General features: G+C 39.3%; 1 protein-coding gene across 2 annotated transcripts; it reads right to left on the bottom strand.

The window, feature by feature from the left end:
• Positions 1-10,966: 10,966 nt before the first annotated feature.
• LOC136877008 (uncharacterized) lies at positions 10,967-75,872 on the bottom strand. 2 transcript variants are annotated; one of them, XM_067150798.2, is made up of 7 exons: positions 75,768-75,832; positions 57,086-57,151; positions 42,242-42,398; positions 41,713-41,897; positions 36,766-36,901; positions 27,439-27,608; positions 10,967-13,539 (listed from the first exon to the last, which is right to left on the bottom strand). In XM_067150798.2, exons 3-7 carry the CDS (start codon positions 42,389-42,391, stop codon positions 13,461-13,463), a joined length of 720 nt encoding a protein of 239 aa, XP_067006899.2. In that variant the 5' UTR covers positions 42,392-42,398; positions 57,086-57,151; positions 75,768-75,832; the 3' UTR covers positions 10,967-13,460. The 2 variants fall into 2 exon arrangements, with proteins under 2 accessions (XP_067006899.2, XP_067006898.2); XM_067150797.2 differs by lacking the exon at positions 57,086-57,151 and having other exon boundaries at positions 75,768-75,872.
• Positions 75,873-144,179: the final 68,307 nt, after the last annotated feature.

A 144,179-nucleotide genomic window follows, 5' to 3' on the forward strand; every position in this document is an offset into this window, starting at 1 on the left:
GGTTCAGATTTTTGCTGTTTAATTAACACAGGATGTGAATGGGCGTACAAAGACTTTTATGCTTTGACTACATATCAAGGAACCTTCTTTTAATCTTGGAATAGAAAGAGGCTATGTACATACTTCAATGTGTCACTGCGCCAGCTTTATTATGCCGTTGCTCTTTTGTTTTGATGATTTATTTGACATATGGTGTGAATGGACGTATAAAGACTTTTAATGTACATATTTCAATGTGTAACTACACCAGTTTTAATTAATATGTCATTGCTCATTTGTCTGTGATTTGTTTTATGGCTGATGATGACATTCAAATGTCGAAACCGGTCCCATGTTAAACAAATGTTGTGAATAACATCTATACAACACATAATTAATATTGAATAGGTTGAACTCATCTCTGTGAAGTTGTTTCCAAGGTGTCCCTCGCCTGTCAATTGGGAGTGGGATTCCGTTACTCCCATAGGTCCGAGGCTTGCTTAAAATGTTCTGAGCTCGGTAAATTCTGTGAAGCAGGATGCTACTCTTACTTACACATAGTCCAAGTGAGGATCTCTCCTCTAACGGGTTAGGGACCACTGGTGGATTGTATAGTCTTAGCCACCTGAGCACATGGATGTAATAATAATAATGCTATTTGCTTTACGTCCCACTAACTACTTTTACGGTCTTCGGAGACGCCAAGGTGCCGGAATTTAGTCCCGCAGGAGTTCTTTTACGTGCCAGTAAATCTACCGACAGGAGGCTGTCGTATTTGAGCACCTTCAAATACCACCGGACTGAGCCAGATTGACAACACTGACAACAGACCTTGGCATGCATGGGTAACAACATTGAATGCAGTCGATCTTATGTTAATTTTAAGGACACTTCCTCTAAAGCATTACTTTGTCAATTTACTCGTATGTATTTTTCATCTAAACAGTGTTATGTGGCTGAAGATGTTGATAATATACAAAACATGTACCACTTTTAACAATTAAGTTGCCTTAAGCAATCATTGTATCGACTAGGTGGAAGATAAATAAATAAATAGTTGTGAATCTAGACCAAGTGCATCATTAAAATGTGCCTGTGACTTGCAACAAGTTCCTCTTAGTGGTAGGTCCTTTTCTACCTTGTGTACCAAAACTTTACGATTAATGAAAAACATGTTGGCTGTTGTATTTCAACTGACTCCCAATATCTGGATGTCGGTCCTTGGACGCCCAGATTTCTTGCAAATGCCTTGAGTTTGATCCCCATTTTGTGAAAGGCAATTGAATTTTTCGCATGAGGGATGCAAGCTCATAATACAGGGAGACAGCATCAGTCTCATTTTGAACACCTGCAGCACCTGCAGCGAAGTCATCCACGTAAGTGCTCTTGTTTAAAAGAGATGCAGCCTGGGGAAATATTTGCTCATGATGCGCAGCAAGCAAGAATGGACTGCAGGTTAAGCCAAAGGGAAGCCTTGTGAATCGTTATATTGTTACTTCACCGTCAACCACTCAATACCAGAAGAATCTGATTAAATCCCTGTCATGTTGGTCGAGAACAAGCTGTGAAAGGGCTTGGCTGACATCTCCAATGACTGCTACTGGGGACAGTCTACATCTTAATTAGAACTGACAGAGACCCTGGAAGAAGGTTCGGTCCCATCTCCAGAGTGTTGTTAAGTGAAGGTGAATTTCTTCTGTGTGAAGACCCATTGAAAACAATTCTACACTTAACATTCCCATGCCTTTCCTATTTTACCAGATGATACGGTAGATAGTAACATGCGTTTGGGTCTTTTGCTGGTCCAGCAACTTCTACATGGCCTTTCTGTACGTAGTCAAGCATCTGTGAAAGGTCGATGTTTCTCAGATCTTTATTTCTTTTGAGTTATTTCTACAGGGAAAGGAAGAATTTTCAGCATTCACACAATTAGTTGGCAGATTTACGTGCTCCTTTCTTGGAAGAGAAACTACTCTTCGACTGTCTTCAATATGGTGGGAGTTGTGAAATTGCTGGAGGATTTCAGTGTATTTCGTACTTGAAGATCAGTCTTAGCCTGGTGTAATCCCAATAGCATCCAAATCCCAGAGGCATCTGAACATGTCATCTGAATGCCTAACTTCATGGTCATCAATGTGATTAACTACCACTATTCACTGTAACCCCTGATCGATTTCCCCCAAGTATACAACCCAGTTTGGAAGAAATCAGCACTAATGAATGAGAAAGGCATATTGGAGCGGCATCCTTGATTATCCTCCAATAATGGTCACCATCTACGAGGATCGCAATAGGAAGGTTCTCGTGGTTGTCTCTTGGGGCAGCAAGATGTAATTTGCAGGTGCGTCTCAGTACAGTGACATCCTGCGGTAAAGTTGGGTGATGCATGAAAGAGTGAGTGGTTTCAAAGGCAGTAACAGATGTTGTGGAACTTGCCCAGATACCCTTAAGCTTCGAAACAAACAAGTCTACGAGGGACTGTGGAGGCTGATGGCATTTCAAAGGCACTGACAGACACCAACTCTCTATGGTTTCTAATTTCAGCTCATCTATTACTGACCTTGTGACAAACCTGGACTGACTACGACCATCTAATACACATCTTGTTAGTTTAGCTAGACCTGTTGGACATGTAACTCACACTTGGACAGTTTGAAGATGAGTAAAATTGGAAGGTGTGACACCTGTCTTGCAGACAGATGTGGTTAAATTCTGACTAGTGTCAGTTTTGGTGTTATCTATGTTACTGCATGTGGATACAGGATGACCCTTCTTGCAATTGGCTCACAATGACCTTCCTTTTTAACTACATTCAGCAGCATTGTGACCCTGATTAAGGCATAGGTAGCAACGATTTTTTGCCTTTAGTTTTCCCTTACGACTGCGAACATCGACAACGTTGCAGTCTTGAGTCTAGTCACTATTTTCCTCACAAAAAAAGCACATAAGTGATTCACCGATTTATTATTTCTTTCTATCCCCTTTACACTCGTAGCCTTGACGTGTAAAGTTGCCGAGGTGGGTGTCAGATTAGTTTAGTTTATTGCCTTTCTTATATGGCGGGGCTCAGGCTATGAAGCCTGCTATTATGCCAAACCATATTATACAACAGCTTTATAACATCATTTTTACATATATTTCTAAAAATCACTAAAAGTAATTTACTTAACCTCTAAAATTTCTATCCTTATTGATAATTAAGAGCTAATTATTAAATTTTACGTTGGTGAAATCTACTTTTTACATATTTGAATACCACATTAAACATTTCCTTTTAAATAGCCTTGGATTGCCTATGCCTCTAATTTCAGCTGGGATTGAGTTCCAGGAATGTATGGTAGCAGGTATGAATGAGTTGTTGTACGAGTTACTGTGGTGAATGGGAATGGACAAGAGGGAACGTGTGGATGACCTTGAGGGAGCTCTATCGGAAGGGGAGAGGTATTTAAAGTCTGTTCTAAGATAGTCTGGTTTGCTCGTTTGCAGAATACTGTGGAGAAGGGAAACAGCGTGGTATTTACGTCGTTCAGTCAATCTTAGCCACGACAGCTGAGAGAGGAAAGGGCTAATATGAGTTTGTATTGGGATATTTAATACGAATCGAGCACAAGCATTGTAGGCTCGCTGTAGTAGACATGAAAGCGTTTTGCTCATACTATTATAAACTACATCTCCGTAGTCAAATATTGGCAATATTAGACTCTGTACTAATAATTTTCTTGTGTTTCTTGGAAGGAAGTCCCTCATCCTTTTTGCAGAATGTAATGAGTAGAATATTCTTTGACAAATTTTTGTGACGTGTTCCGACCAACTTAAATATTTATCGAATACTACTCCAAGGTTCTTTACATGATCGCTAAATGTTACTGGTATTCCACTGAACATAACACTGGGTATATACATGTTTTGTATTTTAGCATGAGATTTATACGTGCCAATTATGATGGCCTGTGATTTTGATGGGTTCACTTTCAGGCCATGTCTGCTAGTCCAGTCATTAACATTTGCTAGGTCTTCGGTTAACTTAGTGATTGAATTGTTTAAGTCATTAGGCTTTGTGTGAATATATAACTGTATATCATCTGCATACAGGTGATATTTACAATTGGTCAGCGTCTCAGATAAGTCGTTCATGTACAATGAGAACAAAAGTGGTGACAATACTCCTCCCTGAGCCACGCCCATCTTAGTGGTTTGCCACGAAGATGTATCGTTTCCCACTGATACGCGCTGCTGACGATCACTAAGATAGGAGTGTACCCAGGTTAAAGCGCTGTAAGAAAATTTCAGCGCCTTAAGTTTAGCGAGTAATATGTCTCTATCTACACAATCAAAGGCTTTGCTTAAGTCCAAGAGAACAAGTATAGTCATTTGTCCTTTATCTATCGCTAGTTGCATGTCATTTGTCACTTTAACTAATGCAGTGGCAGTACTGTGGTTTTGTCTGAATCCCGATTGATATTTGTCAAGTAAGTTGTACTGTATAAGATATTCAGTCATTTGTTTATGTACTATTTTCTCCAACAATTTTCCTAATGTAGGAAGGATACTTACAGGACGATAATCTTCGGGACTGTTGGGGTTGTTGTTTTTAGGGAAAGGTCGGATGATTGCATGTTTCCAATTAGAAGGAAATACTCCAGTCATGATATGCGTGACCGCTGGAAGTATGATGTCTATGATTCTTTTTAAAAGAGACACGTTGATTCCATCATGGCCAGTGGACCCTGACTTTATTTCACTGAAGACTTCCCTAACGTCACTGGGGGTCACATGGGAAAAGTAGAACTGCTCGCCATTATGTCTTGTTTTTGATGATATTCTGTTAATTACTGCTGCTTTGGTCTGTTCGTCAATCTGAGAGGATCGTGAGCTAAAGTATGAGTTTAGGTCAGCTAGTGGTACATTACAGTTGTTGTCATTTGTCTTGTTTTTGCATAATCCCATTTTGCGAAGAGATTTCCAAATCTGAGTGGAATTTTGAGTGTTCAAAATATCATTAGAGTGACGTATTTTAGCATTTCTAATTAACTGTGTTGTTCTGTTTCGGAGTTTTTTATACTTTCCGAAACTGTCAGATGTAGGATATTTCACGTAATAATTATAGGCTGCGTCTCTTATTTTCATCTGGTCACGTATTTCTTGGGACAGCCATGGGTTTGAAGGTCTCTTTACCCTAACAGTGCGTAGTGGTGCATGTCTGTCATACAGTCAGAAGTAGTTCGTTAAAATGATTTACTTTTCTGTCAATGTCATTTATGAATTGAATGTTGTGCCATGGTGTGTTAAGAGCATCTTCAAAAAATGCGTCTTCATTAAAGTGTTTAAAATCTCTATATGTAATTAATTTCGGCTTGAATTTAGGGCACTTCAAGGAATATGCAGCGTAAACCATGTCATGTCGGGAGAGACCGGGAACGGGCATTTGTCCATGAGTTAGGATTCGGTTGGTATTATTAGTAATTATTAGATCGAGGAGCGTGCGTGAGTTAGCAACATGGTGTGTAGGGTTTAGGGGTAGTATTGTCAAATTAATGGATGAAAACATCTCAGTCAATCGTTTTGTTTCGGTAGATTTGTTTGTCAAATCTGTATTAAAATCTCCCATTAAAATCAAATGCTCATACCTGGGTGTTAGATCATGTAGGGCTTCCTCTAGATTTGTGATGTTACCAGTCTTCGGTGGACGATACACCACACCAAGCAAGCACTTCGTACCGCGAACTATGAGCTCAACGAACAAGAATTCGGGGCTACTAGAGAACTCACTGGGGGATTTTAATATCACCTTATACTTCACATCATCCCGTATGTACATACCGACTCCTCCACCGAGCTTACCGCTCCTGTCATTCCTAACCAATGAATAACCATTCATACTAACAAGAGATGAAGGGATAGACTGACGCAACCACGACTCTGAGAATAGTATGGCATGCAGGTTGCAGGTTGAGAATATTTCAGAGAATTCCGGGAAATGCGGGAGAATGCTCTGAGTGTTTACATGAGCTATTTGTAAGGAGGTAGGGTAAGGCGAAAGAATGTCTTGAAGGTGATTAGCGGTACTTAGGGTGGGGGCTGGGAGATACAGGTAGTGACCTGCTTGGGACTGTGGGTTGGAGAGGCTGAAACTAGAGGCATTTGTTTCCTGGTTACTTGTTGCTGCCAACTTAAAATTTAATTGTGGTTATAAAAAGAAAAACTACACTAGATAAAATTAAGAAACTAAAAACTGAAATTAATGATAAAAATGTAGGCTATAGCTAGAGTTGAAATTATGATTAAAATTCTATACAGCGGTATTTAGTTTACAGAATGTCGGCTCATGGTTAGCAAATACGATCGAGATCTTCGCGGTTTGACACAGGTATTTTACGAGTTCCCTGCTTAACATAGATTATGCCATCCTTCGACCATACGTTCCGCACACTGAACTTACTTATAGCGTCCTGTAGAAGCCGCAGTCTCTCTGGGGTTAGGTCCTCTCTAATTGTTTTATTTGTACCCTTGAGTTTCTTTTTGTTTATAAACATCGCATTTCTTTTCCGGTACGAAACAAACTCCACAATTATGGGTCTTGGACGGCCAGTTTGACTTTTCCCAACCCTGTGCGATCTGTCTATTTCGTCCACTGAGAGTTCCACCCCAATTTCACGAGCAATATCAATGACAATATTGTCGGTGTTTTCTCCTGCAGTTTCTTCCACACCAAACACATGCAAGCACTGTCTTCTTTGGTACTGCTCTAAACTGTCTGTTTTCATTTGCAGCTCCCTTTTTAATTCCCTTATGGTCGTGTCTCTTTCTTCCAGCGTACGCTTTAGTTCCTCGATCACGCTCGTATTGAAATTTATGGTTTCTTTCAGTTGCTCTACAACTGTCTTTGTCACCTGATCTTGGATGAGGCTGGCAAGCGTGTTGAGAGTCTCCTTACTGCACAGCCCTTCCTGCACTGCTTGCTTCACAATGGCTTCCATTGGCACCTCTTTAACTTTGGGTGGCATGGTTGTTTTTGTAGATATTTCGCTTCAGGTTTCACTGAACACTTCACGAACACTCTGACGTGAATAACTGTACAAGTTAGAGTAATGTATCACACTTGCGACTGTCAAACTGCTAAAATTCACCTCCTAATGCCACACAAACCACGAGCCTCGTATTTCGTGACTATACACTATCCGCCATTAAATTTTAGGAACATCAGACTCCTCACGAATCTTCTGTACAATTACGGCACCGTCTACTTCCGCACCTAGGAACTCCAATTTTGTAATACTGCTTTCGGGTAAATTTTCCCTTTTAAAGTGGATTATCCATCTCTGACGATGTCCTCGGGGAAGGTGCAGAGTACTTTTGGGGCTAGTATATGGCCATAGGCATTAATCTTCTCCTAAGTCCTGGAGGGCCTGTATACGTCTATTGCATTCAGTGAATGTCCTGTTGAGAGCTTCGGGAGAGGCAAACTTAATCGGCGTGATATCTTCCAAGTAATCTAGTTGGGCTTGTATTATACGGTTTCTGTCCCCATATCGTGCGCGTAAAATCCATTTGGTATCCTCGTAAGCAGATGCCATAACGGCAACTCCCCCTACCAATTACTTAGCTTCTCCCTCAAAATAGTCTCTAAGAAACACATGTGTATTAACCACAGAAAGGGATGGGTTCCAATCAACTGACGCTTCAAATTGCTCCCAAAAGCATTCCTAACTTTCAGCGTCTCCAGAAAATGGCTCCAACTTGATGGGAGGTAATTTAATTCTATGTATAAATGATAAGGCAGAAGGCACAGCACGAGTCTGATTCACTGTTAAATTTGCAGTTGCAATAGAAAGCTCGTTATTGATACCTCGTGTAACTCTTTGGATCACGCGTTTAGCAGTCTCGATATAGCATATTTACGCGAATAAACCCTGCATATTTGAAAAAAAAAAAATTGAGGCACGAAATTAGGGTGCAGATTTTATTTGTGTCACGGTTGCCAACACGCTCCTGGCTCACCTAGTTTTCGATGCTGAGTGTACAGTTATGCTTTGCGCAACCATAGATGGAAGAAAACTGTACCCATGTCATATTTAAACAGAAAACAATTCAGACTTTTAATTCTAAATTGACTTTACATTTTTTTAAATAGTACCATATTTTACAGAGTAATTTAAATTCAAAATTTCTCTGCGTCATGATAGAATGCGTCTTCCGGAACGTGCAGGGGTAGCTTTCCGCACTTTCACTCACTTCGGTGCGTTTATAGTGCATTTCATAGTTGAAAATAGAGTGAAATCGTAATTCTTTCATATTCAGTGTTTTAAGGAATGCCAGAATATCATGTAGCAAGCAGTACGTGGAAAAGCAAAATCCGCAAAAACTGGCGAGGGTTGGCATTTCTGAATTACAAGATGGCTGTTAATTCAAAATCATGTAATTGGAAGTCCGATTTCTGTATTACAAAGACTTCGAATTAACAAGGTTTTACTGTAATACCAATATAAATGTTCCTTTATTGTACATTATAAATTTTCCACCTAACTCATTCCTGGTTGCCAGCATTTCGCCCCCATGTGCTAGGCTGGGCTCATCAGTTCGTACCTAGCAGACCTACCAAGACGAATGGCTAGTGCATACCGTGGAGGCCACTGCATAGGCTAATTGTCCAATAACGGAGCATTTATACTGGTGTTATAAATTTACTCATTCGGAACAAATATTTCAGATTTCCTATGGGAATCAACATCTGTATCATCTGATGGCCAAGCAGGCATCAATTTTTGGTAATGAGACAAAGTCTCTCACAGTGCATTGGCACTGCCGGTGGCTACAATTAGCCTACGCAGTGGCCTCCACTGTATGCACTAGCCATGTGTCTTGGTAGGTGTGCTAGGTACCAACTGATGAGCCCAGCCTAGCACACGGGGGCGAAACGCTGGGAACCAGGAATGAGTCAGCTGGAAAATTTATAATGTCCAATAACGCACCATTTATATTGGTATTATAAATTTACTCATTCGGAACAAATATTTTAGATTCCCTATGGGAATCAACATCCGTATCACAAGGTTTTACTGTATCGCAAAACTAACATCAGATTTCGCCGGTGTGTCTATTTCAAGTGTTTACATTGCACAAAAAGAATTATCCACCACCGGCTGTGTTGCTGTCCAGTAAAAAGAGACCACATGTGAGAAGTGTTTTAGACGTGGAGTGTGACGAACTTGTAAGTAATTTAAGAGAGGATTCTAGTGATCCAAGGGGCAACTAATAATCCCACCTACAGGGAATCGAGCCTATTGCAAGTTCAGATTAATGAAATACCTGTCACGTAAGTTTACTTGCTCATTTTCATGGAAAATATATTTCATAGGAGTGATAATGTATTATCATCTCAGGCAAAGCAGCTATATCCGTAAATTTACATGTTCATATTTGCGTAAAAACCACGTGGACCTCACGGAGTGATACGAAATGTTTGTTTATGCCTACGTTACTCTTTCGATGGAAGGAATTTTAGTTCATTTCATTTTTTTTTTTCAAAATGAGCCTTCTTAAAATGAGGGTGCAGGTATTATTCGACGGCGGGGGTTATTCGGGTAAATACAGTATTTTTCACAGGTCAATATGTACATCTCGTATTCATGGTTCATGAAGTGATCATGAATTATGTCGTCTAACTTTGTTGATGTTGTTGCCATTTTGCTTTACGTCACACCGAGACAGATAGGTCTTATGGCGACGATGGGATAAGAAAGGGGTAGGACTGGGAAGGAAGCGGCCTTAATAAAGGTACAGTCCCAGCATTTACCTGGTGTGAAAATGGGAAACCACAGAAAACCATCGTCAGGGCTGCCGACAGTGGGGTTCGAACCCACTATCTCCCGGATGCAAGCTCACAACTGCGCGCCCCTAACCGCATGGCCAACTCACCCGGTCGCCTAACTTTAATATGCAGAATATAGCCTCTTCAATACAGCCCTTGTAGAATTGGTATTTGTCTATAGGGGTCACCTCCCTGAAAGAATTGATCATATTAGCAAAACGAGTAATATTGCCTCATTCTAAGGTGCATTTTCCTTCAAGTTATGCAACTTTTCTGTGTCAGCCATTGTGGAATTTATACAAGATAATTTGTATTTGTGAGAGAGAGGACAAGTGGCTCTATTAAGTAGTGCATGTGGCAGATTAGTACTACATCAAAGATGGCACAGAGTAACCATGATAAAAATGTCGATTTCCATAGGGAACCTGGAATATTTGTTCCGAATGAGTAAATATATAATACCAATATAGTCGGTCCGTTATTGGACATTACAAATTTTCAGGCTCATTCCTGGTTGTTAGTATTTTGTTCCAGTGTGCTAAGTTGGGTTCATCAGTTGGTTCATAGCACACTCACCAAGATGCATGGATAGTGCATACCGTGGAGGCCACTGATTAGAATACTTGGAGCTACCGGCAGTGCCAATGCACTATCAGAGACTTTGTCTCATTTTCAAAAATTAATGCCTGCCTGGCCATCAGAGGATACAGATGTTGATTCCCATACGGAACCTGAAATACAGAGTAACCAACTGGGCTTACAATCTGTGATCGTAAAACGTGATGTCACCGTGGTGTCAAGAACACCAGCATGTAATAACCAAAAAACGCATGCAACGATGGATATCTTGTGTTATTCAAACTAGTACATAATTCCCCTCTATGTGAATGTTGAGCATTAGCGGATGTGCAATTGTACAGGAAATATATTGATAGTCAAAATTATACTGTTTACAGTATCTGCTGTCTTCTGGTATGATTTGCTACAAGGTGAAGATGTTGTGATTCAAAACTCACGCGTCTTCTTACTGGAAAAATTAGTTAACCAGCAATGTTATCTTTATCAAGCAACACAGTTCATAATACAATATCAACACATGCTGTAACAACTACTTCTTTTCTTCCTGGGTTTCGGCACCAGATGTTGGGGAATTGCATATATGAACAGTTTAACACTCCATCTTGTTTAACAGGGTTTATTGCAGTCTACATCAAAGAAGCTATATTGTAATGTTTTAAATACAAGGAATATTTACAGAAACAAAGAACAAAGGAATAAATGTGGTGAGGCCCAATCGAATAACAAAGATATTAGTTAATCCTCTACACTACTATTTTGGACAACAATTGCATAACTTTATGTCATGTGGGCTATCCCTCAATGTTGCCAGATGTATAAGGCAAGAGGGAAGGCTTATTTCCACACGCAAAAATATGAACTTTACGTTTGAGACCTGCACTCCTAATTTTCAGTTACAATTCTTTTGAAAAAATATGCAGTATTTACATGGGTAAATACAGTACCGTATAATCCGAAATACCACCCGCACTTTTCCCCCCAAAATATTGGTTCTAAATCTTGGGTGCAGGCCATATTCAAGCCGCCCATTCTCGTAAATATTTACTACGTTTACATGGTGTATTGAAATAGATCTGAATACGGTTACTGTACTTATATACCTCATATAAATGGGCATTCAGGTCTTATTGTGTTTTAGGCAAGTTCTAGAAAACAAGATAGATTTTTTTCTCAATACGGTTACAGTGGCATGTAAACGCAAAATGTAAGGTAATGAAATACGGTAAATCAAAGAATATGCGGTAAATATGAAAGCCGCTGCTACGGACGCTCGATCGTCATTTATTTCACAAGTGTTGCTGGCATGTTGGGTGCGCAAATAGCTGATCTCGCAAGATATGGTACCTTGCGAGAGTTGAGACTGTTGGTTACAGAAGTCTACCTCGGTCATATTTGAGTTCTGTATCTGTCCCATGAAAGTGCTGTCTCAACAGTAAGCGATGGATTCAAAACGGCGTCTGCAGTCCTTTACTGTGCACGAGAAACTTAAAGTTGTAAGCGAAACTGAAATATATGGAAAGCGTGCCGTTGGCAGAAAGTACAATATTGATGAATCGTGTATTCATGATTGGCGGAAGAAGAAGGAAAAACTTCTAAAAAGTAACGGCGATCGCAGAGTACAGCGTTTCCGGAAATTGAAGAACGACTCCACAAATTTGTGATAGAGAAACGTACATTAGGATATGGTGTTTCTAGTAAAATGTGTCAACTGAAAGCACTAGAGATCTCAAAAGAACTCAAAACACAGGGTTTTACTGCAAGCTGCGGTTGGATCGAAAACTTTTATCGGAGAAAGGGATTGTGCATTTGGAGACGTACGTCTATTTTAGAACACATGAGTCTGGCTGGATAGACAGTGCGTTAGTCGAGGACTGGGTGAAGTGCGTTTGGCAACGTCGCCCGGGAGCTTTGTTACAAAAACGAAACATGCTTGTGTTGGACCGTTACCGAGGACATACAACTGATGCCGTAAACGATATGATGACGAAAGGAAAAACCAATCTTGCAATGCATCGCAGCAGGCAATAGATGCTTCCATGCACTTCACAAACTTCTGAAGTCCTCCAGTCTATCTAGAAGGCTTAAGCTCACTGTGTACCGCACCATAATACGGCCAGTAGTTCTTTATGGATGTGAAGCCTGGATGCTTACGGAAAGTGAGAACAGGCTCCGAGTGTAATTCCCAGAGGACTCACTTCTATTCTACAGTCGTTGGATGTGTGCGTGAACCGGTCTTTCAAAACTATAATGAAACAGTTGTACACCAAATGGATGTCTGATGGTGATCACGTGTTAACACCAACCGGACGAGTGAAGAGGCCTGAAGTGGGACTAATATGCAGCTGGATCAAGACCGCATGGGCGCGCATTCCTAATGATCTAGTGTCCAAAAGCTTTAAGAAATGTGGAATTTCAAATTCCGTGGACGGTAGTGAGGACGACTATTTGTGGAAAGATGCCAGTGACGAAAGTTCCTATGGTGAAACTTCAGATGACGACTGTGAATTGTGAATGATCCGAGTATTGGACCGATTTCATTTAGGATTTTTGTGATGATTTTGTTAACTGTATGCTGTTTGAATTTATATTTGCGGTATATTTTGAAGAAAATTAAATAGGTATGTAAGTTATTTGATTTCTTATTTTTTCCGTATTTTGCTGTCTCAAATTTAGGGTGCGGGTTTTATTCGGTGGCGGGTGGTATTCGGGATTATATGGTAAATCTATTTCCACAGATAAACCATTCACCTTTCATTTTTCTTACTGACAAAACTCTACATACTGTACCTCAGTTCCATAGGACACGAAAGGCAGAAAATAGAATGATTCTTAAAATACTGTAATAATTCCAAACTCAAATATTTTAATTTCTTTTGTACTTATATTCATGAATAAAAATTTCATGAATCGTGCAGACAAAATGGTAACAGGGGTTCATGCTTATTTAGAGACTAAAATCGGGCGTCTTCAACTCTACGTTTACATTTCCACCATTTGTCTATTGCAGCATCATGCAATAGATTCAACTATCACAATATCCCATGGATATGAAGTAAATTATCAGTTATTCCCAAAGTGAGCATTATCCAAAAAATCAATCTGGTATCATATCCAGGCAGTCTTCTCCCATGTTACTCGGTGAGGTTTCCAGTTCGAAGATCTCATTAGATTCACTGTGGAAAGAAAAGTATAAGTTAAAAACTATGCAAAATAATAACCATCAGGTATTTACAGTAAAATAACAAATGAACAGGATCCAGGAGCAAACATATTGCTTTATTCTCACAATTAAAGTGTGTTAGCCCATGGTACATGAAGTCAACCATGATGTTGAGACATTCTCATTCTGAACTGCTGCTGCAACTTCTAAAATGCTCTTTCAATGATGACTGAATTATGTAGCTTGTAACAAGAATGGAATTAATAGAAAACCTCACCCACACTAAGATTTCATTTTCTTTTACATAGTTTTAAGGAAAAAATATATCGCCATTTAATGGATGATTTTCATTTTCAACAAAAATAATCTTTGAAATAGTTTAATTCTTAAAACTGGACGAACTGTAATATGCAATACAACTAGTAAATGGAGATCAACAGCTACTGACAGTTGTGCTGACCAGATAATACTGAACACTTTCTGCAAAGGACAGCAATTAAACCGCCTGACAAAAAAATTTAAGCACCCAGAAGGAGTGCTTGAAAGTGAATGAAATGTACATATGCTGAAAGACCATGTGCCTTTATTGAACTGATTGTAATATGGGATGAAAGAGACAAGGCCGTTGGCTGTTACAGGTGGAATCCTGGCGCCAGGTCAGTAGGATGTCACAGACCCCAGCCTGGCCGCAATGCACGCCCTTATGCGTTTCAGAATTGTGTCAAAAAGCTTTTGGATCCTCTCCTGAGGCATGTTCGTCCACAGTTGATGCAGCTGTCCCTCCAGATCCCGCAGGTTGGTACTGGGACGGAGTCCCCTTCCAATGTCATAATACACGTGTCCAATGATGGAGAGGTCCAGGGATCTTGCCAGCCACAGGACCACAACATGCTCTAGGCAGTCCACAGACACACGTGCTGTGTGTGTGGACGTGCATTAACTTGCTGGAACACTGTCCCAGGGTGCTGTGCCATAAGGGGTAGGACATGCGGATGCAGAATGTCTGTGACGTATCGCTGTGCTGTTATAGTCTGCTGAAGCACTATTAGGTGATGAGAATGCATATCCTATGGCTCCCCACACCACGATGCCAGGGATTACGCCTGTGTGTCTTTCCACAATATGGGCAGGATCTGCCTTATGCCCTCAACGCCACCAAACCCGCACACAATGGTTATCGGAGGTTATGGAGAAGCAGGACTCATCACTGAACATGATGCAATGCCAGTCATCCTCTCTCCATGCCTCCCAGGCAAGGCACCACTCAAAACACAGGCGTTGGTGCTCTGGTGTGAATGGCAACTGTCGCATGGGGCAGTAGGATCCCAATTCGGCAGATGCAAGACGTCGAGACACTGTGTGGGAACTCGCAGGATGTTGTATGTTGTAGAGTCTCCAGTACATGTTCGCATAGAGCGGGTGCCAAAGCTATGGGATCCCGCAATGCTTGGTGCACCATACGATGGTCCTCCCTCGAGGTGGTGTTTTTTGGTCGACTCGAACCTGCACGACATTATTTGGTGCCCTCATGTACCCACTGAGTCCAACGTCAGGCCACTGTGACATCTGAATAGCCCACATGCCTGGCAATTGGACGATACAACCAACCAGCCTCATGCAGTCCCACAATGAAGCCTCTGTCAAATGCTATCAGTTGGTAGATAGGCTGTCTAACACATCTGCGAGGCATCGCGGGTGCTTCGTACTGTACACAATCCTCTGCATGTCTTGCTTAAATATCTGACTCGCAGCAGTTGACTGGTAAAAACTTATCAACAACAGGACGGTGCCATCACGAATACACTCTGGTTGGACGTTCTACATATTACAGATCCTTGTAAATTTAATCATTTACTTACACATCAATGGTATATGCATGTATACTAAAATGGAATAATATTGGACCACTCTTTCTGAGTGCTTAACTTTTTTTGTCAGGCAGTGTATTTCCACAGCATATGTGTCAAGAGAATGACAGTGAGCAGTATTTTAGTGAGAGAGTGTGTGTGTATATGGTATTATTGGTGGTGATAGGAATTGAAGGATGGAAAAGTCGAGCAAAAATTCAAGTTTTTAAACAACAATGCATTAAAAACTTCAATCACAACTGAGTTTTTATTACCTTTTTAGCTAACTCATATTTGCTTGTATACTCATATCTTCACATATCTCTACTATTAGTTGTACATACTGATAGACCCATTAACATACACAAAATACATTCAACTACTGATAACCCAGTATTGTTATAATGTCTGCAGTAGTTGGTTGTGTTAATGAACAATGTTTTTGCAAAGGATAGGAATAAAGCAAAATATTCAACTTACACAGTGAGTTAGGAATGTTTTATGTTCAAGTTTAAGAACTTCATATTAAAACTGTATTGAACCAAGAATATAATGGAAACAAAATAGTGGGGTCCACCTATTCAATACTACACAATGTTATAAGATGAATGATAACATTTTATTAATAATGAGACCAGTTTTGATGCGTGAATGCATCATCTTCAGCCATAAACTTGAAAAACAGACAATAACAACTTAAGGTTACAAAAACAATGCAGAATAAATATGTACACTAATCTTATAGGTAAAATGTATAAATTGACATGATTAAAAACATGAGTCGGGAACAATAACACTAGCTTAAAAGTTCTCTTTTTCTGAGAATATAGCACCATTTTCTTCTCTAACTCCCGACTACACACGTCACAGACGCTGCCAGAGGTCCCACCTTGAACTGAAAACACCTTCTAGCACTCTGGAGCAAATACGGTGTCAGCCTCATTTTCACATAAAATATAAAATTATAAATCCACAGTAGACCAACTCCAGCCATAGCTTTGTTAAGGGTTATTTTCAGTTAGCGAAGACCTGCATTTTTCCATGAAAAACAGAGCCTGAAGAATTTTCACATTCTTTCCACATTTAAAACTTATTGTGTCATTTTAAAATAAGTTATTTTAAGAAAGAACACTACATACAATTTTAATTACCAGTATTTCAATCTGTGCTTTGAAAATGTTTTCAGACTGATGCTCCAACATTTTTATCCTACATTTTAAGATTCTGTGAACTTTCATCAAGACCTTACTCATTCAAAAAGGAAATGGTGCTATATTCTCAGGGAAAAAAACTTTTAAGGTAGTATTATAAGTTATTGTTCCCGGCTCATGTTTTTAATCATGCCAATTTCTACCTTTTATCTATAAGATTAGTTTACATATTGATTATGTATGCATTGTTTTTGTAACCTTAAGTTGTTATTGTCTGTTTTTCAAGTTTATGGCTAAAGATGATGCATATACGCATCGAAACCGGTCTCATTATTAATAAAATGTTATAATTCATCTTATAACATTGTGTAGTATTGAATAGGTGGACCCCACTATTTTGTTCCCATTATGTTTTGCATTACCGTTAATTATGATGTTCTTTATTTCCAGTTTTAAGTCAATGTTTTGTGTTACTATTTATTGCCGAGACATAATCATCATAAAAAATAAAAGCCATTGAAAACAGTGCTGATGGACTGATACAATTACTAAAATTAAAAACAGTCTATATCAGCACACATTAAAATGATTTGATTCATAACCGGTTTTTGGAATCTTATCTTAGAGGTAAAGCTTCCAGGGTGTGTAGAATTATTTAGTTTATTTTCCGGGTTGAACTGTGCTGTTATTTTCTGTACATCATGTACAGTTTGCCGAAATTTTGAATACACTGCAGTATTCTTTGTCAAGGTGACTGAAATACCCCTACTCGGTCCGAGGTAATCAGTCTCCCAGGCAGCAATCACACTACAAGAGTGGTTCGTGGCCTTGGTCTTATACATCCTAGCCTTTCTGGCTGATGTAAGCCCCTGGCTGTCTCGGGAGAATCTGGAAAGTATGTGTCACAACCAGGTAGTGGGGCTTGTCCACGCATTATGTAAATGGAGGTTCGACCTGCGTGTTTATGTTGCGGTCTGTATGTCTTAATCTATGTGACAGGCATCTAAGAGTTGCTGATTTTATATCCTTCTAAATTCGTATTGTTTGGATGTTTCTTGATTTTGATAGCCTCACGGATTTTCCTTTCCAGATTCCAAAGGATAGCTGCTATAATCTTGGTCCTGTCAAATGATATTCCGTGTCTTGTTTAGTAGAAATGCTTGGCTACCGCTGAAATATCTGTGTTTAGGTTCTTGGTGTGAAGGATATGTTCTTTTAGGCGGGTGGAGATCAGACGTTTTGTTTCACCAACATAGAACATTCCGCAGCTACATTCAATGTGTTATACTCCAGGAGCCTGTAGTTCTATTGTGTCTTTTACTGGTGGTAGCTTTCGGTGTGATTTATACCTGGCTGTGACACATACTTTCCAGAATTCTCACGAGACAGCCAGGGGGCTTACGTCAGCCAGAAAGACTAGGATATATAAGACCAAGGTCAGGAACCACTCTTGTAGTGTGATTGCTGCCTGGAGATTACCTCGGATCGAGTAGGGGTATTTCAGTCGCCTTGACAAAGAATACTGCAATGTATTCAAAACATCGGCAAACTGTACATAATGTACAGAAAATAACAGCACGGTTCTATTAATTTTAAGGTAGGTGACCGGTCGTTTTAGTAAGCTTTAATCCTCCTTGTTTTTATTGGTATTCTTATCGAGGTCAGCATTTTATTTTCTTTCAACCAACTCTAATTTCAAGCTTGTCAGTTTAAATAACATTTTATTTTATTTTAACAAGGTTAATTGGTTTTCAACTTACTATTCTTTTAAAGCATTCCAAAACTAAAGGATGTTTTATAGTTCCCAAAATTTATCCAGAAGGTTTTAAAAGCTTTCAAGAATTTCATTTCCACCAGAATTTTAATTTTCTCTTTTAAGCTGTTGCAACATATTTTTTTAAATGAACGTGTATTACAAAACGTGGATTTTCATTTCACTAAATCAATGGAAGCACTGTCACTGTTTCTTTTTCAAATTTTTTGACTGCGGCCTTTTTTCTGCTTCCTCCCACCTTCTAAGGTAAGTGTGTATTTTCCTCCTGTTTTGTGGATTCTTGTGTTGTTTTGTTTTCCTGACAGTTTTTGGCCTCTCTATTGTGTCCGCTTTAACTCCCTTTTTGGGGCGGACACGCTACCAACCTTCACACCTGGGGCCCTTACTCCTAGGCGTGTAAGGTTATAAGCCCATTGTCTGAAGGGTTGTTCTGGTGGCCTTGAGGACGCCAGTTTGAGCTTGACCTTCAACAGCACATGCTATCTCTGCGTTCAGCTGCCATGGAGCTACCACTTCAAAGCGTGTCCACTTGTGAACTTCGCTCTGTTATTAACTTTTTCACGGTAAAAAATCCAACGGCTATCAATATTCATCACCATAGGTGAAGGATACATGAGCATGGTGGTTTGCCGCTGGCGTTCATGGTTCCTGGAAGGACGGCAAAATGTGCATGATGAAGAGCGCAGCAGCAGGCCCGTTACCGCTACAGGCAATGCAGCCACTGTTACACTTAGGAACGTAGTGGACGAATACCAACGCGTCAGCATTGATGAGATAATGAATCGTCTACCTCCTGGTATGGAAACTGAATGCACCTCTATTGCGACGATTCTGTCAGATGTCTTGCAGTATTTGAAAAGTCTATGCAAGATGGGTCCCACATTTCCTTACTGATGCTCACAGGCAACAAGGGATCGAGGCAGCCCGAGCTTTCCTGCAAATGCTTCTAAGAGAGGGAGATCAACTGTTTTCCCGCATTGTTACTCGAGATGAAAGCTGGGTGCATCATTCAACTCCAGAAACAAAACGACAAAGCATGATATGGAAGAAACCTGGAGAACGTGCAGCAACAAAGGCCAAAACCTCAGTCCCTGCGGGCATAGTTATAGCTACTGTCTTTTGGGACTGTAATGGTGTTCTACTGGTTGACTACCTGCCCCGACGCACTATGGTCACAGCTGACAGGTACTGCACACTCCAACGAAAACGTCCTGGCCTTCTGTCTCAGAAACTGTTGCTCTTTCATGACAATGTGCACTCCCACTCAGTTCAAAGGACCCAGGATTTGCTGCAGAACTTCAAATGGCACCTTTTTCCCCATCCACCTTATTCTCCAGATCTTGCTCCAAGTGATTTCCATCTCTTTTCACAACTCAAGTTGCACCTTAGAGGCAAGGGATTTGCAAATGACACCGAAGCGAATGAAAGTGTGGAAAGCTACCCGTGCACATTCCGGAAGACAAATTCTATCGCTGAGAAAATTCAAATTTAAATTACTCTGTAAAATACCGATTTTCAAAAGTGTGAGGACAGTTTTGAATTAAAAGTCTGAATTGTTTTCTGTTTAAATATGACATATGGGAGCAGTTTTCTTCCATCTGCAGTTACACAAAGCATACCTGTACACCTAACATCGATAACTACGTGAACCAGTAGCATGTAGCCAACCTTGATGCAAATAAAACCTGCACCCCAATTTTGTGACTCTTTTTTTTAATATGCGGGGATTATTCATGTAAATACGGTAGCTTCTGACATACATGTGACACCCACAATAATTTGCTATCGAAAAGGAGCCCATGAAATCAGTGTCAACTACAGGAAGAATGACACCCCCTAATTAAAGCTCAGGATGGGGGTGAAGAGTGCGCTTCTGGCACAAGTGAACAACAGAGGTCTTTGCAGCTGAAAACCAAAAGCCATGTTCTAAGGTTCACTGTTCCACTCTCCTAATAGGCTGCTGTAATTGTCGCTCTGCAGCTGCAATCTTTGTGAGCTATAATGCTGAGCAAAATCATCAACCTAGAGCAATGGTATTACTGCTGAACCATCCTTCAGCAGTAACAATACCATTTATGGCGATTGCGAACAGTGACACTGAGAACCGATCCCTGTGGGACTCCATTTTCCTGAACATGATATTGCGAATGTGCACTCGCTACTCAGACACGGAATAGACGGAGGGATAAAAAATTTGCAATAAAAACCGGCAAGTTACCTCGGAATCTCCATTGGTACAGTACTGAAAGCACTCTATATCGCCATGTGGTGTCATAGGCCTTTTCTAAATCAAAGAAAACAGCCACAAAATGTTGTTTTCGGAGAAATGCATCCTGGATAGAACTCAGTTAAAAATTTCATTTTGGTCCATGGTGGATATATACTATGTATAATCGCATCTAGTAAATAAAAAAATCCACCTTTCCAACACAATAATAATCTTTTGATTATTTATTCTACATTAAGTTAAACATTAATACAGGACATCTTTCGTCCTGTTTTAAGACATCCTCAGCCGTGTTCTCCTGTTATAGATTAAAACTACCTGATGAACCTGTGCTTCGCTACGGAATTCTCAGAAAGACTGTCTTTGTGGTATTCCCAACTGAAGTCAACATAGGTCATTACAATGACGTCAGTAGGAAGCAATTAAAAGCAATGTTATCGTATAAAATACTTGATCAAATGAAAAACTGCACATTTTCTCACTTTTAATGAACAGTACTACAGTATTGATATAGTTGGTCGGTTATTGGACATTAAAATTTTTCCAGCTAACTCATTCCCGGTTGCCAGCATTTCGCCCCAGTGTGCTAAGTTGGGCTCATCAGTTGGCAAATAGCACACCCAACAAGACGCATGGCTAGTGCATACCGTGAAGGCCACTGTGTAAGGTACTTGGAGCCACCGGCAGTGTCAATGTACTATGAGAGACTTTGTCTCATATTAAAAAATTGATGCCTGCCTGGCAATCACATGATAAAGATGTTGATTCCCATAGAGAACCTGAAATATTTGTTCCGAATAAGTAAATTTATAATACCAATATAGTTGGTCCGTTGTTGGACATTATACATTTTCCAGCTAACTCATTCTGGTTGCCAGCGTTTTGCCCCAGTGTGCTACGTTGGGCTCATCAGTTAGTAAATAGCACACCCATTAAGACGCATGGCTAGTGCATACCATACTACAACACCTGAACCAAGAGCTAGAGGTCATCCACAACATCAAAAAGAAGAAACTTGAATACTTAGGTCACATCATTCGAAATGATAAATAAAGACTCCTTCAGCTTATCTTACTCGGTGAAAAGCGAAAAAAAAAAGAAAAAAGAAAAGAAAAAGATGAAGAAGGAGGAGGAGGAGGAGGAGGAGGAGGAAGTGTTTAGTCCTATGCATATAATACATTGAAGTAATTTTCTCTCAAATGTGAGGTAATTTGTAATTTGTTTAGCACATACAACCTATAAATACAACAGAAGCTACGAGCTGCTAACACTTATAATGTAAGAATATTTTGTAAAACACCCTGATACAATTGTAAATAACACGACAGTGTGCTATGAATCATACAACTGACAATATGCTATCACAGAGTTCGCCACACTGTGCCCCGTAGGTAGGAGCATTATCAACTTTCTCACTTAAAACCGCAAGCTGTCTGGTACTGTCACAGTAAAATATTTGCTAACAGTAACCATCAGGAGTCAGTGTGATCAACGGCTCCCCTAGAGGTGCCATGACTAAGAGTAATCTTCGTCCACACTGCGTTCAGTGTACTATGCATCTGATATACAGGGAGAATAATTTAAGTGTTCAGACTTCTCCTCGCATGCCGTGGGAAGTCCCAAGCGAGCGCCATACGGCTTCTGTCAACACTGGCGAGATAACGCCAGCGCGCAGCTGTTTAGCAATCTGACCCTCAGTTCGCTAAAAACTATTGGATTTTTAAGGTGTGTTGTGAGGTTATTATCACGATGGTTAAATACACTATATAGCAAAGAATATTTTTGGTTGAGTGTTATTTGCACAAGAAGAAAAAACCAGTTAAAAGGTGCCTTCGAAAATTCCGCAATTTCCCGGTGCGACAGTACCATCACAACGTTACGTGCATCAGCTCGTTTACAAGTGGCGTATACTGGTTCCGTAAGCAATAAGAAAAAGAAGCGAAGGAGAACAGCTCTCACACGGGAGAGGTTAGAAGATACACAGGCAAGACTCCAGGTCAGTCCACATAAGTCGCTTCGGAGAGTATCTCAGGAAAGTGGTATTTCACCTTCTTCAGCATGTAACGCAACAAAATTGTTACATTTACGATCTTATCGGACTCATTCCGTCCATAACATACTGCCTACATATTTCAATGCAAGAATACGATTTTGCAATTGGCTAATGAGTAGTGTCCACGAGGGTATTGTGGATCCAAACTTTCTTTTTATGAGCGATGAAGCCTGGTTTCATTTGAGTGGATATGTCAAATCACAGAACAATAGAATCTGGGATACAGACAAACCACACATTTTACAGCCGAGACCTCTGCACGATGTGAAGGTGGGTGTGTGGTGCGCTATCAGTGCCCGACGAACTAGGTCCGATATATTTTCAGGACACGATTACTTCTGACCGTTATATTCACAACATTCTGGAACCACTTTTTGCTGAACTGACTGAAGAAGAGAAAAGGTATGGCTGTTTCCAGCAGGATAGTGCAACGGCCCTTACGGCATGTAGCTCTATGCAACGGTTTCGGGAAATGTTTGATGATGATCAGATCATCAGTAAAGGCTTACGGCCCCCTCATTCGCCTGATTTAAGCACATGCGATTTTTATCTATGGGGAAATCTTAAAGGAAACGTTTACAGGAGTAATTCCCGAACTGCAGAAGAATTAAAAACTGAAATTAGGAACATTGTGCGTTCTATCGGTGTCCATTAACTACAAAGTGTGTTTCGAAATCTCATTACAAGATAGCTTGCATTGCAGCTGAAGGAGATCACTTTCAGCATCATCTGTAAATACTGGTGAGTTCAGTTCAATTCCCTAGTTGATTTATTTATTTGTTTATACATTTATTTATTACTGGCGAGTTCAGTTTAATTTCCTAGTTGATTTAGTTGTTTATTAATTTACTTATGTAGGTGCTTTGAAAAGTTCTCGGAATGTACTAGAATTAAGTATCTTACCTCGGTGGAACTGCTTTTATTTTTCAACATAGTCTCCCTGTAGACTAATGCATTTGGTCCAGCGATGTTCCAATGCCTTGATCCCATCTCGAAAATGAGATTCCTCCAGGCCTGCAAAATACCTCTCCAATTCGGCTGTCAGTTCTTCTCTTGTAGAAAATCTCTGTCCACCGAGGAAAATTTTCAGCTTGGGGAATAGATGAATGTCTGATGGTGGCAATCAGGTGAATAGGGTGGATGTGGCAACAATTCGTACCCCAGTTCATGAAGTTTTGACATGGCAATAACACTTGTGTGCGGCAGAGTGTTGTCCTGATGATAGATGACCTTTTTCCTTGCCAAACCACGCCTTGTTTCGCGTATCTTTTCCTGTAGTTGGTCTAGGAGGTTTGCATAGTATTGCCTCCTAATTGTTTGGCCAGTAGGAAGATAATCTATCAGCAGAATGCCTTTTGCGTCCCAGAAAACTGAGGCCATGACCTTTCTGGCCAAACGCACTGCCTTTGCTTTTTTGGTGGTGGTGAATCAGCATGTTTCCAGTGCTATGACTGCTGTTTTGTCTCTGGGGTATAGTAGTGGATTGAAGTTTCATCTGTAGCCACAAACCGGCGCAAAAAATCTTGTTGGTGGCACTGAAAACGGGCCAGACTTTGTTCGGACATTTTATGCACTTTTGCGATAAATTCCGGGGTCGTAACACTTTTTGGCCGTCCACTACGCAGATCATCATCCAAGCTCTCCCGACCAAATTTAAACTAGCCGGTCCACTTGGCAACAGTTGAAAATGAAGGAGCAGAGTCCCCCCAGTGTGTTCTGAAAGTCGGCATGAATTTCCTTTGCTTTCATACCTTTCTTTACGATGTATTTAATCACTGCTCGAATCTCAATTTTTTCCATTGTCACAAATCATTACGTGGGAACAGCAACAAAGAGTCGTCACTACCACACTCCTGCAGCTAGAGCACTGACGCGCCACGTGTTCACTCACAAAGGATGAGTGATTATTGCGCGGGAACCTCGTTGCTCTAGCACTGACATCTAGCGGTGATTCCGAGAACTTTTCAAACCGTCCTCGTATTTGTCCATCTATGTAGCCGGCGAGTTCAGTTTAGTTTAGTTTCTATAGGCGTAATCACGCCGCTTCTTTGAGCCGACTATGCCTGCTTGTCATGCCGGGCAATGCGCTCAATGTCTCCGATTCCCAGCGTGCCAAATCCTCGGAACTCCGCTCTGAACTTTCCAATTAATCACCCTGTATTAACAGCTATGAAAATCCATCAGTGCACCACGTGGAGAATAGTGAAGTGAGGAGAGTGTGAGAGAGAAGATGCGTGATGTCAACAGTGTACCGTATAATCCCTAATACCACCCGCCACCGAATAAGACCCGCACCCTAAATTTGAGATGGCAAAATATGGGAGGGGTGAGGGGCAGGGGGAAATCAAATAACTTACATACCTATTTAATTTTCTTCAAATATACCACAAATATAAATTCAAACAGCTCACAATCAATAAAATAATCACAAAAATGGTAAATAAAATCGGTCCAATACTCAAATCATTCACAATTCACCGTCGTCATCTGAAGTTACACCATAGGAACTTTCGTCGCTAGCATCTTTCCACAAATAGTCGTCCTCACTACCGTCCATTGAATTTGAAATTCCACATTTCTTAAAGCTTTTGGACACTAGATCGTTCAGAATGCGCTCCCGTGCGGTCTTGATCCAGCTGCATATTAGTCCCACTACAGGCCTCTTCACTCGTCCAGTTAGTGTTAACGCATGATCACCATCAGACATCCATTCGGTGTACAACTGTTTCATTGCAGTTTTGAAAGGCCGGTTCACGCACACATCCAACGGCTGTAGAATAAAAGTGAGTACTCCGGGAATTATCGTAAGATCGGTTTTTCCTTTCCTTGTCATATCTTTTACGGCATCAGTTGTACGTCCTCGGTAACTGTCCACAACAAGCATGTTTCGTTTTTGTAACAAAGCTTCCGGGCGACGTTGCCAAACACATTTCACCCAGTCCTCAACTAACGCACTGTCCATCCAGCCAGACCCGTGTTCCAACAATAACACCGGATGGCAAGTTTCCTTTCGGAAGTGTTTTCCTTTTATGAACCACATATGGAGGGAGTTTAGTTCCATCCGCTAATACATACAACATTACCGTGCATCATTGCTTTTCGTTACCATCTGTTCTGATGGTTACACTTTTAGAACCCTTCGTATCCACTGTATTTTCCAACGACATTTCAAAACAGACAGGCGTCTGGTCAGCATTCCCAATTTGCTACAGCAAATAAGAATTTTGCTTCCTCAAATGAACAATGTGACGCTGAAAGGCCATTAATTTTTCTTCATACGGCGCAGGGAGACGTTGTGAAATAGACGTAATCTAAGAATGCACAATCCCTTTCTCCGATAGAAGTTTCAGATCCGTCCGCAGCTTGCAGTAAAACCCTGTGTTTTGAGTTCTTTTGAGATCTCTAGTTCTTTTAATTGACACATTTCACTAGAAACACCATATCCTAACTCATGTTTTTCTATCACAAATTTCTTCAAGTTCAGGAAACACTGCACTCTGCCTGCGGAACGCTCTGTGATCGCCGTTACCTACCTTTTAGAAGTTTTTCCTTCTTCTTCCGCCAATCACGAACACACAATTCATCAATATCGTACTTTCTGTCAACGGCACGATTTCCGTACATATCAGCTTCGCTTACAACTTAAAGTTTCTCACGCACAGTACATGACCGCAGACACTGTTTTAAATCCATTGCTTACTATCGAGACAGCACTTTCACAGGACAGATACGGAACTCGAATGTGAGCGAGGTAGACTTCCGTAACAAACAGTCTTGACTCTCGCAAAATACAATATCCCGCGAGATCAGCTATTCGCACAACCAGCATGCCAGCAACACTTGCGAAACAAGCAGCAGCGGCTTTCATACCCATATTCTTTGATTTACTGTATTTCATTACCTTACATTTCGCGTTTACATGCCACTGTAACCATATTGAGAAAAAATCTATCTTGTTTTCTAGAACGCAACTAAAACACAATAAGACCTGAATGCCTGTTTACATGCAGTATATTGAGTACGGTAACCGTATTCAAATCTATTTCAACACTCCATGTAAACGTTGTAAATATTTACGAGAATGAATGGCTAGAATACAACACACATCCAAGATATAGAACCAATCTTTTGGGGGAAAATGTGCGGGTGGTATAAGGGATTATACGGTAATAATGGCAACTACCAAAAGAACAAACAGAGCGAAATTGGTATCAACAACAGGATGTATCCATATTTGGTAATGTAGATAAAATACTTTTTATAAGAAAACATACAGATGTAGTTTAACACATTCACCGCTGGTGACCCTTCACAGCACGTTATGAGCTGATGCAGATGAACCTAAAGAGTTCTTGCATTTACAACCCTCTGGTTATAAGAAATTATTATAGCAAATTTATTGTCAGTTAAGAAATTATCAATATTTAATACAGAACTTCAACATCAAGATTTTACATAATTTGGAATTCAACAACAGTAGCAAGGTCAGCAGCGAATGTGTTAAGAATAAGGCTAGGTATTCCACAACCAACGGATGTCAGTAAGAACAAGAACATAAATTCCTTTAAATATTCAATGATATAGCAAGATCCCAGAACAAGTAAAGCTACTGAATACTTGGGTACCATGACCAACAAATGAACTTTAAAACCAAATACACAGTGCATAAAGCATATAAGCTTAAAAGCATCACCATAAACAGCACAACAGTGAGAGAATTCACATGGGAAGCAATGCTTGCAATTCGTATACAATATATGAGGCTAGGTTATTTAATAAAGATTATAAAAGAAATGTTTGTTTTGAATGATGAGTTAATGTATTTCAAAACTGACCCAACTCGGAGGTTGTTTGTTATACCTGTCAAGAGAAGGATCATTGCTGAACATCTCCGTGGGCACTGAAGGAAGTGCCTTTTCAGGCACGGGTTCCATGTATGATTGCCGTGACTCCAAGTGACGTTCCACTTCCTCGGGAGTCATGTGACCATCTGGTAGCATTGACACAGGAACATTTCCAAACACTTGCATCTGAAATGTAAATAATGATGATATATGTAGGTACTATAAATTGTCAAAAATATATAACACAATAACAGAACACTTAGGTTAAATGGGAGCAAATGAAAGGTGGGAAGGACAAACATGAAAGCACAAAAGGACCTGGACATATTCTATATTTTCACATGCAACTGCCATCACGACTGGGTTCTCTCCTCGCCAAACCAGTTCTTCCATATCTGTTTCTTCTCAGCTCCTGACAAGCTGTTTTTTGCTTCCCCAGTTTCATAAGAAGGGCAGACATTCACTCCCATCAAAGGATCATTATAGAGAATTATTTTACCTTGATGTAGGTCTGACTCATTGGCTGAATGGTCAGCTTTGAGGCCTTCAGTTCAGAGGGTCCCGGCCGGGTCGGGGATTTTAATCGCCTCTGATTAATTCTTCTGGCCCGAGGACTGGGTGTTTGTGTTTGTCCCAACACTTTCCTCTTCATATTCACACAACACACTACACTACCAACCACCACAGAAACACTCAAGGAGTTGGTGTCAGGAAGGGCCGGCCATAAAACAGGGTCAAATCCACATGTGCGACACAGTTCACACCAAGAAGTTAGTAAAATAACCACCTAATCAATACTTTATTTTTTCTTCTCAATTCTTTCTTTATACAGCTGAAGAGGACCACTAAGTGGTCGAAACATCTCCTGTAAGTGCTAATTTATATTCAATTTTGCTTGAGGCAATAATAAAGTATCGATTAGGTGGTTATTTTACCAAATTCTTGATTATATTCATCGATACGGTCATGAAATGGACAACTTGTAATACAGTTCACACCCGCGACCCCACAGGTGTGGGAAAAGCAGTAGAAAAAGAAGAAAATTTTACCTTGATGTAGAATGCTAACAAGGAAGATAGAAATACATACAAGGATAAGTACAATGTCAAGCTAGTGTGGGTGGAGGAAGCAACTGAAAGGAGAGGTAAGGATACACATGAAAACCAGAAAGGAAATGGACAAACTTTCAACGATCGTCACAGACGGGATAGCCATGTAGACAATAGTTTCTTTAAAGCATACAAATATCAATAACAACTGTCCATGCAAACGAAATTCCAATCCTGTGACCATCTTGTTCAAACCTTGGAAGTCATTTTGCAGTCCCTACACCAAACCCAAAGAATAAAATATTTCAATTTACAATTATTTTCAGTCAGCCATGAATACTAATCAACAGAGAATGTGTTTGTTTTTCTAAATTATCCAGAAAATTCTGAATTACCTTATACTGTATTCGTAACTTTTTTGAAATGTGTATCCATTTTCAGTAAAGCTGGGATGCTTGCAAGTTTGGTGTGGTAGTGTACAAGTAAGTGATATCTCTAATCAATCACTTAGAGAAGCATGGACTGACTGGCTAAAGACAACATTCAAACATATGTTGAATTCTTTCCTTTTCAATGAATATGAAGTTTCTAAATTTATCAATATGAATCCCAGCCTTCCCCCTGCTAAAGCCCTGCCAAAAATTCACAAAGATGGTATCTCTATCAGACCTATCATTAACTTCAGAAGAAGCCTAATATATAAAATCTCTAAATTCATTCAAGAGGTTTTAGTGAAACACTTCTCCTTTTCAGAAAGAGTGTCTATTAAGAACTCTGTTGATTTTTGCAAAATTACTAGTAAACTTAAAGTAATGCCATATCACTCTATGCATTCCTTTGATACTACCAACATGTATGCTAGTATTCCAAAAAAGGACACAATTAACCTTATCTATCTATTCTTCTATTCTATATATACATCATACAGCAAAATGTCTGTCCGTTTGTTCCTTATACATACAAATCCATACCGTCCCACCAATCTGAACCAAATGTTGTATATTTACCTTTAGGATGCTACGGGTAACCCTATCTGCAAGAAATTTTAACAGCGCTCTCCATACCCTAAATTTAGGCACTTTGGCACATTAACATAAGCTAATATAGGCAAAATATCAAATTTCTTGTACAAGTATGAGACAAAGCTTATTTTATGCCTAACGAGGCAAAGAACAAAACTCACCAAGTCCTTACAGGACCAAAAACCATGATTTAAGGCCCTAAAACCAACCATTATGGAGATATTAGCACCACACTACCCTGGCTCTAGGAATTGCATGAAGAAATGACAGGTCTTAACCATGGCAACATTAAGTCAAAGAATCTACACTAGAATACAGGCCTGGTGTTTGAAGTATGCACGTGCATGAATGTAGGCTAGGCCAAGGAGAGATTCTGCTACACATAACTTAGTCTGGAAAGAAGCACAATGGGGGTAAGTCAAACCTGGGGTGGAGGTGGGGAGGGGGTGGCATATAAACATTTTTTTTTTTTTTTGCTAGGGGCTTTACGTAGCACCGACACAGATAGGTCTTATGGCGACGATGGGATAGGAAAGGTCTAGGAGTTGGAAGGAAGCGGCCGTGGCCTTAATTAAGGTACAGCCCCAGCATTTGCCTGGTGTGAAAATGGGAAACCACGGAAAACCATCTTCAGGGCTGCCGATAGTGGGATTCGAACCTACTATCTCCCGGATGCAAGCTCACAGCCGCGCGCCTCTACGCTCACGGCCAACTCGCCCAGTACATATAAAAAAAATTTAAAAATAAAAAAAAAACCCAAGGTATCCCCTGAATGTCATAAGAGGCGACTAAATGTGGCCCCAGGGACTCAACTTGGGAGGGTGAGCGGGTGAGTGGGTGGGTGGTTGGTTTGGCAAACACAGGGCCCTTAACTGAGTCCTGGCATTGCTTCCACTTATTTGTGCCAGGCTCCTCACTTTTATCTATCCTATCCAACCTCCTTTGGTCAACTCTTGTCCTTTTCTGACCCCAATAGCATACCTGCCAACTTTTAGAAACCAGGAATTGGGAGTTTTTTTAAATTCTTGGATTTTATCACATATATTCCACCACGGTCTAGGTGATAAAAGGGTCAGGATAAAAGGCATACATATCCTACAGTTACAATGCGAATTGATCATTAAATTTAAAATCTTAAACTAAGAAAACATAAAAATGGTTACAAGAATATGTACCCAACAATTCTCATTTATGACACTTACATACGAATAATAAAATTTGTCACACCGACACAGGCAACAAAATGCATAATACCGTATTTTCTTGCGTAATTAACACATTTTTTCAATGAAAAATACAGGCCAAAACTTCGGATGCGTAAATTATTCAAGGAATTCAGATCTTTACAAATTAACAATTAATTTAATTTAAAATATATATCAAATAGAATATAAACAGAACTGGTTCAACTCATTTGCGGTTATCGTCATTTGGCATAAAATTCCGGCGTGAGATTTTTTCTGAAAAGTCAAATAGGGTACATCAGCTACGTTATACACGTGGGTTTTGAAGTACCGACACTAGAAAATATTCTTCTCCTTACGAGCTGACATTACGACCTGAAGTGAAATAAACATGAACTAATAAAAGTACAATGCTTGTAATGTCATAAGAATGACATACCGGCAAAAAAATAAAACTGTCCAACACAAGATGGGCCGGGCATCGAAGGAGGGGCCCTGCTACATTACCCCAAACTGTTCGTATCCAATCTTGTATGAGTAACGTGTCCACCCACCCTTTTTCTTGAATACGAACGTGGATCACTTGCGGAAATTTTGCTTTAGGCATTGTTTTTCGTTTTAGAACAATGTAAGGTGCAAGCTTTCTGCCATCAGCTGTTACAGCAAGCATTGCAGTACATCATTGTTTTTTGCTTCCGGTAGCGTGTACGATAACACTGTATGTTTCTTTCTTATCGATTGTTCGACTTTGTGGCATATGGAAAGTGAATGGATCTGACCTGCAGTTCCTATTTGGGAGATCAAATATTCCTTCACTTTATGCTTCTCAATCACAAAGCGATGAAAATGGTTGAAATCATTCGTCATTTCTTGGTATAATGTTGTTCTTTGTCAAAGAGAAAGTCCATTTCTCTTCATAAAATTAATCAAACCTCGCCTAACCATAAAATCAGAGACACTGATTCCATGTGCAGCGGCTATTTCTCATTCTTTAAAATACAGCATTTCGTGAGAAACGGCTTATCCAACGTTGCGTAACAAAATCATATATTTAAGTAGATCCTCCTCTACATGCGGAAACCTGCTGCTTTTTGGTGCACGAAATGCTCTGCGAGACTTGTCGGCCACTTGAAGTGCACTTCTGTTACCACGGTAACACACGCTTCATTTGAACATTGAATACTTGCTGCCCGCTACCATATTCCCATATGTTTCGGCGTAACTGATCACCGCAAGTTACGCCATAAGTGGGGTTGGATGCATTCTCCAATGTGTGAATGCAGTGAAAAGGAGCAGATCATGGACCATGTCATCCTGCGCTGCCCTCTTCATGCCTACTCCGGAAGCCCCAGCGACCTGTTTCACCTTTCAGAAAGTGCTGTAGAGTGTCTGAAACACTTGGACCTGGACTTATAAATTTGTAGTTATAATCACCATATGATTAAACAAAATAAATAACTCGAATACTGTGCACTGACAAACAATTTTGAGATCACAGAATGTCCCGTACCCGAAACACTCGTAAAACTAGTGCAGTGGGATTTCCTGCCGGCTAATAATAGCATGTTGCCCTGTATTTGGAATGCCCGCTTTTGCAATAGGAAGCCTGCTACTTGAGTAGTTGACACCTTTATTTCCAAAAGCATCCCGAGCTGCGGGATGGATGTCCGAAGTTGTGGGTGCGTCAAATACATGAACATTTCTTTTTTCTCCACTTTGGACCCAAAAATATTGGTGTACGTAAATTATGCAAGGGCGTTAAATTCACGAGAAAATACGGTAGTTTCCTTTATCAGACGGTAACGCGAACGGAAATTTATAGGCATCTCTGAACACTTGGAGATAACGTTTGTTATATTTTTTGGCCATAACGAGAAAAGAAAATACCAGAAACTGTCACCGACACAACCCCCTTAAAATCATTCAACTCATTAAAATTATGCACTTACATACACGAAACTACCACATACAAAACAATTCAATATCTCCCATACATTATTAACATATGACTTTGACAGGAGGCGAAAGCATAGAAATGCAAGAAAAAACACGTGGCCTACAACTCCGACGAAACTACGCACAGAAACTATGTAAACAGCGCATGAACAACGCAATAACAAACTCATTATTTCATCCCAATTAACTGAGGCAACAGCAAGAGAGTGACGAAGGCAGCCCATCATTCCTTTCCAGTTCCAATCAGAAGTTGAAGTTTGTGCTTGATGACCTGGAGGAATTTCTTGCCTCCGCGCATTCTTGATCATTTCAATGACAAACTAAGACGTGATGGAGAAAAACAGAATGATGGTGAACCAGATTTGTATGCTTATTGGAAAAGTGTTACAACTCGGTACAATGCAACATGTGAAACAATATCAACTAATCAGAATGAAACGATGACAGACAGTTCATCAGAAGATGATGGTGATCAGGGAAGAGATGATTTCACGTGGAATGATGAACGTTTAGAGGTGTATGTACCTTCTCCCAAGAAAGATCTTCCTGATGCCGTCATTTTGAAGAGTGGAGTAAAAGTTCACAAGCCGAAAATATTGAATGATCATGAAATTGCTTTGGAACTTGCTCGCTCACCCACCTCAAGTAGTAGCGAGGATTCTTTCAAAGATTTTCTCAGAATTCCTCAAGTACCAGAAAAACCTCATGAGTTTAGATTAAGGAAAACATACACGATATCTTCAAAGGACTACCAGAGAATTGAAGAGAAAGAAAAGAAACAAGGAAGACTAAAGACATGTTCTGCTCTCTGTGGAAAGGTAGAGATAAAAAAACTGTTTTTTATGTCTCTCAGGATATTTTAATGTGTATTAATATTGGTTCCTCTACCTTTGTGATTTATATTTAAGAATCATTCTATTTTGCTCATCTTATTACAATCAAATAATGTCCAAAGCAAGCCTTTCCAACTCAAGCACTTAGTGCTGGGGCGCACCAGCGCTGCACTCAGCAGCACCATTCCCCTCCTTCCCCACCTACCCCCCCAGAGTGGTCGGTGCATGTGTGCGTAAGAGACAGTACATTCATCCTCATTCTGTGTGTGTGTGTGTGTGTGTGTCATTCTCTGTGGAATCTATTCGAAAGAACATATAAGGGAGCAGTCGGTTTCACCTTTGTTAAAAATGTCGTTTAATCCTTCATGGGTGGATTCATATTTTGATCTCAATACCGAAGGGAAAGCTCAATGTTTAATTTGTCATGTCATTTTAAGCGTAAAGTCTTCAACCGTTCGACTACACTACCACAATAAACATGTTTCAACCTATGATGACGTTGGCTTAGCAAGAACCGAACAAAATGCTAAGTTAAAATCGGAATTGTCAGGTTCTTCAGAGATAAGTAATAACTTACTCATTAGGAATTGTTTTACATGCAATTTAGAGGATATGTTTCCGTTTTTGGGTTTGTATTATTAAGAAGAGTTTAGAATTAGACTTAGGCGTGCTGCTGAGAAAACACGAAGATAATTATCTTATCTTCCTGTCCCACAGATACTTGAACCCAACACATTAGAAGGCGCAGTTCGAACAAGTTATGGGCTATTGTTGCTCTGAAAATTGTAAAAAGTGGGCGACCCTTTACTGATGGTGAATTTGTAAAAGAATGTTTAATAGAATGCTCGGAATTATTGTGTCCACGTGCTGTGACCCGCTTTGAGGCGATAAGCTTGTCAAAGAATGATCTCTTGTCGTGTACAGGAACTTGGTGCCGACTAGAAAGAGCAATTGCAGACCAAATGCGGCACTTTCCAGAAGTACTTGATTACTCTCGATGAGACTAATGACAAAAATTACAGGGTACAGCTATCTTTTTTCGTCAGGACAGTCGAAAAAGATTTCGCTATAACTGAGGAACTACTGGACATCATTCCCCTCAAAGATACTACCACCGGCGCAGATATATTTGCAGCTGTTTAAGACGCAATGAACGATGTGGGCTTATCACTCAGAAATCTGTCTAGTGTCACTACTGAATGAGCACCAGCGACATCGTCGGGTGGGCAAGGTTTCACAGGCCGCATCAAAACGAAGGTGCGCGATACTGGGTTACTTCCAATATTATCGGTACTGTGTTTTACATCAAGAACAATTATGTCCAAAGAACTTTTGCAACTTTAAATCTGCTATGGATATTGTGTCAAAATGTGTAAATTTCTGCAGAAAGCGATGTTTGAACCATCGGCCGTTCAAAGAATTTTTAAAAGATCTCGAGGCAACCTTCTTTGCAATAAATGAAGAAATTGCTCTGTTCATTGAGACGAAAGGTTCTCCACTACCAACTTTGCGGGATAAACAATGGGTAGCTGACCTCGCTTTCATGGCAGACATAACGTCTTATTTGAATGATTTAAATATTTAACTGCAAGGGAGAAATAAATTGATAGCACCATGTGTGATAGAATTGAGGCTTTCAAAATGCAGAGTTTGTTATTGAAAAGTCAGCTTGAAGCCGGAAATTTTGACAATATCCCGTCATTAAAATTATTACATTTGTCTACTTATGAAAAGACGTTGTTACAGACTTTGCACTGTGAATTCATTGCCCGATTCAAAGAAATGAACGATATGGCACCTCAACTTGAAATATTTATGACCCCATTTTCAGCACATCTTGAAAATTCACCATCATATTTACAAACAGAGCTAATAAAACTACAGTGTGATGCAATTCTAAAGGACAGGTACTACCACTACAGCGGTGATTTAATTTCCTTTTGAAAAGGCGTTCATCCACAAAAATTTCCTAGACTTCAAACACTTTCCTTAAAATTTACGTCAATGTTTGGTACCACGTATGCATGCGAACAGATGTTTTCAATTCTGAATTTAAATAAATGGAGAACTAGGACTTCTCTGTCTAATGCTGACTTAGAATTAGAATTTCTACTGCCAAATCGATTGTACCCAATACTGATAAATTAGTTGCCGCAGAACGATATCAATAATCGACTTAAACGCTGAATGTACATTAATGCAAACATAATGTATGTACAGAATAAATTGTGTGTTTATGTGTTCAGAGAACTGTCATAAATAACATTGTTTTCATAAGCTGCGCGCTGAGTTGACGACCTGTGGTTTTGCCTCTGCCACTTCCCCTCCTTCCCCCACCACCTCGGCGGGGCTACAGCACAGCGCCGGGGCTGCTGCCGGGGCCGTGGGAGCACCTCAGTTGGAATCGCTTGGTCTAAAGTAAAGAGATTTAAAATAAATATTTCTGCTCGGTATTTAAAACCTTACCGTTCGATATATAAAAAACATGTTCAATAAATAAGACCTCACTGATTGATATATAACGCAGACCGTTTGATATATGAAGGAATACAACTGTTGCATTTAAGAGCGCCTCGAGCCTACAAATTATACATTTTAAAAGTCTGACAAGCTAGTTGCAACCAGGGGATGTTCCATTAAAGATTTATAACTATTTCAGAGGTCCGTTCTTCACTTGAAAAAAATACTGATCAATAATTCATAGAGATAACCTTAAGTGTTCGATATATAGTGCCACAACCCTATTATTATAGGTTCGAGTAACAGGGAAGAGCTACAAAGATCAATGGACAAGCTTGAAGAGTACGTAGCCAACAACAGCCTTGTGATAAAAATAAAACAGTTCAGATGGTTTTTCAGAAAAGGGGGAGAATCGCAACTAGTGGCAGAATACAGTGTGGGGGGGTAGACATAGACATAGTGAACTCATTCTCATATCTGGGTGTCACTTTACAACCTACGGTACCTCATTTAGAATTCACGTAAGAGAAAGATCTTTAGCAGCCATCAGAAGCATATATGACATTATAAACCCGACTAGACTATGTCCATGGCCTTATTTTATGCCAAGGTCCTCCCAGTTCTCAGATATAAGGGTTGGACAAACAAACAATATACTTTAAATAAAATTAAAATGGCTTTTTCCCCATCTCTAGCTCATAATTCAACTCTTCTAGATCTATTTGAAAATTATATATTTGATGTATCCATATGGCAAGTGTAGGTGCTAAAAAGATAACAGGAGAAATGTAGTAAAGTTTTATGATTGGTGAAGAAATTAAAATAGCTCCTATACATACCGACTGTACGTTATTCTGCTTTGGGTTTTTGGGAGGTGGCCTCTTCTTTTTAACAGGATTCACGTTCTTGGAACTAGATCCAGATGCTTGCGATGTCCCAGTATGACTGTTTGGTGTAGAGTCCATTAACCGTTTTCTATAATGAAACATTAAACTCTAAGGAATAAGCTAAGAAATACCCATAGTTTGCTCAAAAGTCAAGCAGAGAACAACTTTTAACACAATCTTGAATTTGGAACATTTCTACTCATTAACCCGAGAAAATACATACTTTAACATGAATGCACAAGATAAGGACTTCAAATCGGAGAAAATTATTTAAAGATGATTTTATACAGATTGTTTTTTTAAAAACAATTTTTCATATTCCGCAAACCTGCCTGAAGTCCAATGGGATGAGTTGGACACTACAAAACTAGCAACCAACATTAGCTGTAAAAAGAAAGATAGGGTACCACGGATGTCTTACAAAGAGGATACCAGGAGGAGAAACAGATTGCTTAGACATAGTGGAACACAGTATTGCTAGAAATTTAAATGGACTAAGTAGGCAATAAAAGGAGGGGAGAGAAGCTTTCGGTAAGTCGTTTTGGATATATACAAAGAAACTGAGGAAGAGACACTCTAGTGAACTTAACCTGGTAATTGAAAAATCATCATCATCAAGGATGAGGAGAAGGATGAAAAATATGGTTTACAAAGAAGAACTCCAAAAACATGACCGGTATGGTTATGAGGATGACTGAGATTGACTGTTTACTGACTGAGAGGAGTAAAGGCGTTGAAGTCTAAAAGCAGAGATGCCAACTTTCAAGAAAGGCAATTCGTAATGCAGCCGTTAGGGCACCGGGAGGGGGGCGGCGACGTAGAATTTATTTTCCGAGATCTTACTAATATAAATATCATTGAAAAATCAATGAACAACATTCAATTCAACCAGATGCAACTGGCATATAAAGAGTGTGTGATTCTTACCTGTTAAAGTAACAGGTGATCTGCAGTACATATCTGAGTGGAGGTTCAAGGATCGCTTCTTTTGTTGAGTACTTTAGTTGCTCCCATAGCAGCTTATATTCCTGTTTGGTAAACGTACACTGGTGACATGCTTTTTCTTTTGATATCATGTGCATCCTCTGCACTAACAGAGCACTTAACAGTTCGAAGTTCATATTGGCAAAAAATTCAGTCTTGTTCTTAGTCATCACATGGCGCATCTGAAAAATCGCGGCTACACCCACTATAAAACACGTGTGAATGAGATTTGAGGAACGCAGTAAACAGGGCCATTCATTCGAGTACTTTTCCCTAAATTTTTGAACTATCGTTGGTTAATTACTAGCATCATTAGTAACGGTAACATTATCACACGTATTTTTCTACACAAGAAATCGCTTCTAAAAGCAGAGATGCCAACTTTCAAGAAAGGCAATTCGTAATGCAGCCGTTAGGGCACCGGGAGGGGGTAACATTATCACACGTATTTTTCTACACAAGAAATCGCTTCTAGAAGCAGAGATGCCAACTTTCTAGAAAGGCAATTCGTAATGCAGCCGTTAGGGCACCGGGAGGGGGGCGGCGACGTAGAATTTATTTTCCGAGATCTTAGTCATCACACGGCGCATCTGAAAAATCGCGGCTACACCCACTATAAAACACGTGTGAATGAGATTTGAGGAACGCATTTCGTAACACACGATTAGCATATATATCCTATAAGAGCAATATATGTAAATTTGGAAACCAAAATTGCAGTAAATACTTCTCTTCAACAGTCACGCATACAGTATTCACAATAAAAAGGAGTTTGTCATCACTCTGCCGCCAAAACAAGGACAAAAGAACTCGCACACTTGCATGGAAGTCTGATCATGTGACGAACAAAGACAACATCTCCGCAAGGTATACCACTTCACAGGTGCCTATTTTTCTGATACTGGAAGCACACACTGCATTCGGCGCGTGAAAACTCGAAATATTCTTAAACGAGGGACAGGAAAGGAGTATAAATGATTACTGAGAAATCTGAAAATATCATCATCATAAGTTTTCCACTCCAGTTGCCCGGGTGTGGTTTACGAGCACTCTCCACTTCTGTCTGTCCATGTACCACTCTTCTCTCAAGACGACATCCCAGCTGATTCCTCTTGTTCCTATGTCCTCTTTCACTTGGTCCAGCCACCTCTTCCTAGATCTTCCTACCGGTCGTTTTCCGGCCACGACTGTGAGTAGCCATTGTTTTGCTGTCCTTCCATCGTCCATTCGTTTGACATGGCCAAACCATTTCAAACGGGCCCTTGTCACTTTTTCATTCAGGGATGGGTACACACCAGCTTGCTCCCTTATTCTTTCATTCCTTACCCTGTCCCTTTATGTCTTCTGTACCATAGTTCGTAGGAACTTCATTTCTGCGGCTTGTAGTTTGCTGTCCACTTGTTGGGTTGTTGTGCAGGTTTCTAGGCCATTTGTTATTATGGGGGTGAAGTATGATTGGAATAGAATCTGCTTTGATCTTAAGGGAACTTGTTCGTTCCAGAGGGGGTTCCGAACTTGATGGTAAAACTGAGCTGATTTTTGAATGCGGTTGTTAATCTCATGCTGTATTCTGTTATCACTTGAAATGATGCACCCAAGATATTTATATTGGTCTACTGTTTCCAGTTGTGTACCTTCCAGCATTATTTTTCCTTTCTTCTTCTGCCTGTTGACAGACATAGTAACAGTTTTCGATTTATTTATTATTAATCCGTGTGCTTTCAAATGTTCATTCCAGGTGTTCAGCCTCTCTTGGATTTCCTTCTCTGTATTTCCCCAAATTACTACATCATCTGCAAATGCAAATGCATTGATGTCCATATTGTTGTTCTGCTTAATTTCTTGCATGACTTCATCCATGACAGTGATAAAAAGTAATGGTGAAAGGGTACTGCCTTGTTGCACTCCTTTAGTGGTTTGGAACCAATCAGCATTACCGTTTCCTATCTGTACGCAACTGCAGCAGTCTTCGTAAAGCATTTTAACTTTCTGGATAAGCCCTTTGGGTACATTCTTCTTTCTTAAACATTCCCATATAGTCTTCCTTGGAACACTATCAAATGCTTTTTCGAGATCCAAAAACACTAGTGTTAAGTCTTTGCCCTTCTCCCAATGCTTTTCTAACAGTATTCTAAGTGCAAATAGGAGATCGGTAGTTGATCGGTGTTCTCTGAATCCATATTGTTCTTCCTGTAGTTGTGGTTCTATTATTTTCCTTAGCCTTTTTTCAAGTATTTTCTCAAATATTTTCAAACCATGAGACAATAAAGTGATCCCTCTATAATTGCTACATTTCTTCCGGCTTCCTTTTTTGAAGAGAGGTATTATTATTCCCTTTTTCCAATATATTCTGAAAATTCAAACTGTAATCGCATTCCTTATGTATCCTTTTGAACACTTCATACAGTTAGATTTTAAAATCAACAAAAAATCGTAATTTGTGGTGTGTGATTCATAAAGACGTAATTATGATGGGCAATTCGTAATTATTATAATTGAATCGTAATAGTTGGCATCTCTGTAAACGGCTACTGGGGGTAGAAATAATGGTGTTTCAAGGAGAAGCTTCATATGGGGATCATAGCCTAATTCAGCATAAAAAAATGATAAAGGATCAACAACCAAATAGAAATGAGATAAAAAACTGTACAAATTCAAGAACATATTTTTAAAGAGTACAGTAGATTCTTGAGGATGAGCTAATGGAAAGACCTTGGTGGTCATAAGATGTACTTTTTTTGCTAGTGGCTTTACATCGCACCGACACAGATAGGTCTTACGGAGTTGGAAGGAAGTGGCCGTGGCCTTAATTAAGGTACAGTCCCAGCATTTGCCTGGAGTGAAAAGGGAAACCACAGAAAACCATCTTCAGGGCTGCTAACAGTGGGGTTCAAACCCACTATCTCCTGGATGCAAGCTCACAGTCGCGTGCCCCTAACTCCACGGCCAAGTCACCCGGTAGGATGTACTTGAACCTCATTCATAACAGTAGCATGATCTCTATGGTCTTAGCATGATGAAAGAGATTCCTAGAATATGTATAACTTGCAAACAATTTGTACAGTATCAATTGGGCATAAAAATTATAACAAGTTTAAGAATTAGTGAAAATAGAAAATAACATGGAAAATGAAGATACCGACAAAAGCAGAAATAAAGGAAACTTTCTGAAATGTCTGCAAGTTGTACATATTCCGAGAGTCTCTTTCATCATGCTAAGACCATAAGTATCATACTACTGCCATTACTGAGGTGCAGTACATCCTACGACCACCATTATCATCAACATATTTACCAGATTATTGCATTTCATGCATAATTTTCCCCATAACTGCACTGAGAAAAACATGAAAAGGGTGTGAATGCAGCTGTAACTGCTGTTTCAAGAAAACGACTTGAGAAGGGTAAATGTTAGCGACAGTAGGTATCGTAGTCATATGACCTTTGTTGTTGGTAGAAATGCAGCAGAACAATCTGTATAGTATCAATGAGGCATAAGAACTATAACAAGAATGAGAAAAAGAGAGTTCTAACATACAGTACTCTGAAAATGGGATGACAGTAGGAATTAAATGTGATGGATGAAGACTTCTGAAAAAGCAAAGAACAGTAAACATCAAGTCATCATTACTCTTGTGAAAGAAACTTACCAGATAATGCAGAATGGCTAGAATTGAGCAAGTAAACAGAATGTCACAATCTTGCACGTCACTTCAGAATCAATCTTAGTGGGCAGAAAGAATGATCAGAACTAACCACTAGTTGCATCTTATTGGAAAGAAGCTTCAAGAGTCAATGTTATGAAGTAAGAATAAATCACTGAAGACTGTTGGAAAGGTAATTCCCTACGAAGAGAGTGGGGAAAGATTTTAACAAATGCTGTATCACTACAATCCGAACAATTTTAGAACTTACCGTTTACTAGTATCCTGTCTCACCACCTCCCCTTCATCAGAAGACTCTGTCTCCTCACTCTCACTGGATGTTACTTCCACTTTCTCATACTGCAGTAACCGGTCGAGAAGGAAACTTCGATCCCTAGTCGCCTTTAGCAGTCGCCGCTGCATCGTCCGCAGTGTTTCTTGAAAGCATTCATTTTCCTAAAAATTTACCAAATCATACAACTGATTTCTCATTTCAAAACACACGTATTTGGCAAAAGAAAAGTACTAGTGAAAATATTATTACATCCTGTAATCCGCATTTGTACACCATCCTGTTCAAAAGTCCTAAAACAATCTTTTTTCAAATGTTGACCTTACCTAAAACTGTGTGTTCAATGTCCTTTCAACCATCATTTTTAGGAGAAAAAAACTCCATATGACATAAAATGCACTAAGAAATTACTTGTATCTAAATGGTATGAACAGCTTCTAAACTAATATAATAATTAATCAAAATGAACATACTATTAAATACACTATGAAACTTATAATATACCTACATATATTAAAAACTTCAATTTTCTTTTCAGGTTTCTGTACTGATTCTTGTAGTTGACAACTTCTTCTTGGCTTTCCTCTTCATCATCATCTTCTTCTTCCTCTTCTTCGGTGTTTGCAGCCATAGAACGACAATACCAACCATCTAACATAATTCACCTACAAGCCAGAACCAAACAAAAGTTCATTAATTACTATCCCAAAATTCGAACATAGGCCTATGTGGTACTTCTGAAAACAGATATTTTACTTTATGTCTTCATACTCAATGTTCAAAGAAAATATGTGTAAGAGAATAAGGACTTTACTTAGTGTAACTATATCACAAAACAAATAATTAACTGGCTCTTCAAGAAATTGGACCACCTAAACAATAAATGTGAACAATTAAAAAAATGGCATATGGCTTTTAGTGCTGGGAGTGTCAGAGAACATGTTTGGCTCGCCAGGTGCAGGTCTTTTGATTTGACACCCGTAGACGATCCGCGTGAACAATAACCTTTCGGGGAATGAGTCGTTACACAAGAGAAAATACTAATCAACTTTTTGTCAGTAACAATAGCAATTAATGCAAGTAAAATAGACAGGAACACTGAAAGGAACACATAACAGGAAAGGTACAATGACAAGTCAGTGTGGAGAGGGAGAAATAGAAAGAAAATACAAAACGACAAGGACAATCTCCACATCTTCATACACTGCCATCTACAGACAGACTGGCTCTCTGTTCATCAACCCCAGTTCTTCTATATCAATTTTTTCTCAGCCCCCTGCAAATGCCGTAAGCTATGAAACAACACTGGTAAAGTTGCAGTATGTCCTTCATGACAAACGCTATGCTGCTGTAATAAAAATGAAATCATAAATCTGGCTAGAGCGTCCCCCAAAAGCAATGCGCAGTTCCTGGCGTTCTCATTTTGGGGGAACTGTGAAAAGTGGGCAACCAGCAACGAAGATTGTAACCATAAATGTCTTCGCCCTTAACGGAAAGACAGAAGAACTAACAGAATACATGGAAAAGAAGGACACTGCATTGTTGGGATTGAGTAAAACCAAGTGGAAAGGAAAGGGACAGAAGAAATTGAGGAAGGGTTTTCAGTTCTTTTGGAGTGGAGGTGCAAACTGCAATAACAAAATAGGTTTTATTGTGAGGGAAGACATGGTACAGTGCAAAGAGAAGGGCAACCAGGTAAATGACAATAATGAAAATCAGATTTGGCTTGGAGAGTGGAGTGCAAGATTTTATCCAAGTATATGCACCTCAGTCATGCCCAAGAGAGTCTAGAGGAGTTCTTGGAGGAACTGGAGAGGTGCACTGAAGATAAGGAAGTGATGATAATGGGAGACATGAATGTCCACATAGAAACGGAGAGGCAAGGTAAAGAAGAAATTTGTCCTTTCAGTTACAGAAATAAAAAATGCAAGAGAGCTACTACTAGATTTTTGTGAAAGGAAGGGATTAATTAGTTGGTAATACACGATTCAGAAAGAAGAACAGCCAAAAAACCTAGATTATGGCTGGGGACAAAGGAGGGGAAAAAAATGACTGATCTGATTTTAGTTGAGGGAGAAAAATGCAGACAATTGGAAGATGTGACAGCTATGCCAAGAGAAGATTTTGAAGGAGACCATAAAATTGTAGCAGCTAAAATTAAGATTTGGTAAAATAGTGAAATTAAATAGACAGGAGGCAGAAATAAAGGTATGGAAATTAAAGGAAAATGAAGCTCAAGAGAAGAATGGAAAAGCTGAAATACCAGAAGGTGTGCGCAAGATGGGTGCCACGCATGCTGACTGAAGACCACATGGGGCAACGAGTTGATTCTTCCCGCACATTTTTTCAACGCTTTGCAGCCGAACAAGACAAGTTTTTGGACTTAATTGTCACAGGAGATGAAAACTGGGCGTTCCACTTTACACCCGAGACCTAGCAACAATCGCACCAGTGGCGACATCCCTCTTCGCTAAAGCCACGGAAATTCAAGCAAACATGATCTGCCGGTAATGTCATGACAACTGTGTTTTGGGATTAAAAAGGGGTATTGTTGGTCGACTTTATGCCCGCTGGGACCACAATTAACGCCGACATGTACTGTGAGACCCTGAAAAAACTCAGACGGGCAATTCAGTATCGGAGAAGACGAATGTTGAGCAAGGGCGTAAACATTCTCCGTGAAAATGCTCGCCCGCACGTCGCCCGGCAAACCGTTGTTCTCCTGCAATCACTTGTTTCCTAACTTGAAAGAACATCTGGCTGGAAAGCGAGCCAGCACCGACGACGAGGTGAAAGATGAGGTTCACAACTTCCTGAACAGCATGGTGGCGAACTGGTATGACATGGGAATACAAAAACTGTCACAGCATCTACAAAAATGCATTGACCAAAATAGTGATTATGTAGAAAAATAGCTAAATGTTCAAGCTGCAAAATGATGTAAACCATTGTAGAAATAAACATGTCTATGTATTTATAAAAAAAAAAATTGGAGACCTTATTTTTGGGATTACCTTCGTAGATTGTAAATCGGAAGAAATCTGCAGCAGCTTGGCACAGCGTTTTGTGCAAACATGCAAATAACTGATTCTATAATGGACTTCAGTTCTCCCTCTGACAGGCTCTCCATTCTAACACCGAAATGTACAAACAAAAGATACATGTTCAAAACACATGGCCCCATAAACTAAAAACCAAAGAAATCCTGAGAAGTGGAAGCATTCTAGGACCAGTTAGAGACCGAACTACAGAAAACTCCAAGCAACAATGTAAAATTCTTATGGGTGATTTCACTGCACAGTTTGGAAGAGAAAAACAGTTTCAGAAAACAGTTGGCTTCTACCTGGCTCATAAAAGAACAAATACAAATTGTAAAAGGCTCATTGAACTGTGTGAAATGTTTGACCTTACTCATGTCCACTTACTTCAAGAGACTTCCAAGGAAAGAGGAAACTTCCTGCTCTCCACAAAAAAGACCTCTGTGAATATCAATTGGATCCTGCTGCTATCTCAGGACGAAACATTAGACAAATTATGATAGCAGAAGTTCGGAAACGAGCCACATGCTGATCACATGCATAAAATTCAGGCCTCTTCTATTAAACAAGGAAAGGCTGCTTCTGAATAGGGTCCTAAAAGTAAACCATGAACAGCTGCAAGGAAACAGGAACGAGTTTCAAAGACTGCTGCAGGAAAGGAAAGTGGAGACCTGGGAGGATATCCAGGAAAATATGGTAAATGCAACCAAGGAAATTGTGCCATTACATGTTATATGTAATAAATTTCATTACAAAGTGCACGCAGACACTGATGGTGGACCGAAGACTATGATGAAGCGATTGATAGAAGAGCAGATGCTATACAGCATGGTATGATGACAAAACTAATGAGAAAATCTGAGACATACAAACCAGTGCGCCAAACCAAAAGACACCAAATCTCTGAGAGGTTCCACAGCATGGAGGCAGAGTTTAAGAAGAATATTAGAACCTTCTACAGGACTGCCAAGCAACAATTAAATGGGTATTAAGCATCAAGGTTGAGTTTTCAAAGGGAAGATGGAAAACTGGCAGTGAAAAAGGATGAAAACTGCAAGATTCTGGCCAGTTACGTTGATAAACTGATAAATTGTAAAGAACCCAAAGATAATGGCCTAGGAAAAATCAGGAACTAAGGAACAATGATTCAATCTCATCAGACGAAACAGAATTTCATAAAATAATTGCAAAACTGAAGAATAACAAAGCCACAGGTGAAGACTCAGTAACAGCCAAATGATGATGAGGGTGGAGAAATCATAATTACAACTTTAATACGATGAGTGCCAGACCAAAATTTCTGGGATTGTCATCTAGTGCCACGAGTCAATAGCACCAAGTTACTCCGTGGTGCCACAACGTCCACAAGCTTACACAGTAGTTAATGTCCCAATGCCTGGCCATACCTACCTTTTCCTTTGAAGGAACACGTTATACGTCATTTCATCCGATGTTGTGTCCATCCATTCGTTAAGCTGACTTGATCTACTTAAATGCTTAGTCATTAAACCTTGCTGAGCATTACGGTTCGTTTTCTATACCATTTAATTTATTACTTCATCCATAACAAATAAACAATAAAGGTCATAAGGCGAGACTTCGGAATCATTAGCCATCCCTGTTGTAAGTGCTTCCGCTCCTTGGAAAGGAATGTCACACTGAGCACCAATGCAAGGTCTCCAGTTGTTGTTGTTGTTGCTGTTGTTGATATTATTGTTCACGGCTGTTCCTTGTAGCGAAACCCTATCCTCATTTTTCACTTTGAGAGTCATTTTCAGTACTGTCTGAACTGTCACTATTTTCTACAATCTCATCGTGTGTACTTGGTTCAAAATAACTGTAACTACATTCTTAATCAAAATCATCTCTGACTTGTTCAATAAATCGCGACTATCTACACTAGGTCTTTTACTGGTCGATTTACTCATAATGATTTGAAGATAGCAAAGAACACTACATCTCCAAAGATTTGGTAGTGCTGGGCTGAGTAGCTTAGGTGGTTCAGGCGCTGGCCTTCTAACCTCAACTTGGCAGGTTTGATCCTGGCTCAGTCCAGTGGTATTTGAAGGTCTCAAATATGTCAGCCTCGTGTTGGTAGATTTACTGGCACATAAAAGAACTCTTGCAGAACAAAATTCCAGCACCTCAGTGTCTCCGAAAAACCGTGAAACGTAGTTAGTGGGACGTAAAGCCAAAAACATTATTATTAGATTTGGCAGTGATCTTTGTAGATTTCAAAAAAGCATATGATTACATCGGCAGGGAAGAACTCTTCGACATACTGGTAGAACTACATAAAATCAACTTCATGGTCTGTATCGCACTTTAACAGATTCACAACTAAGTATGTTTTATTTTTCACCTTGTCAATACATTAGTTGCTTAAGGCAACTTCTTGGTTAATAGTGGTACATGTTTCGTATATTATTAAAATTTTCAGCCACATAACACTGTTCAGATGAAAAATTCATATATTGACAAAGTATCAATGCTCTGAGAGAAAGCGTCCTTAAAAATAGCATAAGATGATTTGTCATTTAATCTAATGTATCGACAAGGTGGAAAATAAAAAATACTGAGTTGTGAATACTGGTAGAATTCAAAGTAGACGCCAAACAACTGAAATTATTAAGCAGACATTAATGGACACCTGTTCAGAGGTAAAATTCATGGGGGAGCTTTCTAAAGAGCTTGAAATCAAAAAAGGGGTCAGACACGGTGATGAGCTACCTCCAGTTTTCTTCAACTGTGTTTCGGAGATGACAATCTGCAAAATGAGGAAAAAGAACTGGATAAGAAAGGACTTCTCAACCAAGTATACACTGGAGGATCAAAAAACGGTATCCAGATCAACTGCCTTGCAATCCTGTCTAGAAACACTGACACAGTTACAGAGCAGATAAATACAGTATATTAAAGCAGGAAGCAGATAAAGCAGAACTCCAAATTTCCTTTGAAGAAACCAAATATATGACCGACATCAAAAGAGTTGACAGCTTCATCTACTTCAGGGAAATTGTACACTTGGAAACCAGTGAAAAAGAAGCCAACTACACCAGGCAAGCGAAGATGGACGCTGCATTTCGCACAAGAGAAAAGGTGAGCTAAACTAAGACACTACAACACAGTGATAAAAAAATAGTGCCTGTATGCTAGAGAATGTTTTTTAATGACAGGAATGTCGGGGACTAAAAGGAGCCAAGAAATTTGAGAGAAATATCCTTCGCAAGATAATGGGTCCAAAAACATGGATGGCCAGTATAGGTTATTAGGAAGGGAAAAACAGTAGCAGAAAAGTGAAAGATTGATTGAGTCAATGAGGAAAAGACAACTCAATTTTTATGGACATCTGTTTATAATTGACTAGCAATTACCCGCGGCTTCGCTCGTGTGGATTTCGCAATTTGATGAGAGTAATCACTCCTCGGCATTATACTACGAGACTATCTGAAAATTTCTAAAGTATAAAAACTCACCCAAAAATTGAGTTTCATTTACCCCAGAAATGGGGTTAAGACAACCATGCGACATAGAACTCTACATTTGAGAAGCAGTCTTCTCTCAAGTCAAAAAATAAATACATGTTTCTATGTTTTTAAAGGAGATTCCAAATACCTATTCACACATCTCTAACATATTCAGTTTTTGAGATATACATTGGTATCCCCATAGAAAGAATTCAACCCCTTTATCAGTCCTCCCCCTGCCATCTAAGTGTATTTTCCGAATAAGAGATTCCAAATATCAACTTTTCACGTCTGTAACAATTTCAGTTTTTAAGATATTAGTATCCTCATCAAAAATAATTCAACCATTTTTCACTACATTTCACCCCCTGTTAAGTGCCCTCTCCAAAAACAAAAAGGTACAGGTTCCTGTATTTTTAAAGGACCTTCCAAATACCAAGTTTCTTGTCTCTAGCATGTTAAGTTTTTGACATATAATGTAAAATGGAATGGCATATGGCTTTTAGTGCCGGGAGATCCCAGGACGGGTTCGCCAGGTGCAGGTCTTTTGATTTGGCACCTGTAGGCGACCTGTGCATCGTGATGAGGATGACATGATGATGAATACAACACATACACCCAGCCCCCGTGCCAGGGAAATTAACCAATGATGGTTAAAATTTCCGACCCTGCTGGGAACCGAACCCGGGACCCCTGTGGCCAAAGGCCAGCACGCTAACCATTTAGCCATGGAGCCGGACGACATATAATGTAGATATACCGGTACTCATTTTAAAAATTCACCCGCTTTTCCAATTATTTTCAGTCCCTCAATTAGATTTTCTGAAAAGAAAAAAAAAAAGTGTTTCATTATTTTTGAAGGATATTTAAATACCAGTTTTCATGCCTGTACATCTGTAAAATCTGTAACATCTTCAGTTTTTGAGATAAAGTATACTCATAACGTATTTCAACTCTTAATTTACTTATTTTCAACCCCACGCCCCTTACGTTGATTTTCCTAAAGAAAAAAAAGCCAAATGCGTGTTTCTTTATTTTTAAAGGAGATTCCAAATACTAATTTTCACGACTGTAACATCTTCAGTTTTTGAGATATAATTATACCCATAAAAGTAATTCACCTCCTTTTCACCCCCCTTCCTACATTTTAAGTTGATTCCCCCTCCCCAAAGGTGCATGTTTCTTTATTTTTAAATGAGATTCCAAATACCAATGTTCATGTCTTTAATATTTTTAGTTGAAATGAAATGGCGTATGGCTTTTAGTGCCAGGAGATCCCAAAACGGATTTGGCTCATAGGCGACCTGCGCGTCGTGATGAGAATGAAATGATGATGAAGACAACGAAATTAACCAATGATGGTAAAAATTCCTGACCCTGCCAGGAATTGAACCCGGGACCCCTGTGACCAACGGCCAGCACACTAAAAATTTAGCCATGGAGCCGGACAACACTTTTGATTTTTTGAAATATAAGTATCCTCACACAAAGAATTCAACTAATTTTTCAATTCATTCACCCCCTTAGGTGGATTTTCCATAGACAAAAGAACACGTGTTTCTATCCTTTGAAAGAAGATTCCAAATACAAATGTTCATCCTCTAACGTCTTCAGTTTGTGAGATATAAGTATCCTCATAAAAAGGATTTAAACTCCTTTTTCACCGCCCCCATTTTGATTCCCCCCCAAATGCGTATTTCTTTATTTGTTATTTTTAAATGAGATTCCAAATACTAATTTTCACATCTATAACATCTTTAGTTTTTGAGATATAAGTATCCTCATACAAAGTATTCAACTAATTTTTTAATTAATTCATTTTTCAAACACAAAAGATCACGTGTTTCTTTAGTTTGAAAGAAAATTCCAAATGCAAATTTTCATGTCTGTAACATTTTCAGTTTCTGAGATATAAGTATCCTCATGAAAAGAATTCAACTCCTTTATCACTCCATCCCTGCCCGTTAAGTTGGTTTCCCCCACACCTGAAAACCTTCAGTTTTGAGATATAAGTTTCTCCAGAAAAAGGATCCCATTTTTTTTACTTCCTTTCACATTCCCCCCTCAAGTGAATTCCCCCCCCCAAAAAAGTAGTACTCGTTTCTTTAAAAGAGCTTCCCAATACCAATTACCACGACTAACATCTTCAGTTTTCAAGATATATGTATCCTCGTTTTCACGGTGGTAACATCTTTAGATTTTTTGGTATATATATATTCTTACAAATAATTTGACTAATTTTTCAATTCTTTCGCACCAAGTTCTCCCCCCCCCCCCCCCCCCGTTAAAGAGTTCTTCCCTAAAACCAAAGAATACGTGTTTCCTTATCTTTAAAGGAGATTCCAAATACCAATTTCCACGTCTGTAACATGTTAAGTTTTTGCGATATACGATATACTGTAGACATGCTAATTTTAAAAATTCACCCCCTATTTTCAGTTCCCCTTAATTGGATTTTCCCAAAGAAAAAAATGAAAAAAAAGATATTTATGTTTCTTTACATTTACAGGAAATTCCAAATACCAGTTTAAATCTGTAATATGTTACATGTCTGATATAATTTGCAGATATAATCTTTTTTTAAATTCACCTTGATTGTTGCTCCTGTTCACCCCCTATACATCGGATTATCCAAAAACGCAAAAATACGTGTTTATTTTCAAAGGAGATTCCAAATTTCAATGTTCATGTCTGTAACATCTTCAGTTTTTGAGATGTAAGTCTCCTTATAAAAGGTGTTCAACCAATTTTCCCCCCTCTTTTCATCCCCCTTAACGGGAACTTCCAAAAACAAAAAAATACATGTTTCCTTATTTTTAAAAGAGATTCCAGACACCAATGTTTACGTCTGTAAAATTTTAAGTTTTCGAGATATAGATATCCTCATTTTAAAAATTCACCCCCCTTTTCACCCACTTAGTGACGGAATATCCAAAAATCCTCCCTTAGCGAGCACCTACATGTTAATATGAATGTATCCCCAAAATTTCATTTCTTTATGTCCAGTAGTTTTGGCTCCGCGATGATGAATCAATCAGTCAGTCAGTCAGTCAGTCAGTCAGGACAAATTATATATATGTAGATGAGAAAAGGCTCACAAAACAGATTTTTAAAACACTTGACAGTAGACTAAAGTCTCTGAAAAATGGTTCAGGGAGATAAGAAAGAATCTTGAGTAGTCCGGATTAAATCGGGACGACATCCTAAACCAAAGTATAGATCAGTGATCGACAGCTTCAGAAGTTTCCATGACAAACAGAAACTGAATAGGGGATGGACAGGCTGCCAAAGAAAGAATGCAAAGAAGGTTTCAAGTAATATGTGACTGTTGCTTAATGTGGTCTCAAATGGCTGTGAAATAATAATAATAATAATAATAACAACAGAAGACAGGAACACACTACCGAACATCCTACGTGACAGAGGATTGGATTCTACGATACATGCACTGGTGGGGGAAACACTGAAGGCTACAACCGCTAGAGTACGATACCGGAGTATCGAAATTAAGACAGGGGTCCGACAAAGGGATGGTCTGTCGCCAATATTATTTAACCTAGTTTTGGATGAAGTGGTGAAGCAGTGGAGACAGTTGAATAGAACCATAGGAATTGAAGGTGTACAGATTGGATATAAGACCAAAAAAATGTCATAGTGGATTGCCTTGCCTTCGCAGATGATATGGGGTTGTTACATGAGAAGGAAGAAGACGCGAAGTTGGCACTAGCAAATCTAGCCGAGACTGCAGCAAAGGTTGGTCTAAAAATAGCCTGCAACAAGACGAAGGTACTGAATACGAAGACCGATTGGAATGTAAAAGGCTAAGTGGTAGAGAGAGTCGACAGCTTCCAGTACCTAGGTGAGAACATCACGAGTAAAGTACAAAGCAACAAAAGTACCACAGACAGAGCTCAACTGCTGCTGAAACTACGATATGCAGCCATGACTACATATGGAAAGAAGAACCTCTCGAGGAACGCCAAACTGCAACACTACATGATAACCATCAGGAATGCTGCATTATATGCAACTGAAACACTGACACTGGGCAAGAGAGCATGCATTGGAGAAGGAGAAGGAAAGAAGAATCTTGAGATATATATGGGGCACCAAAAAGCAAGGTGAAATCTGGATACACAGATCAAGGCAGGAACTATATGAGAGTATAGAACCAATCTCGAGTGTGATAAGAAAGAGAAGGTTAGGATTTCTTGGACATCTCATGAGGATGGATGACAGAAGGCTGATGAAGAAGATATGGAATGCAACCTGCTTAACTGGAAATAAGTGGATGAAAGAAGTCAGAGAAGATTGGGAGACTATTGGCATAAATGAAAAATATCCACTTATAATGGCACAGGATAGGACCAAATAAAGAAAGCTCATGGATGGACGGACACCAGGATCCAGATTCATATCACGAAAGCAGAGAGAAAGAGAAGGAGTGAGAGAATGAAGAGGTACTGGGAAGAAAGAAGACGTGCCGAACAAGTCACTCGTGATCCTCAGGGGTCGTAACGAACCAAATAGAATTAGTGATTTAAGCCCACTAGGAAGCGCTTATGACTAGTTCTTTTCGGATGCTCGCTTTCGTTCCCAATACCTCGAGTCCTGATATTAGTTTTTCCTTTTTTTTTTTTTTTTTTTTTTTTTTTTTGCTATTGGCTTTACATCGCACCGACACAGATAGGTGTACTTCTATTATAACGTTCCAAATTCAAAAGTGTCTCATTGTTTAACACTAGAACGGCCGAACATTCCTCATACCTATAAAGGCCGCAGGCGGTCATTTTGACCGCTGCCGCTTACTGACATATACCTAGGATCCAGGATCTGGGAAACATGCGAATGTTCAATAATTTCTTTTAAAACAACAGTAAACCATTAGGATGTACTGTATACAGATCAATCCATTGTTAAATATTAATAATTGTTCATATTCTCTCACTTCTAATATGTAACAATGAAATATTTTGGCGGACTTGCTATTGAATGCCTTTGTAAAAAATACGGTAAAAGTAACAGTCTCTATTTGTTTACAAGCCTATTTAGGCACTTGATAAACAATATATGCAAGTTATTACCTTAAATGAACATTTTCCACAGACTACTTTGTTGCACGAAGAACATGTGTCAGAGGTTTTGTTCTGTTTACAGTTGGAGTTCACTTGACATTGTTGTCGCTTACGACTGGCACATTGAACCTGAATATGAGGCTCAGGCTGAAGTGTAGGGAGTTCAATCAACCAGGATCTTGTCTTCACAAAATCAGATCTTAGTTCTTGTATTACTTCAAGAATATAATCATGTCGAGAGATTCTCTGTCCCGTAACTTCCTTGTAGACTATCCATGAATTTATTGCTGCTAGATCAAGTACGTTGTAAAATACATGTACAGGCCACCTTCGGCATCCAGCTCTAGTGGAGTATTTACGCGCCATTTGATCAGCTACATCCACACCATACTTAGTTCTGTTATAAAATTCAGTAGTACTATGAAGCTTCTTGTTATCTTCACTGACTTGAACGCTTGGGTGTAGAGTGCTTAGCAGAAGCACATTTTTGTTCACTTTCCCTTGATGTACTGTGAGAGTAGTGTGATCTTCCTTCTGAAGTACGACAGTCTCGTACAGATTCATACGTAGTGCTTTGATTGACACCGGGATTTTCTTCCTCACTCAATTGATTGTTCCAACAATACTAGTTTCCTTCTCTTTCAGTCTCTCAGCCAACTTTACCGATGTAAAGAAGTTATCAGTGGTCACATTATGTCCTGTCATGAGGTATGGGTCCATAAGTTTCATGACAACATTTTCAGGTAGTGACTCACTGGCGGGTTGTATTTCGTCTTTCCCAAGATAAGGAAACCCATTGCACACATACTTAGAAACAACGTCTACAAGTAGCCAGAATTTTATGCCAAATTTATCTGGCTTGTTGGCCATGTACTGCGTGAACCTGCACCGAACTTTGCTGGGGAAGAGTTGTGCATCAGCTGTGACATTCGCTCCTGGTTTATAGCATGCATAACAATTCTCAATAAATCTATTCCATGTAGCTGAAGCCAAAGCAAATTTATCTGTCTGCAAACGAGTGAATCTAGTTTTCCGGAGATCAACGCGCAGATACCTTAGAATTTCTTTGAACCTGTTTCTTGCCATAGTGTTAGTGAAAACAGGGGGACCCCATAGAGAAGACCACATATGATCTATAGCTAGACTAGTAAGTTTATAAGCTCCACGGGCATATAACAAAGCAATGAAAGCATCTAATTCTTCCAAAGAAATAGACCAATTATTATCCATTGTCTGTCTACGAGTTTCGGTCTCTGTGCACATCTTTATATGCTTCAACATGGATGCGTCAATGAATAAACGCCAGGCACTAACCTTGCTATTAGTCTCTACGTTACGCTTAGCGTGAGAAGTAGGCCTCTTTCAGTATATTCTGAGCAGCCATCCTTCCAGGGGTGTTCCCACTACTGTCGATAACAGTCCAAATAATTGTTCCATCCTTACCACATAACTGATCCCCTGGTGCAAATGAAGAAGACTTTACCAGTTCATGACCTCCCCCACCTCGTCCCCTTCCTCTTCGAGCAGGTTGTCCACTGCTAAAGAGATCGTCCTCTGCTGCAAGATTCACGGCTGGTTGAAGGAGTAACTGCGTCTGTCGTAGGTGCGAAGTCCACTGTGTGCATATTTTCATCAGCCGAATCACCATCACTATCCGACATATCACACTGTTGAGGTATAAAATCCTCATCGTCACTCATTGCGTCTATATCTGATAATGTATCTTCGTCACCTGATTCGTCTTCTCCTAGGTTTTCAAGTTCTGCTAATAAATGAACAGGAGTAAGTTTTCGCCGCCGAGCCATTATTACGCACTATACGACACAAGGGACAAGCACTAACTCGTCCACTCGCAACCACTACTAGAGGCATACTATTTAGTTACATCATAAGCCCCTATAGCACCACTTGTAAATATATCACAGGAAGCAAGCAGTGAGCAGAATAGAGCTCTCCGTATCAAGGAAGTGAAGCGGTCAAAATGACCGCTTATGGCTTTCCTAGGTATAAGGGACAATATCCGAGTTCCCTTATCATCTACGGATGTAATTTTTGGCGTGAATGTACATAACCCTAAAAGATTAAAAGTGAGAGTATAAATGGCTGGGTGTTCTTATTCTAATGTTTTCAGGATAAATCAAGATAATTATTATTCTAATGGTACAGTGTTTGTAGTGTAAATATGTAAATTTAAAATTGTCTACACAAGTTTGTATGTAAATATTCAGTAGAGTTTATGTACACATGTGGAGAGGGAGGCACTTCCGTGCATGTGGGGCTTGCCCTTTCTCCACCTACCACCCCTAAATTGTACATGTACAATTTAAGGAAAATAAATAATAATAATAATAATAATAATAATAATAATAATAATAATAATAATAATAATAATAATAATAATAATAATCTCGTGCGTAAAAAATTACGAGCGTGGAAATACCTTGAAATTCGCTAACGGTCAAAATGACCGCTCTGGCCGTTCTAGTGTTAAGAAGCCATTCTCGTGGACAGTCGAGAATTATTGTGAGGACGCAGAGCACAATTTTCTGCGAAACGTTAAGAATTTCACCTTATTTTCTTGACACGGTACAAGCCCAAAAGCCTATACAATATCATGTCTATACAGACAGGTCTTATTGCGACGATGGGACAGGATAGGAGTAAGACTGGGAAGGAAACGGCCGTGGCCTTAATTAAGGTACAGCTCCAGCATTTGCCTGGTATGAAAATGGAAAGCCATATTCAGGGCTGCCGACAGTAGGATTCGAACCCACTATCTCCCAAATACTGAATACTGACCGCACTTAAGCGACTGCAGCTATCGAGCTCGGTAAGTTTTTTCCTTTCTTTCCTGTGAAAGAGGTTTGCGAGATTTTACAACTTTTGGTAGAGGAGAGTAACTTAGTAGTGCTGTAGCCAGCCCCAAGCCAGAATAAAGTAGGATGGTTAGAGCGACTGGCAATCACTCTGTAAGAACCATCAACACAACACTCCTGAATAAGATTTGGAGCGGCCAACCTTGAAGACCTTGGGTCTTCACCCTTAGTAAATCCCTTTATTAGCTCTTATGCAATGATAAACGACGACACAGATGTCACTAACCCAGGGATTATTCAATCTCCTGCCACCAGTGGTGGCGCATTCAGGCCTTGGGATTCTGGGGAGCCTGAACTCATCCTGCTGGGAAAATCGGAGCTCCCTAATACCACTAAGTCAAAATAATAATAATAATAATATGACCTCAGCTTACCATAAGCAAGATTTGACACTACCTGGCTGTCAACTAGTAAATTTCAACATTCCATTTTACTCCAGGCCTACTACATTGAAGAGTAAACCAAATCTCTGGCTGAGTTTTTAATTAATTTTGTTGGGTAAACCCCAAATGTGTCACCAGACGTCTTTAAATACCAACATTGTACGACATGGAGTAGGTTATCAGAGTTTCCTTCCACCCTTCAAAAATCCAACTACCTTTGTCAGGTTTGAACCCACCATCTTGGGATCCAGAGGCCAACTCTAACACTGATCCACAGAGGCAGCTAGCAGAAAATAGTATTTTCTGATGAAAGCCATTTCAATGTTTGCAGCCAGTGTGTTCCGTATGTGTGTAAAAAGCTATTCAACAAGCACATAAACATCGACAAAAACAAAAAAAGTGATGCTTTGGGATGTGTTACCCACAAGGGATCAGTCCCTCTTAAGGGAACGATGATCAATGACCAGAACATGGAAACCCTTTGAAGAAGAAGTAGAATAGTGCCTGAATTACCAAAAAATATCTCTACATAGCGATGATATCCTTCAACAAGATCTTGCACCATGTCGCATACGTTACCTGAAAAAAAAAAGTGAAAAAAAAATTCTTAGATGCCAATAACACCCAAGTTGGCCATCAATTCACCCAATCACAAATGAATAATTCATTTATAAGAAGAGAATGGCAAAAGTGGATTGATCATCAAAAGCAAACATCAGTGGTTTCATAATGAAATTAAGAACATCGTGCAAAACTGATGGAATCCATGCCAAAACATGTTAGTACAGTTCTAAAAATGAAGAAGGTATTAAAATATGATTTTTTATGAGATGCAGAACTGATGTTCAGCCGTCACCATGGTGTAGGGGTAGCATGCCTGCCTCTCGCCTGGAGGGCCTGGGTTCGATTCCCGGCCAGGTTAGAGATTTTTCTCTCGAACTGAGGGCTGGTTCGAGGTCCACTCAGCCTACATGATTAGAATTGAGGAGCTATCTGACGGTGAGATGGCGGCCCAGAATAACGACCGAGAGGATGCGTCGTGCTGACCACACGGCCCCTTGTAATCTACAGGCCTTCGGGCTGTGCAGGCCAAAGCCCTTTCAAGGGCGTTAAGTACTGTGGGGTTTGGTTGTTTTTTAGAACTGACATTCATTAGCTTTTATGACTCATTACAGGATCCCATTTCTGTATCTTGTTCGGAACTATTCGCACACTACTGTAAGTACCTAAAATGGTCTACCTCCTCCAATCTCGTATTCCCAAAATAGCATTCAAACTTCTTAGGTTTCCTTCCAACCGAAAGCTTATATTTCAGCTGCCGAAACTCAGCATTTATAATTATTTTTTCTATCTGCTAGATGATTAACAAAATTAAAGTGGCTGAATAATACTCCACAAAAATTTCATAGAAATAGTTACAAAATAAGGCCTTCCCCCTTTTTTTTACTGCCAAAACTGTTAATGGATTTATATCATATAGACCACACTAAATTTGTTGTAATATGACAATATGCAGGCCATCATTTCACAGCAGTGAATGATGAAGGCCTACATGAAAATCAAATGTATAATTTTCAACCAGCATGGCAAAACAGGAGATAAGAATGCTGAAGGAGCAATACTTTATACTATTTGACTCCTCTTCCTCCTCCTCCTCCTCATCATCACCATCAGTGGATCCTTCCAGTGCGCTGGATACCTAGGATTTGTGTGAATGATATACCTCCATCGGTTCCTGTCTTTAAATTACTACTCTCATTACATCTTCCAATGTCTCTCCCATTTTATTAGATTTTTAATTTGGGCCAACCACCTCCTTGTGGGATGTCCAACTGGTCTCTTTTCCAAGCACCATCCTCTCTAAGTGATTCCTGGGGATCTGCGTCTCCGGCATTCAATTTACATGGCCACACCACTTCAGCCGTGTAGCTCTGTCTTTCCTTCACTGTCTAGTTCACCTGCATATTCCTTCTGATGTAATCATCCTTGATTTATCTTGTCAAAAGTAGGTTAAGTTCAATTTCTCTCTCTCTGTGTCACCATCACACGAAAATGGTTCAACAAAATTTCTCGAAACTCTGTATTAAATTCAAGGAGAACCACAGTGTGCACTAGGCTATACACTGTATTATTTGATTAGTGGCATATCAATATTAAGGGGGCCCAAATAGAAAATGTGAAATTACTCAGTTAATATTAGCTGTATTGAAAAACTATACATACTGAAAGCTGTGAAAAATATAATTTCTTATCTTTTATAGTGCTTCTTTTACCATGCAAGGAATAATAACGAACATATTTACAAGTATTACATTACTTCTAAATCGTCTTTTTCTTTAGCATTTATCCTGCTTGGTTGCAGGGTCCACTACTTGGATCTGCTGTCTTAATTTAGTTCCATCCTAGGCCGCATCTGGATGGACATTCTTGCTCTTGAGGTCGTTACGTAGTGTGTCATCACTGCTTATGTTGCCCATTTGGTCTTCAGCCGATGACCTCCGGGTTGTAGCCTGCCTTGACAATTGTGTTCGCTCGTGCTCGTAAAATGTGCCCAAACTATCGGAGACAGCTCTTGCACATTTTCTTGGAGATAGATGCAATGCCAAACAATTTCCTGATGCTGCCATTAGCTGCATTCCACCTAAGCATCTTTATCAGTTTATCACTCGCAGCAGATTGTCGCCATCTAGTTTGATGGTTCCCATTACGTGTGTGTCTGATGTAATGTACTGTCTCCATTACTCTTAAGCCAGCATTCTATCTCAATTGTAGTCGGCCAATATTCGCAGCCATAGTGCGACAGGACGGATGACAGAATGGCAGACTTTTTTCTCTGCAGCTGAAAGTGACTCTGGTTGTTCGCCACTTCACCCAGGCTACATTAATTCTTGTGTTGACCTCTTCAACGAGCTGGCCGTCCTCAGCTATTGTGGAACGAAGATATTTAAACTTTATCACTTGCAGCAAATTGTCGCCATCTAGTTTGATGGTTTCCATTATGTGTGATGTAGATATTGATACCCATAGGGAACCTAAAATATTTGTCCCGAATGAGTAAATTTATAATACCAATATAATGGTCCGTTATTGGACATTATAAATTTTCCAGCTAACTCATTCTTGGTTGCCTGCGTTTCGCCCTCGTGTGCTAAGTTAGGCTCGTCAGTTGGAACTTAGCACACCACCCAAGACGCAAGGCTAGTGCATACCGTGGAGGCCACTGCATAGGCTACTTGAAGCCACCAGCAGTGCCAATGCATGTAGATGGTGTGCTAAGTCCCAACTGACGAGCCTAACTTAGCACACGAGGGCGAAACGCAGGCAACCAAGAATGAGTTAGCTGGAAAATTTATAATGTCCAACAACGGACCATTATATTGGTATTATAAATTTACTCATTTGGGACAAATATTTTAGGTTCCCTATGGGAATCAATATCTACATCATATGATGGCCAGGCAGGCATCAATTTTTGAAAATGAGACATAGCTCTCATAGTGCATTGGCACTGCTGGTGGCTTCAAGTAGCCTATGCAGTGGCCTCCACGGTATGCACTAGCCTTGCGTCTTGGGTGGTGTGCTAAGTACTAACTGACAAGCCTAACTTAGCACACGAGGGCAAAACGCAGGCAACCAAGAATGAGTCAGCTGGAAAATTTATAATGTCCAATAACGGACCATTATATTGGTATTACCCATTATGTGTGATGTCATGTACTGTACTGTTTTCTTCTTGTTGACACATAGGCCATATTTCACCAGTTTGTCACTCCATTCTTGAGTTTGGCGTTGCAGAACTAGCTTATTCTCTGAAGCCATCAGGACACTGTCACCATAGAGAAGAGCCCACGGTAATAGTCGATCCAGGTAAGGTGTCACAGTGTCCATGTGACAGTGTCCGAGTTGAATAGGAGTGGTGATAGAGCGGAACCTTGGTGTATGTCAAAGATGGGAAATTCTTAAAATGGTCCTACAGTAGTTTGGACGTAGATCCTCAGTTCTGCATAAAGTAGCTGCACCCAGCTGACAAATATTCAAGCATACCATGATTTCAAGGCGCTAGCCAGATAAGACTGTGCTGTACCCAATCAAAAGCTTTCTCGAGGTCCAAGAATGCGAGATGAAGCAGCTTATCCTTCTCATGGTGTTTCTGGACAAAGAGCTATGCAGCATGAATGACATCAGTTGTACAGCAATTCTTCACAAAACCAGTTTGGTTGCTGGTAAGCTTAATGATCTCGCAACTCTGTTTGTTAAGAACATACTCAAAGGCCTTCGTAGTGTGACACAGCAGCAATACTGGGCGATAATTAACACACTCAGCAGGAGTTAATTTTTTAAAGATTGGTATGGTGAAACTCCATTGTCAGTCGGGATTTGTTCCCCTCTGATGACCTCATTGAAGAGCTGTGCTTGCCATCCTGCTACATCCCAACAGTGAGAATACCATAGTTCTGCTGGAAGATCTCCAGGACCAATGGACTTTGCTGGCTTCATTTTCTTCAGAGCAGCCGTGATGTACTCAGGCCCTTCGGCAACAAAAGTGGTCGGGATTGGCAGGTGGGGGAATTCGATTGAGATCTTCTGGAAGTAGTTTTTCCAGCATTTTCTTACTTTTTTTAACAATCAACCCAAGTGTTACCATTTTCATCATTTATGCTGTTGAATCGATGGAGGTCTTCTGTTTTGTAATGTCTTTATGGGCATAGTTAAGGCTATTAGTCCTTCTCTTACATTAAACTAATTATTATACACTAGATTCATAATTAATACTATTGTAATTACAGTACCAGTCAAAAGTTTAGGACCACATTAAAAAAATCATGAAGTTCCATCTAGAACCTAAAATTGTGCTACTAGACCTCTGTATTTTTTTTTTTCCTGAGCTCTCGCATGTAATATGATATACATAGCCTGATTTCAGTGATTTATGCCAAGTATTGTATAAGTTATACATTTTTAACTGTTGGAAGATCACATCAGAAAGTCAACATATTTGGAAATATTATGTACTAAATACTAAATTATGTACTAATTGGTTTCAAGTATCACCACCAAGATTCTTTTATATACTTAGCAATAGTTGGGGGGCATTTTAGTATAAATAAAAAACTTCCGAAAAAATATGGCACCGATTTTTGTGTTTTATTTTTTTTCAAACCAACAGTAAAATAGTATATTTTTCCTTGTTCTTGTCATAGCCCTGGTTCAAAAAAAAATAAAACACGAAAAAAATGGTGCCGAATATTTACAGAATTTTCATAGTTATACTAAGTCTACAAAAAAATCTTGGTGGTGATACTTTCAACCAATTAGAGTACAAAGTACATTATATTACCAATTTTGTTTTTTTGGTGTGACCTCCCAAGAGTTAAAAATTCAAAAATTCTACAAAATTTGGCCTACTATAATGAAATCAGGCGACACACATCCCATTAGATGTGAGAGCTCAGAAAGAAAATTACAGAGGTCTCGGGGCACAATTTTAGGTTCTAGATGACATTCCGTGATTTCTTTATGTGGTCCTAAAATTTTGACCGGTACTGTAATACTAAAGAAAGCATAGTTAAACACAATCAAAGTATTTTATACATGGGCAAGTCAATAAGTATCTGCAACTTTGCTCTAATTGTCTTTAGGTTGGCTCTATGGCGGTGTGTGCTCACCAACCGCTAGATGGCACTGTTGTCTACGTCTGTGGTAGGTTTCAGCGTTATCATACCAGCTTGCACTGTTGCGATGTAAAAATGGCCGCGCCACTCTCTGTTTACACCAAGGAAGAACAGCATTCCGTAATCCGTCTTTTGTGGTCTGAGGGTGTACCAGAAGCGGAAATTCATAGAAGACTTTCAGCACAATACGGGACAATGTTTTGCCTGAGCGAAGTGTTTACCAGTGGACTGAACAGTTCAAAAGGGGTCGCACAAAGGTGAAGGATGGGAAAAGATCCGGGCGTGCATCTGCAGTGGTAACTGATGCTAATATTGAACAAGTGCGTGATATGATCCTGAATAACAGAGAAGTGACTGTCAATGATATGCACATTAGCCATGGTTCTGCATATGAAATCGTACATAACAGGCTTAACTTTCACAAAGTCTGTTCGAGATGGGTTCCAAAACAACTCAACGAAGAGCAGAAGCACAATCCTGTGAGAATGTCAGCACCTACTGGACCGTCATGCTAATGAAGGTGAAAAGTTTCTGAAACGGATCATCACTGGAGATGAAACAGGAGTTCACCACTTCGAACCAGAGAGCAAATGTCAGAGCATGGAACAGTAGTATCCAGGATCCCCAGTCAAAAAAAAAAAAGAAATTCAAGAGTCAACATTCTACAGGAAAAGTGTTGCTCACAGTGTTTTGGGACTCTCAAGGGCCAATCCTGTAACATTTCCGCTCTGGAGTAAAGTGGACTGGCTAGTCGTCAACCAGGACTTGTCATCCCTCCCTTGGTGCTGGTTATCAGCTGAGCGTGACGTCAATAGTGCGGTTTCCCTGTTTGAGGATTTAATATTTACCACCATTAAACAGCATGTACCTTTCTCCAAACCCAGAACACACAAATATCCCCCCTGGCTGAGTGCCGAAACTAAATTGCTACTAAAGAACAAAACCCGTGCGTGGTCACTCTGGAAGTCTATCCCCAATTCACACACGTATAATACTTTTAAACACCTCAGGAAAATCTCAAAATTGCATCTTAAAAATGACTACAACCGGCACATCACTTCTATAACTGGAAACCTTAAAAACAACCCTAAAAAGTTCTGGACCCTAATTTCGTCACGCAGAAAGTCACCCCGGATACCACTCAATCTTAAACTACATAGTGATGATGTCCCAACTGAATTAAGGTCTCAAAAATTCAATGAGTACTTTCACTCTACCTTTAGCCCTCCTGCACCTATCACAGAACTACCACAGATCAATAGTGTTTGCAGTTACTCACTGTCACAAATATCAACGACCCCTAACGAAGTACAAAATATTCTCAGTAGTCTCCCAACAAACCGCTCCACCGGGCCCAATGATATTAGCCCTATATTCCTCAAAAATACTTCTGCATCTCTCTGTGCACCGTTATCTACAATTTTAAACCTGTGTATGGCTACTGGTACATTCCCCGACAGCTGGAAACAAGCTGATAACACACCTATTTTCAAATCTGGCAACAAATATGATATCTCATCATACCGCCCTATATCTATCGTTCCAATACTATCCTCTGTCCTCGAAAGAATAATCCACCGCCGACTCCTCTTTTTCACACAGCCGTACATATCTGAAGAACAACACGGATTCACTCCCGGAAAATCATGCCTCACTAACCTCACTGTTCTCAATCACCACATCATTTCAGCAATGGAAAATAAATCTCAGTTAGATGCAATCTATATAGATCTGGCCAAGGCATTCGACTCAGTGGATCATGCACTTCTTCTTCATAAGCTCGCTACCAGATTTAATATCCATGGCCCCGTCTTGTCATTGATAACAAGTTTCCTCTCCGGCAGAAAACAAAGAGTGGTACTCCCTGAATCTGCCTCATCATAGTTATCTGTGTTATCAGGAGTATCTCAGGGCAGTATTCTGGGACCCCTACTCTTTGTTCTCTATATCGATGACATAATTTTTTGCACCGGAAATAGTCAGTGTTCCCTCCTCTTGTACGCCGACGACCTGAAAATTCTAAGAGAAGTGTCTACGCCTGATGACTGTGACGAATTACAGACTGTTCTCAATTCGTGTGGTGACTGGTTTAAGAAATGGAATCTTTCTCCCAATTTTAAGAAGTGCAATACAATCTCCTTTTCATTGCTAAAGCAAGGAATGAACACTGCATATACCATCCACGGAAATACATTGCAATCGGCTTCTCAGGTAAGAGACCTAGGTGTTATAATAGACTGTAAACTAACCTTCTCTGCTCACATTCACTCCATAAAATCCCGTGCTATGCGTACTCTAGGCATTCTTTACAGGTTTACTGAAATTAATGATATTAACGCCTTAAAATTATACTTTGCCTCGTATGTTCTCCCCATTATTGACTTTTGTTCCCCTATTTGGTCCTCATCTGCTATCACAAACATATCTCAACTAAATAGTATTTTTAACTTTTTCACTTTCATTGTTAAGACTTGCAATCCTGTTTTTAAGAACAAAACTAAATCTGACATTATGAAATACCTGCGTATACTTGACCTGAGAAGCCGTTTACAGTTCTCTGATCTATGTTACCTTCATAAAATAATCAATGGCTACACCAAATGTAATTCTCTTCCGGCGTACTTCCCTATACACGTTCCTCCCCGGCCTACACGCAACCGGCGCACCCATCATGTGTCTCATCCGCGCCTAACCTTACAACAACGCTCTATCTTCCACCATCTCCCTACACTTGGTAATTCACTACCCGATATTGACATATTCACACCTTTCTCATCCTTCAAACAAAAAATTAAAAGATTCCTTTGAAGTCCTCTCCAGGTTTTCACTTTCTTCCGTCCTACCAACCCTTGACCTTTCTTCTTCCTAATTTCTGAAACCGACACTTGCCAGTTACCGTTGTCATTGTTGTCACATTGTTACTGTTAAAATTGTTAATTATTGTTGTTACTTAATATTGTTGTTTATACCTTTGTTATCTTTTATACTTATTTAAACTTATTATTATTATTATTATTATTATTATTATTATTAGTGTAAAATGGCCCTCCATAGGCTGTATCTAATAAATAAATAAATAAAGAAAGAAAGAAAGAAAAGGAGGGAAACAGTAAACAGTGAATGTTAGAGTGATATGCTGGTAAACAAGCTAAAACCAGCAATTCGCAACAAACGCAGAGGTCGATTGTCGGAAGGATTTATTCTGTTGCATAACAATGCACATCCACATACCACCGCCCACATCGCTCAAACTATTCAGATGCTGCGTTTCAAGGTGTTGGAGCATCCTGCGTACAGTCCCAATCTTGCCCCGTCGGCTTACCATCAGTTTGGTCCACTTAAAAATGCTCTAAGAGGCCGTCGATTCAGCTCCTATCAACAGGAGAAGGAAGCGATGCATACGTGGTTTGCTGCGCAACCAAAAACTTTTTTTCCAAAGGGTATCAGAAAGCTTGTGAAACAGTGGACCGTGTGCATTGAAAAGCACGGTAACTATGTTGAAGAATGATATCAATAAAAAGTGTAATCTTCTTGTAATAAATTATAAAAATTGATTGCAGATACTTATTGACTTACTACCAGGAAAAGGGGGAAACAGTAAACAGTGAATGTTAATGTGATATGCTGGTAAACAAGCTGAAACCTGCAATTCGCAACAAACGCAGAGGTCGATTGTCGGAAGTTCTCCTTTTGTTGCATAACAATGCACGGCTACATACCGACGCCCACATCGCTCAAACTCTTCAGACGCTGCGTTTCACGATGTTGGAGCATCCTGCGTACAGTCCCAATCTTGCCCCATCGCATTACCATCAGTTTGGTCCACTTAAATATGCTCTAAGAGGCCATTGATTCAGCTCCAATCAACAGGAGAAGGAAGCGATGCATACGTGGTTTGATGCGCAACCAAAAACTTTTTTGCAGAGAGTGTCAGAAAGCTTGTGAAACGGCGGACTATATGCATTGAAAACTATGTCGAAAAATGATATCAATATAAAGTGTGTAATTTTTTGTAATAGATTATAAAAACTGATTGCAGATATTTAATGACTTACCCTTGTAACCGAAATAAAATTCCACCCAGTGAGACATACATACAACAATAATTGTACCACGAGGGTACACCCGCTCCATTCATTCAAATGAAGCGCCTTGAAAAACGCCATCTTCAATATAAACTTGCAACAACTTGTGCAAAAAGTTTGGATTTTACTTCACAGATGTCTAAACTGAGTTGATTTGTCTTTGTTTTTTTTTTTTTTTTTGTGTGTGTGTGTGTGTGTGTATCACAGTTGTCAACACTTCGATCTCTTTTCCGCCAACTTTAAAATTAACCAATAAGAAATTTTGTATGTGTATTTTTCCACCAATCACTGTTTTCTTCTACTTATTTGATTATCCAATAAAATAGGAAAAGTCCTCTCAGTTTTAATTACTGCGTTGATGGGGTGAACGTTCCTTTTGGGGATCATTGTAAGTATCTAGGTGTTAATATAAGGAAAGATCTTCATTGGGGTAATCACATAAATGGGATTGTAAATAAAGGGTACCGATCTCTGCACATGGTTATGAGGGTGTTTAGGGGTTGTAGTAAGGATGTAAAGGAGAGGGCATATAAGTCTCTGGTAAGACCCCAACTAGAGTATGGTTCCAGTGTATGGGACCCTCACCAGGATTACCTGATTCAAGAACTGGAAAAAATCCAAAGAAAAGCAGCTCGATTTGTTCTGAGTGATTTCCGACAAAAGAGTAGCGTTACAAAAATGTTGCAATGTTTGGGTTGGGAAGAATTGAGAGAAAGAAGAAGAGCTGCTCGACTAAGTGGTATGTTCCGAGCTGTCAGCGGAGAGATGGCGTGGAATGACATTAGTAGACGAATAAGTTTGAATGGCGTTTATAAAAGTAGGAAAGATCACAATATGAAGATAAAGTTGGAATTCAAGAGGACAAACTGGGGCAAATATTCGTTTATAGGCAGGGGAGTTAGGGATTGGAATAACTTACCAAGGGAGATGTTCAATAAATTTCCAATTTCTTTGAAATCATTTCGGAAAAGGCTAGGAAAGCAACAGATAGGGAATCTGCCACCTGGGCGACTACCCTAAATGCAGATCAGTATTGATTGATTGAAATTGGGGGTGTGTTGGGCCTTAGTCCAGATCTTTCTAGAACCTTCCTCTCGGGTATAAAAGCTGGCACTTTTGTCTTCTTGATCGTCCGGTTTACTGAGTGTGTGCCAATAGTGGAGGCGGGGGCGTCTAGCCCTTCATCGAGCAGTCCAACGAAGTAAGGTAATGGCAGCCATTTAATAACTAGGTAATAGGCTCTGAAAGCTATCTTAAGGGGAAGGTTTCCTGTCTTTAATTATGTAATCTTGAATTTCCAATCACCAGGCGAGTTGGCCGTGCGCGTAGAGGCGCGCGGCTGTGAGCTTGCATCCGGGAGATAGTAGGTTCGAATCCCACTATCGGCAGCCCTGAAAATGGTTTTCCGTGGTTTCCCATTTTCACACCAGGCAAATGCTGGGGCTGTACCTTAATTAAGGCCACGGCCACTTCCTTCCAACTCCTAGGCCTTTCCTATCCCATCGTCGCCATAAGACCTATCTGTGTCGGTGCGACGTAAAGCCCCTAGCAAAAAAAAAAAAAAACCCGAAAATTCCAATCTTCAATAGTGTAAACTTCATCTTCAAATGTAAATTTCAAAACTAGTCTAGAAATGTAGCCAAAATTCGGAAATAGAGAGTGTGACACTCTCTCGCATTCCCTATCAACTTGTATTTGAGATGACTATGTTTTTGTAACCGTTTTCTATCTGTAGCCTTGTAACTTAAATTTTCTCCATCTAGTCACCTCAGTAGAATAGGATTAGCCTCTGTAACTTCGGGCCACAAGCCCAACTAGGGTTTTAATCTTGTGTGCAAATTTCTGCCTCCACATCATTTTAATTTTCGGGCCAGTAACTTTAATCCGGTAGAATGAGTATTCAATACTCCTGTAAAACTTAGTCATTTCTGTTAAATGGTTAAACTGTTGAGAGTTTAAGACAGTGAATTATTTCTGAATTGTAAAATGTAGGCTGTGCCTCGAGAGGCCTAGAAAGTGTAAATTTTAGTGAAAAAATATGCTCTTGTTGTTGAAGATTGCCGTGATAAGGCAGTAAAGGTTCGTACAGGGTTTGGAGTGTAGTCTCCTAAACAAATCCCTAGAGCATAGACGCTCTTGCTATTTTGTAGAGGTGTTAGTATACTTTGTAAACGGAATTGGGAGACCTGTCTCCTTAACCCATTCTGGTCTGGGCCTGAATATCCCTAACAAACATTCTGGACTGGGCATTTCTAAGGATTTGAAAAAGATTATATCTCTGTACCTGTAGGAGGTATTTGCATGATTCTTTTTTCTTTGTGCTTGTTTGAGCATCTAGTTTTTTAAAATGATGTTTGTTTCTCGTCAGCTATCACTTGAGATTTTAAAATTGTTTATATATTATACCATATTTTGTGAATGAAAAATAGCCTGACGGATTATTATGTAAGTACAGTTTTCTGGAATACTGTTATGTTTTCCCTAGATTGATCATGTAAATGTGCATTGCAATTACAAAACAACAACAATAATGAAAATGATATAAAATTATAACTGTTCAATAATAGTAATAAAAACTATGAAAATGGGAGCTCTTATAAAATTTGATTTATATATTTTTATGTGACAATACTGGCTCGGAAGGTGATGTTAGTGAAGATGATACTGAAATCATGTTCTGATTGCTTGTCGAATGTCCTCAGTCACTTTGAGTAAGGCTGTATTTGTTCTATGTCCTTGTCGGAAACCGGACTGGAGAAGATTAAGGAGATTGCGCATTTGAAGTTACTCAGACTTTTGTGAATGAACTATATATTCTAAAATACAGATTGACTTTTCAGAAGAGGTAACACAATAGCCTTCTTCCAGAGAGATGGATATGTGGAGTATAAATGAAAGAAATAGAATATATGAGTTAAGGTTGGTGATATAAAATCAAGAATTAGTTTGACCATGTCAGTTCCAATGTCATCAATTCCTTTCACTTTCGTGCTTATCCTAAGCACTGCTTTTCTGACTTGGAGGGGTGTCACGTAACAAATAGAATTTAGTGAGTCAGCAGATGTCCCAATCTACTTCCCACACGTGTCAAGTTTTGTACAGAGATCTGCAAAATGTGCGTATTTTGTCGTGGCTACAATCTTCCTCCAAATATCTATGTACATTAGTTAAAAGGTGTAGGCCTACCCAGAACATATGAAAATTTTTAAAATCTGGTTTTCAATCCTTTTAAGTTGGATACATTTTTGCCATACAAGTTATAAAAATGCAGATGTTTAGAAAAATTTTTATTGTGTATTCCATCAATGGCGAACACTGTAAAATTGAGGAGTGTCCGTTCAAAAGGTGCTATTTCCACTTCAAAGAAACAAATTAATATTTCATCCTCACGTATTGCAGTAGTTAAATATCACTGAATGCCATGAGTAATCCAGACCAGAAGGATGTAATTCCTTAAAAGTTGTACTATACCCGATCATAGGTATGTTTGATGAACCTTTTATTATTATACATTTCTTGCGTTTTCCCACAACTTTCTTATGGTGGAAATAGCACATTTTGAAGACACACTCCTCATTTGTAAATACTGTTCAGTTGTTTTTATAAGCAGCGAAATTTGTGGTTATTAGCTCCTACTGATCAGCAAGATAATGAAAATATCTACTGAAATACAAAAATATTAATAACATTTATAATGAGAGAGATACAGGGAATTTGTGGGGTTTCCCCCCCCCCCCCCCCCCACATAATTAACACAGTGACTTAACTTCTGGCTTTCCACCCGATTGATCTTGGGTTGCAAGTTTCAAATGAGAAATCATGTGGAGTGAGGAAGTGCATCTAGCCTTAAATATTTGGCCAAAACTTAAATTGACCTGGATGGCTACAGCACTCCTAGAATTACCTGGAAAAAGCTGAAGAAGGATAGTTACACCACCTAACTATTCTGGATTGGTCGAAACTGGCTAAAAACTGCCAGGAGCTGAATCCGGGCCTCTTAGACTAGAGAACCAAAGTATAAAAAGCATGTCCCCAAAGCAGAGATACAACAACGTAGAGCAGAGGTTAATTAAATGAATTAAGTTTATTAACATAAACAAGAGAGAAAAGGTTTGAAGATAGGCATAAAACAAATAAATGGGGATTACAGGGGAGTCAAATACTCACATATATGGTTTGCAAAGATACTCCAATCACAATCAAATAGCTTGACTTATCAATCTGAATCTTACACAATCTTAAACCATCAAAACAGAGGTATCATGAACTGTGATACAATTATTTTTATTTATTACCAGACAGTGGTATTTCTTTCTTAAGGACCATTTGGAATCATGAGGTGAAAGAAACCACTTTCACACAATAAAATGATCACGGCTCCCCAGACAAAGTCAAAGCTTTTTGTCAAAAAAAAGAAACATGGCTCACAACAATCTCCATAGAGACTGCATCCCCAGAAATAAAAGATGCCAGTGAACTAAGGCTGGTAGTAAAGTAAATAAATATGGAACACAAGGAGGTAAGAAAAGGAGTTGCCATAGTTACGGAAACAAATAAACACGAGTCATAGAGCAAGTAAAATGAGATCAAAATCCTGAAATAAACACATCAATCGGCTGAGGAAGTCGGAAACAATACCGAGATAAAATAAGAATAATGACAAAAGCAAAAATCCAAAAGATACTGAAAAGTAACAGGTCTGATAACCAATCCACACCCACACACACTCAGAGACCAAACATGTGAAGCACAGTGAATAAAAAATATAATATCAAGACACGTTACAATAAGAATCGTAACGGCATGACATGAATCAGTCAACGGCTCATGAGCTTGATCTGAGAATACAGATCAGATACCTAGATCATCGCAAAGTGGCCTGGCTCACCCAATCAAAACACATAACGTACATAACTTACACGCCGCATGACGCGTATTCATATAGCATACCAAGGCGAACATGAATAGTATAGTATCAGCGTTAGACCACAATGCAGAACATAAGCTTGAGCCAAACGTCAAAGACATAGAGAAACAAAGGGTCTCCAATCAAAAACCACAAACAAACTCATCACACACACATGATTGGATCGGTGCTATCTTTCGCTCTAAATAGGAACGATTACACAACAAGCAGACTTGAAGAGAAAGGAAGGACAGTGAAATAAGTCTGCAGCAAAATGATAAAAGAATAATGCACAAAACAGGGATCTCTCAGAAAACAAACTAGCACAACTATGGCAAGTCAAGAAAGGATAAGTAGGATAAATATCTTGAGATTGAAGAAATCATATTCAATGACTGTAAATAGTCATATTCATTGACTCTAAACTAAGAGAGTCACACAAGATAAAGTTTGAATCTTTTTGCAGAACCATTTGCACGAGATGAAAGTCATCTCATAGACAACATCTCCATCTTTTCTTTAAAAGCCATTATTGTCTGCCGATCAGAGATAACTCTAATCAAAGATAAGCTAGAAAGAAATGCTTTGGCAATCCTCTGTTACATGAGGTGCCATCTGTCTAATCGGGACGAACTACTGTACATATCAAGTCAGGCATAGAGAACACTAAGCAGCCGTAACAGACTGATCTATGGCATTGTAAAGAATGCGATATCTGTAAAGTACAAAAGTAAGATATGAAGGTAATGAGGTGCAGCTCATAGTGGATACAAGGAACGATAATTCAAGAAACCACAAGAAGTAGAAAAAGAAGAAGGTTTAATGACATCCCTTCAACAATTGGTTTTTAGAAATGCTGGAGTGGTAAAATTTTGCCGTGAAAAGGAGCCAAAGCACCAACCAACACAGGTCTCTCACATTTAACCACTCTCAAATGCCCACTTATTGTACCAGGATCCAACTTCAAAACCTTAAATACAGAAGGTAACACAAGCTTGTAGTTTTGTGCGAGATTTAATAACGTTATAGCCAAGGGCCTTCAATATTACATGGAATCTAAACCACATGTGACTTTCCATTTCAAAACTTTCAAATTTGCACCCCAGAATTCAAATTGTGACCACCATAGAGGGAAAATCTACTGTGCTATGTAGATAGTCATGAGAAATTAACTTGCTAATTAGCAATATCATCAGGGAAACTTACATAAAATTTGTATTTACTTCAGTGCATATAGGTCTTATGGTACTGCTATAAATACTGTAAATGCCAATACACACATTTCCTCGTCTAGAAAAACAAGAATAACAGCAGAGAGGATTCATCGTACTGACCACACACCTCATAATCTGCAGGCCTTCAAACTGAGCAGCGGTTGCTTGGCAGCCCAAGGCCCTTTGGGGCTGTTATACCATGCGGGTTAATACTTGAATACATCTACTTCAATATTTGATGCTCAAATATATTGAGAAAGTTCAATTCTTTTGTCCCTTGTACTGGTAATACTTTCTAATTCCTGAGTTTTCTGAATTTAGATACAGGTCCTGTTAAAGTACCCAGTCTAGCCATAAATACTGTTATAAACTTTTGACATACACTGTGCAACCACTTTGGCAGGTAAAGAACTATTACATGTTATAAATCTCATTTTTGGTCCGTACTGAAAATTTACAGTTCAAAAATAAATAATGGTGTTTTTAATCCACCTATTCAATACTTCATTTCCACTAATAGTGGTTACATAAACAGACTATCAGTTAAAAGGGACATGTTTCGCCCTCAACTTAGAGCATCTTCAACTGATGCTTCAGTTTCATCTTATGCTCACGAATTCATCAGCGGCCTTGAACATGTTGTATATATGACATTCATGTTGGTGCTTGTGTTCACGCCCTCATGTCGTTGGCATTATGTTATTATCACTTTGGTATTTCAATAACAATTTTAATTGAACCATTTTAATTAGAATTTTCATGGAAGAAGTTTCAGTCTCTGACAAAATAGTTTTTAGTTTAATCCTTGACAGTGTTTCCATTAACATGTTTGTATAGGCTAATGTATCAATTTTTTCATTTTATGTACCGAATTTTAGTAACTAGCTAAACTTTTAGCTTCCATATTTAATATTAGGTGCACTCTTGAAGGTTGTTTTTAGGCTGAAGATGTCCTAAACTGAGGGTGAAACATGTCCCTTTTAACTGATAGTCAGTTTATGTAACCACTATAAGTGGAAAATAAAGTACCGAATAGGTGGATTAAAGAACACCATTAGGCTATTTATTTTTTAGGTAAAGAACTACTGGCGTGTACACGTTAACCTTGAACGATTGTTAACTTGTCTGTGAAAGAGGAAGAATCTAGCTCCAGGTTTCAACATGGAATGGGGTGATTATGAAAAACGTGTTGCAGTAATAGCATTACATGAAGTTGGAAAATCTGCAAGTGACATTTTCAAGACGTTGCAAAAGCTGAAAATCAGTCGTATGTTTGGGTACCGGACCACTGAGCGATTCACTGCAACCGGGACTGTAAAGGATCGTCCGAGGGAGGGTTGCCCATGCAGGGTCAGCACTCCAGCAGCAAAACAAGGCAGTGGTGGCTCGTATTCGGAGAAATGCGAGGCTATCATGGCCCGTGAAATGAAATTTCAAAAAGGTCAATGTCAAGGCTTCTGTCAGATAACCTTGGACTACGGGCTTATCGCTGACGAACAGGACATTATCTTGACGAGCGCCTAAAGAAGCTGAGAGTGCTTAAATGTCGATATCACCTGCAACGTTAAGCACAAAATTGTCATCGAAACATCCTCTTCACCAATGAAAAGGAATTCATTATTGAAGAATCTTTCAAGGTGCAAAACGACAGGGTTTATGCATCATCATTTCGGGAAGCCAGTAAAAAGGTTCCGAAAGTTCAGAGGGCCCCATCATCCCTCCTCTGTGATGGTGTGGTGGGGGGTGAGTTATTCTGGCATCACCCAGCTGCATTTCTGCGAAAAGAGTTTTCAAACCAGCGCCACAGTGTACATAAGCACCGTTTTGGAGCCTATTGTGAAGAATTTAAGTGGCACATTGTTTCAAAACCAAACCTGGACTTTCCAGCGGGATTTTTTCTCCAGCCCACAAAGCTAGGGCAACTCAAGGGTGGCTTCAGCGCCATGTCCCCGACTTGATTTCAACTGAAGATTGGCCCAGTAGCAGTCCGGACCTGAACCCTTTGGATTACCGACTGTGGTCTGTACTTGAGTGCATCGTCTGCAAGGAGAGACACCCCACCATTGGAAGTTTAAGCGTTCCTTATTGTCAGCAGTGGTGGATTTCCCCCTGGATGTCCTCCGTTCCGCCATAGACAAGTGGCCACAAAGACTCAGAGCCTGTATCAGTGCCATTGCTTCCACTTACTTGTGCCAGGCTCCTCACTTTCATCTATCCTATCCGACCTCCCTTGGTCAACTCTTGTTCTTTTCAGACCCCGACGGTATTACGTATGGAGGCATAGGGAGTCTTTCATTTTCATGCCCTTCGTGGCCCTTGTCTTCCTTTGGTCGATACATTCATTTTTCAAAGTTGTACTTCCTCTTAAAACATAATCACCACCACCACCACCACTGTATCAGTGCCAAAGGTGACCATTTTGAAAAGTGATTGGTCATTTGTGTAAAGAATGCCCATTCTAACAACATTCTAACAGCAAATTAAAATACTTCTCATTATATTTGCATTTTTCACTTTTTAAGTTGTAACAGTGTTTATGGCTAGACTGGGTATAATACAAAACTACAACACTACCTCACTGGTCACCATAACAAAGAACAACAAGGATTAAGTGTTCAGCATTTAAATATGAAATGTCACTCTAGTGATATCTTTCACTAAGCAGACATGACAATGTCTACACTTTACATGCAATTATTAAGACCACCAAATGTGGCAGTGTTGCTTATTCTCTACATGACTCTTCTTATACAATTAGTTTTGAGGTGGTAACGATTCCAAAAGAACAACAGAATAATGCTCCAGATAGAACATAATAACTGTAACCTATGTTATATCCAACTAAATACATAGCAGAAGTGTAGTTAGCTCCACAGAAGTCACAAAAAGATTGTTGGACAACAGCCAACTAAACACGGGTAACTTCCATCAGTCCAGAGAAAGATCTGATCATATATTAACACAAGTGAAAACAAAAGTCATAAAACTGAAATAACATGCCTACCTTACGCCGAAAAACACTTCAGCTGCACTTAACCTCCTAACAATTCAATAACGAACGGTCATTTTAAAGAACGTCCTAAAAAGTATTATACAGACTGCGCACCGTCTTATTAAGGAAATATATCAATAACTACGTAACCGGTCAGCACGCTATTTCATATAAGCTGTCCAGTTACTAGAAGGAAAGGAAGCGTGCAGGCCGTTCAATTCTAACATGCAAGCAAATAACAAAGGGATTACGATTCCATAACAATTAAGGTCTTACAAATTCTAGAATAAAATTATTCTCACTCAATAAACTCCAAAGATACATACGCAAAAATCCAATTCCAAACAAGGGGACTCAGAGAAAATCATTTATCCCACAGCTACTAAACTTTTTCAGCGCGGAAATGTACAAGATAGCCAACGTCGGAAAACAAACTTATCGCAAGGAGAAAAAAATAAAATACCATGACAACATCTGATGCTTACGCTTTGACCATTTAAAAGTATTTCCCCATTCCCATTCTGCTTGTATCTAAACCACCCTATAGTGCAGTAGCGGCCGGCCAAGGATCATATAAGGACTCCCGGACGGGATGTGTATGAGAGGATCTTCAAAAGGCACACGTTTTTTTTTTTTTTTTTTGCTAGGGGCTTTACGTCGCGCCGACGCAGATAAAAGGCACAAGTTTTCAAAAATCTAAATCTCTTTATTTGTAAATGAGCCTGCAATGAAACTTGTTCATGCAAAGATACTACCCATTCTGACATATGGCATAGATTTAATCTGGGACAAATTATCAACATCAGACCTAACTACCCTTGAAAAAGTGAAAGCTACCTTTCTGGAAAGAATATTAGCTATTTCTAAGACATCTCCATCTAGACTAGCTTATGAATTAGCTCAGGAGCCTTTCCTTATCGAGGACCTTAGATATCTTTCTGTTCCATCGACACCTCAAGCCAATGCTCACCTAAATCTGAGGTTAAACAAAAGAGAAGAAATCTTGTCGGAATTCTACGTGACGGATGCTATGACAAACAGAGACTGGATGGGCCCAAATAAGGGCATGCGCAGTGCTATCAACAGGCTGCCTGTACACGGTTCCCATCATAAGTTATGTGTAAAAGAGATATATCACGAACCAAGCGACGAATGCGTGTGCAAATTATGTGAGAAAATATGTGAACGATACCACTTCAATAACTGTAGCAAAAGAGAAAAGATCTTACATGAATATAATAGAGAGTAGAACAATTTATATATGGCCATTGGCTGCAATAAAACTTTATTTATTTGCAAATGAGGTGTCTACCTCGGTGGTAAATGGTACACAAAAATACATTATTGTCAAGCACTAAATTTTAAATTAACAAGAGAAGAAGAAAATTATCCTAGAATACAATATTATACAATTTACTCTAACAATTTTTTCTATTAAACACACACCTCATCCTTAATAAATTTATATTGTTTACAAAATTCTACTTATAATATATCCTGTACTTAAAAACAGAGTCAACTCATATACAGTATGTGGAATTACTTCAAATAATACTATACAACTGGTATAAGATTAAATTTACATTGCACTTATTTACTTATTTATTTATTTTTTACCCATTTTGGAACCTAAGTAGCATGACGACCTGCTGCGTCTCAACCAGAGCCCCTTTTGCCATCACTTTTCAGAATTCCTGAAGGGCCTTCACAGCTACCGTAGCAGTCCCAGGGCCCTCGAAGTCCCCACTGTACTTCACCCCTACAGGCAGTCCCCTACTTCGGCTGTCCAAACTCCACAGACCAGGGGATGGAATTAATTTATTCACACACAGTTTTTATTTGCAATAACCTGCACTGGTCGAGTGCCCTCTAACAATTCATTATTTTCACTGTTGCTGTTTATTCTCTTCTTGAATATCTGTACAGATTTTGGAAAAGGATCAAACACTAGCCCTGGTAAACTGTTCCACTCTTTCACACCCTTCCCAATGAATGAAAATTTACCCCAATCGCTTCTGCTAAAATTCCTTCTAATTTTTATACTGTGGTCAGTTCTGCCGATATAATTATTTTCCAACTGAAGCCTCTCACGGATTTTTCCCCATGCTTCTTCTCCTGTATAGGCTCTATATAATCCTATAAGTCTAGTTTTATCCCTTCTCTTACTTCAAGTTTCCCACCCAAGTTCCTTTAACATTTCTGATACACTACCGTACTTTTTTCTCCTGAAATAACCCTGTTACAAATCTTGATACTTTCCTCTGCACACTATCTATTTCTTTTATTAGGTATTCTTGGTGAGGATCCCAAACACTGTTTGCATATTCCAATAATGGATGAACCATACTTAAGTAACTTTTTCTTTTAATTCTTTGTTGCATCCTTTAAGTAGCCTCATTATGACATGTAACGATCTGTATACTTTCCCAACAATGTCATCAATATGACCCTTCCAGTGCAAATTACTTTCAAATCTCACACGTAAGTATTTGCACTTGCCATCTTTTGGGATAACTACCTCTTCCAAAGTATACTTCAATTCAGTTTTAAAGCTCCTGTTTGTAAATGTTGCAACAGTTGATTTGCCTCCATTAACCTTCATATTATTTTCTTCAACCCATTGTTGGATACTCTCAAGGTCCCTTTGTAATTCAGAACAATCCTCAATGTTATTCATTTCCCTATAAACAATTATGTCATCTGCACACAATCTTATCTTTGATGTTATGTTGTTCCCTAAGTCATTTGCGTATATTAGGAAAAGTAACGGACCGATTTTACTACCCTGTGCAATTCCCTTCCAAACGTTCTCTTCCTGTGATATATTAATTCCTACTTAGACTTTCTGAACTCTTGAATTTAGAAATGTTCTCGTCTAACGTATAACACTTACGTCCAATCCTATTCCCTCCAATTTCTTTAATAATATTCCATGTTCCACTCTATCAAAAGATTTGGAAAGATCTATGGCTATGCAGTCTAACTGGCCCCCTGAATCCAACTGATCTGATAACTTATGTCCTGTTGAAATACCACCAGTTGTGCCTCACAAGAAAATTTCTTTCTAAATCCATAATGGCTCCTCATGAAAAATATTTATCATCACATATCCCTCTGATGTACTTTGCTATTAAACTCTCCAGTATTTTACAAACTATACTGGTCAGGCTGATTGGTTTGTAGTTCTCTGGTTTCTTTTTATCACCCTTTCCTTTATAAATAGGTATTATTATAGATCCCTTCCATTCCTTTGGTATTACACTATTATTTATGACATACCGTAGTAAAAGAGAAATTTTAAATAAGGCACTATGAACCACTCCATTGTCTTTAATACCTCCCCAGTAAATTGATCACTTCCTGCTGCTTTTCCTTGCTGCAGTAGTTGGATTTATCTGTAAATATCGTCATTTGTGAATGAGAAGCTTCTTGTTTCCTTATGTATCTCTTCCCCTCTATCTTCTCTTACGGTTTCCAACTCCTGACAATCTTCTACTGAATGCCTGAATTCCCTACTAAATAGATTTGCTTTCTCAGTATCTGTTGAATAGTGTTCACCCCCTTCTCCTTCAGTCAGCAGAATGTAAAGATTGTTGGTTGCAAAGAATAATGTCCAGGAGGTGACTAATATTAAAGAAGTATTAAAATTTACCTAACATAACAACAGTAACATACCAAAGTTGAAAAATAGAAAAATGGCTGGAATTTATAAGATTTCTGGGGATATACTAAAGACAAGTGGATTGGGATATAGTACCATATCTGAAGTACTTATTTTATTATTGTTTACCAAATGAATGGAGAGTTGCTATAGCAGCTCCTGTGTATAAAAGAAAGGGTGATAGACATAAAGCTGAAAATTACAGACCAGTAAGTTTGATATGCATTGCATGTAACCTTTGGGCAAACATTCTTTCTGATTATGTTAGACATGTTTGCGAAATTAATAACTGGTTTGATAGAAGACAGTTTGGGTTTAGGAAACTCTATTCCACTGAAGCTCAACTTACAGCATTCCAGAAAGATATAACAGATATCCTGGATTCAGGAGGTCAAATGGACTGCATTGCGATTGACATTTGATAGGGTAGATCATGGGAGTCTACTGGCAAAAATGAGTGCACTGGATTAGAAAAAAGAGTAAATGAATGGGTGGCTATATTTCTAGAAAATAAATCTCAGAAAATTAGAGTAGGCGAAGCTTTATCTGTACCTGTAATAATTAAGATGGGAATTCCTAAAGGTAGTGTTATTTTTATGTTTTCTTATATACCGTATATATATCAATGACTTGTTTAAAGAAGTGGAATCAGAGATAAGACTTTTTGCAGATGATGTTCTTCTGTATAACGTAATAATAAAGTAATAAATAAGTCACAAGATTATGAGCAACTGCAAAATGACCTTGATAATTTTGTGAGATTGACAGTAGGCAAAGTTATGACGATAAACGGGGTTAGATGTCAGGTTATGAGTTTCACAAATAGGAAAAGTCCTCTCAGCTTGAATTGCTTCGTTGATGGGGTGAAAGCTCCTTTTGGGGATCATTGTAAGTACCTGTACTAGGTGTTAATATAAGGGAAGATCTTAATTTGGGTAGTGATATAAATGTGATTGTGAATAAATGGTACAGATTTCTGCACATGGTTATGAGGGTATTTAGGGGTTGTAGTAAGCATTTAAAGGAGAGGGCATATAAATCTCTGGTAAGACCCGAACTATAGTATAGTTCCAGCGTATGGGACACTCACCAGGATTACTTCGTTCAAGAACTGGAAAATCCAAAGAAAAGCAGCTCGATTTGTTCTGGGTGATTTCCGACAAGAGAGTAGCGTTACAAAAATGTTGCAAAGTTTGAGATAGGAAGACTTGTGAGAAAGGAGACGAGCTGGTCAACTAAGTGGTATGTTCCGAGCTGTCAGTGAAGATATGGCTTGGAATGACATGAGTAGACGAATAAATTTGAGTACCTTCAAATACCAGCGGATTGAGCCAGGATTGACCCTGCCACGTTGGGGTCAGAAGGCCAGTGCCTGAACCATCTGAGCCACTCAGCCTGGCACAGTCACTTTGCCTCACATGAATTCAAACTTTGCCGTCCTGTTGTTCACTGAAGCATGATGTTGGCAATATTCTGGGAGATCTGGTATGACGTGGACAAGAAATTACCCAGCAAGTTGATCTTGAGGTTATGGTCGCGTAGCATTGAACAAATACAGTAGAGAAAATACGCGACACTTTCGGATTTAGCCTTGTTAAAATGGGAGACAAGTCGTAAGTGGCACTCCTAGTGGCGTGACCTGAAAATTTGCCCTAAATTCAAATATCAATGGAAATGTATATAAGGACATGGATAAATAAATTACGTCTAGAAAGGAAGTGTTGCTAAGATATTAACTTCAAAGTTGCTAAAGCAATTTTGGTTAAATGAATGAAGAATTATTTAACTGATTTAACATGATTCAATGAAATTACATTAAAAGAGCTGGGCAATTTTCCTTTTAACGTGAAGCCTATTAACAGAAAGAAAATCTATAAATTTAGCCTTAAAAACATTCAAACTTTCCCTATAAGCAATATTTGCCATAATGCCATTATATTAGGTTAAAGCAAATTTGCATCATCATATTGTTTCATATTGTTTCAACAAAATATGTACATTCCTTAAACCACCCATATTTTCTCCAGTGCTTAACAACGAATTACGGCATTCCAAATGGGGTAACTTGGAACACAGCCAGCAACACACATATGCATATGTATTTTCCTGAATTAAATCAAACCCACAGATCACACCTACAACAACACATCAGTATTGAAGGTTAACTGCTGCACTATACAATAAAATAAGCTTATTATATTTTAAGCCAATTAAAATATGGGTCGCGCAGGTCAGAAGTTTAGGAAGTACTATAAAAATATCTTTGTAACTGGAAGAATATATATGCAAACACAATATTTACTTACATTTTCTTGTCACGGGGGAAATGGAAGAAAGACCGCGAATCCTTCTGCACTTCATAGTTATTGCAGCGAAACACAGCACATAAATTTCCACTCATATTGAGAGGAGATATAAAGGAATGACACACGCTGCTATTTACTTATGTCAACTGAATGCAAACGCATAAATAACGCCAAAAACTTCACAAATACACGTGCTCTTATGACAGAATCAGTAATTCTCAGGTCACTCCGCTAGATAGAGCCCTAATTGCTGTCCCTCAATATCTCGCAGAGTGTCGCGTATTGTCTCTACTATATTTGCTTTGAGCTTGCATTCGGGGTATAGTGGGTCCGAACACCATTGTCGGAAGCCCTGAAGATTGTTTTCCGCGGTTTCCCATTTTCACACCGGGAAAATGTTGTGGCTGTGACTTAATTAAAGCCACGGTAGCTTCCTTCAAACTCCTAGCTCTTTACTATCCCATCGGCGCCGTAAACCTATCTGCGTCGGTGCAACGTAAATGAAATTTGTAAATTTAAGAGGTGGAAGTGAGTTACCTTTGCGAGAGGAGATAAAATAGGAATGAAGTAATCTCCGCAGAGTGGCGCAATCTACCGGGGACATTTGGGACTGTTTCTCGAGAGGAGACTTGCCAGTCTCGTGCAACTTCCTGAGACCAATACTGGCGAACATATTACCTGATGCTACACAGGCTTAGGCTCGTCCCTGCTGAGGTAAACTGCGCCGCGCTGTCCGCTAGGGAGTTACGGTAGGAAAGCAAACCCCCTGAGTTTGATTCAAAGCCAGCAACGATTTTGATTCGTTACGAAGCATTAGTATAGCGAACGACCGAAGATGGTTGATTTTAACATGTTTTCGAATACATGTTTATTAAACTAAAACATTAAAAGAAAAGACGACAAATTAAGTGCAAAATTATTGGGAGTTGCGCAACCCTGCAACAATACCACGCACCGCCCCTGTCTAATGATATTCAGAAGAGGTGGATGAACAACCGCTGTGGACAAGATAACGTACAAAACAAAAGACATACCAATTGTAAACTCATGTATCTGAGAATCATCTTCCAAAGTACGGCTACTTCCTTCAGAATACACGTAAGGGAGCGAAAAGCTGCTGCAATAAAGAGCATATATTAAGTAAACGAGCCTACCAGATTATTATCGATAAAAACAGCTATGATACCTTTTAACGCCAAAATTCTTCCAGTAATAACTTACGGCTTAGAGCTGATTTGGGAAAAGCTAACGGTAAGTGACATAAACATAATATAAAATGTGAAAGCCAGATATTCAAAACGAGTTCTAGGAATCTAAAAAATGACAGCCTCAAGATTAGCATATGAACTAACCAACGAAACTTTCCTAATAGAAGAGCTCAGATTCAAACTACAGCTGCCTTCTAACCGTTCAGAACAAGTACTTATCAAATCCAGAGGAGAAAAACGAAAGAAGATTCACCTGGACTTCTACTCTAGAGATGCAATATAAGTGCGTAATTGGACAGGACCAATCACATGTGCAGTGCTCTTACAAAATTAGAGTAGCATCTACGCGTCCAACGCACGGCCGGCTAGATCCCTCGTTGCACACCTATTAAGAAGCATCAACCACAGAAATATATATATATATATATATATATATATATATATATATATATATATTTAGACTCGTAATGAGCAGCAGGATTCTGAAGCCGGAGGCGTGCGGTCACCACTATCTTGCTTTACTATCCTATCTCGATGCATTAATGTAAAATAGTAGCCGAATGGAAGTATTAGACAGGAGACAATTTAAATAATTCAAAATGCTTAGAAATAGCCATGGTAATTGGGTCATCCAACCTGGAAGACCTTCAGGAAGTAGCGAACAAGCCGGAAGCATGGGCAGAAGAAAATGATTTGCAGATTAACGAATCTAAGACAGTAATGAGGATCTTCAGAAAAGGAGGAAGAGCTGCAACAAAGAACGAAATTAAATTTCAAAACAGAGACTTAACGAATTCCTTCAAATACCTTGGAATAACCTTACAAACGACAATCAACTCCTACAGAATGCACATAAAGGAAAGGGCAACAAAAACCATCAAAGCGATATACAGAATTAAAGACCTCCAAAATCTCTTTAAAACAGCAATAGAGCTATTTCATGCTGCAATAAGCCCAATTGCCACCTATGGCATTGAAATTATTTGGGAAAGGCTATCTGTGGCTGACCTTATGGCTCTAGAGAAACTAAAAGCCAGATTTCTAAAGCAAGTATTAGGTGTGCCTACGAACACGAAGTCCAGATTAGTGTACGAACTTTGTAAAGAGCCATTCTATATTGAGGATCTAAGAATCAATCTAGTTCTGCCATTCACAAGACAAAGCGCAAAGGTAATTGAAGAGAGAAGAATGAAACGAGCCCAAATCGAGCTCGAATTCTATGCCACCGACGCCATGCTGGAGCGAATATGGACAGAAGCGAACTACGAACAGCGACATGTATTATCCGCACACTTTATCTTGGAGCATTTACAACCTAGTGCTGAATCGGTCGACCTCGGCGATCTTCCAGATTCGTACTGGCAACCTTTGAAACACAAACTATGAATCGCTTAAGCATCGTTGTGCGACATCTGGCGTACACTTTACGTACTAGTACTGTTGTTGTTTACACAACGAAGCCAAAGTATAGAATTCATGCTAGGAACAAGATTCGCATCGAGAGATATGTTTTATAACGTTATATAATGTGTATGTGACATAGTTGTTGGCTTAAGATGATAACGGTTTAGAAAATTCATATCGATCGATCATATTCTCGATTCAATTCAGATTTCATTTTCATTCAGTTGGCAGCACCAGGCTGCACTATCGATACCGGGACAGCTCCCTCCTTACCCCTCACACCGAACACAAATGCGCCAAGATAAAGTGTGCGGATAATAGTTACAAGGATGGCATAGTATTTTTCAGTTCGGCGCCAGGGTTTACGCAGATTGCCTGTATTGTTTCATGCGTTTAATACATTGAAGTCGAAACAGTGTACCTTAATACACAGTGTTACTTTACTACCCTATACCTTACCCTATCCTGTTTCTTATTTTAAGCCTCAAATAATTTGGCCTATGCGTAATGGCTCTACTAATGTTCCTAGTCTGCAGGAGAACGAGATATGTCCTGTTAAAAGAGTAAAATTTTCTCATATTCCACGAAGCATAAACATTTTTACAGATGGGGCAAAGAACATTAATGGAGTTGGTTCCGCTTATTATATACCGTCTCTCAATGTTAAAGAACAATATGGTTTGCCTCGTGACGTTTCGATTTTTACGGCGGAGCTATTCGCCATACAGCAAGCTTTACTTTTTGTTCAGCGACAGGGATATACGCGAGCTACAATCTATACGGATTCGCTGAGTGCCTTACAATCTTTGGTTTCGTATGAGTTATCTTATAATTGGTATATTTACAATGTCAAGAGTATTCTTTATATGCTGGACAACGTCGGTGTTTCCATAACTTTAGTATGGGTACCAGGTCATGTTGGTATAGATGGTAATGAAAAAGCAGATTGTTTTGCAAAACAAGCTTCTCGTCTTCCTGTGCCGAATACTAACAATATTGTTCCGGCTTCTGATTATGTAGCTGTTATCCGACAGGAGGGGCACCAAGACTGGCAGAATTTCTTTCGACAGACGGCACAAGTCAAAGGTAACTTCTATTATCATTTACAACCAACACTTTTAGTTAAACCTTGGTTTCTACGAGGATCTTATACTAGACGACATATTATTAACATCATCCGGTTAAGGTTTAATCATGCCCTTACACCACAATATAGATCACGTTTCCAATTAACGCAGGATACAAACTGTTTGTGTGGTACCAATATTCGTAATAGCGACTCTAACCATATTCTCTTTGAATGTCCTGAATATGCTAACCCTCGTAAAAAACTTTTAACTAATCTTCAGCGACTCAAGCAGGTTTTTCCAACCAGTGTTTCTTGTTTGCTCAGTAATCCTACAGTCGAGATCATTCGAGTGCTAAATTCGTTTCTAGATGAGGCCAATATCGTGTTATAATGCTGTCTGACATATTGGGTGAGAATTGATCATGCTTTTGAAGGTTCCATTAGAGTGATTCCTCATAGCAATAGTGTATTACTTGTGAGTGCTATTTTGGTTTCTTCGTGTGGGTTAAGCTTTAGATGCAGTGTGATTGCAAGCTTGGAAGTTTCCCGTCTGTTAACCGTCTGCTATAGCACACTAGGGTTATGTGATATAGTGAAGATCAGTGTTTTGTGTTTTCTACTTGCAAGCTCCAGCATCAATTATTGAACTGAAGTTTTCATTATACTAGTGTTTTTTACATGAGTAAGCGAGTATTGACTGGGTGAAATGTCGTAGACACAGCCCATAAGCATCAGCAAGCAAGCAACAAGGATGGCAGTCCATGGCTTCCACTATAAGCTATGTGCGACTAAGCGATTACATGAGGTGAACGACGAGTGTGCGTGCTTTCTGTGTGAGGAAGTGTGTGATTGCTACCATATTCCTAGGTGCAAAAAATGGACAAGATCAATGAACGAGTACAGTAAAGACAAATAATTAATGAACTCTTTGCATATTTGTGCGCATTTCTCTTATTATTAAGACCGATAAATAAAAACTCACTTACAGCATGATTCACACGTATTTTCAAGAACAATGATGAAATTATGTTCATAAAGCGATTAACATGCGTGTCCATTGGGTTTAGATCTAAAGCATGTGAGCTTAACCTTGAAAACAAATTTCTGTCATACAAATGACCTGTGGTTTCATTAGGTATGTACCCTTTCATTACTGAGCTTAAACAATTACATGTATTTTCTCTAAAATACATCTCGGTAAGTTTCCACACATGAACATCTTTCGTAGGAACATAGAGATTACTCCTATTCTTCAAAGAAATGAATGGATAAGGATTTTACTTTTGTACAGCTACTTCCTTACAAGTATCACATTGTAGAGAATTGACAAATCCTGAGAAATATTCAATAATATTCTGTGAAAATTAGAGCCCGGTTTATACGTAATTACACATTATGTTCCCATATATGTGGCTACAAGGAAAACTAAAATGTCGGCGAATCACTCTAAAAGGACCATTATTACAGAAGTTTAAAGTTACATATTTTTACATATTTCGATTCATAATAAATATTTTGATAAATGTTACATATTTTGAATGAAATAGCGCATTTGAAAGAAAGCACAATTTTTTCACTAATTTTACATCGACAAAATTAGACACTTTAAAATAGTTTTTAAAAACCCGCACGTCTCTAACATCTAAAAATAATTTAAAGTGAAGTATTCTGTCAAAGAATCGCATCCCTTAGCTATGTTGACGGTGCTAATGTTGGGTGTCTCGAACTGTGTCTATCAATCTTCCCTTGCACAAATTTTGTCACATTGTTCTCCTCTCAGATTCAGTAACAGTTTTTTGGGGATCCCTTCGCCAGTCCTCGGTTTAATGGCATGTGTCAAAAACGCATTTTCTGTTTCTTTTTCCTCTCTTTCTTTCTTCTTCGGTTATTCCATTCACTTCCATAAAAGGCTACAGTCCACACAAAAGTCTCCAGGAATGTTGAGAAAAGTGCTTCTAATGTAACTTTAACACAATTTAACGCAAATGCTCCAGTTTATTTACATAAAACAAGTTTACAATTCACTGCACTAACCAAAAGATACATTGTACGCCATGATCTGCACTACAACCAAAGATTACACAAACAAGATAAACAGTGTTGTGTCACTTGTAATGTCCATAGATATAGCAATAAAATATGACACGGCTGTCCATGGAATAAATGTGGTTCCGTAACATCCTCCCACCTTGCAATTGTTATTTTCAATTGCAAAATACTCCGTACCGCAACTGAAACACAAACATATAACACAATAAATAAGTGAACACAAAAGCAAGGTCACATCAAGAGTATTCACAAATTACGTCTCGATGGGACTTTAATTCTCCGCTCCCGCTTTGACAATTTGAATTCTTCATGTGGAGGCTTCGTCTCAGGCGAAGTGATACTCACAGTTTTAGGCTGCTTCCAATCATCTGGAGTTGTGTGCACCTCCAATGGATAGAGACGCTGGAGTGGTCTGATCAGCTCTCCCTCAGATGTCTTCACTTCGGCTACTCTTGCTACTTCATCCTTCCCTGGATACACTTCCACGACGACCGCGTGGGGCCAGTTGATGCGTTTTGTGGAATCTGCTGATATCAATACCATATCTTCCACATTGATGCTGTTGGTCTTCCTCTGGCCTTGATGAACTAGGAGCGTCAAATATTCACTCCTGAATCTTTGTCGTAGGTCCTCACGTAGTTTATGGAGGTACCTACAACGTTTAACAACTGCGTCCAAATCTGAAATCACATTTGTAGGAATATCCTGCAGAAATGTTGCTGGTGTCAAAGGCTTTAGTTCAGCCGAATGGTCCGCAATGTTTGTAAGTGGTCTGGAGTTGATCGTCGCCTCGCAATCACACAGCACAGTATATAACTCTTCATAGTACACAGAGGCTCGTCCCAAGGTTCGACAGAGCAGTTCTGATTGGTCTCTCCCACCATCCTCCCAACCAGGCTTCTGTAGGTGGGATAAATTTCCAAGTAATCTTTCTCACAGCCGAGTGGGTGACAATCTCATCACAATCCAACGCTTACAGGGCATTATTAAGTCCTATGAAATTGGTCCCGTTGTCTGAGTACAGCACAGAAATTCTTCCACGCCGGGCAATGAATCTTCTTAACGCCAGAATGAACGCATCAGTTGTCAAAGACTGCACCAGCTCCAGATGTATCGCACGATACACCGCACAAGTAAATAATACAACCCACGCCTTTTCTCCAGACTTTAGATACAGCGGTCCAGCATTATCTACTCCCGAGACCTCGAAAGCTGCTGTTGGGTCCACTCTATCCTTGGGCAAAGGAGCAAAAGCTGGTACTGTAGGACTAGCATTGTACCTTTTACAATTGATACATCTTGCAATAACTCGTTTTGCCACTTTCCTAATTCCAAGAATCCAGAATCTTTCCCCGAGTCTAGCTAACAGCGTCAGTAGCCCTGCATGCTGTGACCGATGATGTTCGTCCCAAATCAATCTGGTCACGATGGCATGGTTTGACGGCAACAAGATGGGTTTCGTGAATGCTTCACTTTCTTCCCCAAAGGTAAGTTTTGTTTCAACCCTCAGAACTCCCATTTCGTCCTTGAATACCCTGACTTTCTTCTCAAGTTCCTGCTCGTGATCTCGAAAGCATTCCTGCTGCACAACTCTCAACAAGGTGTTCTCGCCCTGTTGCATTTCTTCACCAGTGAGTTCACCTCTTCTTGCTTGTTTTGCCTTAGTAAGGCTGCGGAAAAATCTGATGATCCAACCAATCATTCTGACTATCTTGACATAAATTGATTAAATACAAGAGGCGTGAACAAAAGTCAGGAGAACTACACGCCACACTCGATATAACTGTCTTCCGTTTCTCAATATTGACTTCTTCTTCGGGTGCGGCAATTTTATAAAACGGCCACTGCTCTGGATTATCACTTAGTCACCGTGGTCCTTCCCACCATTTGCTCTCAAAGAGTGCCTTTGGACTGCAGCCCCTTGATGGAAGATCTGCTGCGTTCAGAGTCCCCGGTAGGTGGCGCCAATCATCAGTATTGGTGTACTGTCGTATTTCATGACAACGGTTACCCACGAATGTACTCCAGTTGTCCGCCCGCTTTATCTAAGTCAAGGCTACCGACGAGTCGCTCCAAAAGAATGTTCCGCACCGTTGTAGTCCGAAGGCCTCTTTCACTTGGGTAGAAATTCTGGTATCAATGACTGCTGCCAACAGTTCCCAACGTGGTATAGTGACATGTTTGACAGGAGCAATCCTCGCCTTAGCCTGGATCAACTGGACCGATACCTCTGCGCCTCTCCTTGCCCTCAAGAATATACAAGCTGCATAAGCAAGTTTACTCGCATCACAAAATACATGCAGACTGATATCTTCCGCTCCTCAGTCCACTTGTACCATTCTCCTTGGAAGGCAACATCTAGCTAACCATTGCATCTGCTCCACCCAGTTCTTGAATTTACTTGTAATGCTATCCGGAAGCTCTTCATTCCATCGAAATTTATGTTTCCATGTTTCTTGCAGCATCAGCTTTGGTAGTAATGTAGAGGGACATGTGAAGCCAATTGGGTCGAAAACACGCTGAGCCATAGACAACAGATTCCTCTTCATAACTCGACAAGTGGTCATCGCAATGGTTTTGACATCACAGAGAAGCTCATCTGTAGTGACATCCCATAAGAGACCCAGGACCGCAAAAACTCCATCTTGCATCGCAGCTTGGTCTTCTTGATGAACGGGGCTGATGATCCATCCGCGAAGATCAACTTGTGCTGTAGACATCAGCGCAGTAGCTTCCCTCACAAGTTTCTGTAGCTGTTCTTCATTGGCTACAATGGTAACACAGTTGTCCACGTAGAAAGAGTCTCTTGAGTCGCTCTGCGGTACTATTCACTTCCTCACGCGCATGTCTCAAGAGATGTGATATAGTCGCACCCAGTAGAAATGGACTAGACGACACTCCAAAAACAACTCTGCAGTGCCTGAGGATTGCCACCTCTTTGTTGCAACAGTCCTTCCACCAAAGATATCTTAAAAAATTCTTGTCACCTTGGGCTAGCTTGATTTTTAGAAATGCCTTTCTGATATCAGCTATCACTTTAATAGCATGTTTTCTGAATTGTATCAACAGCTTGGGTATTAATTCCACCAAATTGGGCCCTTTTTCCAGACAGCTGTTAAGTGAGTTGCCTCTTTTATCTTGGGCTGAGACATCGAACATAGGCCTAATTTTGGTGGTAATACTAGATTCTTTTATTACTGGCTGGTGAGGGAGGTAGTGACCATCATTCTTGCTGGCAGCGGGTATCATTTCCATTATGCCCTCCCATAGCCATTCACGAAAGATTTCATCATACTCTTCCAACTTGCCAATGGTTTCTAGTCTTTTGCTTACACTCAACAATCTCTTCTCCGCTAGATCGTAGTTGTCCCTCAGCTGCGGGTGCCCCTCCTTCCAGGGTAGGCAAACCTCGTATCTTCCTTCTTTGTCAACTTTCACTGTCTTCTCGAAGAATTCAAGTGTCTCTGCTTCCAGAACTTCTTTGATTTTTACATCTGCTGGGTCGTTAATGCCTATGGCTTCCAGATGCTACAAATCAGCTACATTAAAACTTGCCATACAAAAGAGGTCAGTTACTGCATGGCAGTTGCTGAATATTCTACGCTGCCCCATCACCGTCCAGCCCAGCTTAGTTTCGAGAGCAACCATCGTGTCATCTAAAACTAATCTACAGCCTGTTAACAGTTGCCCCATTACGTCCGCCCCAAGTAATATCTTTACCTCAGGAACATTATAGCCTACATCTGATAAGATTATGTTGTGGTTTTGAAGCACTGGGTAATACCGCTGGGTCTCAAGCCGGGGCACAAAACCACAAATTTTCTGTTGGTCCAACATAGGAATGGTGCACTCAAATTTTTCATTTAAACTTCTAAGAGTAACCTCATAAATACCATGCACTTCTCGCCCTGTCTCTACTCCACTAAACAGATTATGTATTAACGTCTCTTCCCCTATCTTCTCCAGCCCAAGCTTGTGAACACTGTCCTTCGTGATGTATGATCTTTGAGATCCCGAGTCTAGTAACACTCTTGCCAACTTAACAACCTTGTCCACCGACACTTTAACTACAAAGTTTGCAACAATGTCTGACCCTTTTGATGAGACAGTAAGTTTTCTGTTCTACCTGGTTCGTTTCCTTTCTCAACTGAACTTTTCTTCCTGCTATCGACTGGAATTATATCATTTAATCTCTTGCAAATAATAGTGTGATGCCCCTTACAACAAATCAAGCATTTGAGTACAACTTTGCACTTTTTTGCACCATGGCCCATCTTGAGGCAATGAAAACATGTTCCTTTCTTTTTCAAAACTTCTTGTTTTTTCTCTGTAGTGAGACCTATAGCTTTAAAACAGTCCTGAGACATGTGGTTCCCTTTATCGCACCAAATACATGCCCTATCACTCCTTTCCTCTTCACTCGAGAAAAATACTGCTGCTGTCGGTAGCTTTCCTTTATTGTTTTGTTATGCACTCCCACAGCCACCTAGGAAATTAGTACGAGTCAGAAGGAGACGTTCTTCACTTTCTACCTCTTGTCTCAAAAATCTCAAAAGTGTCTCGAGATCATTAGATTGGTCACCCTTCTTACATGCCTGCGACATACGGGACTGCTCCCATGCTTTCAAAATGTCATCTGGTAGTGCTGATTCTACAAGCGGGTAGAGCATTGCCGCATATTTATCGCTAGTAACCCCTAGTGACTCTAATGCCCTTAACTGGGTCTCCAGTTTATCAAAAAGACTCCGTAGACTTACATCATTTAGCATGTTACTCTTTTGAAGTACTAACTGCAAGAGTTCACGAACGTAAATCTCAATCAGAAGTTCATCTCTTGCAAACCTCGATTTTAATTGCTCTATAGCTTCCTGATAATTTGATGCTGAGGGTGGGAAACTTCCTACGAGTTCTCTAGCTGACGTCCCGGGTACAGTAGCCTGGCAAAGGTATTGGAATTTATCCTCTTCCTCGATTTCGTCATCCTCATGTATCTTTATGAACTGCCCCCAGAAGGCTATCCAGTTACGCACGTCTCCATAATACTGTTTAAGTTTTAATTTAGGCAATCTTAAATTTCTTTTACTCCTGGATTTACTAGAACTAGTACTAGCAATACTATTCGCCCCATTGTCACAGAATGTGTCATCATGCAAAAAATTCTCATACCTGGTCTTTAAGGTTAACCACCTTTCGCGGTATCCCTCCATGATTTCGTATGCGGCAGTGATCTCTTCTTCTTCTCTTCTCCGTGCTCTCCGGCGTACCAAACATCACGAATTCTTTCATCGAGCCCGAATAATCTTTCGGCTTTGTCCTCGAGGATCTTGAATCCTGCGGAGACCTCTTCTCTTGTGGGTTGTTCTGCATTTAGCTTCTGTTCAAAGTCATTGCTAGCACGTGTAAACAATCGGCGCAATTGTGTTCGTTCACTTTTCAATTTCGTAATTTCTGCCATATTTACGCATAAACTAATCCTGTCACCGTCGCCAGATGTTGAGAAAAGTGCTTATAATGTAACTTTAACACAATTTAACGCAAATGCTCCAGTTTATTTACATAAAGCAAGTTTACAATTCACTGCACTAACCAAGAGATACATTGTTCGCCATGATCTACACTGCAACCAAAGATTACACAAACAAGATAAACAGTGTTGTGTCACTTGTAATTTCCATAGATATACCAATAAGCTATGACACGGCAGTCCATGGAATAAATGTGGTTCCGTAACAAGGAATATTTTTCTAATATGCATGTTTGTGTTTGATTAGGTCAAATTTCTATTCTCTTAATAAGGACCTTCCTTGCTTTAGTAGTTCTACAATTAAATATTTCTTTGCCGGACAATTTGAAATACGCGCCAATGACTTCATGTGAAGTTGAAATGTCTTTTTCTAGATATAAGAACATCCTAACAGACAGAAGGCTTTCGATGACCACAGAAAATTTGGAAAACTATTTAGTTATTAATTGCGCCTCCAAATTAAATTAAGGGGTTGAATAACATCTGCACGTTTAACTTTTTTCGGTTTTTTTTGCTTGCCTATGTACAAGAATACATCAAATAAAGTTTAAATATTAAGTTACATCTTTTTTATTTATGACATATTTAACTACATTTTTTTTGTTAGTTGCTTTACGTCGCACCGACACAGATAGGTCTTATGGCGACGATGGGACAGGGAAGGGCTAGGAGGGGGAAGGAAGCGGCCGTGGCCTTAATTAAGGTACAGCCCCAACATTTGCCTGATGTGAAAATGGGAAACCACGGAAAACCATTTTCAGGGCTGCCGACAGTGGGGTTCGAACCTACTATCTCCCGAATACTGGATACTGGCCGCACTTAAGCGACTGCAGCTATCGAGCACGGTACTACATATTTTGCCAATTTTAGCTACATATTTCTCATTTTTATATTACAAATAATCCAGGCTCTAGTGATAATAAATATAACACCTATCGATTTATGCAAGCTTAATAAGTTCCACTCTACTTTTAACAGTAATTTTGACGACACAGGTAGGTCGTATTGCGACGATGGGATAGGAAAGGCCTAGGAGTGGGAAGGAATCGGCCTTGGCTTTAATAAGGTGTGAAAATAGGAAACTACGGAAAACCATCTTCAGGGCTGCCAACAGTGGGATTCTAACCCACTACCCCCCGGATGCAAGCTCACAGCTGCGCGACCCTAATTGCACGGCTAACTCGCCCGGTAATAACAGAGTGTTGCAGCAACATCATTATTCATTATTATTCCGTACTCCATCACAAGGGGGCTAACGCCAACAAATACAGGCTACTGTACATCGGATGGAAGTTATCTCTGTCTCCTACATGATTAGACATCTTTAACAGTAAATTTAATTTCATTAATAACTAGACATGAAGTGTCCATGAACACATGCGAAGCACTTACCGGTGTATTGAATCTTCTGTTCCTTCGCTCTTCGTGAATAGGAAAAACCACTTCCAAACACTATGCAGGTATTCACCATTCTAACACGCAGTGGTTTGCCGAACATAAAAGTGAAATGGGAATAAAAATAACATAAACAAAAACTTCACGGTAACACAGTAACATATATGTTTACAATGGATCTGTAGTGACGTAAGATTGCAGCGGCCGCAAGTTTCCGGCTTCACTAGCACCAGTGTTACGAGATGCTATCTATATATATAAAATAAGAGTTTTGTCTGTACATTGCTAAAAATTTAAAAAGGATGGTATTTCTGTATCAGTCAAGCCCATAGTAACAAGGAAATGCATTTTTTTTTATTTTCCGTAATTTCTGTCTGTCTGTCTGTCTGTATGTCTATCTGTCTGTCTGTCTGTATGTATGTATGTATGTATGTACACGCATCACGAGAAAACTGCTGAAGATAATTTAATGAAAATCAGTACGTAAAGTCCAGGAATAAGTCGCTACAATATAGGCTATAATTAATCTTTTTCACGCTGAGAGAATTGGTAGTTTAGGGGAAGGCCTAAAACTTAATTCTCAAATATTTATGTTATTAGTGGTCCTATTTTAATGAAAACCGGAATGTAAAGTTCTAAAATAAGTCGCTACAATACAAACTATAAATAATCTTATTCACTCTGAAAAGAAATGGTAGTTTAGGGGAAGGCCCAAAATTTAATTCTCGAATATTTGTGTTATTAGTGGTCTTATTGACAATTACTATATAAATAAAGTTACATAGTATTAAATTTCCGATAATTTATGTCTTATAAATTTTGACCGTACCGGCTATGTTAACGGAGATATTCATGAATATAGATTTTTGTTGCTAAGATCATACCAGCGCCGTCACGAGAAAATGGGTACCGGTAAACAGAATTTAATGAAAATCGGTATGTAAAGTCGGGGAATAAGGAACTACAGTCTACGCTATAATTAATTTTATAAGACGGCCTTATATTACAGAGTCGAAAGAAAACTGAATGTGAAGGCCTACAATACAGAAAGCTCATAACATTGATCAACAATAACATTACATTGTTTGTTGTGATTTGCTTTGTGTCTCTGTTGCCATTCATCTCCGATAGATGGGATTACTGCTGTATATCGATTTTTTTAAAATGTGCTCTACGTCGCGCCGGCACGATGGGATACGAAAGGGCTAGGAGTGGGAAGGAAGCAGCCCCTACGTTAATTACGTTACAGCCCCAGCATTTTCCTGGTGTGAAAATTGGAGACCACGGAAAACCATCTTCAGGGCTGTTGACAGTGGAGTTCGAACCCACTACCTCCCGGATCCAAGCGCACAGCTATGAGCCCCTAACCGCACAGCCAACTCACCCGGTCGTACCGAGTATAACAGCCTGCCTGAAAATTGGCGGGAAGTAGCTGGGGAGTTAGATAAATTTCTAATACTACTGATACGTAACAAACTGGTTCATCATAGCATTCGAGCTATTCAATTCCTACTCTGAGGCACTGATTGGAATGAGCAGTGTGCATATTTAACGGAATAATGGCAGAGAAGTGTTCACGGCTGTCTGCGGTCTGGTCATTGCAGCACTGGAACTTTGGACTGTTAGATCGGCACCGTAGTACTGTTCGTTAAAAGTGAGAACATGTGCGGTTTATTAATTTGATCGAGTATTTTATATAACATTGCTTTTAACCACTAAATTCCTTCTGACGACTTTAGGTAGGAAAACCACAAAGACAGTCTTTCTGAGAATCCCGTAGCGAAGCACGGGTACATCAGCTAGTTTACTATACGGTATGTCAGATGTGCCTGTGGCAAGACCAACTACAATCCTCAGATCACAGTGCAGAAAAAACACGGCTGCCATACCGGGCCAATGCTGACATGGTCCTATGAACGAGATTATTTTTAATATTGTGACGGTCAGCGTGTTTTGATTATTATAATTGGAATCTGCACTTCTTGGGTGTTTGTTTGTACCATTCCATCGGATTAGAAAACTAAATTACCGTATGTAATTAATAGATATTAACATCGTTGCGTCGTTGTTGTTCATTGTAATATACATACCTGCCAACTTTCCCGATTTAGGCGGGAGACTCCCGATTTTGGAGAGTATTTTCCGCCTCCCGATTATTCTATAATTTCTTCCGATTTTAGCTTTTTTTTTTGTGAACTTCAAACATTTGTTTCCAAATTCCGCCATTTCACCTTTTTTTTACGCCAGTGGGCGGAATTCCTACGATCATTGGCCGCTTTCAAATACAGTAGAGACCAACGAGCTAGAAAGTCCTCTTTCTAGCTCGTTGGTAGAGACAATACGCGACACTTAGGGTCGTATTCATGAACGAGACTTTGACTTAGACTCAGACTTAGGAGGCGGTAAGTCGCCATTTCCATTTCATAATCGCTACTTGGAGGTAAGTAAACTTAGATGGCGACTTACTTCCAAGTCGCCGATGTTCCGTACTTAAGTAGACTCTGAGATAAGAAAAATAACAAAATGGCAGATATTGCTGGTGTAGTTAATTTTGTAGACGAAATTGAAGAGATCCAGGAAATTATTCAGTACGTTGTGCCTAATCCTCGGCGTATTATGAGAGATGCACAGAACCCAGTTGAATTTTATACAGAAAATGAGTTCAGAAAACGATATAGATTCGACAAACGTACAGTATTAGACGTACTAACGATGTTTGAAGACGGATTACAGAAATATAATAATCGAGGATCACCCATACCTCCAATAATACAGTTGCTAATTTCGTTAAGATATTATGCTACAGGTAAGAGTAAAATTGTTGTTACTGCAGTGCAAAGTTTTTGCACTCTCTACTCATTGTGTTATCTAGTTAGGTTAAGGGATGATCAGTACAGATTAATGCATTCTAATGGTAATTACAATAGCCTTTCGCACTTCCATGGTTTTCAGGTAACTTCCAAATTGACTCCGCAGATTTACGAGGAGTAAGCCAGCCCTCAGTATGTAGAATAATCAGAAGAATATCGATCCTGATTGCCCGAAAGAGACCACAGTTTGTTTCGTTCCCAAATGAAGCTGAATGTCGAAATAATGCGCGTCGTGTGTATGAAAGATCCCGATTCCCTGGAGTGGTTGGAGCTATTGATTGCAGCCATGTACCAATAATAAGTCCAGGTGGCGACCATGCTGAGGTTTTCCGTAATAGGAAAGGAATTTTTAGTTTCAATTGTCAGGGCATAGTCAACCACGAGATGAAGTTTATTGATTTCGTGACGGGTTGGCCGGGTTCTACACATGATAATAGAATTTTCAACAACAGCAGGATTTGTTTACAATCTGAAAGGGGACAGCGACGTGGATTACTCGTTGGAGATAGCGGTTACGCTTGCAGGCCATTCTTGATGACACCCCTTATTAATCCTCAAACACCAGCTGAAGAAGCATACAATGCTTCTCACATTCTTGCTAGAAACGTAGTAGAGAGAACATTCGGAAGCTGGAAGAAAAAATTTCAGTGTTTATCAAGAAAGTTTACATTGAAATTAAACAACATACCTCCGGTCATTGTGGCTACCGTTGTACTTCATAACATTGCTGCAGATCGTGGTCTCCTGGAAGAACCTGATGAAGGGAATGACGGTGGTGAACATCATGACCGACCTACACCCCAAATGTTGGGAGCTGTAGCCAGAAGACGCATCATAGAACGATATTTTAACTAAAAGTGTTCTGTGGCATCTAAAATAACTATCTAAAATAACAACATTACCCTTTCATAAATGCATTACCACAATTATGTAACATCATTTGCTTCATAAAATTGCTTTATTAATGCTCTAAAATCTATTTTATAATAATTGTGCCCATTTATATAATAATAATAGTGTGTTCATTAATGTTAGTCATTTCAGGTTAGGTTAATATATATATACATTATTAGTTGTATTTAGTTTTTTTTAATTGATGGAGTTCATTCATCTGCATAATAGTCAACTTATGCACCTCCTCTTGGTACTTCATCCTCGCTGCATGGAACTCCTTCTCCTGCTGAATCTTTAGTTTGTGAAGCTCTTTCATCTGCTCTACATCAAGTTCCCTCCTGGCTTGCAGATATGACACTGCCTCAGTTCGTGGTCTATTCACACATTTGGACATACCTGTACTCTTTCTTCTTTCTGTGGCTTCCTTTTCGGCTGATGATTCTGCCAGTAATGTAGGCCCACTCTCAGCTCCGGATGTTTCCAGTACTTCAGTGACTTCATCATACAACACCTCCTCTTCCGTCTCCTCTTCACCCATGAATCCATCACTGTCAAACTCACTCGGAATCCTCAGATTAAGGTGAGGTACTACACTTTCCACCATTGCCAGAAAACTGTCATCCTTGTCACCTTTTGCACTAGGGCCTCCACCAGTTGCAATACTCTCCTTTCTTTGCTCCATTTTGCGTTGCCTAGATCTAAATTTTATATTGTTCCAACACTTTTTTAACTGCTCTCCACTTCTCTTGCTCGTGTTAGCTACACTACAAAATTTTACGCTAATATCCTCCCACGCTTTTAATTTTTCCCTCATATTAACACTGTCTGTCTTTTTGTTTTCGACTGTATCTTTCTTCTCTTTCACTAATTCTAACAACACTTCCCTTTCATAGTTGTTGAAGGCTGGCAATTTTTTCTTTCCATCCATCGCCGCGAAATAGAAATTTAACTGTATTGATTTTAGAGTCCAATGCAATCTATAACGCAGGAAACAGCTGACTTTCTTCTTCTTCTACTGCTTTATTACGAAAACAACCTTGAGTGACGGAAGACGCTGCACTGCTCTTCCATTGTTTTCATTGCCAACTTCATATCTAATTCTTCACATCGTAACTTACCAAAGTCTACTTACGCCAGAGTCTACTTTGTAAAAGTTGCGTCTATGAAACAGACTTCCACGAAACTCAACTAAGTGAACTTACGTAAGTCAAAGTCAAAGTCTCGTTCATGAATACGACCCTTACGGATTTCGCCTTGCTAAAATGGGAGACAATTCGACAGTGGCACTCCTATTGACTTGACCTGAACAAATCGCGCTAAATTCAAATATCAATGGAAATGTATATACGGAAATGGATAAATAAATTACGTCTAGAAAGAAAGTGGTATTGAGATATTAACTTCGAAGTTGCTAAAGCAATTCTGGATAAATGAATGAAGAATTATTTAAAAGACTGAAATTAGACACATAAACAAGATATGAAATGGGCTGCTGTGAAATGGCTTGATCTTTCATTTATGCATTACTTTTTAGCTTTAGCATTCCTGCCTGAACTTTTACGGTTGGATTTGTCTTTTTTCTCATTTAGAAAATATTGTATCATCACATTAAGACACTTGTCAATAAAAATATCGGCACATTCCTTACACACATGATGCAATGAATTAACATTTAAAAGCTGGACAATTTTCCTCTTAACATGAAGCCTACTAACAGAAAGAAAATCTATAAAATTCCGGCTTTAATCTGAGAAGAGGGATTAAAGAAAGAAAAGTATGAAAATGTTGTCGATAGTGATGCTTTGAGGAATATTTACGTACAATTAGAGTAAAAATGTAACATACCCTTGGCTGTATAGTCGAGGATTTTTAAAGTCGCTGGCCTGGAAATAATCTGAACAGATCTTATATTTCTTATATAAGCGTAACGTCCCTTCTTTCTTGTACACCTTATCCAAATCACTTCTGTGACATTTCAAAACCCACAGATCACACCTACAACAACACATCGGTATTGAAAGTTAACTGCTGCACTATACAATAAAATATGCGTATTACATTTTATGCCAGTTAAAATATGGGTTTCGTCGCCATAAGACCTATCTGTGTCGGTGCGACGTAAAGCCCCTAGCAAAAAAAAAAAAAAAAAAAAAAAGAAGGGTCGAGCAGGTCAGAAGATTATGAAGTACTATAAATCTCTGTCACTGGAAGAATATATATGCAAACACAATATTACTTACATGTTCTTGTCACGAGGGAACCTGAAGAACGATCGCGCATATTTCTCTACTTCGTAATTACTGCAGCCAAACACAGCACATACCTTTCCCCTCATGTTGAGAGGAGATATCAAGGAATAACACATGCTACTATTTAATTATGCCAACTCACTGAAAACGCATAAATAACACCAAAAACTTCACACAAAAATACACGTGCTCTTATGAGAGAATCAGTACTGTTCAGGTCTATCCGCTAGAGTGAGCTCCAATAGCTGTCCCTCGATATCTCGCTCAGTGTCGCGTATTGTCTCTACTGTATTTGCCGCTTTCAAACGAAATATCGACGTTTATTAATGCGAGAAATGTGCGCGAATGTGCGATGTTTATTGAACCTGTATATCGCGACGCGTATATTGATTGCCAATCTCTCGTTCTCGTGTGCTATATTCGTGTTCGTTCACATTTCACATCAGTCTGGTCGATTCTAGAGACTAGTCGCTAGAAAAATGAAAATCCACAGCCTGTTTCCAGTCATTTGACCGGGTCAGGAATGGAATGAATGAAGCCCCCATCTAGCGGCGAGGATAGGAATTGTGCCGGCTGCCGGAGCCTGTCGCACCCCTCTGGGGCAATGATTAATGACTGACAGATGAAATGAAATGATATTGGAGAGTGTTGTTGGAATGAAAGATGACAGGGAAAACTGGAGTACCCGGAGAAAAACTTGTCCCGCCTCCACTTTGTCCAGCACAAATCTCACATGGAGTGACCGGGATTTCAACCATGGAATACAGTGGTGAGAGGCCAAGGCGCACCCGCCTGAGCTACCTATTCGCTAGATATGGAGTCTTCTTTCAGTAATTTAGTGACAGAATTTCAATAACGACTAATGACTTTTCTAGGCATTTTAGGAGCCATTTGGAGACAATTCTAATTTTAATTTATCTCAATATAAATAAAATAAGAATTTTGTCTGTACATTGCTCAGAATTTAAAAAGAATGCTATTTCTGTTCCAGTCGTGACCACAGTAACAAGGGGAAATGTACGTTTTAATTTTCCGTAATTTCAGTCTGTATGTATGTAGGCTCATCACGAGAAAACGGCTGAAAAGAATTTAATGAAAATCGGTATATAAAGTCGGGGAATAAGTCGCTACAATCTAGGCCATAAATAATTCTATCCACACTGAGTGAAATGGTTTAGGGGAAGGCCTAAAATTTAATTCTTAAATATTTGTTATTATTTGCCCTCTCGATAAATATATAACTGAAGTTATATATTATTAAATTCATATCATCTATGTCTTATATATTGTTACCGTACTGGCTATGATAACAGGTATTCATGACTATTTTTTTGCTATTTGCTTTATGTCGCACGACACAGATAGATCTTATGGCGACAATGGGATAGGAAAGGCCTAGGAATGGGAAGGAAGTGGTACAACCCAAGCATTTGCCTAGTGTGAAAATGGGAAACCACAGAAAACCATCTTCAGAGTTGCCAACAGTTGGGTTCTAACCCACTATCTCCCGATTACTGGATACTGGCCGCACTTAAGCAGCTGCAGCTATCGAGCTCATTTTCTTGATTTTTTTTATTTTTGTTGTTAATCCGTATCAACACCGAACCACAAGAAAATGGTGAACAGAATTTAATGAAAATCAGTATGTAAAGTTGGGATATAAGGAAGTACAGTCTACACTATATAATTTTATTCACCTTGTTCGAAATGGTAGGTAAGGGGAAGGTACCAAAAATTTAATTCTTAATTACCTATCTTATTGGTCATTTTGAAAAGCACTACATAACAAAAGTTATAGATAATACAATTTCCGATTATTTACGTCTTATTCAGTTTTACCATATCAACTATAATAATATAGGTGGTGATGGTTAGTAAATTGTGAAGATGATTATAAGAATAAGAAAGAGTCATGGGGGAACGATCGTTTGAATAATAACACAAGAGAGGATGACTCACTTTACATTAGGTGCTCCAATATCACAGAGTCAGAAGGAAACTAAATGTAAAGGCTTGCAATATAGAAAGCTCATAAAATTGATCAATAATAACATTACATTGACCATTGGTTGTTGTGATGTGCTTTGTGTACCAGTATTCTGCTGTCATTTATCTCCAATAGATGGGATCACTGCTGCATATCGAGTATTAACAGTCTGCCTGAATATTGGTGGGAAGTAGCTGGTGAGTTAGATCTCTCTCTTATTGGAATGCTTCATCAGGCAAAAAGGGTAATTTTTATTATCAGCTCCAACCGATTATTCCCCATAAACCCTGGCATGAATTCCCGATGGTACATAACAAATATCATCCGTTTACATTTGAATCATGTCTAAAACCTCTCAATATAAAACTCGTTTTCACCTCACTCCCCCTACTTCTTGTGTGTGGTTTGTCTTCTTTCAACGTACCCAGATGACCTTTTTTTATCTTACTTAGTAAAGATGGCCATACCTTTGCCTACCGGTATATCATGTTTATTTTCTTCACTTAGTCCTACCCTCATTGGCAGCTTAAACTGGTTTCTTATTGATGCTCACATAGTGTTATAATAAGACACAGCTGTTTTGTGGCCAAGTATTTTCTTTGTAAAACATGGCTCATAACTTTTGGCGGAATAAGGGTAATCTTACTCCCATTATCAGCGAGTCTCATATGTTACGTGTGCTGCTGCAATTCAGTATTTTATTTTTGGTGTATTATTACTGATTCCCCTTCAGTGCCTATTGTGCCAGATTTTTTTGCATGCTAGATGTATGAGTGTCGGTCTCATTAAGTTCTTTAGTGACTGGATGATAATTCTTTGTGATCAACCACACCCCCTCAGGAAGAAGAAGCTCTTTTCTTTAGCATGCCATTCCTCTGGTTCATAAATTTTCTGATACTACTGGTACGTAACACACTGTATCATCATAGTATTCCAGTTGTTTAATTCCTACTGAGGCAGTGACTGGAATGAGCAGTGTGCACACTTAAACAGAATAATTACACAGGAGTGTTCGGGGTTGTCTAGCTCTGGAACTTTGAACTGTTAGATCGACACCGTAGTACTTTTCATTAAAAGTGAGAAAATGTGCTGTTTTTCATTTTATCGAATATTTCAAATGACCGCATTGCTTTTAATCGTGACATTTGTACTGACATCATTGTAATGACCTATGCTGACTTCATTTGGGAAAACTATAAGGACAGTGTTTCTGAGAATTCTGTAGCAAAACACGGGTAGATGCACTACGCAGTGGAAGACCCAAGAAATATGACACCAATAATGAAGTCACCAAACGCTTAAATGCATCATTGCTTCATTCATCAGAAAATCGACAAGGAAGCGGCAGATGTTGTGACATCAAAATATTAACGAAGGAAGAATCAGCTGCTATGCTGATGGGAGATAATGGAATAAGAGTACAGTCTCCGCAGTTTGAGGATTTTGAGTGGAACAGTGTTAGTTGGATCATCACAATGTAAAAGTTTTAAAATTTTGATATTATCACCACTGGCACAATGCATACAGAGAATGGGTCAAGTTATTCCGTCAAATATCACTGAATTAGAGACAGATAAGCAAGATGATACCGTGATTTTTTTAGACATATCAAAAGCCTTCAATAACATCAAACATCAGTACCTAAATCTAACACTAGCTGCCGAGCCCATTCCATCTAAACTGAAGGAACTAATAATCAATCTACAGACTGACAATACAGCACAGCTTGAAACTACTAAAGGTAAAACAAAGCCAATTTTCTTGCTAAGAGGACTTATGCAGGGATCACCATTATCGCCAGCATTGTATAACCTGGCCACAGATTTCATTTTTGATGAGATAACAGAAGAAAACCTACTACAAGCATATGTCAATTCAGTTTCTGCAGAATTGCTTCCTCTTAGTATCATAGGTTTCGCCGATGACACAGTAATTGTTGGCAAAAACAAGGAAGCAGCTCTTGAGTTGAACACGCGTCGTTATCACGTCATTCCAGGAAATCGGTTTACAGGTAAATACCAACAAATGTGTGGGCATATGTACATTGAAAATGGGAAACTTGTGGATGGAGTGCTCGATATTCACGACAAATTGAAGATCAGTACTATTAAAGAAAGAGAAGAAATTTGATATCTCAGCGTCACTTTGAACGAAACACTCACCTTTGATGCAAACTCTTCTCTAAAAACCTTGCACAAGAAGTTAGATGCGCTTACAGCCTCACCTTTCTTAAAGGCAGATCAAAAATTCATTGTTTTGAACAAAGCAGTCATCCCTACTCTCGTATATGCTTTTTAGACCGCCAAAATTAGACAAGTACTGCTTAGCTTCCTGAAAACCACTGACAAAATGGTAAAGAGCTCCCTAAAGGAAATTTTGCAATTACCCACAGATACATGTGATAGTGCTCTGTATCCTGATTTAAGATTCAAAGGCTTTGGACTTTTCAAAGCAACTTGGGAAGTAGATCTGCAACAAATAAGCGCATACAGCACTTTTTACTGAGCCAGCAATAGCTACATTTCAAAGATGCATGATCTGACATCCGAAACGACGCATTGTCTACAGGCCCTCAATATCACAGACATTAACCGATTCTCCAATAAAGGCAGTGACCTTCCAAATCCAAGAAAAATCCGCCAAGAACTAAGAAGTCGTGAAATGACAACTTGGTGCTCTTTGCCTCAGAAGGGGATCAGTGTAGGATTATATAAAGAGTACGCTCCGGCCAATAATTGGATCAGGCATCACCAGGGACTCTCTTGTAGTGAATGGCGAGAGGCAATCAAGATGACATCAAATCTCTCTGCAGTACAAAGTATCCTGGGCAGAACTCAGGATGGAAACCTCTGTCGTAGATGCATCAGAGAGAAAGAAACACTGGCTCACGTTCTGGGTTCTTGTCCCTACGGCAAAGTACTGAGAAACTCACGTCACCACAAGATAAGATCACTGATCGCAGAAGAACTCTGTAGCAAAAACTTCCGTGTACTTGAAGAAGTCCACGGTTTGTCTACAACAGGGAGTACAAGACGAATTGACATAATTGCCTTTAAAGATAATGACAAGAAAGGCTTCATTATCAATCCGACCATCATGTCGGCCAGTCTACTGAAGTACATCTTGAAAGGCAGAAAATGTATGCGCCCACCATTCCGTTCTACAAAGATAAATACCAGCTGAATGAAGTGGGGATTATCGGTTTAATGGTTGGCATTTGTGGTACAATACTTGCCTTGTTCATAGAATTCTGGAAGAAGTTTGACCTACCTATGAACAGCATTGAAAGAATAATTAGCACCACCCTATGTGGATCTGTACACATCCTGAAATCCCACCTTTTCGGACCTCCATAATTTAAAAAGTCCGTATCACCGCTATATTTCTATATGATAAAACATTCTGTATCCTGATATGCTTTACTTTGTCCATTGTGGCAACCCGCGATTGCAGGAAGTCGTTGATCCATTCAATAAAGATATATATTTAAGTTTTTATTTTATTTTTCATGCATGCTTTCACCTTCATTTGCCTAAATAACTCAGAGTTTACTAGTATTGTATTTTGAGTTGATTGAAGTTTTAAAAGCGGTACAAGACTGGAATGGGGTCCACTCAGCCTCAGGAGGTCATGTGAGTAGAGGGGGTTTGATTCCCACCTCAGCCTCCTCAAAGGGATTCTCCGGGGTTTCCTTACTTCTCCAGGCAAATGCTGGGATGGTACCTATCTTAAGACCACGGCCGTCTCCTTCACTCTTCCCTACCTATCCCTCACAAAGCCCCTGCTGAGCATAGCAGATGAGGCTGCCTAGGCAAGGTACTGGTCCTGTTCTGTAATTGTATCCCTGACCAAATGGCTCACACTCCAGGACACTGCCCTGAGGTAAAAACCAACCCCGGAGGAGAAGGATAAATGGATTCAAAAAACAAAGAAAATGAACCTAAAAGGTAGGACTGGGTTAGTATGTAAATAAATATTGGATTGAAAATAATTACACAGCTATTTATTTCAGTTTCTGGCACAAAAATATAGGAAAGAAAAAATAGACAATTTCAAGGATGTTAACAAATTTGTACTTTATTTCATATCACAGAAGACACTGCTTAGCTTAACTCATTGGCATACACATTTCCTAGCCCTTCACACACCTAGAATTAGGACTCGATCTTCACCTGTCATAGCTGTTCATAGATTCTCATCTATAAACATTCATTTATAGAATGAAAAGAATCATTATTCTTAGTTCTTTCTTTTTTGTTGGCTTTTCAGTAGGTTTCCATAGAATGGGAAATTTTGAAGCAGCCCCTGATGTGCAAAGCCACAAGAAATTTATAGCATTCATACTGGCTAAATGAGTAATATTGGAGTTACTGTATATCGTTGGTCTCATAAAATGAACACATTAGTGATTTGTTGCCTTTTCCCCAGCATTTTTTCAGTTTTGTTTTTTTACTTAAACCCGGTCATGCAATATTTCATTCATCACTTACAGAATTTTTTGATTCACCAAGGCTTTTCTCAAATTTAGCAGTATCACAACTACCACAACACATATGGTATCTTCACAATCTGACTCACTTTTGTTCAGAATTTCAGAAACGTCACTGCTTGCTTCTACACAACATGATTACTACCACTGGTCTTGAGTTGGTTTGAGCTACATGCAACAGGGATTCATACTCAATATCGAATAGAACGTTAACTAGCCAGATAATCAAACACTGTTTTTTGCACAAAGTCCTCTTTTGAACATAACATGTTCATGTCATCTGAAATGCGTACTCAAATCTGATCAAGCTTAAGTGGCTCTCTCACATGGTTTGGAGCCGTGAGTATAAGGAACAATTATAACACAATATTACTAGACAGTCTTAGGCTATATCCTATGTTAAAATTATCAGTGCTGAAAATATGAGATGGCTGTTTTTATTCCTTGCTGAACTGTTCAAATGTAAGTAACTTACTCTAATATTTATGCCAGGCAGCATATATATTATTGAGAAAGCACAATTAAAAAACTTGCAGTAGATTCTAACTGGTTTAAAGAAAATATATCTCACCAATAAACCACCACTGTCCTTGAGTATATTTCCTTTGAACATCGAATCATTTCTTATTAATTACCGGTAAATCAAAATAAGGATGATGTAATGTATACAGAATCTAAAGGACTAACATGAAATATGACTAATTTCAAACTTAGTCAACCAGTTTTTGTCACGTAAGTGAGCTTGTGAATAACACGCCTAACCCAGTGAGAGTATTTAAACGAAAAACTATCTGCACATAGTTTCTCACAATGGTGAGTGCAACTTCATTGCCGTGTTTCAGTAGAGTTCAGTTTTGGTGATGCAACCATACAACAGCATCATGAACTCTTTTCAGAAGTTTGTTGCTTATCTATATTACTATGGAAATAGATCCCAAAACTGCCCACTTCAATGTTCACACATTTTTGGCACCTCATTAAAAAACTATACATCCCTCACCGATATTGAAAAATTCTCCAAAACAATCAGTCATCTTACACCAAAATATCATCTAATTTTACCTAGGTGAAAACTTTATGGCGCATGTTTGGTTTCTCAGGCTGAACACTTTCCGTAGCTTGAAATTTAATACTACAACTCCCGCGCAGTCGAATAGTTCCCTTGATTTAATGAAACAACGGAAGGCTAGAATGTATAAAGTAATAACAGACCAATCACCAGAGCAAAAAGACAATATTCTCTCAGAGAATTGCTAATTTTTTTCTGCTCTTCCATGGATGCGCTACCCGGGCCACCACATCCGGCGGTGAAGTATTTTAGTCTATTAAAAAAAAGGGGGATCTGTAATCATGGTTTCACTCTCAAAATTCTAATCCTGCAAGAAGATCTAAAAGAGAAGACAAGACAGAAATATGCATACGACATAGCACAGTATAATTATTATAAACACGAAAAAATTTGTACAACGTATAATGATTAACAAATAATATCCTAATTGTCTGGCACCTTTAAACAAAGTTGATGGACATTTCTTAGAATAATTTTGGCCAGCTAATGATATGACAGCTTTGGACTCCTCTTTTCAAACAAGCAATAGTGTTCCTTACTCTGATATTATCGGGAGAGGATGTGAACAGAGCCCTTTGTAGTATGCATATGGATACGTCTCCTGGCACTGATAAAATTCCAGTGAGAGTTTTAAAGCATTTGGATGCAGGAAAATTCATTGCATTATTAGGGTCTGCAGTGATTTGTTTTTGAGTGGTTCCTACAGAGTTTTAGAAGGTAAGAACTGTTCTTATCTTCAAAGGTAGCACTTGATCTAAAAAAAATTGCAGGCCTATAACCATATTTTCAGTTATTAGAAGAATTAAATGTGGGTGCTTTGCAGTTTTGTAAGTTTTCTTGCCATCAGAGAGGTTTTGTCTTCTCTCTAGGAACACACATAAACACAAACAGGACTTTTGCATGACATTCTTAGATGTAATAAAAGCCTTCAGTTCCGCAGGACACGAGCACATCACATTTTCTGGTTCCTGTGATATGCCCAAGAATTTAATAATTTTAATTGTGACATTACTAATCGACAACTGTATCCCAATCAAAGTAGGTCCTAACAAAACAAATTTTGCTAGTGGCTTTACAACACACCGACACAGATAGGTTGTACGGCGACAATGCGATAGGATAGGGCTAGAAATTGGAAGGAAGCGGCTGTGGCCTTAATTAAGGTACAGCCCCAGCATTTGCCAGGTGTGAAAATGGGAAACCATGGAAAACCATCTTCAGGGCTGCCAACAGTGCAATTCGAACCCACTATCTTCTGGATGCAAACAAAACAAAGGCAATGTACTACAAGGCGCAGATATCTGATATTTCAGAGCCTCCATTTAAAAGGAAAGCAAAGCCTTGGTTTAAGGGAAATTGCTACATGGCAAGAAAGACTGCACTTAAAGCCCCAAGCACCAATCTACTGGAAGATTACACCAGGCACTCATAAAGCAGGAAAAAAAGCTATTTCAGGAACAGGAAGAACAAAGATTGATAGAAAAAGCAAAGCAATGCTCGTATAAGGCTCTTAACCCAAGATGCTCAAAATATCCGCGAAATATTCCTATTGAGGTTTGGGAGAATCATATGGGCCATGTACTAAGTACAAGAGGCACACATCCTTGCAGTATTCTAGCTCAAACACCCACGGGAGAAGAAGAAGACCTAGACACTGAACTGTTTACATTTAAGGAAGTGGAAGATCTATAAACAGCTCCAAGAATAATAAGGCTTGCGGTCCGGATAATATCTGCAATGAACACAAAATTGCTTTCCCGACACCAAAAGAAGCAATAACATATGTCTTGAACCAAGCAAGGAATGATTCCAAGCAGCTGGAGAAAGTCCAGAGTCAAAATGATATATAAAGGAAAGGGAAGCACTGAAGATCCAAATGCTTATAGAGGCATCGCCCTCAAATGTACGATGCTAAAGATCCTAACAAAACTCTTATGTCAACGCCTGACAAGAGAAGTCGATTACAAACTACCAGAAGAACAATTCAGTTTTAGAAGAGGGAGGAACATGATTCAGGCCATCAAGTGTCTACTGGATGATACTGAAGCAGGTACAACTAGAGCGGGAGGCAAGCTCTACACCATTTTTGTTGACTTCTCCAAAGCCTTCGACTCTATCAGCCGAAAAATCATAATGGAGAAACTATAAAGTAATGCAAGTCTAAAACGACTAATTCAGAACATACTGGCCTCAAACTGCATAGAAATTAGAGATGGAATAGCGAAGTCCAACCCAATTCAACAAACCACCGGTGTGCTACAAGGGGATCCATTAAGCCCAGTACTATTTATAATTACTACGGCGGATATTATAGAAGTAATTCCTGAAGAAACAAGCATATATATGTATGCAGACGATATCGTGGTTGCCTCGAGGTCCAGCGAGAAACTGCAAGAGACACTTGACGCGTTGGTGACATTTAGGAAAGGAGGTAAATCATCAGTTTCATATACATGGGAGAATTCTAAAGAATGTATTGAACTTCAAGTATTTGTGAGTCACGCTACAAATTAGAGGTAATGTTTTCTCTACCCACATCAATGACAGGACAAATGCAGCAATCAGAGCCATCAACGACATATATAATTTGAATAAGTTGTCTATCAAAACAGCCCTGAAATTATTTGACCTCAAAGTCTCACCAGTGATCACCTATGGATTAGAAATTGTATGGCCGCATTTAAAAATGAAACAGTTCGAGCAACTAGAAAAAATAAAAGCTACGTTTCTGAAAAAGGCACTATGTGTCTCGAAGTATATGCCTTCAAGGCTTGTATATGAGTTAACTCGCGAACCTTTCTACATAGAGGATCTCTGTTGACACCTACCGCTACCAACTACACCAACATATCTACAGTTCATAGAGAAATTAAGAGCAAAGAAGAGAGACATATGGAGCGAATTTTACTCGACGGACGCAATGATTTACAAAGACTGGCAAGGAGGAGGATATAAGCTCAGACACTTGATCACATGCTTTGCAATACACGGATTTCATTATAAGCTGTGTAAAACTAAGAAATTCCATCAACCAGACACGGACTGTGTATGTGAACGTTGTGGTAAGAGCTGTGAACGTTATTATGCCATGGTTTGGACTTGTCGGCACCTTCTGTAAAGATGACTAATATTGTGTTATTAATGTAAATATCTTTTGGCCATTGGCTGCAATAAAATGTATTATTATTAAATAGTGAGGTTCCGCAGGGTAGCCCTCTGTCACTAACTCTTTTCAACTTAGCAACAGACCGAATAATTAAGGAGCGCACTGACCATAAAATTTCTGATTTACATGGGTTGGTGGACTGAGTAAACTACCTTGTCTTGCTTTTGTGAATGACCTGGCTCTGATAGGAGATAATAAACACCAGCATAATCTACCTCATTCAACTTACCGATAGCTGTTTGGCATCCATTGGTCTAAAAACAAATCCAGCATAAATAATTAATTTGTCTTGAAAACAGTAATCATGTACCAACCAAAATTACCACTGCAGGCAGTTCTATTATACATTCTTTGACAAATACTGACAAATGCATCAGATATCTCAGTGTTAATTTTTGTGATGAAGTTGTCTTTCATGAAGCTGCAATCATAAATGACCTGAATATAAACACCATCAAATTGTGTAGTTCACCTTTGCTGAAACCTGATCAGAAACTCTCCATAATTAATCAGTATATTTGGCCAAGGCTCATATATCCCCTGGACCTCCACAGTGTGCACCATTAATATTTAAAATAGCTTCTACTTCATGTAGAGGAGAGAGCTGTGAATGAAATCATTGGGCTTCCTCACGTCTGTCCAGATGGAATGATAGATGCACCAAGAAGTTGTCGCGGACTGGGTCTTGTGAAAAGGTAATCGGGAGGCTTCCTTACAACACTTCAACATCCTTAACCATCTGTTTTGCTTCAATGATGCTCACCTCCACTCTGTCAGAGACTTACAGAGTGAGAGGAAATCTGTCTTTGGCATTTTAAATACCAACGAAGCTAATAACAACAACTGGACCTGAAGTTAAGGCAGTTAAGAAGTCTTAAGGGAGAAAGCCTTTCATACGTGGGCTTCTTTTCTCCTTGGGAGGAAGGGGCTTCTCAGTATATACTGACCTACCCAAAGCCAACTTTTGGGTGAATAAGCACTGTGGCACCATATTCGAAGTGGAAAATGCTGTTAAAATGTTGTCCAACATCTTGGCTGTTTGAGCACTCTGGAAGGTGCATAAGTACAACCTACTGTCGTCATCCTGATTGTGGTGAGACTAAAACTTTAGGATACGTGCTTTGTATCTGTCCCAAGGGAGCACTGCAAAGGAGTAATCACTATCACAGGGTTAGATCAACTCTAGCTTCAGCATTAAGGGAAATAAAGTGCCAAATTTACAAAGAAGTTCACCGTGTGTCTTCTATGGGGTCGAATAGAAGAGCCGTCATCATTGCCATTCATCAAAAAAAAAAAAGTGCACTGATTTAATGTTGGATCCCATTATACATTTTGAAAGAGACACTGAATAGGCAATTGAGTGACACAGAAAAGAAGATATAATTTTGAACCATGCCGCCCATATTTAAGTGGATATTACAACATCTGACTTGAACATTAGTCAATTAAAGGATTGTTATTTGGTAGCTGGGGAGGTACTACAAAATATACCTGGAAGATTTTGAAGGGATTAGGTATCCCCAGAAATAAACTCAACATCATAATAGGTATTATCAAAGGCTCTTTAAGCATTCTTCACCATTCATAATTGACAATCTAGCGCACCTTGTGTGAAAGTCCCCCATGAATCTCTTGCATTTTCCTTCCGTAAAATGAGTCTAAGCAGTTATTTATTTGTGCATATGCAGGTGGATTATCAGTAATCGCCCTCCGCCCCCAAGAAAAATTCTGATTCGAGTCCAAAGCATGCTTCTTCCTTCTCGATAATGACACCACTTTTGTCTTCCCTCTTGTAATCTATTCGAAAGTATATCATATTACACAATAATATTAGCAGACGACCTCTTACTTCTGTGATAAAACATTCCTTGTAGCTTGTTTCTCACACAGCAGCTGCTTTTCAGTGTAATTTTTCTTGAAGCGTCCTTTCCACTGTGATGACATTTTCGTCTTCTGAACCATAAACGATTCCAGTGCAGATGTGCTTAATGTAGGTCTCACTTCTTTCTCATTCTTTCTGTCAACAGTCAGGTACACTTAACACGGCAAATTATTGAAAGATTTATAATAGATAAGAGCAGCGCCTGAGCTCCTTCATTCACAATGAGTTTTACAATGCTTATGGGTAGCAAAAGGAAGTCATGATAGAATAAGTAATAACTAACAAGCATTGAAATGAGGATGGTTCAGGAGAAAAGCTCGAAAGGATTGAATATTTTTCCTTCTTTTCTTTTTTTCCCATAGAAAATTATTTTTTCATGATAATGTCAGCTTTTCCATAATAATTTCCCCTTTGACCGTAATTCCGTAAACGTGAGGTGAAATCCGTAATAATTATGGACAATCCGTAATAGTCGGCACCTCTGCATATGAATAATTTATTTTTTCCAATTTGTAACATTAAGTCTAGTAGCATTTTTGTTATATTCAGTATTCTTGTGGTCACACACAGTACGCATGCTGATATTCTAATGAATATATATATGTAAAGGGTGTGGATTTTTGTATGACCTGAAACTTTTACACCTGGAAATTGTTCTTGAAATAATTGTTCACACTGACCGAGTTAACACACGTCATAAATAACCACACGTTATACAGTAGTGAGCATTACTGAGCCATACTGTACAAAGAACAGCATACAACTCAAAATGTATCTTTTGATAGGTACTCATTCACTAACAATCTTGCCATTCATCCAATGCTAAGACAGAAGCAAGTACACCTTCATTGCACCAAACCCGGCACACGGCTGTCGTGTTGCCGATAGAAAAAATGAAAATGAAAAGTAAAAATAAAAACGATGCACCTGGTTCTTAGTTTAAATGCTCTCCCAGTAACGAAAACTTGCAGGAGTAGATATTCTAATAGATTCACAGAAAAGATATCTCACCAGTCAACCAACACTACCTTTGTGTACATCAAATAATTTCTAATCAAATTAAAATGAGAAACATGCAGGCCTTTGGGCTGAGCAGTGGTTGCTTGGTAGGCCAAGACCCATCGTGACTATAGTGCTATGGGGTTTGTTTATGAGGTATGGCATGTATCTAAAGATGGACTACCGAGCTCGATAGCTGCATTCGCTTAAGTGCCGCCAGTATCCAGTATTCGGGAGATAGTAGGTTCGAACCCCACTGTCGGCAGCCCTGAAAATGGTTTTCTGTGGTTTCCCATTTTCACGCCAGGCAAATTCTGGGGCTGTACCTTAATTAAGGCCACAGCCGCTTCCTTCCCACTCCTAGGCCTTTCCCATCCCATCGTCGCCATAAGACCTATCTGTGTCGGTGCGACGTAAAGCAAAAAAAAAGAAAAAGAAAGGACTAAAATGAGTTACGAGCCATTCTGATTTTAGTCAACCGGTTTTGTCAGATTTGAGTTCTTATGAACAATAGCTGAAATAGGTTAATCATTTCTACAGCTAACTCATTTCATGTAACTTTAAAGTTTTTCAGTCTGTCTAATTATAATACTAGAACATACCTGTTAAGAATGTTTCTATATTTCTAAACAACTTTAATTATTTTTAAAGAAGAAAGAGAAAAGTACGTAGTGTGACTTGATAGAATTTTATGATGTTCTTTCAAGAATGAAACGTCATTTTTAATAGTGTTTTTTTTACAGGTATGTTACAGTGATTAATGTTCGACAGACTAAAAATATTGTTACATTAACTGAGTCAATGTCCAGTTCTTTGGCTGAATGGTCAACGCAGTGTTCTTCAGTTTAGAGGGCCCCGGGTTTGATTCCCGTTCGGTTTGGAGATTTTAACCTTAAATGGTTAATTCCCTTGGCTCGGGGACTGGGTGTTTGTGCTGTCCCCAACATCCCTGCAACTCACACACCACACATAACACTATCTTCCACCACAGTAACACGCAGTTACCTACACATGGCAGATGCCGCTCACCCTCATCGGACGGTCTGCCTTACAGGGGCTGCACCCGGCTAGAAATAGCCATACAAAATTAATTAAACTGAGTCAGCACTGAAAATATGGTTTCCTTTTTAACTAAATAACCCATTTCAGTTAAAAATAGTAGAATCACACCAATATGGACCACAAAGAAAGAGATGGTACACTCTCTCAAGATTAAAGTGGAGAACTTCCACATCTCAATTTTTTCGGCTGGGTGGCCCTCTTCTCATCAGCTACTCAGTCGGCCCAAGCATAATCAATTGGCAGACGCCTCATTAGCTGTTGCCTTCCTGCTCCACCATGTTTTATACCTGCGTCATCAAGGATGTGGACACCACTTTCTCCGACCTTTTTATTTGCCTCGAACTTCGCCAGTCCGGATCCCCAGTCTACGACGTTCTCCGGCTCCGAAGTGGACCCAATGCTGTGACTTTCGCCACAGGTTCTCGCCTACTTCCTCGATCCAGATGCCACGGCAGCCCTGATCACCAACGGCGCGACCATCTACGGCAGACTATATGAAGTAGTCCCTACTCCCGAGGAACTCTTACAGGACAGGCGCCATCATCCTAATCCCATCTCCACTGTTCATGTCCATCCCCCTAGCACACTCCAACAGTCTCCAGTGCCCCCCCACCATCCTTACATCCACACTCATCACAACTACTACTACTACCACCACCACTTCTGCCAATACTACCCCGTCTACTTCTACCCTTAATACAATGACTAGCCACCTCTCTCCTATCATGTCCACACCCGCCACCTCCCTATCTGCCACTTTACCCAGTCCCCAGCAGCCCTCTGCCAATTTCCCAGATGCCACCACCACAGCTCAACAAACCTCTCACAGACAAGCAACCGCTGCCATAGTCCATCACAAGCTTCCATCTCTGAGCTGTGTCATCCGTGGTATTGACCCAGCCATCACCGAACAGGTCCTCCTGAATGATCTTCACATGGCAGGCATCCCGGAATGTCGAGCATACCGTATATTCAACGCCACCGGCCCGACATTCATGGTCCGCCTACAACTTACATCAGATGAAGACGTCCACCAACTGGTCTCCAACGGCGTCTGACTTCACAGGAGAACCTACAGAGTGGAGAATTGTCGCTCTCCTCCCCATGCCATACGCTCCCCTTCTCATAGTCACCAACCAGCCCCGCCACAAACCGTTTACTAACCTGCCCCACATCCCACCTTCGTCCTTCCGCCCCTCCCGATATTAGACCTTCTTTGTCTTCTCGCCACCTCCATCACAAATATCACCACATCCCTCTACTATCTTATGTCGCAACACTACCCCAGTCCTTCTTCCTACAACTTCATATCGAACCCTCAAACTGTACAAGCACAATAACTGTAAAATCTTTTGTTATTCTATGTAGCACTTTTCTTTCCATATTGCGCGCCCGAGATACGTAAATCATTTTCTGGTCATACGTAACTTTGGTGTTTGTGGGGTTCTGCTTGGGCGGGGTGTTTTGTGGGTCTTCCCTGGGGTCCGGCTTGTTGTCATGGTACCTTTGCGCCACTCCATTATCTTTTCTCCTCTTCTTGTATGTATAAGACATACAACCACTTTTATTTTTATTTTCCATTCTTTTCTTCTCAACCGATGGCCTAAGAGCTCTTAGTTGAGCTGATGGGCCGCCCCCTCCTCGTAATGAGGAGTGGGAATGAAATAACTGCTTGATGATGATGATGATGATGAATGTGGCAAGTAACAGAGGGCATTACTGACCCTAGAAGTAGATTCTTTAATGCTTTAATGACTTAGCACAGGCCTTGCTTGATATTTAAATCAATTCTTACGTGAATAACAGAAGAGAACAAAATAATACTGCAATCCAAGTGACATAATCATCTATTTCTCCTTAATACACACTTCTGAACAATGGACTATTCTACATAATATTTTAATTCTCTGGCAGAAATGTATGGAAATATTGCTTCTTAATGACAGGTATTCTCAATAATAGAAGCAGAAAAAACTCTAGGTATTTGGATAAAATTGTCTACATAATGGCTATGGTTCCAGAAGTGATAAATGTGAAAGTGAAGGCACTAGATATCCATTTGACATACTTGTCTATCAATGGCACTGTACACACAAAGGATCCATGCATGGATAGTGAATGTCTCATGCAATATGTTACTGCTGATACTACTGCAACAGACACAAACGATGATGAGGATTAAACAGTGGAAGCAACAGAATCTTGTGAACTGATTTCATGTAAGAATCCCATTAGAAATGTGAGAGAAGTGAAAAATTATGTCATCCATTGTGGAAATGCAGAGGGACTTAACATTATTTCAGAAGAATAAATACATCTTGAAAATAAACTTCTAACTTATGTGCTTCCACAAAACACTGATATCAGATTTCTTTAAAGTAAAGAAGAAATTAATGTTGTGTCCTTTCATTTGTTGTATTACAGTATGAAGCCTACTACCATAAACATTGTACATATTCATAGACTACAGCTGTGAGTAATTATTTGAAAAATGCGTTCCCAAACCTGTTTTAGTTTTTCTGGATGGCGGACACACCTTATTAATGGATATTTGCATATCCCAAAACGTGTCCACTATTGAGAAGTTTCACTGTAGTAGAAATCTTCAAAAGTCAAATAGAATGAACTTTTGAGTGCCAGTGTTGATATAATAAACTTTCTTTTTTTTTCCAACAACAGGAACCTTGAGCTTCCTAATTGGGCTACATAGAAGATTTATACGTGACAAGTTGCAGAGTTAACGAGCCTGCAAGCTATGGAACATAAGTACTGACATCCGGGCCAACAAAAGAAAAAATGTAATACAGACTGAGTAAGTGGCCCGCTTCACCCCTGTGGGGTGGGGAATGAAAGCTTTTAAGTATTATTTATTTTCCTTAGAAGGAATAAGAGCTGACTGATAGTCTTAAGCTGGCTTGAAGAATAATTTGATGTAAAGAATGTAAGGGAAGATAATTGTGGCAATGTTTCTCCTGCAATAAATGTAAGCCCTTCATTGATATTTTGTGTCATAGAACTTCCCAATTGGCAAACAAGCCTGTCTAGAGTTTGCTTGAATTACAAGACCAAGAAATGGTCTGTCACTGTATGTGTGTTGTCAAAATAGATTATATTCAGATTATCTCAAATCATAAATGTGTAAATAGACTGTGCATGCTGTAAATGTTGGCATGTGATATAATGTTTTGTTTCATTCACCTCTTGTATTTGGTAGTTGTCTTTTATCATACCTGGGGGTTTTCCCCACCTAAAATGTAGTTCTTGGCTAGTATCTTTAAGGCTGCAATAATATTATAATGTCAAGGAATGTGAAGCCATTGCTTGTGATATTAAAAATATGTAAGTCTGATTCGAAAAATGGAAACTTTTTAACAGGTGCCAAAGCTTTTCCTTTGTTATACATAACAAGTTACAGGATTAGCAAGTGTACAATTTTCAGAATAGAGGACTGACATCCGGGCCAACAAAGGAAATGGAATGCACAGGTATTGGTCTGTAATAGTGCAATTACAAAGCAGAACTGGTTTCACTAGTTTAATAACAGTAAAATAATTTCCTTGTAAGAGAGATTTAAGTAACTTAATCAAATGCTGAGAATGACCATGCAAAAAGTGACCAGAAATGCTTCAACAGGGTAATTTGCATATTGTTCTGAAACAGTAGGGTTAGTTGTGATGGCACCCTTTAAAAGTAACAATAAGTCTTTTGTAATTTTCTCGTTAAGTATACAGGAAAGGACAACGTTATTTTAAAAAAGAAGAAGAAGAGAAAAATTTCTTTTCTACAGCAAGATCATCATACCAAATGTAAGAGAAGAGGTGAAACTTGGTTCCACATAGTTCCTGTTGATGTAACCATGGACGAATGGGGCTGTCAGTGAATTGATTAATAAACTTCGACATCAAGGGAGGCCATGAAAGCTCCAGTAGAGCTGATCCGGGAGCAAGCCCAAGATGAAAAAATGGATACGGTACAGAAGTCCCAATTGGAAGGCTGTCACTGACTCGAAACAAGAAATGGCAACGGAAGCTCCAGTAGAACAGACTGCTACCACAAGCAAACCAGGAACGTCCGTAGAGACAGAACTGAAGATTTCTGCATCAAAAATCAACAGATTTCATATCGACCTAACACCTTGCAACAGTGCATATTACCAGGAAAGGAAGACAGTGAGGAAGGAAGCCAAGATAGCGGCTGGAACTTGGACCATGAAGAAGCCAAGGAACAGGAATCGGCGAGAGGCTATTCCTCCGACAACGCCCAAAAGGCCAAGGTCGGAGGATAGTACACCATCAAGTTCGGTTACAAAACCGCCCACCAAGAAACAGAAAGAAGAGATGGTCATGTCCTTTTCGGAAAGACTAACTTCAGTCAAGGTAGCAATAATACCTGAAACTTTTCCAGATGGGAAACTGAAGGAGGAAGACGTGAAGGAACTTTCATCTGCTCTGATAGTGCAAATGAAACCGCTGTCGAACGGATGCCTACCAGGCTTCCTCGAGTCTCCAAGGCTGGAAAGTGGAGCAATGGTACTGATCTGTGCAAATCCAGAAACTAAAAGCTGGCTGGAACAGACAGTGGCCAATTGCAACCCTTGGAAAGGGGAGAATTTGGAGGTGGCAGAAGCCAAGAAGGTGCTGAATAGTACAAAGGTCATCACCAAGTTTCCTTCTCCATTTGACAAGATGAAGGTTGATGATGTGCTGGTCAGGATACATCAGCATGACAACAAACTTCCCACAAAAGAGTGGAGAGTGCTGAATGAAACAATTACTGGTGACACAGGAATTATTTTGGCCCTTAATGAAAGAGATTTTGAATAGCTCAAGAAGAGAGGCCTTAAGGCCAAGCTCGGACTTAGGCAGATCAAATTTCAAGTAATTAAGGGAAAAACAAAACCTAGCATTGGCAAGGATGGTACTGAAAGTTTTACAGGCCAACCTACAACATATAAAATCAGTTGTGGCCAATTTCGTCACAAAGTTCAAGTCAGAGGCTATCGATGTGGTCTTATACAAGAACCATGGATAGTTAAGGGCAGATTAGCAGGACTGACGAAATCTGGAGGTAAACTAATGTACGATACTACATCGAATATGCCTAAAACATGTTTATTTGTGAACAGAAAACTAAAATGCCTTCTGTTGCAGGAACATTGTTCAAAGGACTTACTGGTGGCCAAGATAAAACTTGGAAATTGGGAAGGTCCCAGAGAAATAACCATGGGCTTCGCATACCTCCCATATGACTCAACTAATCTGCCCCCATCAGAAGAAGTTGAGAACTTAATTTGCAACGCAAAGAGGAAAGGCGAACACCTAGTCCTTGGAGCAAATGCAAATTCACACCACACGGCATGGGGCAGCACGAACTGCAATGCAAGAGGTGAGTCTTTACTAGAGTTTATTATTGGAACTGAGTTGACAATACTAAAATTAGGAAACAAGCCAACATTTATAAATAAAAACTGTAGGGAGGAAATAGACATTACACCAAGCACTACACATATTGCAAACTTTATTAGACTGGAAGGTGCTGGAGGAACCATCATTGGCAGACCACCAGAACATCCAATTTGCAATAGATGTGAGATTATGTGGGATTGAGATGTACAGAGGCCCAAAAAGAACTAACTGAAATAGATACAAAGAAGTTCTAGGGAAGGCTGTACAAAAATTCCAACTAACATGAGAGGACAGAAAAAATTGGATGAGGCAGTGGAACTATTAGAAGAGGCCATTATAGGCTCATTCCATGACAACTGTCCCCTCAAAGAAAAGAAGAACACCAAAACAGTAAGCTGGTGGAACAACAAACTAGCCAAAATGAAAAAAAGAGGTTGGATGTTTTTGAGAATATCATCTAAAAATGGTATGTGGGACATATATCATAGGAAACTCACTGAGTATAAACTAGAGATGCGGAAAGCAAAAAGAAAATCTTGGAGACTGTGCTGTGAGAAGGTGGAATCACACACTGAAACATCAAGGCTCCAGAAGGTTCTTAAAGGAAACCCATATAAATCAGGTGGGGACACTGGAGAAACCAGATGGGTTGTTTACTCAGGCAGGAAAGGACACACTGGAGATGCTAATGGCGTGTCACTTTCCTGAGGCTGAGGAGATGACATAAGAAAAAACGGTTGGAACAGAGACCGGAGCTTGAAGAGCAGACTGGAACTGTGCCAACAGAATAATAAAACACAACCATGTAAAATGGGCAATCAACACGTTTCACCCTATTAAAGGCTCTGGGGCCACGTGAGATACTTCCGATACTCCTACAGGAAGGATGGGAGATACTCGTCAGTGCTCTGATGGACCTCTTCAGAGCTAGTCTAGCTTTAGGGTACGTGCCGAAATCATGGTCTGAAGCTAAAGCAGTATTCATACCTAAATCTGGAAGGGCAAACTATGCCCAAGCCAAAGCATACAGACCATTATGTTGAACCTCCTTCATGATGAAAGCAATGGAGAAAATTCTGGATAAATATATCAGAAGAACGGTGCAACTGAATTCAATGGCCTTGACTAACTTCTGGTTGCAGAGACAAGTTGAATTTCCTGACATCGTCTGCTATGCTGTCAAGTTCATGATGCCTTCCTCAACTAAATACCTATGTGAGCGTGCCTCTTCATCTGTGGTGTATCTGAAAAATAAGTACTGCAATAGGCTGAAAATACAGCCGGACCTCTGCTTGAAAGTCTCGCCTGGTCAAGTGGACATCGGAAAACTGTGCCAAAATATGCAGGCACATCTTTCCCATTGAAGGACAATTCATTAATAACAATTTTGAACCTTATATTTGTATTTATATATGGACATAAGAGAGCGTGTGTTAATACTTGCCTCATTATTTTTAAAACATATTTGAAAGGTTTGATTGAAACTTTAATTATAAAACTTCTTTAAACTGATTGTAATGATACGAACACACATTATATTAAACTACATTTGCATTATTTCAATACTTTGTCACATTTGTAGTATGACTATTAAGTTTTCAACCTTAATTTAGAAAAAAATAGTGGTGGTACAGTAGAAAACTAGTAATGACTTAGGGGTACAATTTAATTTAAAGAATCCCTGATCCAGATGAACAGTTCAAAGATATTTCCTAATCCACTGGGGACAAAGATGAACTTGATGGCACAGCACTTCTTTACTACGTACATGTGGCTGATGACCTAGATATTAGGCCCCTTAAACAACAATTATTATTACTATCATGTCCGACTCGGCTGAATGGTCAGCATACTGGCCTTCGGTTCAGAGGGTCCCGGGTTCGATTCCCGGGCAGGTCAGGGATTTTAGCCTTCATTGGTTAATTCCAATGGCTCGGGGGCTGGTTGTTTGTGCTGTCCCCAACATACCTGCAACTCGCACACCACACACAACACTCTCCTCCAACACAATAACACGCAGTTACCTACACATGGCAGATGGCGCCCACCCTCATCGGAGGGTCTGTCTTACAAGGGCTGCAGTCGGCTAGAAACAGCCACAAGAAATTACATTACTATCATCATAATCCCTTTTTTACGTGCTAGCCTGAGTGGCAAAGATGGAAGAGAGCTGGCTTTCTGACACCAAGACAAGCAGGCTCAATCGTGGTTCGCCCGGTGGTATTTGAAGGTGTGTCTGTAGATTTACTGGTGTGCAAAAGAACTCTGGCAAAATTGTGACGTTTCAGTGTTGCCAAAAATAAAGTAACAGTAGTTAGTTGGACCTAAAATCTATGACATTACTTACTTCTTTACATTTTTAACTATGTTACTTTCAAAGTTTTTATGAAGATAATTTGTGGATGTGTATCCAGTACTTGATTGTTGAAAGTACAAGTGATGTATACAGTACTTCCAGGATATTAACAGAGGGGAACTGGCAATTCCCATCGATTTGGTACTGGATGGGGCAAATACTGCATTCAAGGTCATAAAAATACTTGCTTCCAGCACTTCATATCGAACCACTGGATTTAATTACTGAGGATTCAGACGAAGAAAATCTGCATAATGCAGCAACCAGTGAACTAGATAAATGGTTCAAAATAGCTTTAAGATGCAGAACCCATTGGAATTCCTGTGGAGGACTGCACCTGTTGAAATGAATTTTCCAAAACAATAAAAGTTTTGCCTCATATTCTTCTCTCCAGCTACAGGGAAAACTTAAGATTTCACATCCCACATGAAAGAACAGGCTGTAACAGGGCAACACTCTGAAATAAGGCTAACACTGTAATATTTGAACTCCATTTGCTTTACTTTGAAATAACTACAGTAGAAGTCTGATATAGCGAGTACGGCATATAACGAGAATTCCGTTATAGCGACGACTTTTTTCTGTCCCTTCAAAATTCCTATATTAAACTGTATATCGTCCTTCGGTTACAGCGAGAACCCTATCACTGGCGCATCCGTTATTACGAGCGATTAAGCGCGCGCGATTTTTTCCGTTACCAATATTTATGCACCCCAGCGATGATATTACATGCGATCGATTACCTTCGGCATCGTTTTCTCGCTATGTGCACTAGCGATTTCTCTCGTCGACATTCGAAGCCGATGTCGGAGTTGATTAGTAATACCCATCGACTGCTGTTCTCTAACGAAAATTCGAAATGAAAGAGGATAACACGTTTTCATAATAAATGCGTAACTAACGTGGCCGATAGCAGTTGTTAACTCGGTAAAATTAAAGACTGAAATAAACGATATCTTAATTTTAATGTTATATACGGGAATTAAGTAAGAATGTGATGCACCTCATGATATGGCAGAGTACATCACTGATTTCAGAGGATATTTCGTATCTTCTGGCGTCTAGTTACGGCTATTTACATATAAATTTTTCGCGAGGAGGTTATTTCTCTATATGCGTTTCAAATATGTTTTCATGATAGGCTACATATACGGTTAGGTTAGATGACGCTGTTTGAAGAAGAAAGCTGAGGTGTTTGCCACAGAAATCTCTGGAGTGATACCGCATTTCTCCGAATCCAAGACTTTTTTTCTTTTCTCAGAATCTCATGCGAAAACTCAAAAGTTGTTGCATTCGCGGCCTAACAGAAAGTTAATGGATACCACTGGCAACTACCGCGTAACCACACTGCTTCTTTTCACACGCGCACAGAACTCGTTGACAATAAACGACCGCCTCTTTATTACACATCGCTAGCCGCGGCAACCGGTTGTACAGTGCCTGTGTGTTTCTCAAATCTGCAGAATGGTATCAAAACATGCGACCGTTCGAATTCTTAGAAAGCCATGGCTACTCAGTGACAGTGTCATAACGCGTCTATTGTACATGACGCTTAGTAAAATTAAGGTTTATAGACAGCAGGAATATTTTCATGATAGATAGTCGTACTGTAAAGATACGTGGAAAAGGTATTGCCGGCAATTTGTCAACGGGTTCTAGTCGATATTATGGTGCCAATGTTAAGTTAATGTTTATTAAACACTCGGAAATGTAGAATAATTGTGCAGCCGCAAGAAAATACGGCATCGGCCTAACTAAAGCCAATATTTGGCGTTAGCGTGAAGAGGTAAAAAAAAAAAAAAAAAATGCGTACTGTACAAAAAATGCATTCAGTGGTCCGCAACAAGGACGCTTTAAAGAAGTAGAAGATGAAATTGTGAGGTATGTGCACGAAAAACGCAAGGGCGGAATGGCCATACCGTGGCGCAATAAACTCGTTCGTTGACTTTCAACGTTCGCGATTAGGCCCATAGATCGCTAGCCGCTGAATTTGGCCGAACCCGACAAGCGAGACGTGCGTGTAGCGGTAGCCGGTTATATCTGACGCTGCGTAATAAAAGTAACAGTTTTATAGACAGCAGGAATAATTTCCTGATGGATCGTTGTATTGTAGAGACGCATGGAATAGGTATTACCGGAAAATTTTCAACGAGTTGTTTTCGGTATTATGATGCCGATGTTAAGTTAATGGTCCTCAAACCCGCGGAAATAAATAATAATTGAGCAGCCGCAAAAAAAAAAAAAAAAAAAAAAAAAAAAAAAAAAAAAAAAAAAAAAAAAAACGGCTTGACGGAAGTCAATGTTCGGCGTCTAAAAATGCGTAGGCCTACTGTAAAACGAGGCATTTATATGATTTTACAAACTTCTTTTTGAGCCTGATATAAATTTTTTGAAGGATTCTGAGAAATACGGTACTATATATTTTTCAGAATGATATTAAACTTACTTTCACATAGTATCGGATTACAAAAAATAACAAACAAGTAAGCCATAGTGTGGATATCATCTGCGGAAACGCAAGTTTTGAACAAACTGATTGCCGTTTCATACCGATTTTAATATGCTTGAAAGGTTTTCCGACTTTTATACAAAAATCGGATATAACGACAATCCGTTATAGCGAGTAAATTTTTCGCTGTTATGAATTCTCGCTATAACGGACTTCTACTGTATACTCAGTAGTTGTTCGCCTTAGTGCTATGTACTGTTTATAGGCCTTTACGTTAAATACACCATAAGCTTGAATCTGCCACCTAGCTTTAAACATTCTGCTCTTCTTGGCCTTCTTCCTAATTACTTGGGATCGGCTGTGTGTGTTTTTGAAAGCCAGTATTATGACCGGGCCCCTTTCCTGACACCACCAACACTCTTACAAGGTATATATTCACTGTTGTGTGCGTCTGTGGTGGTTGGTAGTGTGATATGTTGTATGTACATGAATATGTACACTCAGCCCCTGAAGTAAAAGAATTAATAACACACAGCCAAAATCTCTTGCACAGCTGGGAATTGATCGCAGAGCCCTCTGAACTGAAGGTCAGTATAATGACCATTTAACCAAGGAGCTGGACTTTTAAACATAATATATAGGATGATAGAAATGTTAACAAGTGAAAGTGAAGCTGTTATCACAATTATGAACTTGGATTTGCCACCTAATGAATAGCAGTACTTGATTGTTTCTGATATATTTGGTCTCTATAAGAGGCCATCTTCAGCTGCTGAAGAACCTTATTTGATAAAACAACATATCGTCATCGGTAGTTACTTGTTTCCAAGTTTACAGATTCCCTGGCTAATAGCTCACTTCAATTCACAGTAGTTTGTGTTTAAACTTCCGGTGACTGTATAGGCCAATTCTTGCGTGGAACATACGTTCACACATCGCGCAGCTGAGAGACAGGGGAGATCTTGGCTGAGTTTTGCAAAGTTTGTGTTCCTGTCACTTAATATCTTCATGTCTGCAACATTCTTGTTTGAAGTGTTGAAGTGAAGCACAGACACTATGCCGCCAAAGTAAATGGTCCTTGGCAAGTATTTCTCAGGTTTGTGGGTTTATTTCTGCCATCTTTAAACAACATATACAATAACATTAAAAACACTACTTATTTCTTAGTCTATGTAATACTGTTTGTAATAAACCTGTTTTAATATAGAGCTGTATAAGTCATCAAGTGTTTGTAAACAGAGCATCAAGGCCATACTAGTGACACTTCATGCTATCATACTAGAGATCATGACTAATTATTTGATGTCTAATGTATTCAAGAACAGTGCAAATGAACTTTCAGACATGATTTTAGACCTGAAACTTTCTAATTCCAATCCCATTCAAGTTTATTACAAACTCTATTATATATACTTAGAAATAAGTGCTGCTTTTAATATGATTGTGTATGTTGTTTTATCTATTAAGGTTCTTTAGCAGCTGAAGGTGGCCTCTATTAGAGATTGAAATCAGTACCACTAAATGTATTTGTAATGTAAATACACCAGAAATAAATCAAGTACCGGTACTGATTAGGTGGGAAATCCATTTTCATAATTGTGACTGTTGGAGCTATCAGTACAGGCTAATAAAGCTAATAAATTACAATGAAGCCATTATGTCATTTGTTATAACAAGTGGTGAGGGGGGGGGGGGTGATTATTGTTTTAAGAGGAATTACAACTCAACATCCATCCTCTATTAATACTAACTAGAGGGAAAAGAATGGAAGGGATCCGACACTTCAAAAAATGAAGGTATCAGCTATGGAAAGACTAGGGCAGCAAAGGGCGTGAAAATGAAAGACTCCCTTGGTCTCGAATGCTTTAATACTGTTGGGGTTGGGAAAAAACCAAGAGTTGACAAAGGGAGGCCAGATAGGGTAGATGAAAGTAAGAAGCCTGGCACACATAAGTGGAAGCAATGCCAAGACTCAGCTAAGGGCCCCGTGGTCGCCAATCCACGCTCCCAAGTTAAGAGCCCTTGGAGCCCCTTTTAGTCGCCTCTTACGACAGGCAGGGGTTACCGTGGGTGTTATTCTACCACCCCCACCCACAGGGGGATTTGTTATAACAACCACAAGTATATCAGTATAACATATTTTATCATATTCCTGATTAAAAGTTATTGACAGCTAGGGCTACATTTATGACAAAAGACACTGCACTTGCATGGCCCAGTTGACGTTCGTGATGTTACTAAGTCTGTGAGTAGGTTGGGACAATAGTTTATCACACTAAATCCTTATTCTGAAGTGTCATTACTGGTGAGCACAAATCGTCACATGCTGAATTAAGAACACCATGACAGTATTCCTACTGTGTGATGATCTATGACAAGTTTTGCTGTAATATGCATCATAGTGCACAGCAGAACTTCGAACTTGTGCTTCATGAGATTTAAATCCACAGTGAATGGGTTAATTAAGACACATACTGTGTTGACTCAAGACCTTCAGTGAATTTCCTAAACTACTGACAGAATCCTCCAAGTCCTAATTTTTCTTCCTACTTTTTGGATAATGTGGAGTTGTTCAGGATACTGTCCAAGAACATTTCAGTTTCATCTATGGTGCTCTTATACCTAAGGTAGTCACGTCCACGTTTAAGGTCATTCAGCATCTCCTGCAAGACCTCATAGATATCGCATGCGAACCCGCAATATCCAAAGACTGATGGTGGGTGGAAATTCTGAAAGAAAAAGAAAATAATAATAATAATAGCAAGTTGTCTCATAAAATGCAATGAATACTACTTAAGCTGTAAACAGACATTGTGTGATTTTACCTTCAGAGTAAAATGATTGGGGTCTACTTCAATAGCTTTACGGAAGTAACGAATAGCTAACATGGGCTGCTTATCATACCTGAAACAGAGTGAAAAAAAAAAAATTGGTTTAGAACTATATCAGATCATTCAATGTCAGAGAAGAGAATTACAGGGTGATTCAAAAAGAATATAAGTTACGTATTACAAAGTATTATTTTGTCCAAACTATCGATCGCTGCACCTTGGCTTGGCTATTGGAGAAGTGAATATTTAGTCTAGTTTATATTAACAGCCGCTAGATGTCAGTTGCCTTCTGTTTTGCTTGGTAACCTTCATATGTTTAAAATGGCTACTCCACAGCAGAAATCATTTTGTGTTCTAGAGTTCGCGAAGTGCAATTTCGTGATTACAGTACAAAGACGTTTCAGGTTGAGGTGCCAAATTGATCCTCTGAATGGGTAGAACATTCGCAGATGGTATCAACAGTTTGTAGATACAGGATGTGTATGTAAAGGAAAGAGTCCTGGCCGCCCTCATATTCCTGAAGAAAATGTTGCACGAATTGTAACTGCTTTCCAGTAGTCCTTCAAAATCAACTCATCGTGTCAGTCGAGAGTTACAACTGCCTACAACAACAATGTGGCGTGTTGGTTGGTTATGAAGCTGTACAAGTTACAGCTGTTACAAGCTCTGCGTCCTGATGACAAACGCAAACGTGTGGCATTTTGTAATGAGATTCTTGATGCTACTGACAATGATAACACTTTTGCACAAGGCATCGTGTTCAGTGATGAAGCAACTTTCCATGTTAGTGGTCAGGTGAACAAACACAATGTTCAAATTTGGGGTCTACAGAAAACGTACGAGATTCACCCAAAGTCAATGTGTTTTGCGCGATATCCTGATTATCTGTTTATGGCCCAATCTTCTTTGATTGAAACACGGTTAATGGTCAGGAGTATCTCGCTATGTTACAAAACTGGTTGTTTCCGAGGCTGCACGAAGACAACTTCATTTTTCAACACGACGGGGCACCCCCTCACTGGAGTCGCCAAGTGCGTGAATATCTGAATGAAACTCTACCAAACTGTTGGATTGGTCGTCAAGGAGCTGGCGACTTAGCATGTCTCAGCTGGGCTCCACGGTCACTGGATTTGACACCCTGTGACTTGTTTCTGTGGGTTTTCGTTAAAGACAACATTTATGTACCACCACTCCCACAAAACCTGGAAGAGTTGAAGAACTGGATCCATACTGCCATAACATCAGTGATGAAGGACATGCTTGCCCGAGTATGGGAGGAATTTGATTATCGATGTGATACTATTCATGTCGCTGATGGAGGACATATTGAACATCTGTAATCTGTACTTGAGAGGTTCGTAAATATGTGTGTAAAGTTTCATATTTGTATGTCTTACAGTTTAATAAATATATGCATTCGAAATACATATATTCTTTTTGAAACACCCTGTATTTTGGAGAATTCTTACAAACTCTTTAAGACAAGGGCTTTCACTAATGAAAGCTTTTATACAAATATGGGCTAGTAGCAAAATATTTTATCCTGTTGTTATTCATACTTCAGATCATACTGTATATTTTCAGAAGTCTTTCTGGATCATTTCCATCCACATGCATGTCATTATGAAGAGTTGGAGCAATATTTCTATAATAGACTGTCCAGTGATTAGGAGGTTTTTTTATAATTCAAGGCATTTCATGGAATGATTAACAATGGACACACAACCACTGTGATTTATAACCAGGGACAGGATTTATTGGCACTAAAAGGTTAAAATAATCAGCCATATAGGCACTAAAAATAGCTAAAATAGGCATGTAAGCAGGCATCATCATTTAAAATAGGCAACAAAATAAGCGTGATAATTGCTGAGAATCGAACCTGGGACCCTTGGACCCGAAGGCCTCAATGCTGATCATTCAACCAAGGAATTGGACAGTGCACTCAGTGTCTATGGAAGGGAATTTAAAAGTAACAAATTTTCAGTATTTTCAGGTAACATACATGTTGTTCTGTTGTCGTGAAGAATGGTTCTGACTTGTGAGAAGCATCTCTCAACATGACATTACATGAAGTGGTATTTTTACTAACTCATTCCACCCTAGATTTCGTCGGACGACCCTCTTAAACTTTTCCCTGATAGCAGCTACCTTACCAGATGTTTGCTAAAGACTTCCCTTAACTTGTTTCACAATCCAAATGGTCTCCATTCATTGATTAGTATAAAGAATTACATAATTTTATTCTTTTAAGATTTTCATTTTGCACTTACAATGAATCTGTAAACAAATGTCATAATATATGAGATGGGAATGCTGGTTCATTTTAAGCAGTTCTATTGGATATTTTGTTACATGGTCTCCACAGAATGGTCCAAAAGCTCCATATAGCCACAACAATAAAAAATATTGCAGACAAAATTGAAGATAGAAGTTTTCCATTCTTGACTGATGATACGAGGCAGTCTCACAACAGTGCAAAGGAGGCAGGTGGTAGCTCTTTTTATAGCTGGTAGGTGAAAGACAGTTATAGTAACAACAACAAGACGATGTAGAAGAATATGGAAGACCAGCAACCCCACTCTTTACTTCATTGCCCAGATGTAATCTTCTCAGCAATGGTCTGTAATGTCCTTCTTGAAGTAATTATAGGAAACATAAGTTTTGCACAGAATGAAAGACACTGGTTGGTCTGTTAAAAAAAACTGAAAATATATATTTCAATGTATTAATGATTTATTCGCTTTACATACTTGTGGTAGAATGCCCGTGCACACAATGTGTGTATCCGGTTGTTGGGTGACGTGTATTTTCTCAGGATGTAGTCCAGGAGCAGCAGAGGACTATAATTGCCTGGATTGATCTTCATACGTAGACTTACATAGCTCATGTGAGCAGGGAAGTTATTCTTTCCATCAGCGGTAGCTCGTTCATAGCAGTTGAGAGCCTTGTCGTAATCGTGATTGAACTCGTAGAAGAGTCCAGCATAGTGATTGACCTAAGACAAACACAAAACATAACAGCTTTTTGTAAATGGAGCTTATTCTTACACAATATGTTACATCAGACAATATAATAATTCAGGTCACCAGATGCCATTCAGGCTCAGTCTAGTACTTAGCACTAAAAATCATGTAATTCCCTGAATTGAAGTAATGACAACAGGAGGAACAAATAAAATACAATAACCAAGAAAGATCTTCCATACTTGGGATCAATTTAGATTCACTCTATTTTTATTATGGGCATTCAATCAATTTGAAAGTCTACTAAAAAATTGTCAGAACTGAATTTAATGTATTTACACTGAGCTAGGTACCATAGGTTTAGAAAGTCTTTTACGATAGCCAGCCTGTGTTAAGAAAAAATACAGTACATAAGAATTATTTTAGACCTTACAAAATAAGATATTTCTAAACAAAAAGAAACTGTTCTCTTTTAAAAATGCTAGTATCACTCATTTTTAACTTACTACCCTAACTTTAAGTTATAATGTTCGTTAGTGTATTATATTTAATATACTGATTATCAATGAATAAAAATAGGCATAGGGATGTGGCGACCCCATCGCCCAGTGGGTAACCACTGCAGTTAGCCACCCGAGTATTGGCGGGAAAACCAAACCTATTTAAGGTAGGAGGAAATGCCTGCCTTTTGCCAGAAAATATCATGAGGCCCTCTAAAGCTAACAACCTTCTAGTTGTACAATGTTGGACTATGTTCAACCCCTAAAATGAACATTAATATCATGGAACAAGCTTTTTATGAATTAAATTACACTGAAGACAAAATCAAGCTTTCGGATTCCAGGGTGCCTGACATTTTGAAGCTCGTGAGTGAATTGGAGCACCACAAGAACATTGCTAAATTCAAGAATAAGAGAAAATGCTATTTTGGAACATTCAACATCACCTCCCTTATTCAGGTTGGAAAACTGAAACAGTTAACAGCGGAGTTACATAGACTCGACATCTTGATACTGGCCCTCCAGGAAATGTGGTATGTGGATGAACAACCTTTTGAGTCAGATGGGTTCAGAAACTTCAAAGGAAAGGCCGGAAAAAAAGATCATGAAAAACGTCCCACAACTGGGAACAGCTTTTATAGTAAACAAACAGTTTCTAAACACTATAGTAGACTTCAGGAGTGTAAACTCAAGACTATCGCTCATGACAGTCAAATCAGCGAATAAGAAATACACGCTAATAAATGCTCATGCACCAATAAATGAGGATAATAAAAAGAACCCTGATATGGTTGAAGAGTTTTGGGACAAAATGGAGGATGAAATACTCAAGATCCCACAAAATAACATCAAAATTCTCCTGGGGAACTTTAATGCAAAAGTGCACACATTGAAATAGTTGGACAATACCTGGCACACAACAGGACCAAAAAAAAAAAAAAAAAAAAACGGAGAAAGACTGATCAATTTATGCAACATGAACAACTTAAAACTCATGTCTACCCAATTCAAAGCGCACCCCAACAAAAAGAAAACATGGGTATCACCAAACCCCTTTCTAGGCGAATTTCAACTGGACCATGTAGCGATAGCCAAGAACAATTACAAGAAAATTCATAATGACAAAGTAAGAAAAGCAGTTAATGTAACATCAGACCATTACTTATCACAGATTAAGATGAATTTCATACCTGGATGAAAAACACATACCTGTGGCAATAGAGTGCCAAAATTTGACCATGAATTACTCATCAGATAAAAGAGGGAAGAATACAGGAAAAAGCTACAGGTGCCAAAAAATTGGAATGAAGTGACAAAATATCTGCTGGAGCCAGTAGTTGAATTTGCATCTATACGAAACGTTGAAGCAAGCATGTATGGTGGAATGCAGAATGCGAAAATGCATTCAAAGAAAGATTTGAGGCGTGGAAATCATGGAGCAAGAATAAGACTGACAAATTTAGAAAAATCACGAGAAATGAGGAAACAAACACACCAAACACTGAGAAGAGTCAGAAGAGAACACCTTAGGGCAGAAGTCACAGAAATGGATGAAAACTTCAAGAAAAACAATACCATATTATTCCATAGGGCCTTTAAAAATAGAATCAAAGGCTATATAGCACCGAGCCTACATTTCAGGAAAACAGACGGAACTCTTGCCCTGAATAATAAAGATAACTGTGAGATCCTTGCAAAGTACTTTGAAGACCTCCTTAACTGTGAATTGCCACGGAAAAAATTGGAGATTGAGAGGGACACAATCCAGAACCCAGATTCCGAACTACCAGATGAGGAAGAAGTAAGGGAAGTAATAAACTCCCTAAAGAACAACAAAGCATCTGGTGAAGATGAAGTAATAGCAGAACTGTGGAAAATAGCCAATGACGCCTTTATCACTGAAGCAACAGAACTGTTCCAGAATATTTGGAGAGATGAAAAAATACCAGAAGACTGGCTAGTGGCATTAATACACCCGCTACATAAAAAGGGACCGAAAACAGACGTCAACAACTACCGAGGAATATCACTTTAATCTGTCACATACAAGATTCTTTCTAAACTCCTATTGAACAGACTGACACCGCAAATTGACCACAAGTTGGGAAAGTATCAGGGTGGGTTCAGGAGAGGGTACTCTTGTCAGGATCATACCTTGAGTCTAAAAATGATAATCAAATATTACAATGCACGACCAAAGAACATCTTCCTCTTTTGTTGACTTTCAAAAAGCATACGATTCAATAGATAGACACATTGATGGAAATCTTAAGAGAATATGGCATTGATCAAAAAACACTCAACTTACTTAGGTTAACACTAACAAACACCACATCCAAAGTGAAATTTCGAGGAGAGATCAGTAAAACCTTCCAGATAAAAACAGGTCTGAGACAGGGTGACAGCTTATCCCCAACACTCTTCAATGTGGTTCTACATAAGGTCATGAAAACACTGTGGAAACGTAATGACTCAGGTGCTATAATAGGTAGTAAAAATGTCAAACCCAAGTGTTTGGCCTTTGCTGATGATTTGGCACTCTTTGCTGAGACAGAACAGGAAGCAATAACACAGATAAATGAACTACAGGAGATAGCTGAGAAAACAGGCTTAAAAAAACTCCTTCACAAAAACAGAGACGATGAGCACAGACAGGAATTAAGATAACAATGAAGACGAAATATGGCAAAGTGAAGGTCACAAAGCAGTTTAAATACCTGGAAGAGATTATCGGCAGCAACAGGATGGATAAAGAGGCCATGGAAAATAGGAGACTTAAGTTGGAAAGGCTAAACACTGCCACCAAAGCCATTTACAACAAAAAGAATATTTCCATTAATGCCAAACTAAGACATTATTATAGAGTAAATTAATGTATTATTTGGGGTCCACCTTTTCAATACAAAATGTACGTAGTTTAAATTACATAAATGATTAGGGACTAGTTTCGACCTAGTAATAGGTCATCGTCAGCCTAAAGCAAAATTAAAACACAAATAACGAAGAAATTAAACAATGTAAAGACACGTACGGTCTCGTAAAAGTACATACCATGTGATATATTGTGCAGCACTATGTTAAAAAATTAACTCTCTGAAAGAGATTCATAATAAGTCCAGTGCATATTAAAAAGATGTTATAGATAGGAATCCTTGAGTTGCTGGAATATGCTGGCTCCTTCAAGATGCAGGTATCCAATTGAAGAACCACTGAGTCGAAGTTACGTCGTTTATTTATGAATGAAGTCCAGTGCGCTGTATAGCATTAAAAAGTCCAGTGCGCACTAAAAAGATGTTATAGAAAAGAATTCTTGAGTTGCTGGATAAAGAGATTAGAATATGCTGGCTCCTTTAAGATACTGGTATCCAATTGAAGAGCCACTGAGCCGAAGTCACGTCGTTTATTTACTATTAAAGAGCAGTGCGCCGTATAGCATTAAAAAGTTGATAGGGATGGAAATTTTTCAGTTGTTGGTCAAGGAATTCAACATATGCTGGCTTCTTAAATTTGCTGCTGTATATTCGAAAAACAACTGAGATGAAGTTACATCGTTTTTTAAGATATTCATAGACGTAAAACACATGGTTGCTGAAAAGGCTCTTCAGTTTTTTTGAACTTGAAGGAAGGTAATTGTTGCGCGTGGAGGCTTAAGAATCCAGAGATGCGCTACATTATGTTAAAAAATAGAGATCCATAAAAAGGTCCCGTGCGCTGTATAAAAGTGAAAGTAATACTTAAGTTGTTGGTCATGGAAATCGAAAAAGGTTGGTTTTCAAGCAATGCTGCTGTTCATTCAGAGATCAATTGAAATTACAGTACCATAACATTGTCTTCTCAATATGTTTATAAACTTGAAATAAATGTCGATGCGAAGTAAGATGCTGGAAGAAAGCTCTTCTGTTTCTAGAATCTTGAAGGACAATGGATGTTACGCGAGGAGGATTAACATATATGGAGTTAAATAAAGGTGGATAGAAATTCTCAGTTCAATGCGGACCATACATTTGACTCTGAATAAATGACAGCAAGGAAAGAAAGAAAGAAAATTGGACAGGTGGAAGAAAATATTTAAATAAAATATGTCATAAGAGAATTTACGCGTGTTGTAATAAGCTGAAGAGAGAAATGGGGGAAGGTGAGGTTCAAAGGAAATCTTGAGGAAGTGAAGGGAGCAAAAGAACGGAAGGAGAAGAAAAGGGGGAGGGGGAGAGGATATTAAGGTGGGGCTGAGGGATGTGGGAATATGGAAGATTGTTTAAGAAAAGTACTATAAATAGAATTAAAAATCGGACCTTTGATTGTCTGAAAAGCTGAATGAGCAGGTCAAAAAGAATGTTCGATTTTTCAGAAATGTCATTAAGATTGAAGTTTGGATTAAAATATTGGTCTAGATTTACAAAGCAATTCTCTGTTATGTTAAGGAGGGGTCCTTTATTCATAATTTTGAGAATTACCATATCATGTTTAATGTCTGTAAATTTATGATTATAATCATTCATGTGTTGACCAACTGCAGGAAATTTATTGTGTTTTAGGGCATTGACATGTTCCAAGTATCATATCTTAATGACATTTCCAAAAAATCGAACATTCTTTTTGACCTGCTCATTCAGCTTTTCACACAATCAAAATCTAATTTTAAAGGTCAGATTTTTCATTCTATTTATAGTACTTTTCTTAAACAATCTTCCATATTCCCACATCCCTCAGCCCCACCTTAATATCCTCTCCCCCTCCCCCTTTTCTTCTCCTTCCGTTCTTTTGCTCCCTTCACCTCCTCAAGATTTCCTTTGAACCTCACCTTCCCCCATTTCTCTCTTCAGCTTATTACAACATGCGTAAATTCCCTTATAACATATTTTATTTAAATATTTTCTTCCACCTGTCTAATTTTCTTTCTTTTTTTCTTTCTTTCCTTGCTGTCATTTATTCAGAGTCAAATGTATGGTCCGCATTGAACTGAGAATTTCTATCCACCTTTATTAAACTCCATATATGTTAATCCTCCTCGCGTAACATCCATTGTCCTTCAATATTCTTGAAACAGAAGAGCTTTCTTCCAGCATCTTACTTCGCATCGACATTTATTTCAAGTTTATAAACATATTGAGAAGACAATGTTATGGTACTGTAATTTCAATTGATCTCTGAATGAACAGCAGCATTGCTTGAAAACCAACCTTTTTCAATTTCCATGACCAACAACTTAAGTATTACTTTTACTTTTATACGGCGCACGGGACCTTTTTATGGATCTCTATTTTTTAACATAATGTAGCGCATCTCTGGATTCTTAAGCCTCCAAGCGCAACAATTACCTTCCTTCAAGTTCCAAAAAACTGAAGAGCCTTTCCAGCATCCATGTGTTTTACGTCTATGAATATCTTAAAAAACGATGTAACTTCATCTCAGTTGTTTTTCGAATATACAGCAGCAAATTTAAGAAGCCAGCATATGTTGAATTCCTTGACCAACAACTGAAAAATTTCCATCCCTATCAACTTTTTAATGCTATACAGTGCACTGCTCTTTAATCGTAAATAAACGACATGACTTTGGCTCAGTGGTTCTTCAACTGGATACCAGTATCTTAAAGGAGCCAGCATATTTTAATATCCTTATCCAGCAACTTAAGAATTCTTTTCTATAACATCTTTTTAGTGCGCACTGGACATTTTAATGCTATACGGCGCACTGGACTTCATTCATAAATAAACGACGTAACTTCGGCTCAGTGGTTCTTCAATTGTATACCTGCATCTTAAAGGAGCCAGCATATTCCAGCAACTCAAGGATTCCTATCTATAACATCTTTTTAATATGCACTGGACTTATTATGCATCTCTTTCAGAGAGTTATTTTTTAACATAGTGCTGCACAATATCCCACATGGTATGTACTTTTACGAGACCGTACGTGTCTTTACATTGTTTAATTTCTTCGTTATTTGTGTTTTAATTTTGCTTTAGGCTGACGATGACCTATTACTAGGTCGAAACTAGTCCCTAATCATTTATGTAATTTAAGCTATTTACATTTTGTATTGAAAAGGTGGACTCAAATAATACATTAATTTACTCTATTGTAATCACAGTTCAATACGGATCTATCATTATGAAAATTATTTCATTTAATTAAGACATTATGACGCTGTGGTAAAACCAATGATTCTGTATGGTGTGGAAACACTAACAAACCTGGAAAAACTACTAAAGATTGAAAGGAGAATATTAAGGAGGATTTACGGCCCAAGGGTTGTAGAGGGAAACTACAGATTATGATCAAACAAAGAGATATACAAAAGAATAGAAGACCTGGAAACAACAATATGGAAAAGACGGCTGCGATTCTATGTACACATGGTCAGAATGGATCCAGCAAGGTTAAATAAACACATTTTTAATAAAATACTACTTTAAGAGCCAGGGGGGATATGCCAAGCAGATGAAGGAAGAAATCAAGAGGTTAGGAATTGCAGATGAAGAATGTTGTGATAGAGACCAATTCAGGAAAAGACTTTCCAACATAAAAGTGCTTGTTGAAGAAAAGAAAGAGCACAGAGGGGGAAGATGGACTGAAGAGAGAAGAACGCAACATTCTGAAAGAATGAAGGCACTGTGGAGAAAGAGGAAGGAAGAAGGGATGATAAGAAGGAAGTGAAGTGGTAATGGTGTGGTCCTAAGTTTGGCCGTTTTGCAAGAAAGAAAGAAAGAAGAATAAAAATATATAAAATACAAGGCAGATACCAAAATAACAGGAATGTATATATTTAATTTTCATATTTATCTACTCTTCTTCTATCACTCTTATCCATGGAGTTCCTGGGTTGTGCTGTGGATCATTGACCTCTAGCCACTCCTCACACCTCCCTGGAGACACAAGAGATGTCCGTCGCTTCTGGAGCATTAGCTCCTTGTTCTGGTCCACTTTGATGTTTCGTATAGGTTATTGTGACAGTGGACTTGTCACACCCAAAGGTATTTTGTACAGTACTTCCAGGTTTCAGTGAGGCCATCCCTAACCTGAAGAACACACACTACCTCCTGGATTTCAGTGGCATTTCCTCCACTGGGAGACCAGTACCCAAATAAAGAAGCTCCTCCTCCCAAAGCCTTTGGCAATTTTAAAGAGTCAAGTTATTTACTGCCACCCATCACTTGACGTTGAGTTACTGGCTGTACAGTCTACTAGATCTGTAGCAGACCCTGGCGAGACAAATTAATTTTCATATAATGTTATTAATTTGTTTTGTAGAGATTTCATGTGATAGTGAGGCGATTTCAAAAGCAATAGATGAAGAATCATAGTTTTCCACAGTCGGCATCCACCAATTATAAAATACCGTACTGACATTTAGTAGTAAGGTGTCTGGGTATGTCTATAAGGTTAGCAGGTAAATCTATTGCTTTAGTTGTGGACAAATGGCATAACAATGAATTGGCTAACAAGACATGCCAGAGAACGGAAACAAGGAGGACAATTTTTCCTTTACTATTCCATACTAAACTCCAAGCCTAGTAAGAAGAAAAAGAAATCTTGTATTCTGTGAGGTGTCCAAAATTAAGTAGCGTTGGTTGTAGCCGGTACTTGAAAAGGTAACTGTGAACTGCTTGTTGGCAGAAGAGCAGAAAGAAACTAGCTCCTTACTGCAAAGAAATATGGCCTAGGATACCTGGTCACTAACCCCTCGGTTAGCCGGGGACACAGACCACGTCATTATTGACCATGGTTAGATAGGAAACTAAGCTTTAAGAAGCTTAAGTGGGGTTAATAATCTTATTATTTTACTGTTTAAAACAATCACCAGTACTGAGTAAGTGGCTTCACGATTTGGGTCATGTGGCTATCAGCTTGCATTCGGGAGATAGTGGGTTCGAAACCTACTGTCGGCAGCCCCGAAGATGGTTTTCCGTGGTTTCCCCATTTTCACGCCGGGCAAGTGCTGGGGTTGTACCTTCATTAAAGCCATGGTTGCTTCCTTCCCACTCCAAGCCCTTTCCTATCCCATTGTCGCCGTAAGACATATCTATGCTGGTGCGATGTAAAACAAATCACCAATACCAGTGGCTCATGTAAGACCTCACTAGATCTCCATGTACTTTTTGAAAGTGGTTTTTTTTTTGCTAGTGGCTTTACGTCGCACTGACACAGATAGGTCTTATGGCGACAATGGGATAGGAAAGGCCTAGGAGTTGGAAGGAAGCGGCCGTGGCCTTAATTAAGGTACAGCCCCAGCATTTGCCTGGTGTGAAAATGGTAAACCATGGAAAACCATCTTCAGGGTTTCCGATAGTGGGATTCGAACCCACTATCTCCCAGATGCAAGCTCACAGCCGTGCGCCCCTAACCGCACGGCCAACTTGCCCGGTTTTGAAAGTGTTCAGAGCAATATTTCAACTCTCATGTTTGTCAAGTTCTGGTGCAGAAATAATGAAATACTGATGACAAATTTTCTATGGTGTCTTGGCTCCTGGATTGAATTGTCAGTGTACTAGCCTTTGGTTCATATGGTCCCAGGTTCGATTCCCAGCCTGGTGATTGGTTTATTTCTTTAGCTCAGGAGCCGGGTGTTTGCGATCGTTTTAATACACATCATCATTTACATACAACACATCACATTACCAACCACTGCAGAAACCCATAATAGTGAATACAACCCTCCACATAGGGTTGGCATCAGGAAGGGCATCTGACCATAGAACTTGACTTAACCCACATTTGTGCTGACACTAGATAACTGGGAAAAGGCCAGAAAAGGAGGAGACAAGTTTTCTATAATAATTTTATTTTTGCTAGCCTTTGTAAGACAGACCCTCCAACAAGTGTGGGCAGCATTCACTTTACATGGAAAACTGTGTGTTGGTGTGGTGGAGGGTAGTGTTTTATGTAGTGTATGAATTGTAGAACTATTGGGGACAGCACAAACACCCAGTACTCCAGCCAAGGAAATTAATCATTTAAGATTAAAATACCTTGACCCAGCCACAAATTGAACCCTAGTCACCAAGGACCAAAGGTGAAGATGCTGATCATTAAGCCATGGAGCTGGACAAATTTTCTGTGGAGTCTATGGAGCTATAAAGCCTCGGTGGTAGAGGTAATCATGCTCCACAAGGACATAGGTTCAGCTCATGGTCTGGTAGTCAAGAAATTTACTCCAGAAATGGGACCTCCACTTCTAGGGAATTGCATTGGATGATAATACACTTCAGACAGCCTTTTGGTCTAAGGATAGTGGGACTGTCTCTCAGCACGAGGACCCGAGCTTGATTCCTGGCGAGGTCAGGGATTTTAAACTGGATCTGACAATCAAGGTCTACTTAGCCTACATGAGAACAATTGAGGAGCTATCTGATGGTGAGATAGCAGTTTTGATCTAGAAAACCAAGAATAATAGCCAAGAGGATTCATCTTGCTGACCAGATGTCACCTCGTAACCCGCAGACCTTTTGGCTGAGCAGCGGTCACTTGGTAGGCCAAGGGCAATTAGGGCTGTAGTGATACAGGTTTGGGTTTATTTTGATTTGATATCACACTTTCCCAAGGATCTCCATGGCCTTTTTCAAAAAGACTTCAAAATTATAATATGTTTTCCTACCATACTAGCCTTGTGTTGGGATATTTACTGTGAGTAAATTGACTCCTCTAGCACAAAATTTCCAGCATCTTGGAGTCTCAAAAAAAATGTAAAATAGCTGGTGAGGGATAAAACCAATAAAACAATATAAATTTTTATTGTGGTAGTGATTTACTGGCTAAAGTTAGGGTACATACTGTAGTTATGTCATTTTAATTAGTGTTACAATCAGAGTATGGCCAGAAAAAGGAAAGAAGACTGCAGTGAGTTAACAGGTGGCAATAACAACCTTCTTAGAAAAGAAGGCTGAGTAAAAGAAATATGAGCTAAAGTTTTTAATTCTTGTGATTTTTATAGTTTGCTTATGTTTTCTAGTGTATTTAAATACAGCTATATTTTAATGATACTCTGTAATATCTGGATATCAGAGGTTTTAGTGTATTTATTTCTCTGGAAAAGTACCACTATTGGTATTGATTCTCAACAGCCCTGTGGGCGGGGGTGGTAGAATACAGCCTTAGTATCCTTTGCCTGTCGCAAAAGGCGATGAAGGGGAAACAAGGGGGGCTCTCAACTTGGGAGCGTGGGCTGGTGACTACGGTTCTCTTGTGTTGGACATTGCTTCCATTTACTTGTATCAGGCTCCTCACTATCAACTTCCTATCCAACCTTCCTTGGACTACTCTTGTTCTTTTCCAACTCCGGTGGTACAGTATTAGGTTTGTGAGGCCTAAGGAGTCTTTCGCTTTCACACCCTCACGGCCCTTATATTTATTTTGCCGATAACTTCATTCTTTAAATTATTAGACCTCAGTCTGGTTCCTTGGCTAAATGATCAATGTACTGACATGTTTCAGAAAGGTTGCGGTTTTGATTCCCAGCTGGGCCAGGCATTTTAACTGTGTATGGTGAATTCCACAAGTTTGGGTGCTTGGTGTTTGTGTTTGTACATCACACTACCAAACACCACATAGTGAGTTTATTTCTCTATAGGGTTGGAGTCATGATGGGCAGCCAGCCATAAAAATGGGCCAGATCCACATCCAATGGCAACTCCAATCAATAGGTGAAAAGGCCAGGAAGAAAAAACAATTTAGCAAAGGCCTGGTTTCACATAATAGATTCTGAAGAAGAATTCAGATTCTCTTTGTCTTATCTGTTGCTAATGAAGGCTACACTCAATAGAGTCCCCTGCAAACTTCACGATGTGTGACTAGATGAAGTGTGACTTTCCATTCAGTGGCTCCTTGCTTTAGTAAAAACATCTATTCCAAAGACATCAATTGCTACTTTATAGATGTAATAATGCCCTAGAGTCCACAAAAGTTTACATGTGGCACTGTTGGAAAGAAATATGTCAGGAAAGTTCCAACATACAAACCCAAGAGGAGACTGTGATGCCAGAACCCAATACCAAAGTCCAGAGAGTTAAAGAGAGAACAAAAGTTGAAAAATTCTGCATTTATCCATTTGGAAACAAACTGAGAATTTGAAATAGACTTTCAGTGGTTTTGGTTGTGTTGGATGTTCATGCGTTTGGAAATAAAACACATGAAGAGGTCAAATATCTTACTTTTGAGAAAAATAGGTTTGGAAGATTTTATAGTTTTCTTTTTCAATACCTGCTCTCAGAATAAGAATACTTCTCTTTAAACTTATGTAATGGGTTTGTTAGAGAATCTAGAATAGTAGTGAGTAGCTGAGACTTGGCAAAGAAATTAAAAATAGAAAATTCACTAACAAAAATTGCCTTATATGACTTAATAGATATCACCAGTGAATAGAGAGGAAAAAAATCTCATAGAGTAGTTTGAAAATGTAAAAACCTTGGCCACTGTACTTAATATCTCTTTGGCATATACTGTATATGTACTTGACGTGACCTAATAAGATGAAAATATATTTCAAGTACAATGCAGCTGAAAAAGCTAAATATGTGACAGTTACCTGGAAATTATACCTTAAGTCACCAAAGGGTTATATTTTTTATTATGGTTTCCTTGAGAATGTCATAATTCAGAACCGAGAATTATTCAACAACCTTCATATTCAATGCTGTGAAATAACCTTAAAAACAGAAAAAGTAGGAGGTGGGGGGAAGGTTTGAAGTAAGAGGTTAATAATAATAATTACAGTAAACACTATTACATGTACAAAGTATTTTACCAGTGAATCGTCAGGTGCTATACTAAGAGCGTGTATGATGGCCTTCTGTGCAGCCTCCTTATCCCTAAATGGGTAGGGCATGGACCAAAGGCCCTTGGCGCAGCGAGCGTTGTTGTATGGACAGTCTGGCTCCTGTGCAAGGGCAGTCATGTACAGCTGTTTAGCACGGCCCAAATAATCGTCTGAAGCAGCGCAACGCACCGTATGGCGAGGCATCATGTGAGAGCGCCGGTAGTCTTCATGACTTTGGTAGTGTTGTCGTCGAGATGTTGGTCTAGAAATATCAACAATAATTTACAACTACATAGTTCAGGTTAAAGCATGTTTTAAAATACAAAACAGCAATTTCACATAAAAAAGAATTGGAATGTAAGTTGTAGAATCATACATTGTAAACCCTAAGTCATATACTGGGTTATTCATAAATCTCTCTGGGATTTGGATCATTTATAGGTCAATAAGTAAGGCAGGCACAATATCAACAGCTATAGAATCTCTCCAAGTTTGCATCCGTACTAGGTGCCATAGCGTGTTTGTAGAGTTGGCTGCTAGAGGATAGTCAATAATGAAATCAAAAAAACATCGCAGCATTCACCTGTGACAAGGAAGCTTACTACATTTTGGAATTCACTAAACATGAATCAGTTATGGAGGTACAAAAGCAGTTTCATGCAATATATCTCACTGCAGCACCTGCAGACAAAATTACTCAGGCATTGTTCAAGAAATTCCAGGAGACTGGTTGCCTGTGTGATGCTAAACTAAATGGCCAGCCAGGCCCATCAACTGAGACCATCAAGCATGCGAGGAGAGAAGCATATGCCAGGAGCCCTAAGAAGTCAACAGATCCTGTAAGTCCAAAATTACAGATATCTCAGTCAAGTCTCTGGCATATTCTACACAAATGTTTGAGTGAAACCATACCAGTTGCAGCTGTTGCAGGTGTAGAGACCTCAACATCTCATTCATAATTTGCAGTTCTGCATGGATTTTTAAGAGCAGCTAAAGGAAAGTGGTTTTGCCGAGAAACTGATTTTTCGTGATGCGGCCACAATGGTTTCCCGATTTAACACCGTGTGATTTTTTGTATGGGGTTAAATAAAATATCCTATGTACTTATCCCTAATGGCAAGTGACTTAGAACTGTTTGTATTTGTTGATATTGACCATGGAATATTGGGAAGCAGGAACTAGAATACAGAATT

This window comes from Anabrus simplex, chromosome 7 (assembly GCF_040414725.1).
Source record: "Anabrus simplex isolate iqAnaSimp1 chromosome 7, ASM4041472v1, whole genome shotgun sequence".
Classification (NCBI taxonomy): Eukaryota; Metazoa; Arthropoda; class Insecta; order Orthoptera; family Tettigoniidae; genus Anabrus; species Anabrus simplex.

Excerpts from the sequence above, each read along its gene's own strand:
- LOC136877008 (XM_067150797.2), bottom strand. The coding sequence starts at position 42,391 with ATGTTAGATGGTTGGTATTGTCGTTCTATGGCTGCAAACACCGAAGAA. Across the intron at positions 41,898-42,241 it reads AATTGAAGTTTTTAATATAT|GAAAATGAATGCTTTCAAGA; the intron begins GTAGGTATATTA and ends GTAAATTTTTAG. Across the intron at positions 13,540-27,438 it reads AATGATCCTTCTCTTGACAG|TGAATCTAATGAGATCTTCG; the intron begins GTATAACAAACA and ends TTCTTTCCACAG.